Consider the following 108,777-nt stretch of genomic DNA (forward strand, 5'->3'; position numbering starts at 1 on the left):
GTTTTTTTTTTCCACAGACTCTTTGCAACTTGTCATTGACTGAACTCACTTCTACATTAACAGCAACTGAAGTTGCACAAAGAAGTGAGGATCAAATTAGAGCACAAAGCCAGCACTGTGGAGGCCTTCGGAGGATCAATGAACGCTAACACACACGCTCACACTGACAGTATTCTAGTCCTGTGTCAGCTGCAACCACCCATTTACACGGTCTCCACGCACCAAAGCCAAGACCTAGCGTTCAGTTCAATCCACTAAATACACAATCCCCAGATTGTGACAGAATATAAAAGATAACACAATATTCAGAGGAACACAGCTGAGTTCATATGCAAATGTCTTCACTGAGGGCTTTGTGTTCAACTTCAAGACCATGGAACACTTCAAGGGGACAGGAATGAGTATCTGCTGCTGATGAGCTCCTAAAAAACAAGTTTGACTGAGGCCTCAGGGGTCTAGCGGAAGAAACAGCAGAGAGTACCCTCCATGTGTACCCTGGTCCATCCCATCTGGCCAACAGGCTCTAAGTGCCTCAAAGCCCATAAGTCTGCTGGGAGCATTTAAGAAGTGGTGAACATCCATGGCAAAGGCCCCTTGTCCCTCACGGGCATCCTTAGGGTGGAAACCCAGATGGGCAACACTCGGGCTGGGTCTCAGAGTTCCACCACAGGATCAGGGAGGCAACACTGTGGGATTTCTAACCTTCACTTTTAACAGACAGCGCTCAAGACTAAAGGCAGTTTGAAATAGACTGTCAAAAAAGAGGTGAAAGATATTTTGATGTCTCCAAACATCAGAGTCTATCTGTTTCCATGAAAGGTTCATGATCCTGCATGAACAGCGGAATGCAAATGTCTTTGAATAATTAAGTGTTTTAAATAAGGACATCCAAGTGAGAGAGAGAAAGAGAGATTGGTCTGAAGTGGGACAAATGCATTTGTTCAGAGTCTTAAAACAAAGAGGCAAGATGTATCGACCTGAAATAGCACAGACGAGGTAACTTTGTTTGACACAAAAGCGCACAAACAAAATAAATGGAAGAATGATTATACACAAGTCTACAAACGGACGCCGCAGCCGTGAACAAACCAACAGTACTGGCGTCTGACAGTAGGCAAATCCCTTTAGACTTAGACAACGCGATTAGAGCTAAGTTACTTGTAATGCCGACTTGAAGCAAAACCAGGTCAGATAAAAATAAACTTTGTACAAGAGTTGTACACAGTTTAAAATGTGTTAGCGTATAACTGTCAATCTTGTCAATATTTACTGACAAGCTACTACAGCAACTCTCCGACGAAAAGCACTAGCCTACCTGATAGTGAAACAAATTCGAACAGGAGTTCGGAAAAGTATTATTCCCAGCGACACTTACCCATTGTCCTCTCCAGAACTTCCCGAGGTTGGAGAATGTGTACAAGTTGGGCTGATGGGGAGGTTGTGTCCAGGGATGCACTGCGAACGCTAAACTAGACCACTGAGTTGCTGCGCCTTGTCCCGTTTGGAGATGGGGTGGATGACGTCACCATCAGTGATCACTGCTGGTAGGATGGGGCGCTTTGGCCCCACGCTCCGTTTTGATGCAGAGGAAAGGACAATTTTGGTGGGTATTATAACACTTGTAAGAAAACAAACCTTCCGGTGGAGGTAACGGAATACGGAATACTGTTCTTGAATGACAAAAGTAGGAGGGGAAAAGTTTTCTTGTTTTGTTTATAGCCTACTTTTATACTGCATTTCTTCCTAAATGAGTTAATTACTTCTTATCTACCAAGGTTGCAAGTGTTCTTTCTTGTGTTTCATGTTTGACATTGGTCTCTTTTTCTAAAATGCTCATTTCTATTTCTTGCTATTTAGACTTTTAAATCAGGTGTAAGCTATCACTTCAAACCCACATGCATCACATATCAGACAACTGCAATAAATTACCCTTCCAGAATCCATTCCCACTGTAGTGCAGTGGTATTTATTATCATGGTATGGTAGAGGTTTTGTTTTGCAAATGTCCTGTCCTACACATGCCATTTTAGATCCTGTCAGCAATGTTTGTGTCACACTGAGGGTCTGTGCAGCCTCAAAACCAAAGGTGAATTCCCAGCACATCTGAATTCCACCCCCATAGGGCTGTATGGCTGGGGATCAGGGGCCAAAACAACCCTGCTCCAGACTCTCAACAGCCAGTCACCAGGGACGCTCAAGCACCCTCCGACACAAGTCCATTTCAGGAACAAGCCATGATGGATTGTTTCACACTTTTAGTTGTGCTAAGCAAAGTGTTATGCATATGTTTAAATGGATGTATCTGCCTTTATGATTGAACGAATTTATCTGCATATATGACGTAATGTTATGTTTCTGAATCATATTCAGAAACAGAAACTGGAGCAGAAACTGCTGTCATGCTTTCATAATCTCACCATTCATAATTGTTTAATTGGGCAATAGAACAAAAAAATGATACCACATCTGGTTTACAGACTTAGATTGACTTTTGTCACTCGGGCAGTGAAATTTAACAGCTGCTTCTATGGAACAACTTTCACTTCCTCCAGAAGTGTGTAAGAAATGCACTGTAGGCTGTGGTCTTTCTCAGGGAATCCCAGAGAAGAGTGGAGAGGCTATAACCAGAGAGGCTGTTTGGAGTGAGGTGCTGAGAAGCCTGCTTTATGTGAGGGGAATGCTCGAGCAGGTCCAAGGCGTATCCATGGAGATGTGGACAGCTCCTTTTAATTAGAGCCACTCAGAGACTTGAACAAGTTGCCAATTCCTAAAGTCCTAGAAAAAAATCAAACATATGTTACTTTTATGGACTTCTGAATGAATAATACTACTGGAATCTATATTGAAGACATTTTGAGTCACATTAAGTAAAAAGACATTTAACGTAACAAATACGAATTTGTATTAACACACAAAGTAGGATGTGTCAACAATTAACCGTGTTGTAAGATCAATCTTACTGCTAAATACATTTGTCCTGTTGTTGTTGTTGTTGTTGTTAGTCAGGGCCACATAACCATGAGTAGTAATGACTGCAACAAACAGATTACTGAACACTTTTTAAAAGTAATCTCGTGAACATCACATGTTTAAAAAAAATTAAGAAAACTGTTAACAAAGGGGACAAATGCATGAATTAGAATGACACTCAGCACATGCTTGGTTTAACCTAAATGAAGGCCAGTTTAATTGGCATGCTGATCACTACCCCAACTGAAAGAAGCCAGTTAAGACCAACTTTCCATTGTGGCAAGAGTTTCTCCCCCCAAGTAGGTGGTCTTTGGAGCGGCCGCCTGCAAGCAGTGGCTGGAGTAGAGTGTAATGGGGCTAAACATTGTTGTCCACATAGATTTCATAGATTTAGAAAGGACTGATATCTTGGTTGTGCATTTGGTAACATGTGGTGTGCTGAATGACAGCTGTGCTGTTGTTTACACATTGACCTCTGACATTCTTCTCTGCTTTTGGCTCTATATTGACGGATGTTGACAAGGGTGAGGTCATACATCGATTTTCTGTTTTTAATAAAATATGCAGATGCTCAGCATACTATGCCTATGGTTACAGGCCTACCAGAAAAATACCATACTATTATGCCTATGGTTACAGGCCTACCAGAAGAATACCATACTATTATGCCTATACTTACAGGCCTACCTGAAGAACACCATACTATTATGCTTATAGTTACAGGTATACCAGAAGAATACCATACTATTATGCCTAAAGTTACAGGCCTACCAGAAGAATACCATACTATTATGCCTATACTTACAGGCCTACCAGAAGAATACCATGGAATGGGGACACTGGTACAGACTTGGCATCACCATGTTTGACAGATTCTAATTCTAATTGGCATCAACATGTTTGACAGATGCTAATTTCTATGTTATACGTTACTACATAGTAACAATAGTTGCTATTCAAACTTTTGAAAAAGTTGAAAGCTATCACTTCAAACCTACATGCATCGACATATCAGACAACTGAAATGAACTAGCCTACCAGAATCCTTTCCCACTAAAGTGCAGTGTGATTTACTGTCATGACATGGCAGAGGTTTTGTTTGGCAACAGACTTGGCATTACCAGCTCCTGCCGGTCCAGTTGTGTTCTATGTGTCTGCACAGAAACCTGGCCTGTTAAAGTAATGAGAAAAGTGAAATAAAGCTGGTAAGTTTTATGCTTCAAAACAAGCATGTGCTGAGGCTGAGCTAAAGCCTTTCCAAAGGTATTGGACTGCTGCGTCTGCTCTACATGGACACACTGCTGAGAAGGCACATTAAGACATACCTAACTGTCCCTCATTAAGACATACCTAACTGTTCCGCACTAAGACATACGTAACTGTCCCACATTAAGACATACGTAACTGTCCCACATTAAGACATACCTAACTGCCCCTCATTAAGATATACCTAACTGTCCCACATTAAGATATACCTAACTGTCCCACATTAAGACATACCTAACTGTCCCACACTAAGACATACCTTACTGTCCCACACTAAGACATACCTAACTGAAGGCACATAAGACATACCTAACTGTCACACATAAAGCGGTGTATCTGTGGACCTTGGTTACATACCACCCTTTAATGCTTCTGCTGGCAGTGTGACCTTAGTACTGCTGATTTACCTCAGTGTGACCTTTATATTGATTTGGCTTTCCATTATCACGCCAACCTTTTCATCACCTACACCAGTCATGCATTCAACTGATGACCCATTTGTGTTACTGTGGAGGGAACACACCTTAGCTCCTAGTTAAACATCAGTTCAACTGACCTTATAGACAGGAGACTTTCAGAGACTTTCCCCTTTTTTATGAAAATCGCCTATTTTTATGGCAGACTGTAATGAATAGAGGTACCAGAGGGTTGTATTTGCCCAGGGCTTGGATTAATGATTTCCACAGTTAGAGTGTGTAGTGTCGTCCGTGCAGCAGGAAGGGACCTCCACCATGAAACAGTGAAAAGACGTTGACCTAGTTTTGAAGTCAAACATTATACTGTTTGAGGGTGAGTCTCAGGCATAAACATCTGTTATATCATTTTGGATCCTATGGAAAAAGAGGCTGGGTTTCCATCATTTCTACCACTTAGAGTTTGAAGCATAACTAGAGAATGTGTGCTCCATCCACCCATCTATAAAATGGATTGCAAAGTAACGTGCATCCAAAGATGAAAGGCTACGGGAAGAAATGTTTTGGTTGATGCAACATCTGGAGCAGTATAAAACGCCCCTGGTTCAAAATACCACATGTGGTCAGCTATGCAGAACTGTTTACATTGTTTACAAATACATTTTGAACAATGACAGATGTGTTGTGGTACATGACAAGACCTGTACACACTGAAGATCCAGCTTCTTCTCTGAGACACCGGTCCTTTTGTTCCCATACATCTGTGGAGAAGTGTCTGCTGTGACACACCGCTGCCTCTGTCTGCCTCTGGTCCTCTGGTGTAAAGTGAAGAATATGTGAAGCTGCATGTTTAATGGCTACAGTGTGACAGAAATGTGTGGTTGAACCTGTCCTGTGAGCAGCATTGGAAGAGCAAAATAGGCATTGATATATTTACTGATGCAATATCCAGACAAACGTCTGATATTAATCTCGGTGCAGACTTAAAGTGTGTCTTATAGCCATGAATTGATTTAATAGCATTCGACATATGTATTACATGCTGTGTAGCAGTGCATGGGGATAGGTACAGAAAAAATGAAAAGTAAAAGCTGTCTCCTGGGAGAAAATCAGGGGGAAAACGAAGTTCCTCCCATTTTTTGGACATGAATTCCAATGGATTCACCAGAGCAAAAAGACAGGAGAATTTCCAGTTTTCATGGGCAACAACTTCTCCAGTATGAATGTCAGCCCAGACGGTTTAGAAGAGGCGGTATCCTACGCAGGGGGGAGGTCAGGGGAAGTGCCATGAGTGTGTGGAGCAGAGTGGAGTAGGCTAGAGGAGAGGAGAGTAGAGCACGGCTCATGTCATTTATCACAGCAACGCCCCCAGGGACAGGGCACACACAAAATGGCCTCATGGAAAGAGGGGGTAAGAGGTGGGGGTGAAGGCACAAGAGAGGAAACCAAATCTGCATTTATCTCTGCAAAGCCCCGAGTTCCAGAGGAGAATATTAAAACAGGATTTTAATAAACTCGGAGGATGAGCATGGATTGTTCTAGAGTTTATGAAATGGTTATTCTGCTGGTCATCAAAGGAGGACAATACAAACATGGACTGTGAGAAATTGTAACAACTACCGCTACCACAACAAAATCAACAGTTGCTAAGCTAACAACAACAACTGCAGCAATGCTTGGTGAGCCATCTGAAAGAGTTGCATTAAACATCTCGCTTCTGCAGGTCGCTGCCCTGCTGAACAGGCTGTTTCAGAAGGTCCTCACACACACAGTCAGGCCAGACCACGTGGGGGGTATACCAAGTATGTGGTTTATTGACAAACCTGGGTACGTTAACTCAGTTAGTTAACCAAGTTATCTTTGGTAAGTGGTACACCTCCTAGAGCTTTGGCTTTGTTTTGCTGGGGGAATGAAGCCATATGGCTCTTCTATTAGGAGGGTTACCACTTACTCTGAGTTAATTTAGCCAGGTTTATCACTAAACCATGTACTTAAAAACAACCCTGGGCTGCTGCACACTGTCCAAACTCTCTGAGGGAGAACTGTGACCAATGGAAGTGGAGTGCATGAGATCCAGTAAGGGGACTAGGGTGAGAACACAGCCAAGCAGTAAGCGATGTGACAGCAGAACACATCCTGTCACATCTCATGCCACCTCATTTCTTTGTTGTACTAGTTTCTGGAATATGGAAGACGTGTCAAGTGGTTTCATTCACAAAGTATCTGACAGCCTTGTTTTTAAGCGCAAAGAATGGAAACCCAAAAAGACAGAGGCGTGTGACTGTGACAGAGCTCCAGTAATTGGGTCACGGTACCTCCACCAAGCCCTGGAGGAGATGGGGCAGAATGGACAGCACAGGGGATTGGATTCACTTGTGGTAAATGCATATTGGGAGGGCCTGCCACTTATCCATGGTTGGAGAGGGAAAAACAAACGAAACATCCATAAAGTTATAAAGTTAATTGTCTGTGGTGAGAAAAAAATGGAATATTGCCATTTCTACATTACTTTTCAGAATGACTAATAGATTGGGATTCTGTATGTGGTTTTATATGACTTAAAATGCCCCAGAGAGACAATTACGGACAGCTGGAATCATCAGAGTAATGTTGCCAGTATTCCAGTATTCATGTGAAAACATTTGGAATGTTAACTGAGATGTTTCCATTAGTCTGTAGGAATGACAAATTCATGCAGAGTGAGAGTGTTAGCTCACATGACAACATGAATCTCACCTGCCATTTTGACTCAGTCACCAATTTCAGTTTAAAATTTCTGATGTGAATGTTTATTCTCATATGAAGTCATAACGGTTGCCATTCCGTATAATTTATAATCCAGAGGAATTGGGTTGAGATTTATGTACGGCATTCAATTCGTTTCATAATCCACGCACATAAAACCACACGATCACGGGCGATGTAGCAGGGGGGAAAGTGAGACTTACTACCCAGGGCCCCAATGGACACAGGGCTCTTGAAAAGCAAGGAATTAAAAGTGTGTTTTTGTTTTATTTCTAGTTAAATGTCGTAACTAAATTTAACTTCAGTTTGAGTGACTGAACATTGTATCTAAAAAAAGGTGTGAAGGTTCTCTGAGGCCACTCTCACCCTTGACAAAAGGCACCAAGAGGTTTAGTCACCCCTGCATTAGGGTTCGTCTCTAAACGCAGCCAATCGAGTGCATTTCCTGAAAGTCTCATTGAACAACTACAATAGTTAAGAAAGCTTCCGTTGCAAGGATGGTTTTACACTCTCAAATACTGTTCTGTGCATTCATATTTCATGGATTTTATGATTATGTTTATGCTTTATGCTTATAAATGTAGTTTGAAGTCTGATAATAATAAAGTATTTAACTGGTAGCAGAAGTGAGGGAATAAGGTTGGCAAACACACACAAGACCAGTAGAGATAGCTGTTAGAGACTTTGTAGCTGAATCAACCACAACACTTTGAATTTGGTTTTCGTGGACAGTCACTGAAAGAAGCTTTAAAGGAGTTACTGTATCTGAGGATGCTGAAAAAGCGAGCCAGTGTTTGTGGCTGAGGCGCTTGCAGACCTCTTGGTGTCGTGACCTAGATATGAAGCATATATATATTGGTCCACCGGTGGGTTTTGGTCGGCACCCCCACTGGTGATGTGGATCTCTGTTGTTGTTGTAGCTTGCTGCTCAGCTTCCGTGGTTGGGCAGTAGCAGCTGTGGTCTACAGACAGCGCATGTTGAATTGTGAAGGAGGGCCTTTACAGATCATGGGTACAACATGCGACGCGTGTTGCGGCTGTCACCAACCAGTTGTGTGTTGTTGTATCCTGCTGCTCAGGATCTATGGTTGGGCAGTTGTTAAATTGGTTAGGTCAGGTTGTTGGGTATGTGTACTTGCATGTGACAGTGGGAGGATTGGCCGCTGTCAGAAGAACCCAGTCAACAGCACAAGGAATTTATATTTTAATATTATGAAGTCTATGTTGATGCAAATGAGTATGATTGTCAAAGTGTTTTTTTTACAGATAGGCAAATAAAATCGAAGCAATAAAATAAACGAAGTCAGTCATGCATCAGTCATGCAATTGAAAGAGGGAAAATAAAAGATAAACTTATTAGCATCATAGTTATTTAAATGTAATGCACACGTATAACCTAAGACCTAACCTGCTGTCCAGTGGTTTGCAAGTCTGAAAATAGCCTGAAGGTTTGAAAGGTTAAAAGAGAAGGCATTCTGTAACAAAGCCAAGATAATTGCTTCTTAATTACCTTAATCAATTCAATATTAATAACTCTTGAAGATTATAATCTGAATCATTCTTCCATGTTTCTATCAAATTCCTTAATACAAGAAAGTTGAGAGTGGTTGTTTCCTACATGTTTTGTAAGATTTTACTGCCATCTAGTGTTTGTAAATATAGCCGAATTATAAACTCTATACAGACCTCTTTTGTCTGTGTTCTGCAAGACTTTTTATATAGACTGTATTGTCATTTAGTATGAACGATCTTTGTTGTGGCTTTTGTTTTGAGAATGTGGAGATTGTACCTGGATAATTTAGCATAATCACAGAAAGTGCTTCTGTCCAATGAAGCTGACAAGATCGTCCGTCATGCTTTGACAGGACTGAGATTTCCCATAAAACCTTTACTTCATCCCACACACATCCTGCATTTCATGTGACCCGAAGGAAATGTGAAGGGCTTGCACTTACTGCCAACAAGTGAGAGTGAATCTTTTTTTCTACTTGAAATGTTGCAATTCAGGACTGGCATTTATCTTGAGCTTGGCTGCCATCGCTGGAGCCAGATTAATAAACATGCACTTTCACCAGACCTCAGGGAAATCAGGAGCATATTGGCTCGTGGAGGACTTTAGCTATGTGAATGGTATCACCTCCGTGCAGCTGCTCTCCTTGCGTGTCAATCCCTACTCTCCCAGGTCCTCTGGTGTGTGAGCGTGGAAGATGGGGCCGGCCACAAGTGAGTTTGTGAGCGTGAAGATGGGGCCGACCACAAGTGAGTTTGAGGTCAGCGCTGCACCGTGGGAGCGGCAGAGTTTTGACACAGTGACTCAGTTCCCCCTGTGAGTGAATGCACAGTGATTGAGTTCGGTATTAGAATAGGATGTGAGTCAATCCTTACCAGGAAGGCAGTGCATATGATTGGCATTTTACAACATCTGTTTGATTCAGCTTTCTTTTTTTCTAATTCAACAGGCCTTTTTGTGTATTGTGAAGATGTTAAAAAAGCTGATGAGTGGTGTGATTCATTTAATGATTGTTTAACTGATTGATGGATTGATTGATTTATGTAATGATTGTTAGGTGGGTGGGTTGGTTGGTTCATTCATTCACGCTGTTTATTATCCTCAATCAGCATTAACACTCATTATAGTCATGGAGACTCCTTCGCTTGGGTAACATGTTCAGGCCAGACTGTCTCCGACAGATATGTGTCTGGCACACCTCCTCCTCCTCCTCCTCCTCCACCTCCACCTCCTCCTCCTCCTCCTCCTCCTCCTCCTCCTCCTCCACCTCCTCCTCCACCTCCTCCTCCTCCTCCTCCACCTCCTCCTCCTCCTCCTCCTCCTTCACCTCCTCCTCCTCCTCCTCCACCTCCTCCTCCTCCACCTCCTCCTCCACCTCCACCTCCTCCTCCTCCTCCTCCTCCTTCACCTCCTCCTCCTCCTCCTCCACCTCCTCCTCCTCCACCTCCTCCTCCACCTTCACCTCCTCCTCCTCCACCTCCTCCTCCACCTCCTCCTCCTCCACCTCCTCCTCCTCCTCCTCCTCCTTCACCTCCTCCTCCTCCTCCTCCACCTCCTCCTCCTCCACCTCCTCCTCCTCCTTCACCTCCTCCTCCTCCTCCTCCTCCACCTCCTCCTCCTCCTTCACCTCCTCCTCCTCCTCCTCCTCCTCCTCCTCCACCTCCTCCTCCTCCTTCACCTCCTCCTCCTCCTCCTCCACCTCCTCCTCCTCCTTCACCTCCTCCTCCTCCTCCACCTCCTCCTTCACCTCCTCCTCCTCCTCCTCCTCCTCCTTCACCTGGCCACTGAATGGTCCTACTGTCCTCCTCCCGCTCTGGCTCTGCACCAGTGACTGCCACAGCGCGAGCTGATCCTTCCACCCACACAGCTTATCTGGGAGATGAATTTGAGTCTACAGCAGATGTCACCATGGCTCTGAGTTCTTGCCATAAAGCAGGAAGAGTACTGCAACCATTCACTTAATACAGTACAGCTGGCTCAATACTATACAAGGCCAGGCTCATATAGGTTTAGATTCACTTAATACAGTACAGCTCACTCAATACTATACAAGGCCAGGCTCATATAGGCTCAGATTATTTTCTGAAATACATAGATAAAATGAATTAGCCATTTACTGGACATTTGTTTTTAGGTTAGCCTCTTATCCTACCAGAAATCATAATTTAGCAGATTGGCCAAAACATACCTTGAATACTTTTTTCTGTCAAATGTGTGATCCCACGCTCAGCATGCCTTAATGAAGTTGTACTGTATAATCGCAAGCATTTCATTACTCAACTACTTAATTTCAGAATGCTTGTGTTTTCTTTGAGATTACGCTTAATCACGGCATATTAGCTAAGCAGGTCCATTCAGTCTTTCAATGAATTTAAACTGAAACGTCCTTTGTCATAGCCAGAACATTGTTGTCAGGGGATTAGTACCTCCTGGCAAAAATATGATTAAAACAATTATTTATTTCCCTTCGTTCTGTTGTTATCTTTCATTATCAGTTCTTTGAAAAAAAGCATTTGATGCAAACTCCTGGTGGCGTCTGTTTTGAATCATAATTATGATGATGTATGCTGTTATTTAAGTTGTATTTACTGTTATTATTTACATATTGTTTACATTGCAATGAAGAAATGTACCTTATTGGTTTTTTTTTTTCTTATATTAATATTGTTTTTGTCAAATTGTCTATTAACAACACCTTGCCCATCGTGCTCAATGATGCCAATAAGAGAAATGTTCCCATTAGGTTCTGTTTTTAGCTCTGCAAAATGCTTCAGAGTCTGTCATTGTCAAATTCAATTATGGCATTCTCACAAATAGCCGAAAGAGGCATTCTTATTTAGCTGAGTATTGAACCATTGGCACAGGTTAACTGAAATGGCCTAGATCTCACTGCAGTCAAAATAGAAGAGACCAAAAATCTCCATGTATCCTGATTCTTTTCAAGCTTTATGAAAGATTCATCAGCATGTCTCATTTGAAAGTAGCACACACTTTTGACTCCTTTGCAAACACTCCCACTGAAAATGAGACTGTTATCTAGTGCAAGGGGGTGTGCGGTGTAGCCCAAATGAATCCTCTCGTGTTGCATTGTGCTCCGGGCTGACGGTGACACTGACTCCATCTGTCTGAGAACACTCTGCTTCATGAGCAGCTCGGCAGATCCATTCCTGGATCTATACACCTGTCCTATTTCTCATGCCTGCCTCAGTAGATGAGTAATCTCACACCTGAATCAAACACCATAGACGTGATGGTTAAGAGCCACACCAGACATGAAACCACACCACTTGGTGTGCTGTCAGGAGACGGGAAAAGACTCCACAGTGAATGAATGTATGTGCTTATTGTTGCAGAGACAACACTGTTTAGGGGGATATTATTGTTTTGGGCCACCATCATTCTTCTTAAGATTAAGTCTGTGCTTTTAGTAGTAGTAGTATTTATTGTTACGCTAGGTCTCTATTGCTCGTAGCTTGATTGTTCTCTCCCCTGTACGTCGCTTTGGATAAAAGCGTCTGCTAAATGACTAAATGACTAAATGTAAATGTAAAAAGTTCAGCTGGCACTGAAAGAGTGCTGAAGAGCAATGGGTTGGAGTGAACGTGCTCCACGCTGTCTTGGCGTTGTGCACCCCATGGCAGCCCTTTGTTCCCTCATTGTCAGGTGCCAGTATGTCATCGTTTCCTCTCCGGGCTTAGTTTAATTAGAAAACAGAAACACATCAGGCTGCCAACTGGGAATGATGAATGTGTTCATCACAAAGACTGGGTAACATTGCTCACACTCTCCAGAGCAAAGGGCCAGGAAGCATGCCCCCCAGAGGAGTATGTGTGTGTGTGTGTGTGTGTGTGTGTTTGCGTGCGTGCGTGCGTGCGTGCGTGCGTGCGTGCGTGCGTGTGTTGTGTGTGTGTGTGTGTGTGTGTGTGTGTGTGTGTGTGTGTGTAATAACAAACACATTATATGTTGAATAAATACAGGTTGTTGATCAGTATGGGTACATTCCCAATATGGCTTTTTCATTCAGAGTTATATATATACTGTAATACTGTATATACTATCAATTATAAATGACAACAACATGTAAAAAACAAAAAAAGCTTTGCTGAGGGGAAAAAAGGATGATTTGAAGTGCATTTGAAGTGATTTGGAGTTCCATACACAGTTCCTGTACCTTTTCCTGCTACCTTGAAGTGGATAAAACACGGGAGTTTTTTTTAGGTCACTGCTCTTTACTTCCTGTGCATCTCCCTGGGGAGACTCCAAAATCACTGAGGTAGCGATGCTTCTGTCCAGAACAGCCTCTTTCAACCTAATAGAGCTGCAGAGAGGAGAACACACTTTATCCCTCAAAGTCCTGCCTAAGACCTGTATGCGTGAGGACATGATGTATAAAACAAGCGCCATATTGATTTGTCCTCTACTATAATATTAGTGCATGCATTATTGATAACCCCTGAGAAGTTGCCACTTTCTTGTAGCACTGTAGCTCTCTTAGTGAACAGATGTTCTTCAGATGACTCCGGACGCTCAGGGAACGTGTCCAGGTCCTATTACTTGTTATCCTTAAAATAGGAGAGCTAAATATTTCCCAAACCAAAACAATATGGTTTGGAGGATATTCCGCAGATATGGTTGCATGGCAACCACCAAATGTCAAGCTGCATAGTGATGAGGGGGGGTCTGGTTTCCAAAAGAACTCCTTTTCTGAGAGTTGGCTCTCTCTGCCACTTCTCACTGATCACAATACTACAAAGCCTTTGGGAGATTGGCCCACATCCAATGTCAGTTGCCAATGACTCTCACTCCCTTTGCAATAGGATCCCTGCACATTAAACTTCGGTGATGATGTGTAATAAGCACATCTTATAGCAAGACCACTCAAAAGTGCTGATTGGGACCACGGATGTTACTGAACATTTGTGTCTGTCTGGATCCATCAGATTAACTGTTTTCTTAGATGTTGTGAATCTACTGGACAATCTTACCATCATCCTTTTAAATAATCAGCTAAAAGTGAACAATAACTAGACAAGTACTGTATAAAATAGCCCTCTTTCTAAATAGGCATTTTTTCCGATTAACAGTTTATTTTCTTGTCTTTTTCACCGAGGAGTGTTTTTTAATAGCAGTCTGACAGCATGTTGAAGACAATCCAATTCCTCTGACAAAGTCATGAGATATTTGTTAGTCGTGCCTGACATACAAGAAAGACATTCCTCTACTTTTGTAGATCTAGCTTGCTGCATTCATTGGCTACAGATAATTGTGTTCACCAGCTGGAGCACACTCAGCTCCGTGGATCCATTTGTCATCAGAGGAGCACAGAGCACCAATCCGCTTATCAATGTGTGTCTTGGTGATGTTGCCATGGAAACCCTGTTTACAGCCAGGCAGTGTTCTATAAACGGTAGTGAAATGATATTGGTGCCAGGGTGTGTGGTAAAGAAGGAGGGAATTCATAGCTAGCAAATACAACCGTAACATGTGTGTGATGTCGTCTGCTGTAACCTACACACGGGATATGTGTCGTGTTATTTAACAAAGGACATGCCAAAAATATCATATGCCATTGTCCCAGGGCAAATAATCAACACTGTCATATTTTGATGTCTTCTTCATATGGGTTAGGGTTGTGTGGGCAATGAGAGAATATGAAAGGCATCGGGAGTGGGAAAGCCTGAGGAGTGTCTGGGAGACAGCCAATTTAGATAGAGGCAAATGAGAAATTAAAGTTGACCTTGTGGTAGAGGACTATTAGCGTGGAGCACCAATTGTCAAAATAGAAGAGCTTCAAATGCCATTATTTCCCCCTTCTTTCCTGACAATGTGGATTTCACTGGTCCATTATTCAAATCACAGCGCTCTCTCTCTCTTTCTCTTTCTCTCTCTCTCTCTCTCTCTCTCTCTCTCTCTCTCTCTCTCTCTCTCTCTCTGCAGCAGCGCTCACAGCTCTGTACATTACCTGCACTAGGGGGAAAAACAGATAGACATTATAATTGCTAGATTTTCCAGAAGGTTCCTGACCTTTCCAACAGCTGGATTTTTAGAATAGTTGTTTCAGGTAACACTTCACAAGTGGAGGAACTAATATTTTATAAAGGTGCTTTAGAGGCTGTGTCAGGAGGGACAACAAACTGTTAGTCAAAGACAGTTATATTTGAGAGCCAAACCAAACCCAAATACATCACACAGATGACCACAACACAGCATCTCATGTTGTTTTCTGTATGTAAAGCTATGCAAAAGGACTCATTGTCATCCCAAAGTATTACTCCAACCCAGAATGGCAGTGACCAGTGAAGGAATACAACCCCAATCCTACTCCTGACCTGCTTAGTAAATTGACCTAAATTTCATCTGCTCTGTAGCACAGAACAACTCAGAGCAAACTGATAAGAATAATAAAGATAACATTTATTAAAAATTAGAAATATACCCTCAAAATAGTCCTTTTTAAACCATGTACTGCAGGCTATTCTTAGCTGTAAGATAATGTTATACAATTGCGCAAAATTTTCAGGGGGATATTGCCATAGAAAAAAGGAAATTAAACAAATATTGGTGGGATCCTGCCCCCTCACTCCCTTGCCTCTCTCTCTTTCTCCTCCCTCCCTCCCTCTCTCCCTATCTCTCCTCTCTCAGCCTCTCCTCCCTCTCTCCCACACACCCTTTCCAACCGGCTCTCTTCAGTCACAGGACTGAAATGCGTTTGATGGGCTCGGAAATGTACAGCCTTTTTCCCTGAATGTGCAATGAACAAAATATATGCTTAGGTCTTTTAGGAAACACAGTAATAATTTATAACAGCCACAAATAAAAAACATACCAAAATGCCCTCAGCTTTTTCTAAGAAATCTGCAGAGTGTTCACATAATACAGTAGCCAAATGCTCCTTTCAATTTCTTCAAAGGGTTATTTTAAGTTCAGTCTTTCAGCACAGGGTGAACCATCCTGCCATTTCAAATAATGAACAACATTTTGTTATCAATTTCGAATTTGGTGAAGCACAGCAATATATTCTCGGTCCTATTTTCACCTTTAAGGTCAGTCCTGCTATGGTAGGTTCATTTATCAATAAAGGAATTCATTTACAGTATATACATGTGTGTAGATTGATAGGGAGGGCAAGTAAATAATCGGAGATTACTGACTTCCAGTCCCATGAGCTGAAGGATGATCCAAATGCTCTCTTGGAAGCCTGACTGTGTGTGTGGTGCCCCGCAGGTTCAGATGGACCACTGGGGCAGCAGGAGACGAATCCTGGAGGAATCTGTGGTGGAAAGCTCAATAAACATTTCAGTCCAACACATTTGTAATAACATATGAAATGTTTTGATGGATCTTTGATGGCTCAGGAGATCAAGATGTGATTTCAATATTGTTTCATTTATGTATCAATTTAATCACAGATATGTGTCCTAAAATTCCTGAGGAGAAACAGTTTGAGACAGAAATTTGATACCGGCCCTTTATTCTACCATAATTGACAAAAAAGACCCCTCTCCACAACAGCTTTGTATTGTAACAACCATAACTAACTCCAGCTACCTCTCTCCACAGCTTTGAACAGTCTTCTAGTCATAGGCTAGTGAAAGTCACTTTATTGTGAACTATTGTGTCCCCAGACACAACTAGTGAAAGTCACTTTATTGTGAACTATTGTGTGCCTCATCCCCAAACACCCAAGTTGTGTAGAGAGAGAAACAGAGAAGTAATTTTGAGATGTTTAACATTTAAAAATTGATCATGAATTGTGACCTTGTTGAGATCTCTCCCTCAAACACCACAGGCCATACAGACATCTGAGAAGCAGGAGATGTATGCCTAATGCATTCATCTTACTATTGTCTGAGAGAAACTAAGGATATATTAAGGAGATATATTTTTAGATGTTTTTTTCTTATCGGCTGTCATGTCATATTACTGGGTTTGGGGGCACAAATTACTGCTGTTCATTTCCAAATCTATTACAGAACAACATGGCCGTCTTCCTTCTGAGGGGGTGAAGAGAACAACATGGTGAGGGTGAAGAGACCAACATGGTCTTCTTCCTTCTGAGGGGGTGAAGAGACCAACATTGTCTTCTTCCTTCTGAGGGGGTGAAGAGAACAACATGGTGAGGGTGAAGAGACCAACATGGTCTTCTTCCTTCTGAGGGGGTGAAGAGACCAACATTGTCTTCTTCCTTCTGAGGGGGTGAAGAGAACAACATGGTGAGGGTGAAGAGACCAACATGGTCTTCTTCCTTCTGAGGGGGTGAAGAAAACAACATGGTCTTCTTCCTTCTGAGGGGGTGAAGAGACCAACATTGTCTTCTTCCTTCTGAGGGGGTGAAGAGAACAACATGGTGAGGGTGAAGAGACCAACATGGTCTTCTTCCTTCTGAGGGGGTGAAGAAAACAACATGGTCTTCTTCCTTCTGAGAGGGTGAAGAGAACACTATGAATGGAGCAGCAAATCACAATCAGCTCAGCAAAGTTTTGGGGTGTGTTTCCATGGCAACCCTTATCTATCCTTTTTTTTGCCGTTAAATTTGTTCCATTCTTGCACTGCTGTGATAATTCAGTCAATTACGTCTGCGACAGTTCAAGCTCACAACTATAATGACGGGAGGAAATTAACAAAGCTTGCTGTGACTTTTTGGTTTTGTTATGGGAGCAGTAATCATCTTAATTTCTGTATAGGAGCTGCAGTTGTGTGAATGCTGCCCTCTTTGCCTCTTATCCTCTGAAGTAATCTATAATCTTCCATTCTAGTGAAAGACTGTGAGCTCCTGCAGCACACATAATGAGGAGGGGACAATGATAGAAATAATGTACATGTTTTAGTGGAGTGTTGTAGAACATGAGATATGCAGTGGTATGGAAATGCTCTCAATACTCCAATACTTTATAACAGCTACAGTGTCTGCCTGTAGATCTGCTGACTTGCTGATGATATTTTTAGAGAACCCGATAGTCTTCTGTGGTCACACAGTTAACACAATGTTTTTTATATATATATATATATTATAGATAGCTGAAATATATAAACCCTGCTGTATCATTTGTTTGAGAGTTCCCCTCTCTTCCTTGAAATAGCCTGACAGCAACTATCAAGGGAGGAGATTCCCAGCTTCCTCTGACAGACCGAGGCAGATGTAACAATCAGTTGCATCAGCCAACACGGCGCACCGCTAGGAATCACTTTCTGAAATCACACTAAATGAGACAGGCAGGTTTGGAGTTTCCACTGCAAACTGCTTATTGTTGAATCACGGCGTCAACCAGATGTTGCGTTCACCAGAGTGGCCTCTTAGAAGGAATTTCAATAATTGATTTCTTATGCCCACCACTGTTATTAATCATGACATGCTTTCAGGGTTGTCTAGATGGAGACAAAGTATACAGGGGGGCTAAGTGATCAGAATTATGTTCCATCTAAGATCTCCTCTTTCATTATGTTGACAGCTGCTTTAGTTTGGCGACATTTGTTACCGAGCCCATCCTGTCAGCCTGCCTGCGGTGAGCAGACACTGACCCGAGTAGTCTTTAATCTCATTCTGAATTACTGACCAGATGCCCTGACTCGGGACACAAACAGCAACGAGACAGCTAGGTGGAAGGAGCCGGCATGATGTGTAGGTCCACTGAGTCAGGTAGTGGAGACACTGTAAAGCACAGATATCCTCAGGTAAACTCCTCAAGGTGCAAAGGTTACTTACCAGGAATCAATAGGTGTTATGGGGGGGGTCTCTATGGTCCCTTGGCCGTCCCATGGGATCTGTGTCCGCAGTGGCCACTCTGACAAGGCCAGGTCAAGCTCCTTTCTCTCCATATCGTGTATCTCATGAATGCTAAGCGCGTCTGTCTAGACTGGGGGCCGCTGAGCAGCCATGGAGAAAGTGTCAGGGCCTGATGGGACCTGGGTGAGGGGGGCGGGGAGGGGAGCCTTTGATTGACAAGTGAGTTCCACAGGAGAGCCACATCTTTCTCTAGCAGCCCTCCCTCAGGCTCTCTGCGGGGTTACGCACCCAGAGTGCACTGCTGGCACACGCGCTTCTAGCACTGTCAGCCCACACGGGGAAACACAATGTGAGACAAATCTCTAATCGAATCCTGGAGGGGGAGAACTTTTGATATAGGTATGGGGGGGGGCGGGGGGGCTACTTTACTTTACTCCATGCTAGTATACAGTCACCAGAGCGTTAACATGGCCATGGATATGCAATTCAAATTCTGAATACACAAGACAACAGCAAGACATTTGTTGGCTTGTTCAAAAGTTCAAATGGCATCTTCAAGTCTCAATAGCAATTCTGGCATTCTGTCATGGTCTCTGGAGCGGGGTGTGAGGGGGGAGAGGAAGGGGAGGGAGGAGAATCATTAAGCGGGATGAAAATACAGGCGGTCGATGGTGCAATAGATACTCCCCAACATTTGATTTGGCGCGCTCCACTGCACATGAGCATCAGTGGAGCTTAGTGTTCCAGAGCCCGACATGTTTCCAGGTGAGCTCATCCGGTCTGGGTTTATCTGGCCTCTGCTCCCTCCCGGGGTCCAGGGGGGGGGGGGGGGGGGGGGGGATCAATAAAACTGAGGCTTCCTCTGACTGGGGAATGAATTAAGGCTTTCAGCAGGCGACTGCCTCAAGTATGTTTTACTCCAAGATAATGTCTTGTTGGTTTAAAGCCACACCAATCAAGTGTCTATTTCCACTGTGACAGACTGTTCCCCCATGACCACCCACCTGCTTCAACAGCACAGAGCAGATCCTTTTATTAACCAGGCAGACACCTTGAAGGCTTCCTCTGACAGTAATTACTTCACTGAGGAGATTCATGGGAGAGAGAGCTGGGTTCCTTTGCAGGCTACAGATCAGTCATTTTGAAGATAGCTGTCACAGATGTAGATACTGAAAGGCATCATTTCAAGTGCCTGTTGACTATGAAATACAGTCAGAGTCGTGATTAACATAATATTTTTCAAAGCAGCTTCACCTTCAGTGAGAGTCCTTCACATTCTCTTCGTTAACCCCCCCCCGCCAAACTAGACACCAGCTGGAATACAGACATGCATTATGCTTCACACTTTAATTATCCATAGTCTGGACTTCTTGGGGTTTTGTTCTCCATACCTGCATTATCACAATGCATTGCAACAATGCGACATCTTTCTGTTGAAAGGAGATTCTGACCCTTTTGAGCATCTGTTCTGATCTGCTTTATAAAAGGCATTAGAGAATGAATGGAAAGGGGAGATTTGAGAGCAATTACTAAAGAGAGGTCTATTTTCATGACAGAGAATAATAAGGACACATCACACCCAGTATGACATAGAGCGCCAGCTTTCAGCTTTAATTACCTTAGCCCCTGGTTCAAATGTCATTACTTATGCGATTTAATGACCACCTAGGCCAGGTCTTGTGGATGTTAAGGTGTTCGGGTCAATTCCAGCTGTCTGCCAGGAAACAGAGGATCCAAAGACTCCTTACCCTTTCCCTCATCCCAAGACAGCCTCATCCCACAGTTTTACCAGAAGGTGGTTATGTGTTTAATGAGAAGGGAGATTTCTTTGTGTCTGACTTGAGAGAACGGTTCACACACTCTGCAGGTGACTTTATGAAGGTGTGAAAAATGATTTCCAACACACAGTGACACCTGTCAACTTAAGAGGAGGGAGGTAATTAAGATTTTAAATTGTCTTTTAACTTAAACCCTTTTAACAGAAACACTAGGCTACCCTTTAAACATTAACACAATCCCACAATAAATTCAGTCCAAACTTCATGTGGTTAAGGTATGTTTATATAATATCAAACATGGAATGAGGAAGATGAATAGATGTGGATTATTGGTTTCTGCCAAACTGTTGGCGCAAGTGTGGGTGTGAGTGTTTCCACATAAGATGAAGTTGACGAAATCGCGTACGTTCACAGAGATGTCAGACTGGGGGTATAAACGATGGACGAACTCTTCTGCCAGTCGCGGAGAGCCACGCGCAGAGCTCTTTGCCAAAGGTGATATAAATTGAGACGTCTTAACGCCTATTGCGGTTTTTTGCAAGCTCAAATTTGTTTCTAATCACAAAACCTTTTACGATCGAAATCCTACCTCTCACAAGAGAGGTTCATATCAGTATCATATCAATTATATGGGAATTATCAGTCGATGGCAGTTGGGTTGAGCCGCTTGGGCTGTTCGGGTTTGGGATGAATTTTATGGTGATGGACTGGTAACAACATCCATGGCTGTCAGCATCCCCCCTGATCTTGCATCAGCACTGCAACCTTTCAGTATTTCCAATCATGTGCTCAGGAAGACCGTTTCCAGGGCAACTGGGGTGCCAAATACATTCCCAAAGCCATGCCGGTGTGCCTTCGTTTGCACTAGTCATATCCAGTAGACACATTTTGTCATTTTTATGTTTATATTATATATGGTTGGACTGCAGGTCATGGATGTTTTGGGGAAGTCTCTCGGTAATGCTCGAGGTGAATCTGTTGTTGTCTCTGGTATTGTCATGAGTCCAAACACAGTGTGAGTATGGACTGGGTGAGTGTGGGACGCCAGACACCACCATAGAGCCTTCTGAAAGTGTCGTGGTGCCTAATTAGACGAAACGCTGAAGGTGTCCATCCCGTGAAATGTTCATGAAGGCAGCTTTGTCGTCGTCGTTGTAGTTGTAAGTTATTATTGTTGTGGCTAATTACTCTGTTTCTTTTCTATCAGAAGACTGGAGACTGGGTGTAGAAATCTGGAGTTTTATTGTAATCAATAAACTACAATAAGGAGATGGTCCATGGATTAGCCAATCAGACTCATCTATTCCCTTTTCCTTAACTCCCCTAATTACCCCTATATGTGCGTATATGCTCGTGTTTCCTGAGACTATTTTCTGAGGCCACCTATGACCTCTAGTGTGTATATGTGGGAGCCCTAAGAACCTCTGACCCCTTCTCAACCTGGTGTGGATATTTTGGGGCTCCTTGAGACCCTCTGAACATTTCCTTATCTGGTTATTTGGTGCCGGTGTCGTGGTCTATTTCTGCGTCTTGTCTGCTTTTCCTAAAGTGAGACTTTTGTATAGGCTAATCCATGTTCATCCTAACATAAAAATATCCCACATTATTAAGTATCGATATGACAGCTGTAGTGCACCCTGTTGTGTTGTAATATTTAGGCTAGGTTGTTGGGTATGAGTACTTGCGTGTGATAGCGAGAGGTTTGGCAGCTGCGGGAAGTTCCCAACCACTAGCACAAGGAATTTAACATCTTTCCCTATAGAGCAGACTTAAAACCAGACATGAATAACATGAAATTAAATAGCATGCCGAAACGGCCAATTGTCCTTTTTTAAATCATAGCTATTTCTCAACATATCGGATCCATCGATATTGGAGCCGTGTTTTGTTTTCAAATCAACCAAATATGTCGTTACTGTGATTTATTTCATAGTTGCACACGAATGAGGCTATGTAACAGTGCATTACATATCTTCACAACGTTTATTTTGCGTTTTTTTTAAGAATAAATGCTTTCTGAGACTGGCCATTCTAACTATTTACGCATCCACAACTACACTCTAACAGTTGCATCGACCACAACTGGTGGGTTAATGTAGACTGGTTAGTCAGCAGTGATGTATAGAGGTATACATACTAAGCTTGAAATGATAATACCATGTTCTCTAAAGTATTTTCGCCTTTTTGCTGGTGCGTAAAGAGTGACCACAGGCCTATTCAAGGGCTTTGCAGAACTGGGGCTTAGCCTACTTATGCGTCAGACAATGCAACACTACAAAAAGACAAACAAAAAGTATAACAAAAAAATGTTTGGGTGTGTTGTGGACATAGATAATTGCAAGACTTACTAAAACTTATTTCGAATTTCAGATGTTCGTCGTTCATTTTTCATATTGAGAATCTACTCACGTCCTCCACTTTGGGACGGTTGCGCTTGCGCGCATGGGAACCTGGAGCTCTCCAAAGGACGGTATTAGAAAGATTCGACTTGCCTGTGCCAGCGTAAGATTTGACACCAATGGTTAGCTTTACGTCCCGCCTACATCGTGCATGACGTTTCCTACGCCTTTGGGCAAGTCGAACCATTCTATTGCCCACCGCTCCCCGAGTGCTGAATCCGAGTCGAGCGCGTCTTATGCTCCAACGAGAGCCCAGTTCACGGAAAGAATTTCTTTTATTGGAAGTCTTTTGTACACTGGCGTCACGAATATGCATTCCCAGTCGGCGAAAAACACTGATGAACGATTTTACGCCTGCTAGAATATTACAGGTTACTTTGTCACATTGCAACTACGCGTTCTGGACAGAATTCATATTTGGTAGCACCAGAAGTCACCAGATGTTTTTGCATACATCGCCCACAGTTCAACTGTGTCGGGGAATCTGTGTTCCACCTAATTAAACCATGTTTCCACGGATTGGAATACCTCTCATCTATTTTCTCTTCTCCACAAAAACATCTTGCGCTTTGGTGAGAAAAAAAGCTATCGTAGGTTTTGCCATCCTTTCCACATGGAAGAAATAAAGAAGTGATTAAACACCTACATCAAGAGGAATGAGTCGCCTTTTTACAAATATCTTTACGGTCTTAATCGCATCTTTAATTGGGATGGTCAACTACAGGTACGTATGGTTAAACACCACAAAGGGACATGATGTTTACTACTAAAATTGTTTTCCGAAAAGTTATCAGAGGTGTTCGTTGTATTGTTGCATGGACAGATCATCGGTGGGTTTTCTTTCAGTTTCGTGTGTCATATTAAAGTCTATACGTTTCTGAACACATATTTTAAGAACACCAAAGGACATGACAACCTATTACGCGCATGGCTATGAAAACATCACATGGCACTTGAGACAACCCTGTCCAGTCATTCCAAAACTAAACTTCTTTGCCTTTTGTGAAAATACGTTGCTGGTTTTCTGTCACATGCATTTTCTGCTTAGTTTTACACCCAGTGTCACTAATGTGGCGAGGTTGGGTCTCGCTGAAATGACATTGGAGTCACGCATTCTTCAAAAGGCAGTGAAGAATATTTTTCATTCGTGTCGCCACCACCAACTTACCTCAATTATAAACTGTGCTGTTGATGAGAAATGACATCTGCTGAACCACTACACATTTCAAGTGAAAAAGTAGAGGTACATTTCAGGCTAAAGAGTGTCAATTCTTTGCTGTATAAGTTAATAAAGGCAAAGTGTAGCCTAAGATAAAGACGTCAGCTTATGCTTTTAAGCTTGTCGCGGGTATGGCCCGAGTAATCGCGACACAGTGAACATCAATGTGGGCGTTGTCAAGGCAATAACATGCAATATATTGTGAGTGAGAGGGAGGGGGAAAGAGCATGAGAGCAAGTGCAGAGTATTTATTAGCCACAGTCAAACTTCTGGCTGTTACACTGCACTGTACTAATTTGAATGTCTGATATTAAAGGCAAATTATCTTATGTTAACACATCGTGGTAACCTGGGCACGTCCCATCTTCTCTGCTTCCTTTCTCAGGATGACAGATGCAAAGGAGTATGACTCCAGAACACCAGGAAGAAGCTCAACTAAGCTGATGTCTCCATCTGACTTCCTGGACAAACTGATGGGTAGAACCTCAGGGTACGATGCTAGGATCAGACCCAATTTTAAAGGTATGCTGAATTGTCACAGCCTTAGGATAATTACACTGGCGGACCACCTGGAAAAAAAGACACCTTGGAGGATCTATCAGATCAATTTCACCTCTCTTTCTTTCATAATATGGGGACTTGGCATGCCTTGTAAATGTGTGTGTGAATGTGTCATTGAGCGGCAAAAAGATTAATTGTCCACTTATTGCCATCAGCCACTCATTGATTAATCCTAACATTACCAACATCTTAATCGTGCCCCGACCTATCTGCTCTTCTCTACATTCTATCTGCACAACATAGGCTGACTGCACATCAACACTGACATTGAATAATTCACTAGAAAATATGCCATGCATTACACTCCTGTCAAGGCACAGGAACACTGAAGGCACAAAGAATGTTCCGTGCACAGACTGCAGGCTGTGAGGCTTCAGACCTCTGCGGTTTAAGGCTTCTGGTCTGTTTCAATTCAGGGATATGAAAGAGAGAGAGAGAGAGAGAGAGAGAGAGAGAAAGAAAGAGAGAAAGAGAGAAAAAGAGAGAATCAGCATGACAAAGTTGAGAGCTGACTGTGAAGCAGAAACGGGAACTTGACCTCTGTGATATCGCCGGGAGACTAAGGGTCAAATGAGCACTGAGATAGTGAACTCCAGCAGAGCAAGGCCCACAAATAGAGCACAGTAAACACACTGACAGACTGGTCAACAACTGTGCCCAGCACAGTAAACACACTGTCAGACTGGTCAACAACTGTGTCCAGTACTGTGCCCAGTACTGTGCCTGGCTCTGCTAGACCACAGCTCCCTTTACTCATGCTGGAGAGGGGGAAACACATGCAGACAGAGTCTCTGAAAGAAACCCTAGTTGAAAGGACCTAAGTCTCTTTTTTCATGCTGGCTGGCATTCTGAAAAAGTGAGAGATGAAAACGCATATGCTATTTTTATCAGCAGAAGAGGCATGGTAGAGTTGGGTGTGACACTGTTAAGTGATAAGAACTAATGGATTATATTAACTGCTTGAGTGTAGGTTTCTGTCAGATAGGTGGTTGCCTACGTTGTCCCTGGTGCAGGGCCGCTGTGTGTGTTGCCCGGGCATCTGGGACAAGATGATCTCCAAAGACCCCATCCACCCCCTACCCTTGCCCACAGATTGCTGACTGGACATAACGCACACACAACACATGTTCTATTTGCGCACGGCAAAACAGCTCCCTCTCCCACATCCTATTTCATCATAGCCCTTCCAATGGGCTGGGTCTTGGGCTGTACCATCTGTACCCTTTGACCCCCCACCCCCCCGACGACAGACCTGCCCTGCTGGGGATATACACCAGCATCCAAATACTGAGCTGCCAATTTAATGGCACATATGGCTTGTCAGTGTAGTAACATCATGCACACACTCTTACAAATATCATAGGCACTGCCAAGGGGAATGGATCACACATTCAAGGACAGAGAGAGAGAGAAAGAGAGAGAGGGAGAGAGAGAGAGAGAGAGAGAGAGAGAGAGAGAGAGAGAGACTGAACATTGGCATGAAGAATAGTTTTTTTTGCTCCTTGAGTTTCTTGAGTTACCTTTCTCTTTTTTCCTCCTAACATGGCGCTCATTCAACCACCCCACCATCCCCATACAACACTACAGTTCTGACCTACATTGATCCCTTTAGTTTCTCATATGGACAAACATTTCACTGCCACTGCTGTTGAGTGGCCTTTCTTCCCAACTACGGTGAATATTAATACCAAGTCCCATTCAATATTGATGGAGTGAGTAGAGAGGCAGTGAACTCACAAGTAGACATCACACACTGCCAGGATTGCGGCTACTTTAATCGCTGAAAATGGTCTCTGCAGACTTGAACATCACACTTCACAGGAAACTGATTAGACCAAGTAAGAAAGGATTTAGCACTGCTTACAAGAAGCATATCCAGCTTTAAGGCCTTGTCTTTCCTCCGCCGGCTCCATTATGCCCCCCCCCCCCCACTGAGAACAGAGCAGAGTGACATTCAAAAGACTGTCCTGTACAGTACTTAGGAGCTTTGCAGTGGGGCTGGGAGAACTGTGTCATTTGCTCAGCCTTGAGTCCATATAAGTCTTGTCTGATTGAACATTCAGATTTAAATTATTCTTCTATATGTTCCAGGGATGAAGATATTTTGTTTACTTTAAGAGTAAGCCGAGATGTTCCTGTGAACAACATTGACTGAGATATAGGAGTCCCAAATATAGGCGATGGTAAAAAGAGTATATTCATATAAAATACCAGGTTTGGGTAACAATCTGCATCTGCACGTGTGTACTAATTTGTAGGATTTCACCATATTATTTAGGTGATAATTGTCTTTAAAGCTCTATTGAAAGGATCAACGTTCAGGATTGAATGGAAATAATTTATTAAAACTAAATAAATGTGATTTACTCAGTATGAATTCAAAATCAACCCTAGAACAACTTGAAGGTGAATGAAATTAGAAGATATCTTTTCACTTCTCTTCCCATGTCACTGTTGAAGGCTCTTGGCTGTTGATGAACCTTTGGTGGAAGGTGTATCCTATGTAAAGCATATTGTGGTGATGTGATGGCTGACTATTACACTTCGATCACTAAACAAACTACGATGATCAACCAAGTGGAGGTTCATGTGTGAAGTCTTCAGCTTGCCTGTGTCGGTCCAGTCCTCCATTCGCCTCTGACTGAACTAATTACCCCAACCTGTGATGGATTGTTTGCCTCAAGCCATGCCTATGCAAATGAAAGGAAATGTATCACTGTGCTAGTGGTGTGGAACACGTATTGCATGATTATGTTATTGATTTATCTTTGTGGAAAGACATCACAACAGGAAGGTATTGTTTGCTCTCAAATATCTAATTTATCCAAGCAATAGAGTTTCATGATACTGTTTAGCTTGTACTTTTGTTACCCAATTTTTTCACAAAATGTACCATTATTCAATTGTGAAACTATTTGACTTTATATTGTCATCTCATTCTCATTCCATTTCACAGGTCCTCCTGTAAATGTTACATGCAATATTTATATCAACAGTTTCGGCTCCGTCACGGAGACAACTATGGTAAGTCCACAGACGTCTTGACTTATCTGCCTCACTGAAAGAGATCCCAATGTGTGATTTATCGTCCAACCTGCAGGTCCCCCAGTAAATGTTACCTGCAACATATTTATCAACAGCTTTGGGTCAATAGCTGAAACCACGATGGTGAGTTGGGTAATTGGGAGAGGCTTCGGCTGCTCCTCCATCAGCCACCAGACAGCATTTTTTTTTCGGTGTACTAAAAGATGCTGTTTTAAGCTATTTGTTTAAGAAAATATATTTTGAATGTTTAATTTTCCATTCCCCTCCATACAAGTGAGTGCAAGCCTGAAAGTCTATTGGCAGGACCAGGACTCATTAAGAGACCATTTGAAAGCATAACTTTTCCGACAGTACTTAAGGCAAAATCAAATTGTAATTCCCTGTTCGCTGTTGGAGCATGTGTTGAATTGGTTTTGTTTTAATAATTCAAACCGAACGCCACTGAATGATTCGCTTTAATTGCATCCAGTGCCAGAGGGCATGATGGCTGTAGGCTTGTGATTCAAACAGATTGATTGGGGCCGTATCAGGATGTAGCCAACAGCTGAAGGGGTAAACAAATGTAAATGTTATATTCAGCTTGGCTGTTTTATTTGAGATATAACTGAATGTGTGTGATCAACTAGACTTCAACAAATACAAATTAAGCTGAAGAGATTCATAGGTGACTAGGTGAGATTTTTCATTAGCTTTGAACTCAAGTATAAGCTTTAAACTCAACTTTTAACTCAAGCTTTAAACTCTGCCCATAGCTGTTAGGTGCTAGCTCAGCACAATGTGGAACTGCCAATAAACGTATCTATATCTAAAAGAACGGAAAAATAATGTTTACTCTAAAGGTTTTCTCTGTAAAATATCATGATCCTATAACACACTAATTGTCATGCACCATCAATTTCAAACTGTGTTTGGCATATTTTGGTTATTTAATTGACATATTGGTGTTATGAAAACAAACAAACAAACAAAAAATGTGATGATATATATATATCTCAACTTTTTTAATCAGCCTGATTATCTTTAATGTACTGGCGTCAAGGCATTGCACAGAGTTCACCTTTAAGCTGAAGAACATATCTGGTATTGCTTTGATCTAACATGCACGATTCAGTACTAACTGCATCTCAAACTGTAAACCATACCTGGTGGTGTGCATCTGCCATTCACCAACATTGTCTAGAGAAAAGTACAGAACTTCAACAGTGGAGATAGCAACAGGAATGTTCCCATAGATCTACTCCATCATCCTGTATTTTCCACCAAATCAAAGACCGCATCCATGTATAGGATTGTAGGTCAAACAAATGGAAAAAATATTTTCCTCACACATCCATTGGTTATGAATGAAATGTTGACATTCTTTGAAAATATTTTGCTCTGCATGTTTTTCAGTGATATCCTTAAACTGTAACTGTTATTATGTCATTTAGAGAAGGATATAATACATTTTCTCAGATGATTTACTTCATCAACAGCTGTCGAGCTGGAGAGTGTTTTTGTTTTTCTTCAAATTTGATCCTTGACTTTAACTGCTTCACCTGTCCCTTCCATAAATTACAGACAAAATGAAGCAGCTCATTTTGATCTTATATTACTCATTGGTGATATATCTGTATATAATTGAATGATCATCAAAATCTTCATAATAAACAAAACATGGTCAGTAAACCTATAGATCACATTAAAGGTCATGGAAGAAATGATTCTCATTGGCACTTCATCTGCAGGACTACAGACTTAACATCTTCTTGCGTCAGAACTGGAATGACCCACGGCTCTCCTACAGCGAGTATCCTGACTCTTCCCTGGATCTAGACCCTTCCATGCTGGACTCCATTTGGAAACCTGACCTCTTCTTTGCTAATGAGAAGGGCGCGAATTTCCATGATGTTACCACTGACAACAAACTTCTGAGGATCTTCAAAGATGGAACTGTCCTCTATAGTATCAGGTTCGTATAGGGTTGATTTCTCTTAAGGGTAAGCTAAAACGAAGGGGTTGTTAAAAAACAAAGTGACCCTTGACATATATTTTGATATTCTCCCTTAACGCTGAAGATGAAGTTACATGCAGTGTATTGTGAACAGGAAAATTATTCCCAATTAGTACAAATTATTTCATCCGTCTTCTAATGATGATAGGGACATCAAATAAAGCCCATCTTTCCACTGACATGGAATGGATTCTGTGAGAATTTTCAAGGTAATTATTTCAGACAGAGAATGAGCCTCCTAATGGATGTCTGTCTGGAGTGTGCGGTTGTGTATCGCTGAGTCATACCAATTTATCACTTTGAAAAGTTAAAAACACTTAAAAATCACTCAAAATAAAGAACCCTTAGAAGAACCCAGTAATTATTCAAATCCAGTAATGTGCCACACTCAGTGAGACTGATTTCTATAATATTGGTGTGGTAACATTCTTGACACAGGACCCGATCTATCATCCTCCATGATTTGGGTCTGTTCTGCATTACCTCCCTTCACAGCACTTCTGTTCCCCCCTATAGAGCCTCAAGCTCTGCCAAGCTATACTGACACTGTATGTTTAAATACATTTCATTCCCAACCTATTGTGCTTATAATGTTGAAATGGTGAAATTGGAATTGGCCTAGTTTTTATAAATACTCCATACCATTTTCAATAAGTCACCAGAATGCCACAGCCTAAATCCATCAAATGCATTTCCACCATCTCTCCCTTTCCATTCCCACCCCCGCACATTCATTTCTATACTGTAGTCTCTCTGGGACACGAATGAATGAAGGCGGCTCAGACATAGCGTAGCACTTTTATCTCTGGTGTATCTGCAGGGGTGGTGTAAAGACATCGCTGTGTACCCAGGTGCGCTCTGTCAAATGGCGGGTAAAAAAAAAGGTGATGAGACGCGGTTAGATGCACTCTCAGTTCATCAAAGAGCTGCGAGTGAGCGGCCGGACCTCAGAGTCCAACATCTCGCAGACAATAACTGGCGCTAATGAAAGTGTGATAAAAAGTGGGAGCCCTGCGCGCTGTGTGGGAGGACCCCTCGGAGACAGAGTGGAAATATGACGGCAATAACGGGCTTGTGCTCACCATGGCACTATAGATCTCTCTCCACAGGAGGGAAGAGCAGTCCTCTCTACCAGGTTGCATTTGAATGCAACTGAAAACGATTAGCAACCACTCTTAGTTTACACGAGGAACGCTAGTCAGATTAGCATTACAATCGTGTCCCTGTAAATGAGGTATTTAGTCGGATCTATCTGCAGTTTCTTTCCACAGTCAACCATATAGCTCATTCTCGTTGTTTCTATTCATTGCTGCATTGTTCACTTGTAAGTTAATGAATTCTTAACTTCAATTTTTTTTTTGCAGACTGACTTTAATTCTGTCCTGTCCGATGGATCTGAAAAACTTCCCTATGGATTCGCAGACGTGTACAATGCAGCTGGAAAGCTGTAAGTGCCATCTCCTTGACACCTGTCATTTTTTCATTCGAGAAAACTCCCATGTAATGCATGTCCTCACTGTTCTATACCATGGGTTCCAGTTGGCTACACCATGAACGACTTGATATTTGAATGGATGGATAAAAATCCAGTGCAGGTTGCAGAAGGTCTTACCCTACCACAGTTCCTGTTGAGAGATGAAAAAGAATTGGGATACTGCACCAAGCATTATAACACAGGTGAGTGCTGGAAGGAATACTTCACAGTAGGGCACTTCAGCCAAAAAGGCACGCGAAGAAATGGCGATAAAATCTTCATGAGGTCTCAGTATTCATTCATGATTACAGATCGTCTTTATCAATAAAAAAATCTGTTGTGTTCTCAATAGTCCAACTCATTCATTCATTATCCACGAACACATGTAACTGTAGGAAAAGTACATCATACATATATGGATTCAACTAAAATAGCTGGCCATGGATCGTTCTGTATTATCATAACATTGTCAGAGTTTATATCCACCTCAAGCAGTTCGTACATAGCCTAATTTTTGTCTGTTCCCCCCCCCCCCCCAGGAAAATTCACCTGCATTGAGGTGAATTTCCATCTGGAGAGACAGATGGGTTACTACCTGATCCAGATGTACATTCCCAGTCTGCTCATAGTCATCCTGTCCTGGGTGTCCTTCTGGATCAACATGGACGCCGCACCTGCCAGAGTTGCACTGGGCATCACCACAGTGCTCACCATGACAACACAGAGTTCAGGCTCACGTGCTTCTCTGCCAAAAGTAAGATGACTACTCCCGACACATTCTCTCTCTCTCTCTGTCTCTCTCTCCCTCTATAAATAAATGTACTGTGAATTAATCTGCAGCTCCTTATTTTGTCCTATGTACTGCGCTCTATGCTGTTCATGTCATGTGTGCCGCTACCCAATTCATATGCAATTTGTTTTCGCAAAGATAATTTCCAGAGCTTCTCTAATTCAGACATGCTCTGCATAATATTACCAGGGGACACCAAAGCATCTGGACCAGCACCTAATTCCTCTATAATGAAACAGGCTGTCCCATGCGGTACACCCAGATAAACATTCCCCAAACATGTACATGTTTTGTTACAAATCAGTCACATTCAATAGCAATTTATATTCTATCATATGGACCATGTTTGTGAAGCCTGGTGTAGCTCATGTTTATCGAGTGTTGATGAATGCAGTACCATATTGTAGCTCATTATTTTGTGCCACAAGCACCTATTCTGACACATAGCCGGCTCATATTCATGGAGATAGTAAATTGTTACGCACGTCTTTGAGACTTCAGGAGCACATGCAGAGTGAGTCATCCGGCGGCGCTCAATCAAGCCTCCCCCTCTTTGGACGGCGTATGACCCACGAGCACCGTGCCGAGCCGGCATGAAAGTGAGGCACACTGTTAAATATTTAGAGAGAGGCCTCTCACAGCGCAAGTTCCCAAACAACAAAAGCTCAATATGCAGGAAGTATACTTAACAGTCTCGGCTGTTTCCCCCCCCCTCTCTCCTCACAATGCAAATGATCTGTCGCCTAGCGAGACACCGGAGCTGTCTTTGTGCGATGAAATGATGGGAGCTCTTAGCTAGAGGCTTTGTCTCCCCTTTATCAGAAAGTGTGTTAGATAAAGGCCCACAACACCAGCGCTACCTACGGCTTTGAATCATGTGCAAAGGCTAGCTAATTAGTTTACCCTTGAACTCATAATGTGCTAATATTTTATACCCCTGTAATCATTTCATCTGATACGAACATTATCATCTTGAACTGGAGGCAGTCATTATCCCTAGAATTCCTAATTGTGATTATTCATTTGTAATATGCCAGAATCAGAGAAAGGAATTAATGACAGAGAATGTTTTTCTGTGGGGGAGATGCTGGTTGTTGATGTTCAGAAATAACATTATTGTTCCATGACCTAAAGTGATCACTGTTGTTCAAGCAAAACATGTTGTTCAAGTGATTCGATGTACATTTAGATTGACATAATTTAATTTAATTGTGACATAATTAGCATTTTAATTGACTACTTGGTAATTTTAATTGTCTACCTGGATAGCTAGGAGCTACAGATTAAAATGTAAACGTCTTACCTGCTTATATCAGGTACTGTAATGAAATGCATGATTTTGTAACTATGAATTATACAATAATTACACCTTATACAAGACACATGCTCAAAATGACTGATGTGTCTATTAAAAAAAAAGAGAGATGGATTCAAGACACAGGGCTCTAATTTAATTCACGTACGCAAGAAAAGCAGCAAGCAAAGTCTGCCTCGCATGAACTAAAGCTAATTTAATAGCTCGGTAAAATCATTTTGCTACTTTAATACCATGAGCAAGATCTTAAGCGCAAACATGGATGTTTCAGCGCAATGCTGCAACACTACAGCTTTATTTCATGTGCAGCAGACTTTGCTCATTGCGTGTTGCTTTGCTCGCTGCCTGTCAATGAAATTAGGGCCAATGGAGGTCATTTAAAATACTAGCTGATACAAAACTGACGTGATGTCCTGAAGCGATGGACAAAAAAATACACAGCATGTTTCTGAACAGATGTACAATGACAACTAAAGCTGTATTCTTTTGATTGACAGGTTTCCTATGTGAAGGCCATAGATATCTGGATGGCTGTGTGCCTGTTGTTCGTGTTTGCAGCCCTGCTGGAGTACGCTGGAGTAAACTTTGTCTCCCGGCAGCAGAAGGAGTTCCTGCGCTTGAAGCGAAGACAGAGAAGAAACAAGGTAGCGCCAGTCTCTTTCTAAATTTAAGACTCAAAAGTAGAAATGCATGAAAGTTACTTGAGAGAAGAGCTGTCTCGACTTGTCACTCAGACCAAAATATGTGTGAGAACAGCTTCCTGTCAGGGAAATGTGGATTTGGCAGGTGCTCAATTGGTTGTTGTTCAAGAAGGAACTCAACCGTAGCAGGCTAAAAGGATTAGCATTATTGCTACAGAGAGGCATTAGCTTCACCATCACACACGATTTATGCGACAACAAGTCTGTGACTTAATGATTATGTATTTTTCTGAAGTCATGCAAATGTGCACATTGTGAGGATTTCTGACACATCTATTCTCCCTTGATGCACTGTGACATCATTGCGTTTACAGGCACCTCTAGCTACATGCTGTGATGTACACAATAGAGAACCAGAACAAGCACAGCCGTACACTACTCCTAGTGGGCATGGAGGCTAGCCACAGCTGCCTACATGCATGCTGTTTTCTCAGGGCACCCTGCTAGTTACCTCAGTAAATGAGGACCATTCAGCTGTGTGCCCAAAGCTAATTCTCATCAAGCAACTTGAATATGCAGCCTCTGCGTGAGGGCCACAACACCTGAGACACAGACCAGTTCATTGAAAATAAAAGACTTGGCTGCTGGCAACTCATTATGGGGAAGTATGGGTACCGCGTGACTTCGTGTTCCAAGTGTGCTGTTGTTCATGAATTAAAATCGTTCTGCTCTCAGTGATTGCTGTTTGGCTGAGATGTGAAATGGGAAACTGCAGTTTGTTTCATGTTATGGAACTCTAATGCTCTCTTCAATTCGCTCTCAGTCTTCCATTGCCCTGCATGGGATCAGTAATGTTTATCTTATCTTGACTTTCCAGGATGAGGACATGAAAGAGGGGCGTTTTAACTTTTCGGGGTACACCATGGGTCCATGCCTGCCGATGAAAGATGGCAACGCAATGAAAAGTGCAACGCCTAACGCAGCGCCGGTGGCACCCACACAGCGGGATATCGACATCATTAAGAAGAAGTTTGTGGACAGGGCCAAGAGGATCGACACAGTGTCTCGAGCTGCCTTTCCCCTCGCCTTCCTCATTTTTAACATCTTTTACTGGATTACATACAAAATCATCAGACATGAGGCCTAAAAAAAAAAAAAAAAGTAGCTCTGCCAACCAGCGGGATCTGCCCAGAGAGATGGCAGCTATTGGTTGTCAGTTTCTCTAGAGGGAGAATTGTGTCTGGGACAGCAGGTCAATGATGCTCCGCATAGAGGAGAGTAGTGATGTGAAATGTGTTTTCTCATTGGGATAACAAATATGGGTTTAGCATTGGGAGGAGATGGACACATTCACACGCAGGGCATCTGAGGAGCTTTCAGGAGCCCTGGTCTGCAGGCTGTTTTAGCTCCGGATGGGCCACATGCCGGGTCAGAACACGCCATTGTATTATATTGCATTGAAATGACCAACATTCCAGGAGTTTGTATGATCGTAAACCTGAGGTCAGGAAAAGTTGCTTTTTAACGAGAGCTTTCCTACAGTGGATGATTACACCGTTTTCTACAGCTGCACAAAAACTGTTTCTACAGACTTATCAGTTGGGCCTAATTTCTCCATTCACAATGCAAGTGAGATACTGCTGTCATTTCTATTAGAAACCTAAGGCCTTAGATATTATGCGTGAGATGGAATTGTATGCTTCTCTCCTGTCTTTGTCTAATAGAAATTATTTATTTATTTAAAAATGCGCACACTTTCTTTGTGTTCTGCTGTTTTTCCCCCCTCCTTATAAGCACAATTAAAATAATTGTATGTACTAGTAACTAAAGCTTCCGATATCTCTGGGTGGTATGATTGTTGAGGTTCATCAGAGTATGTTGTGTGAATCTATGAGCAAATGACACAAAAGACCCGTTGATCCACTGATTATTTTTCGATCCGCAAAGCCTGTTGTTTTTGTCTGCTATTTAGCATGTGCTGAAATGCTACCATATGTAAACACCAAGTCAATCAGACTATTCACAAACCGGTCAGTCACACTGGATGGTTGTACACCACAGAACAATTGTATAAGAGGGGTCTGAAATAAATGTTGTCAGAATAACATTAGGCTGCATTGTAATAGCATTGTGACCTCCTTCAAGACACACAACGAAAGAACCTTGATCAGGAGATTGTATTGTTACAGGGGTCTTCACAGCATGTGTGGCTCACAGAGGGTACCTACCATTTCAAAGTTGTACATTATTTTAATTTCAAATGATATTACCAGTAATGTGCATATCAACTATTTGAGTATCTCAAAGAAGGCAATCTGCAGGGGATGTTTTAAGGAAAACCTGAGCTATGAGTTACTAAATAATAAAGGAGCGTGCTTATTAATAAACTCTCTTTCTCGCAAAAAAAAAAGACCAATAATATAACTGCTGAATTTTGCTGCAGATATTCAATAATAATTGGCAAAGAATCCTTATGCCCAAACTCAACCATCATCAACACCACAATCATCCTGGCTGTGGAGAAAGTGAGATTGTGAAACAGCCTGCTGTCTGCTCCTCTTACCAGACCAATGAATCACTCGGCTGGCGGGTGCATGGATCGGCTGGGGGTCAGTGCAAGTGACATGAACGTGAGGTGACATGGAGCGCTGGCTAATATTGGATAATGGGCTTCACAGCTGGCCACCGTGATCCAGCAGCGGGGGAGCATTTACCTGCACGGACACCACCTGAATGGAAAATGCCAGAATGGCTTCAGTGAGACGAGACAACGATTCTGTCCGACACACACACATAATACTCACACAGATAACTGGTAACGCCTCCAAAGTGGACCCCTGCAGTAATTACACATCAGTGTTTTCTTTTTCTTTTCTTGTAGGCTACCGTTTTTTTTCTGTTTTAAAGTTTTATTCCAGATACCTCATACTACGTGTTTAAGGCCACACCAAGTAAACAATACTGAAATTATGTTTACTCACTCTATAATGCAGGCCAAGATGTGTTGTTTTCCCCCTAATGCCATATAGTTCCTCAATAAAAAATATTGCAATTAATCAGAGGCATATTTCTTTACCCGTGTTTTGTCTTCATTCTGCAATTCTGAAGGACATAGTGGTTGTTTATCACACGCATCATGTCAACGTAAAGACAATGTCTCCAAAACGAGGTTTTCAATCAGTGAGTGTGAACTGAGTGATTAAACCGTTTTGTTACAAGAAAAAGAGCTGCAATATTTCACCTATGTATGGCTAAAAGGCTGCTACATGCTTAAAATGCTATTAAAATGATTAAACCTCACAAGAGGTCATTAAGATGTATTTCTCAATGACATTACATGACAAAGAATCATTTTAACAAGGTCGAGTTCATCCTCATATCTGCAGACGTGCTACTACAGAGGTAAATGCATTATAATAAAACATATATTTGCCATGTTTGACCTTTACAAAGGTCTCTTCTATTTTTTTGTTATTTGGTCAATATCTTAAAAACATATCTTAAATATAAGCACAATTTAAGGGAGTTTTGTAGGATGTTACACAGGTGTGGGTAATATCATAATCTTATTTTAAAATGAATGTTATATACAAATTGAGAATGAAGTATCTTTCACATTTAAGATACGAAGCTTCAGCATACTAAGCTGCTTCTTGCTTATTTGGAAAGCACACTTCAAGCATTTGAAATGAGTTTGACCTAGACTACCATCAAGAGAGACCTTTGCCTAAGCTTAATGACTCTGGCCCAGTGTCTCTGAGGGTACCCATAGAGGCTACTAGACATCCGCTTATGTCACTCAGCATCTGAGTTACTCACAAACTGCCGGATGACATACTGTTTATTCATGTCATCCTTCAAGGATACAACTTTCTCTGGCAAATGAGATAGAGCTATGATGGTTTGGGTCCGTTTAGTTCCTAACACAAGGAGGATAGCAGAGAGCCTGTTTTCACTTCCCATCCCTCCAAAAGATCTCTTAAAAGGTCTAAGTAAGCAGATGCAAGCTGTGGAAAATGTGAGGGAAGATGGCACTTGTTAATGCAAAGAGAAAGGCAGAAGCAGTTGTGGCTCAAACCGCTGAGTCTTCAGACCAGAGAACGTGCACTAACCACTAGTTAGTGCCACCAGGGGGAGCTCCAGGGAATGGTTACTTACGGTCAGTGCCTCTAAACACCTTGCGCTAAGCCCTGGTTAGTCAGTGGTCACTAAATTGGTCTGTTGAAACATTTTCAGAACACTGAATGCGGTGACAAGACTTTAGAAAGGCAATGTGATGTTAATCCAACACGAAGTACGAAGTATATAGTATATGTGCTTTTAATTCGGTTTCAAAGGGGGAAAAAAAAGATTGTGGAAATTAAATATTTACCCAACTTCATTTCATAAAGTGAACCAGACTTTTTTGTTAGTCGCGCCCCTCTAGAGAATATCATTCTTCATTAACGTAAGACTCTAAATGTATTTGTTTTCACACAGATAGCAGATTAGCATTAAGTATTTGCAAATTCCCGTCTGTTGTAAGACTGTAATGTGAAGAAACTATGCTCAGACATGAAGACAGATTTCACAGTAGCATATAAAGTAGTAGACTATAACCAAAGACTACAAAAGTTTAAATTATACCCTGATAATGCTTGCCTGTACAACAGGGTAAGAGCTACTCTGTTTATCTATGCCAAGTACCAATGCCCCCTGTACGGTCACTGACCAGTTTCAAGAGGTTTTCCCGCTGAAATGATAGTCACTTATTGGCTGATGACGGCACTGACGGTTAGTGACCACTGAACAGTCTCTGGAGCTCCCCCTAGTGTTACTAACCAGTGGCAAGTATAATATACCAGTGCTCACAAGAATGACCAGTGAGGGCTACAACCCCATCTTGAAAAAGGGGTGGCACAAGTGGTAAGAGTCTCAGTCAAAAACATTGCTGAAGAGGTATAATAGTGTAACAGCAATAATACTGTAATGCTGTAACCACTGTGGGCAATGGTGACACAAGATCAGTCCATGTAAATATAAAAGACAGACGAGGTAGAAATGATATCTTTATAATAAAAATGAACAAGTTAAAATGAGTTAAGTTCAATGCAAAGTGTGGGAAAAAGGAGAATATAAATTTTTCACAACTGGATTTGGTTATTGGCAATTGAATATATTTGTATAACGGTGTCTTTAGAGAACATGCACAGTATTATTCAAGATCTCAGCAACACACTGTGTTTCCAGTGGAACCCATTAACCCAACTGAGGCATTGTGGTAGCATAGAGTGGTAGCATTGAAGGAAGGAGTTTATCTCTAATAGGACCAACGGCCACGAACAGATGGAGACACAGCAGCTCCTGGCTCAGTAACAACATAGCTTCACACACCAAAGTCCCCCTGGGCTAACTTCTCAAAGCAGGGACCAAAAACACATATGAACACCCACCCACACCACATATACACACACACACACACACACACACACACACACACACACACACACACACACACACACACACACACACACACACACACACACACACACACACACACACACACACACACACCTCTCCTACATTCTCCTTGCACTCCTCTCCCCATCACATAGCAACTGTAAGACCTCCCATCAAAGGCTGATTGCCTTTTCTACTGCAGGTGTCGAGCCGGAAGCACAATGCTGACAAAAATCAATGAAATGGTGGCTCAGGAATGTCTTCCAGAGAGAGAAGGGCCAGATACAAAGCACATACCCGCCAGAGCTTTATTCTAAAACATAGACAGAGACAAAAGAGCAAGCTCTCGTTATGAAAGGAACACTGGCATTCCCGGGGGTCTTCACACCAACAGACACAAGCCATCTCCAGATGCCTGGGGGCAGGCAGGGGCGAAGAGAGTGTCTCTGACGAATGTCACCAAAATGTTCGAGGTGTGAACCCCTTGAGAAGTTCATCAGGGGGGTCGGCGGCGACGGCAGCGGTGCATTAGTCTGGCTCCCCACGCAGGTCCCGGTGGGGCCGCCTGTCTGTCTGTCTGCAGAGAGCTCTTCCAGGTGAATGTCACCGCACACGCCGCTTTAAACATCTCCCCACCAGTTTGGGTACCAGGTGAATTCCCAGCATTCAGACGAGATCACGTTACACGGGAGCAAATAGACTTTTCTCAAATGATTTTGACAAACAGCACTGCAGCGACTGAGGTCCCTCTTCTATTGACTCCTGGTAAAAACCCAGTAATAGGTGAAGCTGTGTACAACATAGGACAGTTCATGCACCGTTTGTGTAAGAAACCTCAAACTCATCAGTAACAGGGTGACACTAATGAATTAATACAGGGTGACACTAATGAGTAAATACCGATCTACTCTCCTGTCCCAGGAGAACGTCTACATCCACCTGCAACTGGACCTGGAGTACTCTCTGAACCAATGATTGATAGCGGTCCACTACCACCAGGGGCCCCACCCCCCTCCTCCTCCCCTCTACGACCCTCTTCCACTCCTCCCGACGTCTCTGGAGCTCATCACCAGCTGCCAGACCGGGGGCTCCTCCTCCTCCTGCCTCCTCACTGCTCCTCCTCCTCCTCCAGTCCTCCTGCCCGTCTGCAGCATCACTGAGGAGGGAAGACAGGCCCTCCCTCAGGGCCAGCAACTCCCCCTCCAGGGAGCGGGCCACATCCTGAGCCTGATGCTCTGATCCTCCCTTCCTGAGGGGCTGGATGTGGTAGGATGCCGGGAGGAAACCACACAGAGAGTGAAGGAATTTGAGCAAAGCGAGTCGGCCCCTGGGGAGAGAAAAAGAAGGAAGAAGACAGGCGTAGCACACCCCGAGGTGAGATACGCAATCTAGAGATTGCCTCAGATTGCCTCAGTTCATGTGCGCTTGCAAGGTAAGCCCCTGCAGTCAACGTTGTTGCGCTGGTTTCTTGGGATTCATTACCAGAACCAGACATTCAAATATGTGCTTCTATGAAATATCATAACGATCACATTTCTCCCAATAGAAAGCTGTACCTGCAGTACACGACCAATTCTCCCAAGAAGGGGCTCTTCTGTTGCCAGTGAAAGACCAGAGCAGCAGATGCTCCTGCTGGGTTGAGCAGCAGGTACTGGGGACTTCTCTCGACTGTCTCACAGCCCAATGCTTCCTGCAACCACTGGCCCACATCATACACCGTGTGGTCCGGGGAGTAGATTTGGAAGGACCATGTGTCCAAGAACGCCAAGAGGCAGAGGAGGTCCTCTCTCGAGTCATCTGAAAATAGAAAATGGGGCACATTATTATTATTATTATTATCATTAGTAGTAGTAGTATTTTTTGTTTTCCCCCCCCCCAATTTGCACAGAACATAACAGCATCGAAAGCTCATACAACTGGAGTCAGGCGCTTCCATATTTCATAATGAGGGTGCCAGCTCCATGGTCACAGTAAAGTGCTCTATCCTAAGCGCATGGTGCTTTCTCAATGGCCATACATACAGACGTGGACAAAATTGTTGGTACCCTTCCGTTAAAGAAAGAAAAACCCACAATGGTCACTGAAATAACTTGAAACTGACTAAATTAATAATAATAAAAAAATGTACTGAAAATTAACTTTGAATTGTGGTTAAAAAGAATAATAATAATAATAATTAAAAAAAAAAAACGAATGAAACTGGCCTGGACAAAAATGATGGTAGCCTTATAACTTAATATTTTGTTGCACAAACTTTTGAGGCAATCATTGCAATCAATCGATTACTGTACCTCTCAATGAGACTTCTGCACCTGTCAACGGGTATTTTGGCCCACTCCTTGTGAGCAAACTGCTCTAGCTGTCTCAGGTTTGAAGGGTGCCTTCTCCAGACTGCATTTTTCAGCTCCTTCCACAGATGTTCAATAGGATTTAGATCAGGGCTCATAGAAGGCCACTTCAGAATAGTCCAATGTTTTGCTCTTAGCCATTCTTGGGGGTTTTAGCTGTGTGTTTTGGGTCATTATCCTGTTAGAGGACCCATGACCTGCGACTGAGACCAAGCTTTCTGACACTGGGCAACACATTTCGCTCCAGAATGCCTTAATAGTCTTAAGATTTCATTGTACCCTGCACAGATTCAAAACACCCTGTGCCAGATGCAGCAAAGCAGCCCCAGAACATAACCGAGCCTCTTCCATGTTTCACAGTAGGTACAGTGTTCTTTTCTTTGTATGCTTTACCATCATTCACCATCATTTTTGTCCAGGCCAATTTCATTCGTTTTTTTCTTTTAAATGATTCTGTTGAACCACAATTCAAAAGCAATGTCTGATTTTGATTAGTTAATTTTCAGTACATTTTAATTTATTATTACTTTGGTCAGTTTCAAGTTATTTCATTGACCATTGTGGGTTTTTCTTTCTTTAACGGAAGGGTACCAACAATTTTGTCCACGTCTGTACATGTAGATGTACACAGTGCTGTTACCTCTGGAGTCCCTTGTTGATCCTCTCAGTAGGCGGGGATGGTCCACCCCCTGAGCCACATCTGGGAGGCTGAGGGTCACCCATCCACACTGCAGGGCCTTGGGACCTGGGGGCCTGCCAGGAGCTGGTGACACCTCTTTGAGGACGTAATGGAGCATGACGGGGCATTTGACATGGCCACAGGTCAGAAGAGGGGTCAGCTCACAGACGGCGGTCAGTGCCAGTCTCTGCATGCCTCCGCCACCCTTACAGCTGCTGCCTCCAGCCTGGATCGGCCTCTTCCTCTTGGCCAAGGGCTCTGGGGGAGATGGGGGGTGAGTGGTGGGGAGCCAGTGTGCTCTACTCTGGGTCTGGATGACGGTGGGGACTAGGCCATGAGCAGTGTCCATCTCAATGGATATGGTTGCACTCTCAAGCAATCTGGAAAATAAAATACACAACAGTCTTCAGTCACAGGGGGGGTAGTGTTGAAGCTTCCCTGCAGGCTGCCTGATGCTGGAGAGCTCCTCTATAACCAGACGAGGGTGAAAGGTGAAACTGACAGTCTCTTGAGTTAGTGGAGTGTCAGGTGCACTATGAGCCCTGCTGGTCCTCATCACCTCACGAGCCCTCACCTGACAGCTTATGGCAACTCTTGATGAGATTGCAGAGGCAGACCAAGGCAAGGCTGTGATTGAAACACAGCCGAAGCCTCAAAAGAATACATAAATAAAGAAATAAATACAAGAGCTCAGAAGGGTATTGGAGATACTGTTGCCATGGTAACGAGGTGGGCATGCTGCTGTAAAGTGATTTCAGGGCCTTTTTTGGGGGATGTTTTTCGCCTTGAAGAGAGGCTTCGCTCGCATGTTCACATCCCTGATGAAGTGCCCATCAACTCGCCGTGGGAGGTCTTTGTGAACCTATAAATACTGTTTTCCGACTGAGAGCAAAAACATGAAATTAATCATGACTGATCTTGAAATCAGCAGCCTTCAAATGATATTCTCTTGCATAGCCTGTTCACACAGTCTTCCCAGGTGATTTCTGATTAAGCAGAGCCCATTACCCATTATGTTTAGTTATCTATGTTTAGTTTACAATATCTGTAACTGATTAAATATAAAGTCAATTAAACTGTAAACATTCTGTGTAATTTATTAGCGAGTGAATACATACTAGGGAAGTATGCTCAGTAAGATTTTCAAATGGATACAATTAGAGTGTAATATAGAACAAATAAAATAATTTTGTGAAAAACAACAAAAAAAAACTAAATAGAGTCAGTGAAGTCTGCTGCTGAAGTTACAGTCTGCAGCCAGAAGTAGAAGTATTTCTTTCTTTTTTAACGATTTATTTATGGGCTTTTGGACAGGAAGTGAGGAGGAGTGAAGAGGTGGGGAGAGGATCGGGAAACGACAGCAGGCCGGAATCGAACCTGTGACCCCGCGGGCATTGTAGCCCGTAAATGGGGGGCTTATTGGCTCCCCCCAGTAGAAGTATTTCTAACAATAACAAAACAGGAAAAGATTAAGGAATCGTATGTCAAAGAGGCAGTCGGAAGTCAACAGACACTTCTAAAATGTGAATGCTTTCTGACCTCGTGCAGCAGGCGACAGCAGACCTGAAAACTGACAGCTGGCTGATGACATTCACAGGAGCCATGCATGATTGGACCCAATTAACAGAGCCTGTATCATTATCACAGAGTCAAGGCCAGTGTTCTGGTACAGATCAGGCTAATGATTCACACTGTTTGCTAAATGGAAAGAAAATGAAGAGTCAAGTTAATTACTACCAAGTGATTTGTAATGAGACGTTGCACAAGGCTTCCAGCGCAGGCTTAATTTGATATTTGGCCCGCAATGCTTATAAAGGAAGGAAAACAGTCTGCTAAGATCTGAGCTTAGCCTGATTGGGGCGAGAGACAAACAGAGTGTGTATGATGTCTGTGACTGTCTGTGAGGGAGTGAGTGGGAGAGAGAGAAAGATCATTAGAGGACAAAAAAAAAAAAAACCTACATGGCTGCCTCTTTTGTTAGTAACACTCCTACAACCAGGCGGTCTTCAATGACTCGTTGCCAAAGTTTCTCCACCAGAAGGGGCTCCTGCTCAGTCTGCAACTTTTCCTCCTGCACCCCCTCCTCTCCCTCATCAGCATCTTCCCACAGGGACACCAAGCCTTCCTATATGACACACGCCGCCAAGAAAGAAGCATGCTATGAGCTATATACAGTATATGAGCATGCTATATACACAACATACACCATGCCCAGTAAATCACAGCACATCCATCAGGAAGCTAGGTGTTTCAAGGGAACAAGGAACTGACATTTTGTATGGCTCAGGCAGAATAGTGCTGTGCTGCACAGAATGGTCATGTTGCCCAGGGATGCACAAAGAATAAGGAGGAAAAAAAGGCTGTGAAACATATTGGAACACGAGACATGAAAGCGTTCCTTGAATAGAAACATAACCTCTTCTGTCTTTGATACGATGTGCTCTCGTCCAGCCATCATATCTGCCAGAGCATCAGTGGACTGCAGAAGTACCCGGTCTTTGACATCCCCATCCCTCTGAAGGTCTTGGAGCAAGGTCAGGCCACTCTGAGGATCAAAGGAAGACAGAGGGCATGTGTGTGGCATGCAGTGGGTCCAGATTTCAGCAGTGTTCAGCAGAAGACTTTGAAACAAGCTTAAGAAGAGTGTCGAGCTTACACTGCTAATTATGAAGATCAAAATGCATCATGTTTGGTTTATATCATTTTGTTGTTTTATGTGCCATCATGAGTTGTGATCATTTACATATACATGGCTTTGGATCATTGACAAATTATTGTGAATTATACACTATTCACACAAAATACACAGTATACTATACACAAACTATACACTAATGTTCACTTTCAAAATATTTTAGAAATGAACTGACAAGAGCTTGAGCACCTGTAGTCTGGATTCTAATGCTTGTATGGTGCAGAGATAATTTCCTTGCGCAGCCTCTGAAGTTTCAGATTTCTCAATGATTTCACCATGGCCATGCTAAACACAAAATTCACTCACTTTAACATTCAGAAGCAAAACAACACAATTATATCCATACAGTATATAGTACACAGAAATCTTGAGAGACAGCTTAAAGAAATAAAAATGGCTTTGGCTCACAGAATACATTATGCCACAGAGGTCGGTCATAATGAAGTTTGTTATAGATTCAGAAGGATTCTGGTCATGAAGCACCAGCAGGATTTGGTCGGTCCCACAGCCAACAAAATCATCGACGAGTACAGAACTCACGCCAGACCAGCAGGCTGCAACCTGAGGGACACAACCCACAAAAAAACACATTCATTATCTTGACCTCATAGAACATAAACTTCCAGAACAATTCCAGAGCCATTTCTCCCCCCATTGCTGGCTCTTTGAGAGAGTGAACTGCCATTTTATCTTAGGTACATTTTCCATTCGACTGCAAGGTTTTAAAAAATTCAGAAAAAGGCACATTGACACACAGTGTTATCTAAAATAAACACACAAAAAAAACCCTATTCCAAGAATCTGTTGACCCTTCAAACCTGACTAATGGCTTGACAATCCCATATGAAATAAAACAATGCACATTCATAAGCCTAGAAATACTGCCACACTACCTGAAATGTGTCTCTCCAAACAGCACACACATTTCCATGGTTGAAAGAGACGGCAAATATTAGCCCACTGTTCCCAATGTTGGCCATCTTGATGCATTCAGGTTCTTCAAAGGGCAGTTGGCAGACCTCAGTTAGAAATCCATCCTCAAAACAGACCAACTGTTGTTTACTTGTGGCTGCCACCATGGTCACTTTCATGTTCCCTTTGACCTCTTCAGCAGAAATGACACAAGCGCACTGCACAACAGAACTGTACGCATTGGGAATAATGCAAGTTCCATTGAACACCTTTCCATCCTCAACTGAGTAGCCAACCATTTTGTTACCTTCGTTGACACGGATTTGATGGTTCACTTCTTCCTTCGAATGTATTTGTGAGCCTAACACAATCACTTTACTGCATAACTCTCCCAAAAAAACAACGGACATCTGAAGAGGAATGCTTCTGACTTCACTGGTGTGTGCAGATGCATAGTGTACCGTGTTCTCATGTCTCCACACGACAGTGGGGCCCTGGAATATTGTGACTCCATCTCGCAGTTCGTACAGGGAGTCAAATTTCACATGGAGTTCTGCTTTGGTAGGGCTTGTCAATGTGATAAGTTTGTACTTGTAACAAGAGGTTTTCCGCTTCCATTGTTTTAGCAAAATGCAAGGCACCACGATTTTCTTTCTCACATCTAATGCTGTGGAGCAACACACAACATCAACATCTGCAGAGATGTCCTCGTATATGGGTAGCATATCACCATTTTGTGATGAAAAACTGTTGGTTTCCTTTGTGAATGCCAACCGCCGACATCTGAGGTCTGATTTCTTCCGACTGTCCCCATCCTGATGGGAGTATCTGCACTGAAATGAAAGGATGTCACCATTTAAGGTGATAAGCTTTGTGCATTGCTTTTCTTGAGTCATCACAAGGCTTAAAATAGCAAACAGCAATTCCATTGATTGGTCATCTTTATGCGATCCATCATCTGAAAGACAGAAGACTCATGTTCATAAAAGAATTGATGGCATCAAAGTGTGGATGTGATTGCTGGGAAATCTCATCAGATGCTGTGTCCTTGTTTTGTTTTGTTTCCTAAGATCAGACAGCTCCTGATAAATAAGTACTTTGAGGTAAACCTTTCTAGGGTTAGGAAAACATTTCTAACAGACCTTTCAAGTTTTGTCAGGCTAATGTAGTTATCTAACTTCGGCTAAATTCAATATGCTTTACATAAATAAATAAAAGCAGATATATATAAGAAAAAGTACACAGTACAAGTAGTAGTTAAAAGAACAGTATCAGTATTCAGCCGTATATCATGTAACACTTTAATAAGAGCCATTTCAGTACTGAGGTTGGACTAAAAATATGTCAAAATGACCACTTGAGTTAAAAAAAATTGTTGAATTTGGTTGAGAAGATTTGAGACTCTAGAGGTCTATAGTTGTTTAACACAGAGGCATCAAGAGTTCTCTTTTTTAAGAGTGGCAGCTGTTTTTAGTGACTTTGGGAAAGTTCCTGATAGCAGTGAGTCATTTAACACATTGATGATTTAAGATGCGGAACTGTTGCCTCCAGCGTTTTTTGGTCACTTCTATTAAATTGTGACATACTGCAGTCATCAAATTATTTCTAGGTGGTCGTAGAGATGGCATAGTTTCATTGATTGACTATGTGGTGTTGATGATCCGTCTGATAGTTTTCACTAAAAACACAAGCAAATTCATTACATTTCTCTGTGGAAAGGAGATCTTGGGCTTTGTGTTTTGGGGTGTCTGTAAGCGTGTCAATCATGACAAAAAGAGTGCAGGTAATAGAGGATTTTAAGTTCTCTATTTGTATTCAGTTTTCATACATTCTCTTTTCAGGGCTTTTACCGTCATGGTGTTTTCAGTTTGCTCAAGATTTCTTTAATTTTACTGGTGCTACAACATCCATGACACTCAAAGTGTTCAAGTTTCAGTTATCCAGGAGTACATTTACCGTCTCTGCACTCATAGTTGGTGACATAGCTATGGCCTCTATAAACTGAGCACTAGTACGCTTGTTTATGTTTCTTCTCTTATTTGAACTTCTGGGGTGATCGGTAAGTCAAAAAAGAAAGAAATTATTAGAAAGAACCAATTCCTTATGAATAACAGATATCTTGAGACATTTAGTAATAACCAGATCCTTAGTGTGCCTTCGAGTGTGCGTAGGCTGAGTGACCAAGTAGTTCTTTGTCATTATTGTCTATTTTATTATCTATGTGGGTGTTAAAATCCCCTGTTATGATTGAAAAAAAAACGTTGGAATGAATGGAGATAACTGATAATAAATCAATGTCAATCAAATCAATAAACATCAATGCAATTTGCAGAGTAGGCCTTGTCCTAGGCCTATCTTGGAGGTCTGTAAATGGTTACAAATAAAATAATCGGCAGCGCCCTTCAGTATTCAAAAGTGTAATCTCTTCACACTGGAATGCATATAAAGCAGCTACCTCCTTTCTTGTAGGTTCCGCAGGTATTCATAAAACTTAAATGTACTAGTGCTGTCTCGTTGAGAACAGTAGCACTGCTGCTTTCTGTTAATCAGGTCAAAGTAACAGAACATCTAAATTGTGAGATATGAGTGAGTGAATGAGTTTTTTTCTCACTTTGACGATAGTAAATGAGATATGGACCCATAACGTTAGATGTTTAGTGTTGTTTCTGGTCATTAGTATGACATTATTAGCTAACTTGTGGCTCACTGGCAAAGGATGGAGACTAGTAATCGTTAAGATGTCAGGCTAAAATAAATGGTAGACGAGGTAACGAAAACAGACGAGGTAACGAAAGAAACATTTATGTAACGTTAAGATAGCAATCATGATAGATGAACAGTGATTTAAGTAGCTGGTGAGCTAGTTAGCTATGTGGTGTAACGATAACATTAGCAAATGCACCATGCCACAACTGAGGGATATGATTACATGGATATAAATGGTATAGTCGTCTGAAAAACAAAAACTCACCATAAACAAGGTATTATGTATACAGTCATTGAAAGACAGAAGCTGCTAAGTGATCATAACGCGCTCTAGAAAACTCTAACTTTTAAGCTGCTTAAACAAACCTGTTCACTACTCAAAGCAGCGCGCCACAATCGGTTTGTCTGTCTCAGTCAGTGGGCTGAACTTTTTCGATGTGGGCTGAGCCAAAAGTGCTTTGTGGGTGAAAATCCCATTTCTCCAACATAAATAAGAACGCGAAGTTTTCTTTAGCAGTAGTTGTATCTATGAGGTGTTAACAGTACATCTGTATACACTTCCTATACGTTTTTTTTTATATAGTTGTACAAAACCAGGTTTTCGCTGAGTGTTGTTCGCGTATTTTACTTTCCTACATTTCGAGACCAACGTCATTACGTTAAGTTTACTTACGTGGAACTCCATTCAAGAATGATGCGCAAAGGGGAGAAATGACAAAGAACTTGCGCTAGTTTCAAATAGACCGCAGCTTTTAACTAAATTCAAGCAAACATTACTTGTGACAGCCAGTCCGAACAACAAACATGGCGGAAGTGGGTCAGCCTGAATCAGAGCAGGTAGCTAACGTTAGCCTGTCAGTGTCAACTCAAACTCATTCAAATATTTTGTCAGTAATGGTGTGATAAATCTCCTCCCTTTTAACAGAATACTGAAACCAAGATCGAAGAAACGAGACAAAGATTCAAGAATGAATATGTTCAAGGTAAGAATGTTTGCTCGCTGAACTTGGTTGCTAGCTGTGAAGCTAGCTAGCTAGCACCTTGCCTGTCATTGATGTCTTGACAAGTGTGTAACACTAATTTTACAAGCTTAGCACTGCAAGTAGCCTAAAGTAAAATACATAACACAAACTTCTATGGTGTCCCTCGTGTGACTAAATCGTAATGTACACCTGAGGATGTGTTCACACTTGTGGACTTTGGTACATTAAGTTTGTCTGAATGTATCGGTAGAAATATCGGCTTAAGTTAACGTTATTTAGAAGGGTTATATGATACCATAACTAAATAGATCTTGTCAGGCACCGCAAGAAAGCGTCTTAGTTACAGGTAAGTTACCATTACTTGATCAGAATGACATCCACCACTTCCACTCTGAGTGTCAAAGACCAGATGATTCTCTAAAATAACATGTATCCTGCTTAGAATAGTTTTATATATGGATCGTTTTTCCTACGTTTCTCCAGATTCATCGGACAAATATGATTCCAGAGATGTGGACCGGCTCATGAAAGATGATAATATGGCTGAAGGATATTTGTCATGGCGACAAAATGTTGTAGAAGACGCACTGAAAATGATCGATGAAAGTTTTCAGTGGCGAAAAGAGCTCAGCCTTAATGGTAGGTTATGTGGGCCACTCTATATTTAACCTAAGAAGGGCATATTGGTATGAAAATGTCTCAATCAACATGTGTTTGTTAGAATTGTGGCTCTTTTGTGGCTATTCTATTTGTAAAATGGTAACTTGAGCTGTTGTGGGTCTAGTGTCTTGTTTGTTTTGAAAACACACGTCATGACTTCACATCATGTTCTGTCTGAAAACAGCAATACAAGCAATGTAGTGAAATACACAGTCAGACGCTCCTGTGCCTATATTAGCCGCTGCAGTACCAGTGTTTTTTGTTTTCCATTTGGATGAATACTTGTTTTCTCACAGAGAACCTCATTGTGCTCAGTTCCTGAATTTCCCCTGTTACCGTCCTTTCAAAGTGGTAGTGTTTTATGCTAAGCCACAGAATGTACCATGCATAATGTTGTAAAAGGCTTTTTCTCTCCTTATAGACCTCACGGAAAGCTGTATTCCTAAGTGGATGTTTGAGACTGGGGCTGTCTTCCTCCATGGCTATGACAAAGAGGGCAACAAACTGTGTAGGTGTCTCATTGCCATTTTGTAGGTATTTGACTGTCCTATTGATGTAACATATTGAGACATAAATGACAGCTTCTAATTCAATGGGACAAACTTGACTGTTAGGAGCATCCGCACCAGCCTGGGTATCAGTCATTTTGGCATCCTCCCATTGAAATGTATATCATGGACCATGCTTTCATCTTTCCTGACAGTGAGAAAACCAGTAATTTATCAGGGAAATCCATTCTTCTTCTTCTCAATTGTTGCCCCATCAGGTCTGAAATGAAATGTCTAACCTGCTGCTTTCATTAATTGCCTCTAAGATTGAATTATGGTCTTATTGACTGATATCCCTTTGAACAAGCATAGCCTCTTGAGTGAGATTCCTGGATTCTCTGAACAGATATGCAAACTTTGTTTCATACACTACAGAATTGTTTAGTTTTCTCAGGCACTGTTATGAAAAACATGTTTCTCAGGGGTATTGCTCTTTCTGTATTATGTGGAACGCCACCTCGCTGAGTAGAGTGCTAAAAAGTAATCTTTTAAAAACTTTCCTTGCCACTGTGACCACACACTTTCCCCTGAGACTTGGTTTGCAGTTTCTGTAAACAGCCACTAAAGCACTACTCACTGTTCAAATATCTAGGGTGATTTTAAATATTATTATGTGTGTGTTGTATGTTTTCCAGTCTGGTTCAAGGTCAAGCTTCATACTAAAGATGCAAAGACGGTCCAGGACAAGAAGAAGTACGTGGCCTTCTGGCTGGAGCGCTACGCTAAGCGTGAGCCGGGGATGCCTCTTACTGTGCTGTTCGACATGACGGAGTCAGGCATCAGCAACATTGTAAGCCAACTTTTCCTTAATGACTTCCATGCTTTGTGTATACTTGGGTGTATATACTTTACTGGTGGACACACCATATGAATGTAACTATTAAGGTGTTGTTTCAAAGGAGCTACACACACCATGTGAAATAACTGGCAATCATATATGTCATTAATGGTCTTGCTAAATGTTTGATATATGGCAAAATGGAATGTTTGGACAAAGTTTTGATTCACATAATGTTTGCTTGAGACAGTAATAAGGTTCTCCAGTGCCTAAATGGTTGTACACACATGGTTAATGTGTTGCCGAGAAGAACAGAAATCTGATATTTCTGGTCTCAACTTATATCTGCCAGTCACCATCTCTATCTCTGTCTTTATCTTTTATCTTTCTTTCTCTTTCTCTTTCTCACTCTCGCTCACACACATACACATGTATAATATTCTCCAAACCCTAAACCAAAATTAAAGCTAAACCTAAAATGATTCTCCAATTGCAAACAAGAACATTATCACCACTTACCATTAAAAAAATCTGGCTATTTAGTCATGTTGTGCCCTTATAGGCTGGGGTGTGCATTCTAATATCACTAGCTGTTTTGAATGTGGGCTTAAAAGGATTGATGTTGTTCAATGGTTTAACACGTTGGAGATTAAAGTGACCTTTAAATCCGTTTGGCCTAATCCACAAACTGACTTTGTTTCAGTCACTGCCTTCTCCCTGCAGGACCTACCCTCCTGTCCTGCTCATTTGTCAGGACTTAGTCGCTCTCCTTTCTTTTCTTTTCTTTTCTCTTTCTCCCCATCTCTTTCCTTTTCTCTTTCTCCCCATCTCTTTCATTCTCTTCTATCTTTTTTCTCTCTGTCAGTCTCTGTCCATGTTTCAACTGTCTCTTCTACTCTGAAATGGCCTACTTAAAAGAAGTCGGCACAGTTGGGAGGAAAGCACAATTCTAATCATATACACAGTATAGGGACTATGGAATGAACGGATTAGTAGACATCAGTATGGAAATCTTGCATAATGCGCATGAATCCTTCTTTTTTTGTGAAAAACTACTATGAATGTAGTCTGAGTAAAGGTTTTCTTAAATGAGCCTTGCATGCTGTCTCAAGGTGATTAATGTACAGTAGTTGCTTTTTTGATAACATATGTTGAAATATGTGTTTTATCCTTCACTGAAAACATGTAAAGGAGGATTTGTGCAGGTAACTCCCAGGTTTAAATGCATCGTTTTACTGTGATGAATTTGGACTCTGGTCCTACCTCTGATTCTCTGTGCTTTTGTTTACAAAACAAATGTCTTTCTGTGACAGCATGATCACATTCTTCTCTGGTTGGGGTGTCTACCATACCGTGTGTGTTTTCGGAGACTTAGATAATGTGTGTTCTCCACAAGTTACCAGAGAAAAAAAGTCTAATAATTAGATGACCATGAAAAATACAGGATATGCAGTTAGTAATTTCTCATTGTTGAATTTGGTTATGTATATTTGTACAAGAAAATGTAGTTGTTTTTAAGCATCGATTACATTTCTGTGGTTCATGGTGAGATGGAGAACACATTTGTGACAACAACCAACAGAGATTATGGGTGCTCAGGCTCTGGAGTAAACCTTGAGATTGTGCAACACGTTTGGTAAATGAGTGACTCCGCTCCGCAACATGTATCTCTTGCTTGGATCTTGCATGGAGTGCTTAGTTGACAGTTGAGACATTTTTATTTTACTGACAACTGGTTTTCCTGGAACTAAGGGGAAGAGCGAGTGGCCGGAAGTAAGATATGGATTAACGGCAATGCACCACAGAACTTGTGACAAAGTTTCAGTCTTTATGAATTGGGTCATTTCCCAGCTTGAGGCAGTAAATATCTCCGCCGCCTGTGCAAACAGTCTCTTCATAGAGAGCTTCTGAAGGTTCTGAACCCTGCTTTGAGCCTGTGTATGTGATTCATGCCCATATCTCCTCTCTCTCCTTTTAGGATATGGAGTTTGTCAAATATATCATCTGTTGTTTCAAAGTATACTACCCAAAATTCCTCTGTAAGTACATTCTGAATAATAAGTCTATAAATAAATGTGTATTTTTCTTGAATTCACAAAAGTATATAATATCATGTAAAAAAAAAAAAAGCAAGAATGCAACTTTTTCAGTTCTGTTCAGTGTCTCCCTGTAAATGCTGAATAGTTCAGCACAGAACATTGCTGTTGAAAAAGATCCAACTAGACACACAGAGACACTCATCTAAGAGATATACGATAGATGATGATGAAATTAAGTAGATAGCAACTTTAAGGAGAGGGTTCTTTTCAAACAGCTGGTTTTTGAAATGAGGAGCTGTGATCTTTAATATATTTTTTCTGATTTTAGCCAAAATGATCATGTATGAGATGCCTTGGATCATGAATGGTGAGTGTGTCTTTTTGTTCTCAAGCAGCGTGTATTTTTGTCATTAGTGTAATATGCAGACGCCATCAGTCAAATCAGCCGTCTCCATCAGCCACTTGTCTGTTGTCTTTATACCAGCTGCCTGGAAGATTGTGAAGACATGGCTTGGACCTGAAGCCATCAGCAAACTGAAGTTTGTTTCCAAAAGTGAAATCCAGACCTACATTGACCCAGAACACCTTCCACTACACATGGGAGGAACAGTACGTGCTAACATTTTCATTTGAGCAAACCTGATTTAGCCATTCTGAGACCTGTTCTGGTATACCGTAAATCCTCAAATAAAGACCGGGATTCAATTAGACGCCGGGCTTCAGATAGTAGCCGGGGGCGTGGTCGATACGGACAAATAACGGCCGGGCCCTGAATACAGGCCGGGGGTAAAATGAAGTGGCCTATTTTACTGTAGCCTACCAGCATCAGTCCATCAGCACAAAGTAGACATCACGATTTAATTGAATGCATTTCATAAATGCATGTTCTCCTCATGTTTAATGTTGTTGGCTAATTTCATGGGCTGTTTGCAATAACAAAAATACATTTTCCCACGTAGGCCTACTAGGCAAATTTGTTATTGTTCATGAAGGCGCGTCTGGCAATTTGTTATTGTTTAGCCTAAATGCACATATCGTAGCCTACTGTTGTTTATCTGTAACGTTTTAGTTGGCTAGGTTACTTTTTCCAGAAGGGATCAAAAAGCAGTAGACTACGGCACTAAGGCGAAACTTTGATATTCAATTCAAAGAGAAGGTGTATGCTGACGAACATTCGGGAGAAAAAGCAGCAAAGCAGTTTGACATTGACGAGACGAATTCGATACTGGAAGAAGCAAAATAATGAACTGAATGCAGCCAAAAAGACCAGAGCCCGACTAGCAGGTGGAGGTAGACATAAAGTTAGCCTGGATATGGAAACCAGCCTCGTCAAATGGATTTTTTCAGTCCGCGATAAGCATAATAGAGCAATAGATTAAAAACAAAGCTTTGGAAATCTTTTCCTCCGTGACTGACAGTGGAAACCATAACTTTGATGTTTATTGTTACGTTGACACTGCACATAAAGCGCTACGCGATAAACTTTTTATTTGGCCGAGTGATATTTTAGACTTGCTTGATTGTAGCCTATAATTGAGAACATTGGAAAATGTCTGCAATAAACGATGTCTCTTAAGACTCACTATGGTTTATTACTGATTCATTTCTAAATGGTTAGCCTACAGAAAGTTGATTAGCCTATAGGCCTACTGGTTTCATTCTACCGGTAGCTTACCGGTAAATGGTTGCAGGAAGTGTTGAGCGCATATGCAATTAATGATATTAGCCTACTGTAATTATGCCCATTATTTGATTTAAATAATAAAATTCTGTAACAGAAGATAAGTAAGAAATAAAGGCCTGCCCCTAATACAAGCCTGCCCCAAATAAAGGCCTGTGCGCTGTGCAGCCTAAGTAAATAAAAGCCCCGGCCACAATTTGAGGATTTACGGGTAAGCATGTTTGCCAAAAAGAACTGACCTGTATGTTTTATGATTGTCCACATGCAGGGATGTGGGTGTACTAAGTATGTCACATTTTTAGCAAGGGTTCATTAGCCCAGGTATACATGGGTATAGCAAGGGTTCATTAGCTCAGGTATACATGGATATAGCTATTGCTTGACGAGTGAAGTAGTATGGTGTTGTTCTTTCAGGATACCTTCAAGTACACCTATCCACCCCTGCCTGACGATGACTTCCAGTCTCCTGTCTCTGAGAACGGACCAATCGTCAGCGAGGATGAGAGCGAGGGGAAGGACCCCGAGGTGGACTGCAGGGAAAGCTTGGAGTCCAGCTACACCTCAGAGGTGGTCGCCAAGCCCAAAAAGGTATGATATTCCTGGAGCAAACACACATATAAAAGCCCAAAAAGGTATGATATTCCTGGAGCAAACACACATATAAAAGCCCAAAAAGGTATGATATTCCTGGAGCAAACACACATATACAAGCCCAAAAAGGTATGATATTCCTGGAGCAAGCACACATATAAAAGCCCAAAAAGGTATGATATTACTGGAACAAACACACATATACAAGCACAAATATAGTCAGTATTGTTGAATTGTAACCAAAAAAAAACGTCGACACCTCCCTTGCAAAACGCCTCTGAAATCTGCTGCCAGTCTGATATAACAGTCCTTGTTTCTCTGATTGCACACCTTTTAAGAACCATTTGTCAGATTCTTGTCCTGAGCCACAAAGTACCTTCATTAGTCATTAGTTCGTTAGTCATTAGTGTATGGTAAAACGCCCACAGTGTACTGAATAATGTATTAATAACCAGCACTAGCCTGACTGACCCACTGTAAGTACAATCAAAGGATTCATTCTAGCCCAACAATGAACCACTTTTCCTGATTAAATGAAATCACAGTATACAGGGTTTTGTGACCTTGTTTCTTCTGCTTTGAGGTTTTTTTGGTCCATATTTTGTGTTTGTAAGAGATTACACCAGTTTAGTTCCTCCTGAAGAAGGACTGAATTAGCAGGCAGTAATGTTCTGATTTGGCAGCAGGAAAGCTCTGGTTTATTGTCTGCTCCGTCTGGCTTAATCCATCCTGCTGTACCCGCTTATCCCAGCCATATCCCTCCAAGTCAAACATGTTCTCATGACTCTCAGCCCTTGGAGGATAGTGAAAGCGCCTTGAAGACCAGAGCCGAGGGTTGTCCCTTGCTTCAGAGGAAGTCATTTTCTCAAGGGTGATCCAGCATCATTTAAAACAGTGTGTGGCCTCAGCCCCCAAGCTTCCCTTTTCTGTCCATTTAGAAGCTTGCCTTTGACCTTGTTTGAAGCTGGGGTCCAATGCTTTGTCAGAGGTTCTCTGGGGTGGTCTCATCGGGTTGGCCCCCCTGTCCCTGAGGAGGGGATGGTGTAATGCCAGCCAGCAGCTCCTGGCTCCCACATATCTAGATCACACTGCACACAGTCCTGCTATCATTAGCCTGGGCCCTAATCAATCAGCACTCAAAGCACCAGCACACAGTGCTCATTCATCCACTCTGCGTTGTGATTCAGCCTGGCTGCTTGGACTCCTGGCACTGCTGTCTGAGAACAAACAGAGGTGGGTCTCAGATGATGCAAGTAGCTGCAGTAACAGTGCGTTCACACTGCGGGCAGCAAGAGCGTCAAACAGGCCAGAAGTCATTCTTTCTTATGTGAGCCAGCTTCTCTCGTCGGCGATGACGACGACGACGACTGTTGGCTGCACGTCTTAGCCGTTGTGGGCATCAGGATAGTGTTGAAGTCCAGGCAACTTTAGATGTGCATCAGTTCTTAGAACAAAGTATGTGAACTTTCCAGTCACTTTATATAAGAATTGTCATTCTGTTAAAGTAAGCACAGGATTTAATGACTGACGTACCAGGAACAACAACAACCCCTTACAAAGCCCTCCAAGCTTTTCTATTTAGCAAATTAAACGACAGAATGACGCTATAGTCCTTTTCAAACGGTCAGAGACAACACCAAACAATCTTGATTAGCCGCTGCTAGCGAGATTTGCTCATCATTTGCATAGGATTCAACTTTTTTCGCTCGCTTTCGCCCAATTCGCTCGCTGGAATACAGAACTTGGCTTCGCTCTCTTCGCTGGAATGTATCAGTATTGGTGGAGTGTTTTGAATTGTTTAGGACTTGTTCCCTATGTGTGTATGTGTAATATAGAAAATAAATAAAACAATCAAGGTGTTGTGGTGACTGGTGAATGCATTGCATGATTAAGTTCGCTGTCGATAAGTACAAAGGCTACTTTTTGGGAGGTATAGATTTAAGCAAGTGTGTTTGTGTCTTGACACAAAACATTTCAGGCCATCCTTAAAATGATCTTGATTTGCCATAACCGACTCAATCAAATTACGTTGTTTGATCTGCTGACATTAACTTTCAAATATTAGAGTTTGCAGTCACTGGTGACGCTAACTGATTAACAATAAGCAAGTAAACAAACAACTATTTTTAAAACCAGCAGACTTAACGTAACATGTGGAGATCTCTGTCACTGAATGAACACTCTATAGGCTTTAATTAATCAACAGTGGTACTGGTATCTTTTATCAAGTAATTCTGCCATGAAGCCATTTAACAGTGTTACCAACTTTATAGCAAAATTCAACTGTTGATTCGACCTTGGGGTAATCCTAGAAAATCTGTGGTTTAACGGTCTAATGTTGATGCTGACGCTGGAGAAAAATATTCATATTTTGTCGTGCTCAGAATTGACGTTGCAATCAAAGAGCATTATTGATTTGTAAAAAATGTTACCCCCAGGATGCTGCGCTCGTCTAATGAGCGTCGTTTAGCACTGACTGCCGTCTGTGCAAGTATGGCAATCTAGACTATTCTCATTCGTAGTTCCACGTTGGTGGAACGAGCTGCCTAGCACTACCAGAGCAGGGGCGTCCCACCCTACCTTTAAGAAGCTCTTGAAGACCCAACTCTTCCGAGAGCCCCTCCCTTCCTAACTTGCACTTCTACTAGTACTTATCTTGTACTTACAGCAGTTACATTCCTGCACTTTTTTTCTTCTATTTCTTATGTAAAATAGTATCTATTAGTACTATTTTTACACTAGGTCTCTATTGCTCGTAGCTTGACTGTTCTCTCCCTTGTACATCGCTTTGGACAAAAGCGTCTGCTAAATGACTAAATGTAAATCAATTGTATTATTTTATATTTATTATTAATACATTTTATAACATTGTTGTCAATGTGTCAAATAATACTTTTCTTTGGTGAAAAAAAAATGACCTACCTATCCTACCCCAATTTGTTTAGATTTGGATGTTACAGCAAACTAACATGTTTTTAAGTTAATTTCTGTTTGTGTGATACCAACATTTTTCACGGCTCCCTTAAAAATGTGACATGTATGACGGAACATTCCAACAGGTGTCTGGAACGCTCACTAGTTTCAGGTGCTGGCAGCAGGGCAGCCTCGGTGAATTTTGATCGTCTTGCCGCCCGTGGTGTGAACGTTCGGTTAGACATCACAGATGTGAGCAATTTGGCACAGACGTCGAAGAGGATAAAGTTGCGGTGCTCTGATTGTCTGACCAACCAGAATGGACTAACTTGACTGGCTGAGTTGTCAGAGGGCCATTTGAGTCATTCGATGGAAGTTCAGTGTTCACTTAATTGTCTAACTGAAAGGAGTCATGAATCAATTATCAGTAATGTGACTCCCACTGGCAAGCTAATTTCCTGTCTTTGTTTTTTCTTAAACAAGGGCTGGTGGTAAGGCATTGTACGGGTGTTGAGGTGCTGCACAAGGAGCCATTTGTCCGGATGCTCTGTCTTGTCACTGAGGACGGGTCTAAACTATGTCACACTCTTCCCAGACACTCCACCTCAACTCAGCCTTATAGCCTCCAGTGACTCTCTAATGTGCTTTTAAACCCATTTTGAATTGAATTGAATTGAATTTAACATGCATTTGCTACAAGTGAGTGCAGACCCAAACACAATGCTAATTGGTTTGGGCCCAACATGTCATTCACATGTTCCCTGTCATGAGTGTATTTATAGCCGGCTAGGGAATAACCCTAGTCTTTAGCCAGTGTGGCTAATTGGCCTAACAGCAGATGACGTGATCAACTGTTGTTACATGTCTTTAACCTCTTAGTGTTCCTTTGCATACACTGTGTTTTAACCCGTTTCTGATGATGAAACATTAATGAATGGTTCATTCATTTTTAGCAAAGACATAGGAAGACAAATGCTAAACGCTGTTGAACTGGAAATGTTCAACACATTACAAGATTTTAATACTACCCTGAATATGTAATGCATATTTGAATGCTTAATCTTTCTGAGATATTAATAACAAGCAGTGTTAATGAAATGTAATCTTTCTGATATATTGATAATAAGCAGTGTATATGAAACGCAATCTTTCTGAGATATTGATAATAAGCAGTGTTTATGAAACAAATGGGCATTCTCACATCTTTTTTTAATTGATTATTTTTCTTTATCCATTTATGCGATCATCCTATGCTGCACTTTTCAAATGATTTCACAAGGCATTCAAAATAAACTTTTATAAGCTAATAACTAATATAAAAACTAATTTAAAGTCTAAAGCAGCTGGCCTGCATAATTTTCAGCAAATGACCAGCTACTACTAAAGACACCCTCCTTATCAGAAAGTTTCTCACAGGAAAGATTATGTTTGATTTTAAGATATTGAAACCAAACTGCTGCACTTATTTTGAGATAGAGTTGAAGTATTTGGTTCTTTCATTTCATATAATGGTTACACCGCCAAGTCATTATATATAATCGCTATACTGCCAAGTAATTTTGTGGATAAATCCTCTTTACTGTGTTATACTGTAAGGTGCCATGAGCACAAAACCACAATGTTAAATGTCATTGAGGTTAAGTACCTCAACTAGAGCATGTCATGTCATGTGACCCTGAAAATCAGTCCCTGTGCCTTTCTCCAACCCTGAGCCTTGAACTTGGACGTCAGTCTGAAAACCTCTTATCAGGCTTCAAATGGTCTACATTTCACAAGAGGCAATGCTTTTTTTTTATGGGTTACACTACAATAGGGAGTACCTGTCTATTCATTCATACCAATTCTCCAATCCCATGTATTTCTCAACATTTCTCTCTTGTTATTTTGAAAACCTAATAGCCCAGCTTGAATGAAGGAAGTCTTCTATTTATTGATTATTGTGTTGACACTAACATTGTTACCCAACTGAGCCTAATCAAGTACTGTACCTTGTGACCTTCTACTGATACACTAACACAACTAGATAAACTAGGTATGTTGTTTTTCCAGTGCCAATACATCTGTCTCTACACAGAGGTGAACAGATACACTATCATGTAGCTGCCTCATGTAAACTGTGCCTGTGTTGATCACATGTAGGGACTGTACTGTACTGTGCTTAGGCCTATCCAGGCATTTCACTTGATTTTACTGATCAATAAAAAACGCATTTCAAAAACTATATGGGCTTTGTATTTCTTTATTATTAATATAAAAACCTTTTGACACGTTTCCTGTATACCAACCATCTGACTCTCACCCGACTTTCAACTCAATCATATTGAGTGACCTTTGGCCCTGCTCTCGGTTTCACATCCTCTTTCCTGTTCTCCCCCAGCTGTTGCTAGCAGCGTGTGTCCAAAAGGCCGGTTTCACAGATAAACAAATGAGTGTCTGCATGCCGGGCCCACTGACCGTTGGTTATGCGGTCTCCAGTTTTGCAGACGTTGCACAAAGCATGTGGGATCTCAGCAGTTTTCGGTGTGTCACCTCATATCCCTGTGTACGTGGGTGATGTGGATATGAGGCGGAAGGTTCTGGGAGGGTTTCTGGAACGGTCAGCATTCACATGCTGTGAAGTGAAACTATAGTACGCTGAGGGGAGAATGGTGCTAACTGTCATGAGACTCTTGAGCTAGCGTATTTCAGCTCCTTCAATAGGTGCTAGTGGGCTAGCTTAAGAGCAACATGTCATTGAAAGCTGGCTTTAGAGACAGACAGATTGGAAACTTCACCTTATGTTAGACTTTTTAAAAACTAGACAGATCCTAATAAGAGAAAGCGCATGATCGATGAGTGGCTGGAAATGAAGATAACTGATTTCTAGAAGTTCCCAAATCATTCTGTCTGTTTCCTGACGCCTCCAGTCAGATGATCTAACTTCAGCTCCAGTCAAATAAAGGAAGTGAACCTGCTGAAATTAGCTCCTTTTGGTTTTATAAATAATTTCACCTTTGACCTTTTGCCACTGATTTCCTATGAACTGAATGGATTTTTTTTTTTTTGTAGATGATCTTTGTCTTACCCTGTCACTCCTTTCTGGGCCATAGGTGAACTTCTCTGAGGACAGCCTGAAGCTTGATGACTTGGACAAGGGTGATGGGTTTGGTAGGGTGAAAGGAGTTCGGAAGCCTCTGACCACCTTTAAAGGCACATTACTACATATCAGGTATGTCTACAGTATGGTGAATATGGAGATATTTCCCCTCTAAGAGCCTCATCCAGTCAGACATCCAAGTTTACTGAATCAAAGAAAAGGGATTCTGAACAATATTAGCTACAAGACAAGAAAATTAGATTGCAGCTGTGTTGTTCGACCTCTTCACAGCTACACTAGATAGAAATTGCCAGACAACATTGACTTCCAGTTTGGATGGAGTCTGAGGCACAGTAATTAATGCCTGGTTTGTTCAAAGGGGCAGGCTCATTTTCCTTGGCCCTATTTGGAAGTCTGCCTCTGGAAGTGTAGGCTTTCATTTTGATGTTTCCTCAGCTGACTTAAGGCCACGATTAAAAGCTTTAAACTGATTTCAGGGCTGTGCCTATCCTTAGTCCATGAGGAAAACGTCTCAGTTAAGGATGCAAGGGAGGAAATTAGTAGGAAGAGTCTTTGATCGTTCATTGTTATTGTCAAGGGTATTCTCCCCTGTGAGGAGGAAAAGAAGAGACAGCAGAACTCCATATTACCGTGGGCTACTGTTTGCTCCCCTTCACTATGCTGCTCTACACTACATAGGAACCTAGAATACAGGAGGGCAGTGGAGAGGAAGAGTGACAGAGCAACACCAGGTCACAGTGAAACCCTGCAGAATTCGGAGCAAGAGAACAACAACTGTAAATGCTGGGCAGGAATGTTAATCCTTTTGGAGGGTTTAGCAGTCACATTATGTGAACCACCAGAACCACCTCTCTCTCTCCCCAAACACACACACACGCACGCCCACTCAATAAACGGGCTTTCTCTGCTAGTTAGCGGTGGGTGGGGGAGTCTTGACATGGGGTGTCAGGTGAGGCCTGCTCTGGATGGAGGTGACGTGTGAAGCAGGAGAGCCTGGGATTTTCTATCCACAACAAATTTAGCAGCTTTGAGGACTTCCCACACTCCACCTCTTTTCCCCAAACATCAGAACTCACCAACGCCAGCCAGCACACACACTCACACTCACACTCACACTCACACTCACACTCACACTCACACTCACACTCACACTCACACTCACACTCACACTCACACTCACACTCACACTCACACACACATGCATACAGCTGAAAAACTCAATAGGATTCAGTGGGATAATAGACTACATTAACTGTCATTCTAAAAAAAGAAAAAGAAAACCTGCCACAATCGTAAAATAATTATTTTCTATTACTATTATTTACTGCTGTGCTTCTGTATGGAATAAACTACACTGTGGGAGTTTGTAGCATACGATTCTATTGTGTGTCATGTAAAACAAAATATATACTCCCATCAAAGCCAACTGGCATTGATCTCTTGAAGAAGCCAGAGCGAGCGTGATCTGCCTACCAAAAAGGCAACATACTGTTCTGATCATATGGAAGTGCACAGTGTCCTGGCTGTTTGTGCAGAGAAAACATCCTGACTCCTGGCTGATCATTTCATGTTATTTGGTGTAAACATCAGATATGCATCCATTATTGAACCAGTTTGATTATAACATTTTTTTTTTTTTGTTCTTAGTCCAGCGGAAGAACTGAGCTTCGGCTCCAAAGAATCAGAGAAGAAATGCCTCATTATCCTCAGCAACGTTACCAAAAACCAGGTGGCCTTCAAGGTGTGTAGCACACAGTCCCTGTATAAGTATCTGTATACGTTCTGGTTGTATTGAGAAGTGTTGATGTCCGTGAATATGGAGATATTGATACTGATATGTTTCTACAGGTTCGAACTACGGCACCAGAGAAGTACAGAGTGAAGCCCAGCAACAGTAGCTGTGAACCTGGGGCCTCCATGGACATCGTGGTGTCCCTGCATGGAGGTACTGCGCAGCGCTGCACTTATCTGTGCTCTCTCATGCGCCTCCCTGATGTTTCCACCACAAAGACTCCTGGGTGATCAGAAAAAAAGTGTTGTCTGTTAACTCAGGAGAAGTGCTGACAAAGTGCAGCTTTCTTTCTGTTTCTCCCTGACATACATATTTTAGCAGTGATAAAATAATCATCCGTTATCTTTCCAAAACTGTGCCTTCAGAACTCTTTGGGAGGAGTAAATAAGGAGTTTCTGGTGAGGTAGTCAGACAGACAGACAGACAGCAGGCTATCGTCCTGTGAGACTGCAGCCCCCAAAGGTTTTTTTTTTTTTTTTTTTTTTTTTCCCTTCAGCCAATTTCCTCCAGGCCAGCGTGGTCGTCAGATGCAAAGACTTTTAGCGATAAGACGTTCAAAGGCCTCCATGCGTTGAACTGTTAGTCAAAGCACAAGATGGGCCAAGGCTAGCTTGTAGAAAAAAAGTTTAAAAAAAAGTCTCTACTATTCAACCTGATTAATTCATTTCTATGCAGAAAGAACCGTCCAATCTGTGGTCTCAATCTTCTGCAGTTATTCTGAGTGGATAAGAAGCAGGCTGTTCTTTTGTAGTCGTGATTGGGCCCGTGATGTGTGGATTCTCCTGGCAGGGTTCCAGGCCTCACCACAGGACCGGTTCCTGGTCATGGCTGCGGAGATGGAGCAGAGTGCCGGGGCTGGTTCCCCAGAGCTCGCCCAGTTCTGGAAGGACGTTCCTAAAGCCAAAATCATGGAGCACAGGTGAGTGATTCCATTGGTGAGATGCACCTGTATTCCCTCCAGTCTCAAAATACAAATGAAATAAGGGATCATGGACAACATGGTGCTCAGGTAGCAGAAAAGAATGCTGACGTGGTAGTGAGGCCATGACCTTGACTTGACCTTGAGTATTGTCCCATTTCCTTCCCCACCAGACTGCGGTGTCATGTTCTGGAGAGTGTTAAACCAATCCTCAGCCTAGGAAGTGAGAGCCCACTGGCGTCAGGCCCCAATGGTCATCAGGACCTCCAAACTACTGTAAGTCTTTGCAAGTCGCGCTCATTAAACAGATTCAAATGTGTAGCCTGACTGGTTCATTCAGGGGTTTGATGTCTTTGTTCACTTAGATGCTATTTAGAATAGACCACTGTTTTCTCTTCATGAGTGAGATGTTTTCGTGTACATGTGTGTGGGGTTGAATCAACCAGTCCTCTCTTCCGCAGCTCGTACGAGTCATGGCAATTAACTCCAGGCTAGAGCAGAAGCTGGACTCGTGTCTCTGGATCCAGAAGCTTCTGATGGTGCTGGTTTCTGTCCTGATGGCATTCAGCGTCTCCACCTTCTACTTAATATGGACCTCCTACTCTTAACCTTTTCAGACCCTACCCATAGACCTACTCATAGAATCTTTTGGCCAGCTCTTTGACCAAAGTAAACTTCTTATGAAACACAATGACCAAAATATGAAAAGGTTTTCCCAGTTTTCTGGAGCCTGTTGCCATGGAGAACATGCAAACTATTGCGAGTGAATCATGTGGTTATCATGTGGTACAGGACCTGGTCTCTCGGAGAACTGTGTTTGAGATGAACATAGGTGAAAGAGTCACAAAGGCTGACCATGTGGTTTAAAGTATAGCTATTTTTATTACTGATCATGATAAAATGAAGATATAATTTATAATAAATAAATAATGATAATGTAGAGATTAACTTTCTGATCATGTGTACAGTATTTCATTTTAATATACAGTGTATATGCAACATCAATAAAATTAAACAGTTTTGGTACATCTGTGTTTTATTTTTGTGATCCATACAATATAACCGTCTACCACATTATTATACACCAAACTGCCATGGCTGTGCTGTTACATCTAATTAGACTCTAATTAGACTTATTTTCAACCATTCAGTTTCACATGCCTGTTTCCCTGAGTAAATGCGATGCTATTTTCCCTTCCCGCCGTTTGGAGCGTCCTCGCGCTCCTGCGGAGTGGCCAGCCTCTCTCCTGAGGCTCCTTGGATGGTGATAAGCAATGGAGCTCCTCATCACAGGCGAGGTCATTAATTAGAAACCAAGTCAAATGCTCCCTGGCCTAGCCTCTCTCTCCACTCACCCACAAGACTGCAGGACACTGGGTGTTTCTGCCGTCATGTCTATTTGTTTTAATTACCCAAAGCATGCAACTATAAATATCAAAGCAATTACTGCTGTGTAAGATATGTGCGCTGAATCCAATCAGAGTGCTCAGCAGGAGGCCAGGGTATCTCTGAACAGATCCAGCTCAGAGCGGTCATGCAGAGGGCCACTGGCGATAGGGGAATCACACCCCGAGTCATGCATTGATAGTGATAAATCATGGAATTCAAATAATGTTTTACAGTATATGCTTAAGAAGATTTTAAAAAATTATTTCAAAGATCTTATGGGCTATGGCGTATCAAACGTCATGCTTTTTGTGTTCTTTGGATCATTGCTTCTCTTCTAGTCCCAAAGGTTTCCTCCGTCTAAAGTTTCTCTTCCTTGTGTTAATGGTTTCAGCTTGGATTTTCTTTTCTTTTAGCGAAAGAGTGCATCCAGGTGAAAAGTGTGCGTTATTTGCTGTTGGCCGTCATTGAAAAGCTGCGCCGCTGCTTGAGTGCTAAGTGCTGCCGTATTTGGCAGTGGACGGGCAGAAGTGAAATGTTAGGCCTCATGGGGGGGATGTAATGTAAAAGCTTTAGAAAGAGGATGTGAGGTTAGCTCTAAAGTGCTACCATGGCTTGGGATGGCATGCTGACTACTGGAGCCCGGCCCAGCGTCAAGCTGATCTGGCTAGGCATGAAACTATGGCCACTGTGAGTGATTCTGCATTGCTTCAAATGCTCAATCACTGTGGGATAATAGAGGAGCTGTGACTTGATTTCCCCTATCGCTAATTACAGCGAGATGGTACGTCCCAGCGCTCACACGTCAGTGGGCTGCAGCGAACTAAATCGACTTAACATTTAACCCAAAGGAAGTGAAGCAGAGATCAGAGCATTTCTGTATGGAGGGGGGGGGGGGGCATGCTTGTTTCAGAGGACAATGATTTACCTACAGGAACAAATTGGGAAAAGGAATCAATGAGGGTTGATGAGTGTTCCAGATAATTCCACAGCTCCTCTAGAATTGCCTTTGCTTTGAGGAGAACAACCGGTTCATTCTCTGAGAAGGTCTGTTGTCTCCTTACCTGATTATGACCAGGTTATAGTCAGGGCAGATTTATATAACCTGTCAGATCCTTTTGCATCAGATTTCACTGCATTCACTCTGTATCTTTAATTAACCTTTTTTAATTTAGAACGGCCCTTAAATGCCACCGCCCAAAGTCTAATACCTCGACAGACAGCTGTCACTGTAGCCATAGCCCTAGTCTTTGTGTAGTGGTACTGAAGTCCCATGGCAATGATAGAACAACTTCAAGTCAGAACCATTTAAACCACTGGACCTGATCCAGACCCTTGGCATGATCTGTCCATACTGATTACCATCACCCTGAGTGGGGCCCGAGCAGACAACTGCTTTCACTCAGTTTCATTGGCATTCTCTGAGGCACCTAGACTATAACTGCCTAGACTATCACTGCCTGACGAGGTGTTGCTTTGGAAAACCTTTTGCATTACAGGTGATATGAAAATGATAATTTTTTACAATACAAGGTAGGATGACTATACAGTGCAGAAAAACATACAGTTTTTCAGCTGTAGGTATGGCAGAAAACAATGTGTAGGAATGGGAAATTAGAGAGGAATATAGCAGGCAGTAGTGGTAACAATCCGACTGATTACATGTCATTTTAACATAATGTTCTACCTGTGTAAGTATACTGGTGTATGGTAACACAGACATATTGATCACAGTGTCAAGTTTGTATGACATGTAGGTATGTAACATAGTACTCAATAGTTTTATTAAGAATGAATTATCTTCCAAAGCATATTTGAAATTAATTGGGGCCATATTTTCTTTTGGTTACTGTTTGTTTGCTTTATTTGGTAACATATCACAAAAGTGCAATATTGCAACAATACAGACTTCTGAGGCTCTAACCATAGCCCTAGTCGTGTTCAACAGTTAGACTAACAGAACACAGAACACAACCAATAAATGCATCATGGCTTCAATGAGTCTGAGAATGAAAGAATGATCAAATTCATGAAGGAACAATTAGACAATGGAAACTCGTGGTCTCTTAGTGTTCAACCATGATCCTGGTATTACCATGCCCCCTAGTGGTAATGTGATGTCATCTTACAACAAAATCACTATGTCTTTCATCTCTTTAAAGTTCTAAATAATGTCTTTAAAATGACTCCCTTTCCGTGTCCTTTCATGTGCTCACAACTGCGTCTTGTGCAAATATTTGTGAAAAGTGAGTGGGCGTGAATGTGGCACATGTAAAAGAGTATGTAGTGTCTGATCATACAGACTCAGAGAAGAAACCTTTAAATGCCATCAGTATGAGTGGTCAGTCTGAGTAGTTTCACCACAGCACTGTTAGGGGGTGCCATGTCCACAGGCTGGCTGCCGGCTTTGTTCTTGGCCCTGTGGTCAGCTCCATGGTCCAGCAGTGTCTTGACAAGCTCAGGATTAGACAGCTGGGCAGCAATGTGCAGTGGAGAGTCTCCGTCCTTACTGTGGTTGACACTGGCGCCTGTCCAGATACAGCTGTTATCAAAACTCATGGGGATGTACATACACATCAAAATGATGATGACAATAATGTTTATCACAACAAAGAGACCATATCATCAATCACTATCAATATCATACAAAGGCTTGGTTGAATGTCCAATTGTGACAGTTTTTTTTACCTTCTTTTTTTTGGAATGACAATTAATGTAGTCTATTATCCAACTGAATCCTATTGAGTTATCTGTGTGTGTGTGTGAGTATAATATTAATAAATTGTCTGTATATTGTAGCTTCTAGGTAGAAGAGAATTCAGAGGAAAGGAATGGAAGAGAAATTGGAATACCTAGTTGCAGCAGTCTCCTCACTGTGCTGAGGTTCTGATTGGCACAGGCCGTGTAGAGGGGAGAACCAGACTGATCTGTGCTCAGGTCAATATCCACTCCATACTGCAGCAAACTCTCAATACACTCTGTGTGACCTAAACATAGAACAACAAGGTCCAACATTTCACTTTAGCAGGAAATTCCAGAAGCACGGCCATTGTTTTCTTTTGTAGTTTTTTTTTTTGGGTGGTTGAGTTTCGTGCCTCAGTGTCCTAACCCAGACAGTTAGTGACTCTAGTCACGGACACGGCTGTAAGATGGGGTCGGAGTAAAAGGTTTTGCCCTTTGACCTTTGGCGGCTGCCTGGTGGATGGGGGAGGCTGAGGCGCTCGCCCCCTGAGCAGGAGCCCCGTGCTGGAGGAGCAGATCCACACAGGCGGTGCTCCCACTGCCACAGGCTGCTGAGAGAGGGGTGTTCCCAGCCACGGATGGAATGCTCACCTGCATGCACAAACAAAGCCTGGTCCGCCCATCTGACAGACACTAAACTGGGTTCTGTGCATTCAATGCAAGAACAGAAATACTGAGTCATTAGAGGGTTACTTTAAAAGTCTAGTATTGTAAGCAAGACTGCGGTTTTAACTTCAGTGAAGTAAGCTGGTTGTCCTGATTTAACATGTGACTTCTTGTCTTGCCTTGTGGTTCTAAAGGGTGGGACTCCAGTGTGAACACAGTGAGAGTATTGTTGCTTGAGGTAAAAAATAATACCAAATATGGGGTCAAAGCACATGACAATGAATTTCATAGCAAAAAGGCAAAGTGTAGACGGCCATGTTTACTCACATTAGCTCCATGCTCTAGTAGTGTCTTAGCGCATGCAGTATGTCCCTGAAGACAGGCTACATGCAGGGGAGAAACCTGCTCAAGAGTCACCAAGTTAACACTGGTTCCCTGAAGACAGATTTAAAACGAATGTAATTATTTTACCTCAAGGATCATTTCTTGAATGCTCCGCTCAGTGCTGCAACACACAATACACAGTTTGCTTGGACCAGAATAACAGGAAAACAGCAACCCCTTGCGAAACAGGAACTGCAGTGCGTGTTAGGTAATGGTTCAAAAGTACATGTAAACACGTATACCTGTTTAATAATACGGCTCAAAGAAAGAAGCCTTCCATTATATGCAGCATCGTGAATAGGAGACCAATCAGACTCTTCATCTAAAGAAACAATAGTAGATGTGAATGGATCAAAACAGGACGAGGTTTAATGCAACACTCTCTCCCACTGTTTTCATTCAGACACTTACCTGCCAGCAGTGAGTTTGAAAAGAACATCATTTGGCCAGCTTGGTGTGCTTGTTCTTTCTGGATGTTCCTATATCCTCCAGACTCAGCCATTGTTCACAGGGCAGTGACAGTATCCTGTAGTGTGGGGAACTTAACTGCGTCCGCCTCCCGCTGTCTAAAAGAGACTCGTGTCACTCCACTCATCCCTGGCTGCTGGAGGGCAGTTCTGCAGGGTTACTATCCCTCGCTGTCTGTCTGCCACTCACAGAGCAGGATTTCAGGGCGGTTTGGTTCCACACACTGAATTCATTAGGGCCAATAGACATGCACTGAACAGGCCCAAAGATGTTGAGGAGGTTTGAAATCTGACACTAGCATTGTCGACACACTCACATCATCTCCTGCTGGAAACCAGTCGAGGAGAAAAGGGGTGGAGAGAAAGGGGAGGAGGGAAAAGTACCATGAAAAGGAGAAAAACAAGTTTGTTTTAGAATGCCAAACATGCTTTTTGTTAAGTTTTTGTTTTGTTTATTTAAGAATGGTACGTAAACTAAAAGCAAAAACATTAAGACCACAGCTTGACAGGAGAGTGTTCCACAATGGAATGGAAAACCAAGACATGAAGTCAATAGACAGGTATGTGCATTGGTGCTGCTAATTATGGCACACATTTTCTTTTCAGTTGCTTCTCTGGGTAACGGTAAAATTGGCATCTATTTCACCAGGCATTTTTGTGGAATTGAGATTACATCGCTTTTCTAAATCAGCTAATGAACAGTAACTACACTGACAAAAGATAAAAAATGACATAGTTTGGTCCAAAGGATTTTTGTAACTCTGGATTTCCTGCAATAATCCCCGATTCCACTCAATTCCACGTGAGGTATCACAGAGGTCATTTGCATGCTCAGACAGCTCAGAGAAACTTGATTAATCCTCCGGCATTGTGGCTCTGAAGTTCATATATGCTTAGTAGAAGTGGTGGTGTGTGATTCTTTCTGCAATGCGTTGAATGAAGTACAGATTTAATCATACATCAAACAACTACCACTGAATTTACCACACTGTGGCCAGATACCTTGTCCCAACCCAAACTCTTGAGTCTGGACCAAGGTATGTTGCCACCTCTCAATCTAGTTCACTAATCTGTCACGTTTCACTGGCTAGCTAGCTCACTCAGCATTTTTTTTCTAGAAACTTAACTAGGGTAAGCCTTCTTGCAGTGCAAGGATTTAGCCTCAAATTCTATGCCATGAATGTAATGCACATTCCATTGTCAGTGCTTTCGGATACACTATAAAATACAGTACAAGCAAATGACATACTTCCAAACAAACTGAAGATAGCAAAAATAAATGCGTCAGAACCCATCCCTTTGGTAAAGGTCGTCCTATCCTTATTCAATAAGAATGAGTTTACAACCACTAGATGGCAGTGAGGGCAAAATAACTAAATTTCTGTTGGCTGTAACATCACATCTTAATCTTAACATCTTAACAGAAGCTTGTGTAACCTTTGGAAAACAGTAGGCCACAGAAACAATAAAGGTGTTCACTAGAAGGTATTTGTTTTCATGAATTACTTTTTTGTCTCTGTAAATGGAAATCTGATAATGTTTCCTCTTAGGCCCTCTTCCTATGCTTTAAAGTTTACAAAACTCCTTATAACCAATTGAGCCGGAAAACATTGTGTCGCTATATGCTCAATATTTTAATTGACAAAAAGACAAATGTATTTTGAAATGTTTATGACGTGCTTGTACAATGCGAACTGGGCTTGGTAGAGCATCATTTTTTAATGCCCAGTAGCCTACAACGTCTAACAATGTGCTATTGGTGACATTATGGTATTGTATTACTGTTATTAATATGTCTATTTTTCTTTTGTCTGTTCAGACTGCTGGTAACTTACCTTAGGCCTATGGCTTGCCAAATATCACAGACTTCTTTTTTTCCCCCTCCGCTACAAATGTGGCTCGGTTGCACCCTGACTGGAGGGATTAAGAGGAGGCACATGATGGCCCAACCCGTGATTTCACTGGGAACTCAAGCCAGTCTTAATGAATGAATTTCCTTTTCTTTTTCTCTTGACACTGTGCTCGGGCACAATCTACACATAATGGCATCTCCCCGACTCGAGACGTTTTGTTGTCCGAATCGAGATGCTGCAACAGAATTTGTTGTAACTTTTCAGCCTCTCTTCTTCGGTGCTATCTGCATAGGTAGTGCAGCTGTCAGCCTCATATTTTCTATCATACAAATTTTACCAAAACGAAGAGGATACAGGCGCCTTGGACAATATCCTCTCCCAAAACCTGCTTCATCGTCTAGGATATTATTCATCATCAGCGTGTGCGACATTTTGGGATGCGTAGGTAAGGCCCTCTTTCCTCCTCATCTAAAGCTCCCTCTGTTTCGAGTAAGAACTCTGTTTCTTTGGTAAGAACACCTACTTGGTTCTGGCACAGTAGTTCTAACGCGGTCTTGCGAACGTAAATCAGATTGACACACCGCGTTGTACGTAGAACGTTTTGCGAACCATCAAAGCAGTCCATTGTTCACACAAAAGTTGCATGGCTTTGATGTAGTCTGCTTATTTGTGAAGTAACCTGTAAACGCATCATTTTCATGACTAGGTAAAGTTATACTTAAAATATTATGACGCACCGCCATAAATTGTTGGTTGATCTGGAAAATTATAAAAATTTATAAAACAATTGGGTTCTATTGAATTATTTAGCTGTTTCTGATTGGACAAGAGACGTTCCATGAGTTGGAATATCCCAGGATATCCCAACTCTGACTTTTCACAGCTAATAATAAATCACTCCGCGATGAAACATTCTATAGCACGTTGATACAATTAAGCGATAACCGTTAATTCAAAGTTCTTATAATTCCAAAAGACGTTGACAATGGAACTATTTTTTGTTGCGGAGAAACAATGGCGAAATAAACATTTTTTAATCAATAACTTCGTGTTTAAATGTTAATTGGTTGACTATAAAATTGTTTTATAAAAGCAATATAGTACTCGTGCGAGTGGGGTAGGTAAGGGATATTCCCACGGGTGTTGTTGCCTGCGCCACTCGGCCTCCGGCCTCGTGGCTACGGCCGAACACCACCCGTGGGAATATCCCTTACCTACCCCACTCGCACTCGTACTATATTGCTTAAGTGACAAGCATCAGTAAACTATAATCTTCGGCTGAGGAGTGGGGCTGACATCGGTGATGATACATTCAAGTTAGTTTCCTGTAGTATGCTACCATGCAGACATTGATGCATTCGGGCCTAATAGAGGCCTACTCATTCAGGCACTCATCAAAACTAGACATGTGCTGTTGATATGCAACTGCTCTCTCCGTTCACGACGTGTGGTTTTCTTTTAAACGCACATGAAAATAAGGAGAGATATGTCTTCCATAATTTTCCTATAATAGGTTCTACCATCATCTCAACTGATCTCCACACTCCACATAAAGGATCTACACCACTGTTATAGCTGTGTACTTGTCTATTTGAAGCCATTCCTAGCTCAGAGACCACTAATCCTACCATTCATCACTGTACCGCGGCCAACGCTATACAAATCCATTCTTTGATTTGATGTATGGCTGGGCAGAGCTCAGAAAGATATTTAGGCAGGAATGGAGGGGAGTCCTGCAATACATCTCCTTTGTGGCTATCAGCAGTAAAGCAAAGGTTTCATTACTAATTCTATTAATGAGTCTCCAGCATGTTTATGTAAGGGACCTTTTCTTTATGCCAAATGGTACAAGCTGATTCTGGTCTGATGTTTGTGATACTTTTATTTCATTTAGCTTATTCTATTTAACTGTGATTTAATTTTGATACTTTCAGACAATATATTTGGACAAGGACAATGCGGTTTAACCGTTTTTGAATCTCCCCAGGTATAATTCTGAGATCAACCATCTGGCTGGGCTTGCCCAACTTCATCAGCCAGATCTCTGTTGCCAATAACAGCAATGTGTGGCCTGAGGTCTTCTGTGTGGGCAGCGCGGTGCGTACTCGAAACAACCCCCTCATTCTCAACTACTGTGTGTATGCAGTGCATGATTCATATTCAATTCCCACTTCACTTTATCATACCAATCTGACACCAGGATAATGAAGGAAAGAGATTTTGTGTGATTATTGTGAGGCTGAGAACAGAATTGAACAGTCCACAAGTATGAGTACCCCCCCCAAATAAGCTCTATTGTTGGGCAAGCTTAGGACTAAACCCTGCCCCCGGTTGGAAAGGAAAAAAGCAACTTTATTTAGAGCAAGACATTCTCTCTATAAGTGAATCACTCTGGTAATTGGTTTCATCTAACGTTTTTGTCACAGTGCTCCTCAGTGTTATTTTGGGAAACAACTGGCGGAAGTTTCAAAGTAGATCTACGCAATTGTAGGACTAGAAATGGATGGATATCTTCAGCCATCACAATTACTCAGTTAAGAGGAATTTGTTTTGAGTGTTTCTATAATGGATCACTTACTGTGGCCCTCTACAGATGTGGATCCAGCTGTTTTTTAGTGCATCATTTTGGTGGACCTTCTGCTACGCAGTGGATGTCTTCCTGGTGGTGAAAAGGTCTGCAGGTATCAGGTATGCTGCTCGTGCCGTGTGATCCTTCCCTCTTTGTGAACTCGGCAGACAGATTGTAAGATATTTATGGATGTTTTCTGGGCTCTGGTGATTATTAACCATTTAACCCCTGGTGTCTTCCTTTCTGTGGCAGCACCATTGTGTTGTATCACATGATCACATGGGGTCTGGCTGTGCTGCTGTGTGTGGAGGGGGCGGCCATGCTCTACTACCCATCGATCTCCAGGTGTGTTACTCAAGGAGCTGGATATGGCCACGTTATATTACTTACTCTTGCTTTTATGTCTATAGATGTAGTGTTTTATTCTAAATGTCTTCCAGCTTAGTAATAATATCTAAAACGTTAAAATGATATTAAAACGAGAGCTAATCATACATTCAAACATTCCAGGAGAGTGAATTCTGTTTGATGTTTAAGTTATTTTGTGCACGGTGACTGATATGTTATAGCACATAGCGATAGCACATTTATAGATATATGAGATATCAAATCTCCTTTAGCTCAGGGTGTCTGTGTTCTTCCTGTCTTTTCCCCAGCTGTGAGGAAGGGCTCCAGCATGCCATACCCCACTACATCACTACTTATGCCCCAATGCTGCTGGTCATCATAGTTAACCCTGTTCTATTTTCCCGGACTGTGGCAGCTGGTAAGTCTTTCATTTATCCCTGTTGAATTAACAATGATTGATTCGATATCAGTATTTTTTATGTATTTCACTTTTTTAAAGTTATAGTTAAGGTCTTTAGCAGACGCTTTTGTCCAAAGTGACCTAAAAAACATTAGATAAAAAAACAATACTGCAATATTAATACAAAACAATATTAACTATCATTTAAAAGTAAAACAATCAATTATTAGTATAATTATAGTACCAAATGATAATACCAAATATCAAAACTGTAATTATATTTATAAAGTGTAAATCAAACAAATGTTGTTTTAAAAGGTCCAAGTTGGGTGTTAATATTTTGTGGACTGGCTGGGCATACTATGAGCAAACTGAAATATCACAAAGGCATGCAGAAATTCTAGCCTAGGAGAAGGACAAGTATAGTTGAGAAAATAGGAGGAAAATAGAAAATAGGAGGGGTCCAAGTACCAATCCCTGAGGTACACCAGTGGAGAGATGGTGAGATTTTGACACAGGAAATCAGAAAACTTGTTTGAAAATAACATTTTCAAGAATCTTCGACAAAAAGGGAAGAAGGTAGACAGGACTATAATTCTTCACATCAGATGGGTTAAGTGAAACTTTTTTAAGCAAAGGAGAACCTGTGGAAAAAATGTGGTGCTTTTGTCCGCCGTGTCCCCATCTTTCTCAAATCTGGTCCTAAGCCGCCTGACTATAAGCCTGTTTGAATGATTTACAAAAGTTCCTGATCTGAATGAAGTATGCGTGATAGTAAGTAAAATGGTAGGCGAGATTGAAGAAGGTTGGTTGGAATGGGGTCCAGATGACATATTGTAGAATGACTACGTTTAAGAAGCATAGAGACTTCTTCCTCATTAAGAATTACCTCAACAATGTCAATACAAGGGTAAACCCGTTCAAGAGGTTCACAGAATTGCACACTAATGGTGGCAACATTTTCCCAATTAACAATTTACAACAATACATCTACTTTATTTCTACAATCATGGTATAGTTGGCATTAATCATCATTAGTGCAGACAATTATAAATAATGTATTATTTTGATTATCTACTCTCCAACCTCAATCAGGACCTCTGGCCTGGAGTTTGATGAAATTCTATGAATTCTATCATGGACAAGAGCTTGAAAATCGGCTATTTTCTAAGCTCAATTAATTCAAATCACCAACTTTTTCCCCACTGAGTTTCTTTTTAATTTCTCAGAGCAAAGTGTAATTATTAAATATCACAGCCAATCTGATGAGAAACTGGACTAAGGCTACTTTGACTGAAACTCTTGTGTGTGGCTATTTAACCAGGGACAGAGTTTGTCCCTGTCCATCCCTTACCATCTCTTAGAGCTTATCATGACTTACTTTCAACCTTTCATTGCAGTTACATCCTTATTGAAGGGCCGGCAAGGAATCTACACAGAAAACGAGAGGCGCCTGGGAACAGAGATTAAAATACGATTTTTCAAAATTATGCTGGTGTTCTTTATTTGGTAAGATATCCTCTGGATTCAAAAAGTCATCTTTTAAATTCAGAACGAATGCCATTTTGTTTGCATGATATTTTATTCTGGGGAAAGAATGCAGGATGAGCCCGTGTATCCTTGGATGTGTTTTTGAGCTCCCTCCAAAAGCATCCGATTTCAAAGCCATGTCTCACAGCACTCTGCATCTTTATGTCTTGCTTTTTGTCAGGTTAAAACACCTGCCCCTTTGTCAAAAGCATCCTGGGAACATTCAGTCCTCACAATGAATAAAAAAAAACGTTGTTGCTTTTTTCATGTACTTCAGACAGGGATGTGATTCTTTACAAAATCATCAAAGGCATTTTTCATTAGAACTACAGAAGTATCTATCAAAAACCTAGTCTTACCTGAGATGAGCCTTTTGTTGTCATTTTGATAAAAGAATTAAAGATTTTTGTTTTGAGTGTAAAAAAAATAAGGAGAACTGTTTGTGTTGTCTGCTGTTTAGCTGGTTGCCCAATCTCGTCAACGAGGGTCTGCTCTTTTATCTGGAGATGCAGGAAGACATCGAAGCCAATAACCTGAAAAACATTCGAAACGCTGTGCTCATCACATGGTTCATTATGGTGAGTGGAAGCATAACATCAAACCTGTGTTATGATGGGGTTCGAAATATATAGACCCTCAAAAATACAAACACCTTTTTTGTCAAACTGAAAGTGTGTTTCCATCTGAATATCTCTTGGCTTCCATTTGTGTTATCCAGGCCATTTTGAACCCCATGCAAGGGTTTCTCAACACGCTGGCCTTCCACGGCTGGACAGGCCTGGATGTGGACCTGAGCCTGCAGCGCCGCAGGGAGCTGGGCTGGGACTCGGCCTCCACGTCTGTGCCCACGGCGGGGGGCTACAACCCGGTGGTGGGCTCCACCCTCTTCTACCAGGGCCACGTGCAGGAGGCCAAGAAGAGCATGGCAGGCAACGGCCAACAGCAACAGCCATCAGATGGCGTCAGCGTCGTCTCAGAAGGTAATTGGATGTGGCAGGGCAGTGAGGGCTCTCCAGTGTATCAAGGCTGGTGACAGATGCACCAGGCCAGATACAGCTGACAAGATCATGATGGCTGCAAAATGTTTTCTTGTTGGACTACCTCACACAAGTGTGCTTTGAACCGTTTGTCATGTCTGCTTGTTCTGTGGTGCTCTATTGTGAGTGTGTGTCTTTAAGGGCCTTCATGGCAGCTCTGACAGCTGGGATGTGTGGGACCCGTGAGGTGAAAAGGTCAAACTTTTACAGTCTTTGCTGTGTCTGTCTTTTACGCATCTCAGGTGGAGTTAAGAGTTCAGGTAGCACTGTAATGTAGCAATTCAAATCTTTAAGATCATTGCAATTTCTCCAAAGATATTTGAATGGTTATTGAAAGATACATTTGTATTTTTGAGGAATTAAATATCTTATATCATTTGTTTGTATGAGTGATTTAAGGTTGTGACCTGCTGCAAGGGTTTTTATGTATAATCCCAACTGAAATTCATCTATGAAACAAGGGCCACTAATACCTCTTTTTTTATTTATAATTTTATTTCATTTTCTCATCATGAGTCCAAAGTGTTTTGAACTAAGGGACATTTGTTGTTTCTGGTGGTAAAGCTGTGTAAAGCCACAAAATCATTGTCTTCCTTCTCTTCCATAAAAATTGGCTAGTAAAACAATTTGTGCCGTCTTGTCCAATAAAAAGATCCACACAATTGAGGTGTTTTCATTTAGTTAATCCATTTAGTTGAACCTTTATGGAGGTTATCATTACTGTTGTAAGTTACATAGATATAAACCACCAACCTTTGATTCTGACATGATATGGTGGTTCATTTCTGTGATCTTTATTAAGCTTGTCAGGGGTCGCTGTTTTCTACTTAGCTACCATCAGTAACTTGCAGTAAATTGCTCTAGTGTGTGACCGCTTTAAAGACACTATGCTTACCAAAGGGAACATACCATAATTAACATGGTCATTTGCCCCATTTTGTCTTGCTAGGTTCAGAGTCTAGTACAATTGAAATCCACATTTCCAGTGAGCTGCGAGACTATGAGGATGTAGACGCGGACGGTGAGTCGCTGGAGAATTCCACAAAACGCTAGATGGGGCTCAGAGCTGAATCACCAACCAGTCTGTACGGTCTTTGAAGTCGACGACCTTCCACACTTCCTTTTAGCAGTTGCTTTTCCATTCCACCCAAATACTCTGGCACTTACACCTCTTTTCAAGTACACATCACTTTATTTTTAGATTTCCTTTCATAGGATTCAATGGAAATATGTTCCCACACAACAGAGATGCAGTGACTGGAATATTACGTCAGTACTTGGACTTAGCCAGAACCTTCACCATCACACACTGGACAGTATACAATGTGTTATAGTACCCGCCTGATTATATACAGAAACAAACCAGAATTGATGTGATACAATGTTTAGTGAGCAAATGTAACTCATATCGATGGCACTACAATATTGGTAAAAGCCCTGTTGCTTGGGGTAGGTGATTTGAAACCATTTTTGAATGTTTATTTCTTTTTGTACTTGTTTTATTAAAGATTAATATAAAGATTCATTCTGGAAAGGAAATTTACTGTCTAAAATATACTGTATTTCACAGGGTCTCTCATAAATTAAAAAGCAGTGAGACCTGTAATAAGAATCCAACTGATAAAGAAAACATGGCCACAGTATATTCTAATATCAAAATAGAGTGATTTATTTCAGACATTGAATGTGACTTCATTTTCATCTTGGAAACAGATGCCCCTCCCCAAGACTGGGGTGAAGTATAGCCCTCACAGCACTTGTGTAGCTCCAGGTCTCTCAGCATGCCCAGTTGGCAACCAACCACAATTCCATTCTCAGTCTGACACAGACAATAACAGCTCTCGGCGAGGAATGAAATCAGAAACAGTGAACCATCAACCAATGTTGGTATGTTGTGAAAAAGAAAATGCCATAAAACAATGGTTTTCCTCTTTTGTTGGAAAAATGAAAACCTGACCCTTCTGTCTGAGAAAGTGCACTTCACATTTCTTCTTAATAAACTGCACTGAACCAAAAAGAGGGACCCAAAAAAAAAAAAAAAGTATGTGAAAAATGTGGCTTCTTAAGTCAAAAGATACAGCATCCTCCGTTGTCCAAAAATCAGAATCAAATACAGACAAACAAAATTAAAGCTAGACTCCTCACTGCATGCATTTAAGCAAGGTCAACTCTGGTCACAGCGGCTGTTCTTTCACCCTCCTTTTCATTTCTGTGTGTTGGGAGAAGGAACCCATCATAGCTCTCAGTGACCGTGGCCAAATGACCAAGACTAACCAATCACAGCTCTCAGTGGCCATGGTCAAATGACCAAGACTAACCAATCACAGCTCTCAGTGACCATGGTCAAATGACCAAGACTAACCAATCACAGCTCTCAGTGACCATGGTCAAATGACCAAGACTAACCAATCACAGCTACAGCAGGACTTTTGCTTGACTGCTCAGAGGCTGTTTATGGGCCAGGCCAGACTGTCCAGTGCGTGTGGCGTGTGGCGTGTGGCGTGTGGCGTGTGGCGTGTGGCAGAGGGACGGGCACAGATGGAGGGGCTCAGAGCGCAGGCCTCAGCAGCGGGGCACGGCTCTCACCAGGCTGTTGCTCTGCACCTCGCTGACGAGGCAGCATCGGGACCATGCCCCCCCCCCCCCCCATTATAAAAAAAAAAAAAAAAAAATCACTTTCCTGGTGCCTTTATCTGATTTAAAGATGCACGAAGCTCCCCAGGGTTACTACCTACCAAACTGTGACATCCTCACCCTCAGCATATGCAAGTACTTTAAGATGCCAAGACCAGAGCCAGCTGTATAGAGCTCAGGAGAGGGGGGGGGGAGAAACCCAAAAAGCGACACCAGAGTGGGGGTGGAGGTCCCTGCAGGCCTTAGTGAGACGGGGGTCCCATATGCAGACACCACATCAGATACCTCAGGTCTGACTGTCTGACTGACTGACTGCTATCCCCCCACACACACACACTCAGGTGATGTGATCATAGGAGAATGTGTCTGGTATGGAACTGAACTGAAAGGAATGGCATGTTAAACATGCTTCAGACGAATGTTAGCAAAGCAAGAACCCAAGAGAGGTAAACAAAGCAATGAGCTTCTGGAGCAGAACATTTGAGTGAACTGTACATAAGCATATATACACAGTATATAAATCTGTGTACTTCTCTATTATACATATGTTAACATTCATTACATTTACATCCAGAGGGGATAATGTACATTTATGAACCCCCCCCTCTCCTGGCTGTCCTCAGATGCCCATGGAGGTCTTATTCAAGGGAGTAAAACATGTTGATAAAAAAAACTTTAGCCTCAGCAGTTTAAACTCTTCAAAGATACTGTCAGAACTGAATACAGCACATTCTTAACATAGAGATTTCTTTTCCCTGACCTCCAAAACACAAATCCTGTAAATTCACAGAGTAGTATTCTGCCAGGCACACCCCACTCCGAGAGGAAGAACGCTTTTCAACAAGAGAAGGAAAACTAGAACATTTGTGTGAGAAGGCCAGTGCTGACGCTACCCCTCCAGCTCTTAAAGACAGTCAGAATAGTGCACACTTAGATGTACTGCCAGAGATATCTCCTTCTCCTTCTCCTCTGCCATCTCTCCAGCCCCAGCACAGTAAAGCACTGGCCAGCGCCGGCTCATCTCATCGCTCTCTTAACTCTAATCCCCTTGATGATCATTCTGACAGCAGTCCCAGTATCCCGGTCCAGAGCTGGATCTTTTCTCTTGAAGCTTTTCCCGCTCTGATTCAGCTAGACAGTGGATTAGATCCAGCCCAGTAGCAAGTGTCCTCTGAGCAGGGCTTCGCCACTCCCTCCCATCGGGGGCAGAAGTGGGTCTTGGCTGACGGTGGAGCGTCTGGTAGAGAGGCTTTGGGGGATGAAACCACTTGCCGTTACATCTTCTGGGGCAGCCACGCCATTTCTTTGTGTTTTTTTGTAGGATACAGGCATTCGTTTCTCTCATATTCTTCAAATGTTCTTTCCTCATCTGCCACTGCCCCTTTAGTCCTACTGGTTCTCCTGCCTCTGCCCAACCAGACCCTCAAGTCAGCCAATCAAATCCTCCGCTCAGAGAGGCGTTGTGCCGCAGATGTTCAGTGTCATCTTGTCCACTCGTGGGTCTACTTTCGAAGATCAAGAACACACACCTGTGTAAAGACAAGACAACCAAGGTCAAGAACACACACCTGTGTAAAGACAAGACAACCAAGACATTTCAGGCCTCACAAAAGGCAAAATACTCAAAACAATGTGAAGCAGTGGAGTTCACAAGAACATACACAAAAGGTATTATTATTATTATTATTAGGATTCCTCCGTCAGGAGGAAACCTATTGTTATTGTAGGTATTATTATTCTTGTACCATGGGAGTCAATGGCAGCCCCTAGAACCGTATGGTAACTTTTTCTGAAATTTGGCACACTCATTAAGGACAGTCCCTTCTTTACTCACACCAAGTTTCATGTCTCCCACTAGACCACACTAGCGCCACCAACGGGTCAAAGTTGGACTTTTGTTAACACACACAACTTTTGAACCGTTTGACCGATTTTCAAAAATGAGGTACCATTGGATTCCTTGGATCAAGACGAATTCGACGTTCAATGGCGCCAATTTTCGGTTGTATAGATTTTCTGTTATTCCCGGTTTTATCAAAAAACCTTTGAAAGCTTACTCCTCCTACAATTTTGGTGAAATCTTCTTCAAAATCACTAGAGAGGATCTTCAGACCAAGCCTCACAAAACTTAATCAACACAATTTTGATCCTCACAACCTTTTGTCCGGTACAGCCACTCAAATTCAAATTCACAGGAAGTAAAGTAATATCTAAGCAAATCTTTGAGATATTAAACTGAGCATCAGTGGTACAGGGGTAGAGAAGTCGTTCAGTATTCAGAAGGTTGTAAGTTCAATTCCCTGTCGAGGTGTCCTTTAGCAAGACACTTCTTTCTTTTCTTCTTTTCCTTCTTTTACTCTTCTTTCCAAATTGTGAAGAATATACATTTTCCCCTGGTTTCGCAATCTTTGGAGGAATCCGCATCGCTACTTGCAGCTATATTTATTATTATTATTATTATTATTATTATTAATAATAAACAACTGAACCGGAGAGACACTTACTGAGCCATCTGAAGCACTTGCTCCAACTTTGTCTCCTGTGCTGTTCCAGCAAACTTCAAAAATGCCTCCTGTCCCCCTGTAGCTGTGCACCAGCGCTCCGCTCTGGAAAGACAAAAGCACTCAGGTCAACGTGACGCAGCTCGCAGTGGGATGCAGTTACTCAGGTTGCCATGGTTTCTCTGAGGACCCGACCACTCACCGTGGTGTTCCAAATATGGACACATTTGTCAAAGGAGCCGCTGGCCAAGTAATTCCCATCTGGGCTGAAGGCCACGCTGTAGACAGGCTCCTGGTGTTTGGTGAGGGTGTGAATGCAGGCCCCCCTCTCTACATCCCACAGACGCACAGTAGAGTCAAACGACGCACTGCAAGGGCACAAAGAACGAGGACGAGTGTTAAAGGTTTGTGGTAAGAAGGGACATTATATATTTCACACAGCACACAACTAACTGAGTTTAGGAGCAGCAGATTTAAAAAAAAAAAAAAAAAAGGGTGTTAGCATATGATAGACTTGTGACTAAATGATAAAGGCATTTTTAGCCCTGGTGTTAATTGGAATATAAGTGTTAATTATGTGAGAATTTAAACAGCTTCTTCCATCAAACCGCCAACATGAGGTGAGCCAAATGTATTCTGGGCTCTTTTCCTCAGAAGGCTGAAATAACTGAAATAATGTTCAAAGGATATTGAATATATGATAACCAGCGAGCTTTCTAAGGGACAGAGAGAAGGAGTAATTATTCTTGAGGTTAGCAGAGTACCCTTGGGAGACCATTGGCTGCAATAACCGTCTCTACAGTGTGAGAATATCAAGTCTTGTCTGGGGCTTTTTTACTTCTCTCAAGTCTTTGACAATTCAGAGTCATGTGGCTATATATATATATATATATATTGAGTGATCACATGCTGAGAAAAGCATGGTGTTCTGTAAACTAGATCAAAGTGAGAGACTACCCTGGAGTGTCATTCTTTTATTTTTCTTCCTAAGCAGAGCTGAGCCTTTTCATGCCCTAACTAACCCCTCTTCTATATGGGATGCATCATATCTCATCTCATCACATCACCTGGCCAACATGATGTTGGAGTTGGGGCTGCCCGTGCCGGGTCCTGTGGGGCTCCATTTGATGGTGTAGATCTCCTTGCTGTGAGCTTGGAGGTCGTGAACACAGGAGTCCTGCTTCATACTCCAGATCTGAGAGATGAAGATAGATATACAGGTCAGAAAGATGATGGGTCAGATTGGGTCTTCCTTTGCAATTTCATATTGTCGTCCATTTTCAGGACCTTCTACATCTGTCTGTCTCACCTTCAAAGTCATGTCATCAGAGCAGGAGGCAAGCAGCATCCCTGATGGGTCCCATTTAATGGCATTCACTTCATTCTGAAACACAGACCAGCAAAGCATATGAAGACAGTATAGTGATGTTTTATCTTTACCCTTCCCTGGACTGCAGCGCAGAGGACGTGATGGAATTAGACTAATTGTACCTCCACATCAGGAAGAACAATGGGGCTCTGCTTACCGTGTGTCCCTGGAAGGTCTTCAGGGGCCGATCACTGCCCAGGCGGCACACATGGATGCACATGTCTGTGCTGCACGATGCAAATGTGGTGTTATTCTGCCAGTCCACATCCAGTGCTGGTGCTAGAGGATGGAAATAGTAAGGTTCATTAAATAAATGCCTTTAAAAAGAAAATGCCATTACTGTTCTAATGGCTGTCTGACACTGAGGGGTTGGAAATGGCTGCCGTGTCTGGTTGGCTGTGGTCCTCACCTGAGTGGAAAGGGAACTGTTGCTTAGCCTCGCCCGTGTGAGCGTCCCAGATGATTGTCGTCTGTAGGGCAATGGACATTTACATTTTGGGGTTTTTCTGCTTGTGGATGCAACTGAGGTACAACAATATGGCACAAAACTGAGGTGCTGCCATTTAGTTGGTGTGAAACAAATCCCTCAGAACATTTTATTTGAATTTGAATACACTTTTTGAGTTTTCTTATAATCCTCCAAAAATAAATGTCTGGAACTCATCCCAGACAAGATGTTGTACCTTATCGACTCCAGCACTGAGGATGCAGTTCCCCTTCTTGTTCCATTTCAGTGCAAAAATGGGCCCTTTGTGCTGCCCCAGGGTGCTGGCCAGGTTTCCTGTGGACAATTTGCATGATCCCTTCAGTGAAACTTCTGGCACTTACATACATTTCCAAGTGTCCTGTGCTTTGTTGTAAACAACTTCTGTTTTAAATAATACTCTGTACTACAATGCAATGCAATTGGCCCATCCAGGTAACTTCTCGAGTAATTTTGGGATGTGGGGTGTGACCTCCCGTATTGCAAAAGTTGGATAACGTTCGGCCTGGTCATGGCATGCAGTCAACTGCGCCAAGCAGGTTATCTTCGTGTTAAACTGGATGTTAACCTACATTAGCGCCACCTCTCCACCCACAATGTTGGACCCAAACGACATCTGCACAGTGTGAAAGGCTCATATTGTCATTCCGCAGAGCAAGGGAGTCAAAATCCTTCATCTCATCCTGATGATGATGATGATCTCTATGAAAGATATTAGTTCTCATCTGGGGGAAGTAAATGTCTTTGGCGGCTACTATGGCCAGATATCTCGAACAGACAAGTGTACCTTGCATTGCTTTCTATTGCCCCATTTCATCTGTGGTGCTGAACATCTGAGCAAGACTACTGTGTGCTGTGCACAGGTGGCAGGCAACTTGTTCTCACTAAACTGCTGGATGCATTTCGTGTGTTCCCACGCCATTTCAGCACTCTACAGATCACATTTGAACAGGTGATTCACGATATAAAAATACTTTTTTAATATGCATAAGCTAGCTACTATTTACAGAACACAGTTTTTTTCCCAGGGTTGCCGAGGGCGCTTGGTACGATCTACTGTACACATATCCCCACTAGAGCACAGCCAGAGGAGGCAAGCGCAAATCAATATTTCCAACAGAAAAAGATGACACGAGTCATCTTATGTATTCATATTTATTCATGAGCGTCCTCCCTTATCTAAAAATGTGAAGAAAAAAGTTATAGATGGTATAAACATATTGATTCAAAGGATAGTCAATGTATAAGCAATACCTTTGTCCTGTTCCAGTGTTTTTATGTCAACTTTGAGTTTTTTGTTTGTAGCATTTTCTTGTAGCAGTCCAGCTCAGCATATGCTAACAGAGGGCATGAGGGGCATATGCTGGTGGATCAGCTCAATAGTGTCCCTAAGACAGGCACGTCAACTTTGGCTTTTTTTTTTTAACTGGGCAGTCAAAAGAATTGGTTCATTATACCCTGTACATAAAGGGTGGACATTGAGCTGCCACCAAGGTCAGAACTGACTGCCCCCTACACCCCTCCATTGTGGGCGTCTGTGTTGTGTGCTCGTGTTCAATGGCAAACACAACTCCTTTGCCTGTGAAAAGTAGCAGGAGGTGGCGGCTCTCCTGCAGTTTTCACAAGCTCAGCCTTTTTGTCTGCTTGCTGTGAACACATGAATAGGCTATTATACATGTGGGCAACACACCTCACACTATTAATGCATAGCCTACCACTTAATATATTCTATTTAATCCTGACTTGTTGGAAGTGCGCTTTCAAGCGGGGTTGCAGCTGAAATGATCATTCGAATGGCGTTATCCTTAACACAATAGCATTCTATTCATGCAGGTAGCCCTCCAGCCTAGGGAGTGGACCAGACTTCATTAACGGGTCCATTTCAGACCTGTAGCCCATGTGTACACTATGACTACATGATCCGTGTTGTTTTCACACATTTAGCTTGACCAGTGCTTCCCTAAGTGTGGAGCGCTGACTTAGAGCAAGGGGCGGCGCGCTGAGGGTTAAAAACGTCACAAGGACCCTAAACGACCAACTACTGTAGCCTGGAACTAACCTATTTGGCGATGAGTTTGTAGTCTACTTTGGACTTCTATAATAATGTAAGCTGTTCAAATGCAAAAACAATGCATCAGAAAACAGTTGAAGGGCAATTGTTTAAAAAAAGGTTTTAAACAGGTAATATGCTATATGAGCCATTGGTCATAAACTTGACCTGCGTTGGCGAATGCGTCCCTTTTTTCCCCCAAACGTGCACAAACTCCAGTTAAGAGACGCAGAGTAAACTATTGTAGTACCGTTTAACACCAATTTAGGCAATCTGGGTTTGTCAACTCTGACTTCCCTTGATAACCCTGAGTTAACTCTGAGGAGGTTAACCGCCCTTCGTAGCACAGCCCTCTGATGTTCAACATACCATCGTTTCTCCAGATTCTTGCAAATCCATCATAGGATCCAGTTGCTAGCAGAGTTCCATCGCTCTAAGTAGAAGACAGAATTTGAAACAATTATATTTCCAGGGAAAGCATTTTGGGTATGAGCTCAATAATGATGTGGTGCAGGCTGTGTCAGATCAATGAGATCCCTCACAGCAGCTCCAGTCCACTCACATTCCAGTCCAGAGAGGTGACGTCCTTATTGCTGGGGACGTCTTGGCCTCCCTCTCGGATGCAGTGCCTGAGCACCAGTTGTGTGGAGCTGCTGTTGTTGTTCTCATTCAGGTTCCATATCCTCGCCGTGGAGTCTCCCGACCTACAGCCACAACAAGCCCAAATCAAGACAGCTCTGGCGAGAGCAAATGTGCTGCACTGTGTGTGTGTCTGTGTGTGTGTGTGTGTGTCTGTGTGTGTGTGTGTGTGTGTGTGTGTGTGTGTGTGTGTGTGTGTGTGTGTGTGTGTGTGTGTGTCAGCTTGTGAGTGGGAGGCCAGGGAGATCAAGAAATGAGCAGTCGCCAGATCAACTCCCAAACCCCCTCATTCATGCCGCTGAGGCAGCGTGACCCGGGCGTGTGACTCACCCAGAGGCTAGCAGGTCGCTAACGGGGTTCCAGGCACAGATGAACACCTCCGACTCGTGGCCCCTCAGCACGGTGGCCTTGTTGGCGGGGATCTCCACTTCCCCGTCGATGTCCATGGGCTCCAAGTGGTTATCTGCCAACAAACAGTCAGGCTTCATTTACCAGGGCTGAAGTGTGCAGTCTCTCTCCCCCCTCCCCACCCCGGCTGCCTGGAGAGCCAGATCAAACTCAACCCCCCCCCAGAAACATGTCATCTGAGATGAACTGCGTAAACACCGCTCTTGAATATTACATCAATCCCAAGGTTTGGAGTGTCCCTAAGCTGGCAACAGCAACTCTGCCCATTCTTTCCAACACCCTCACGTGGTGGGCACACAAGTGATGTGCTGAACTGACACCCGCTCGCCGTCTCACGCTCTGACATTCACACAACATAGCCTAGAATCAGTGCAACCTGAGCAGACTGCCTCCTTACTGCTCGTGGCCAAGGCCATCAAGGTGACCAACAGACATCTCACATTCCCACCACCCTTTTAAAAGGCATTGTGTCTACTGACACTGAAAAGCACACAGCTCCTTCCAGTGGCCCTGCCCAGCAGCACAGAAGCGATAGACATGTTCCTTACTCAAGTTGTGGGTGCCGTTCTCATCACCATTGACAGTCTCTCCGTTTTCTGGCGGTTTCTGCTGGCTGCTGCCGCTGGTCATTGCTACGGGTCCGGCCGCCTGCTGCTGCTGCTGCTGCTGCTGCTGCTGTTGTTGGTGTTGCTGCTGCTGTTGTTGGTGTTGTTGGTGCTGTTGGTGCTGCTGGTGGTGATGCTGCTGGGCCTCCAGCTTCTCCCTGAAGGCCTGCTGCCGTGTCTGCACCGCGTCCGGCATCACCGCGTCAATGAGCGACAGCGACTCAATCGGCCGCCCGTCAAAGACGGTGCCATCCTGCGGAAACAGAATCCAAACGTGTGATCAAAATGACTCAATCAACTACAACATACTATTAACATTAAATACATAACCTCTGACAACATACAATGAAAACTGACTTAACTTCATTTTGTATTAGATCATTTTATTCATTTTTAGTATTCCTGCAAGTCTTTATCTTAAAATGTAAAAATGACTTATTTTTATGATTTCATAATTGTATTTATCATTATTAATCAAGTATAATAATAATAATAATTACATTTTATATAGCGCTTTTCTAGGTACTCAAAGACGCTTTACATAGAGCGAAGACAATTATTATTATTTTTTTTTTAAAGGTATCCACTGCAAGTGTTCATACAAGCAGGCTGAGACCTCTTTTTAACAATCATAACGTAACAAATTGACATCAATTCCTAGAAATCTCATCCCAGAATGGAGAGCATCAGTCGTAGACTTAAAGGGCTGCGTGCGTGCGGTCGGTCCTCACCTCGTTGATGCTGATCTCCGCCTCCACATACTGGAGGCCTTTCTGCAGGATGGAGATGAGGGCAGCAGGAGGCACTAGTGTTCCATTGATGTTGGACTGGCTGATGTGGCTCTCGATGCCAAAGGTGAACGCTGAGTGGGAGAAACCTGTGGCCAACCCACAACAGAACACACACACACACACACACACACACACACACACACACACACACACACACACACACACACACGACGCGTGTTAGCACACATATGCAGGGGAGTCTACTATACTCAGGGACATGAGTAGTGTTCCAAGTCTGTGCTAAATGAGGGACGTGAATACTATGGATCAGGCTGTATGTAGGCTCTATGGTCTGCATCACCCGCTCACAACACAGCAGTCAGATTACAGAGGTCACCCGTGCTATTGTTGTGTTCGCTGTGGTGAGAGTAGTCGAGCTATTAAAGACAAACTCAAAAGCCTATTTCTGCAACCCATAACCAAGGTGGTGGTGGCAGGCTGAAATGCTGAGCAAGCATTTCTCTCTCTCTATTTCTCTCTTTCTCTCTCTCTTTCTCTCTCTCTCTCTTTCTCTCTTTCCCTCCCTCTGGTGACTGATCTCAAAGAGTCATAACAAAGGAGCAATAAAAAGCCAGGCGGCACGGCCTAAATAATGCATGCGCTCATCTCATTGAAAAATGGGTTAACATGGAAGGCAGGTTCACGCCTGTTCATATCAGGAAATGTGATCTGCAGACTGCAGAGACTGATACGTGTACAGAGTTGAGCAAGTGCCCTGCTCAGTGGACCGTTGCCTTGGGTTTCCACTTATCAATGCAATCCAATGCCTAGAAGTGTGTGAACATTAACGAAGCACAGCTATCGATATGCACTACTTTCCTATACGCTTTTTCTGAACAGAGAATATGGTGGATTGGCACATTTGTTAAGTACAAGTTCAATATATACATCATATACCTAGACTGAAACATGTTATTTCTTGCTCCACTGAACATATACACAAATAAGAGTGACTCAACCTGAAAATGGCAGACTGAAGAAATCTTTTACATTTTTTACATGTTTTGTGTAAAGCAGCATTTCAACATAACAGGGTGTGAAGACAATTGTGCAACACTGCCACGAGAACGGCTCCGAACATCAGTAATATGAAATGAAACACAACACATGTTCATGGCTAAGACAGATGTCACCATCATAGGGCTTTACTTTTTGGGGCAACTATGCGCCAGCTTAAGCCGGCATTCTAAAAACAACTCTTATTAGGCCACTCGATGTAATGTCAGACAATTTAGCCATGATTTCCAGTTGGATTACAAATGTATGTTTGAAGTGATCTAGCTTGCAGTAAGATCAGTGGCCATTAGCGAAGGTGCTACAGAGCTACTGAGCTTAGCTAAACATTGCCATTTTCTTAAAAGGAAAATATTACAAATGAAACACTGATATTTCACACACAGCTTACCCGATTCCTGTAAATATCTGTAGACCAAAAAGTTGACTTCATCGCTTGTTATACTCATCTTAAGCAACCTCAAGGACCGGCCCACTCTGAAACAAGATAAAAAAGGGGAAAAACACTCACTCAAACAATATAGCACAATCAAGTCAATCAGCACTACATTATTGACTTTACCTTCACAAACATACTTTGTTTTGGGTAGGGTAATAGCTGGGTAATCATTCCATCACGTCATAAAAGATTTGAAGATGCCCCTTCCACCCCCCCACCCATCAGCAGGACAGCAACAATCCAACAACAGTGTCCACTTGACTTCAAGGCCAGCGCTGTTGTTTCCAATTATGGCAGTAAATTGCCACTTGAAGACACGCTTACCCTCACTGTTTTACAGTGGTCACTCTCACTAGCACAGAAATGACACCAAATACTAAAAGACACCTCTTGAGCTAGTGGTGTATTTATCATTTATGATAAATAATAAATTCAGAAAATTGAGACCTGGTGAATCGAGACTTCTAAACACAGTCCTGCATGCATGATGTGATGATGAGGGTGCAGAAAGCAGAGAAAATGACCAAAAAAAATGGTTAACGGAATAGTCGCGTTTCTACAGCCGATACCACAACATACGTCCAGACCAGAATTATCGCCTCTGTGGGATTTTGGTGATTTCCGGTCTAGTGTTACTTCAACAGCTTTTAGCAAACGTGGGGGAAAATAGACTGTGCCTGATTGTGTAGGACATAGACCATCCTTGTCATTTAATGCCATTATAATGTAGTCTCAAAAAGATTTTTTTAAATTTTTTTTTTACATACTGCTAGTTGAAATTATAAAGACTGTATTTACACTTCACATATAGTGGAGGCAGGGTAGGAAATTTACATATTTTTTGGGGGGCAATTTTTGCCCCCACTTACTGAAATCCAGGGGCATTTTACACAAAATTGGGGGCACTTTTAGAAACTTGTGAAATAACATTTAACCTTTGTTCAAAATTATAAACACACTTATTTAGGCTTACAGTATATGAGCAATTGTCATCAAATGGCAATAATAAGACTTAGGCAGTAGTCTACAAATTCAAAGTGTTTTCTTAGATTTTTTGAACAAAAACCAAACAGAAAACATAAATCAGACAATCATATTCAATTTTATTCTTATTTCTTTGTGGTTATTGATTGTTATTATTACATTTTTTAAACAACTATTAACAATAGTTTTTTCTTATGGATTTTTGTGTTACCTTTAATCATGTTGTACCTACCATAGTAGGCCTACAGGAAATACATATAGGACTGGTTAGCTAGCTTGCTTGCAAGCAAGCCTTTGTAGCTAATGCACTATCAGAGCTAGCTAACGTTAGCTAACTATCATTAAACTAGCTAAACCGAACTAAATAATTTCTAAAATTATTATTACTAGTTATCATTCACCGTAGGCGATGGTGTGTTGCTTGGCGCCTGGTGACGAAAGGCCATGTATTTCTGTATGTGTTCGCTCCCCTTGATTAAGTCAGCAGAATAATTCGCCTGTGCTGGATTTACAACGACTTTGGCCACAAGTCCGACATGCCTTAAAAAAAATGTGGCTCTTTTTTTCGTCGTCGTCATCCTCCACCCCAAGCCAATCTAGCTTCCAATTTTCGACGGTCGCTGGGTGTGTGAATTTTATCTTTTAGAACCTGAGATGGTGACAGAGACTGTGTTTGCTCATCCTCATTTCTCCTCACTCTCGCAGTCACAGGTCTGATTAAGAAGCGCTCCAAATATTTTTAGTTAGAATGTTCGGTTCTTCACGCAACAATCAGTCAAGGCGAAAATCAAAACATTGAATGGCAACTGGACCGGGTCATAGGCTACGATGTTTTTGACAAGTTCATTCAATTATTATTACAGAAAATTATGGGGGCATTTTTCGCCCCTCTCCTAGTCATATCAGGGGCAAAATTATATTTCTTAGGGGCAGTTTTGCCCTTTGCCCTCGTGTATTTCCGACGCTGAGTGGAGGATTGACTGTAGGGGAAGTATGCAGAAAATACATTTTTATTTGGTTGAACTATTCAAGAGTAAGAACATACAAGATAGTATTGTGTAATGAGTTGTCTTTTCAAAACTGTCTTTTGCCATTGACATGAATGGTGCACTGCTGTAGTGAAGAGTCAGGACTAGCCTACTGCACAGCCCTATGCTGCACTAACCTCATTTTCAGAATGATTCATTTCTTTAAACCCTCCAAAAAAAAGCTATTTTAAGACTCAGGCTTTCTGTTCAACTGACATGAAACTTTCAATCCAGGGCACACCAGTGTCATCTCAGCACTTCCTAACCATTCCAGCAGCCAAGGGTCAGGGCGGCAAGCAGCAAGAGGGTACACCTCAGGTTTCACACCACACATACTTTCACAAGGCACACCAGAGTTCCCATGCAGTAGCATAGCAACCAGGAGAGAACCCACAAAACAGACAAGAAGCTATGCTGTCCCAATTACCACTGGGCATCCTGCCAGCAGGCTTCAACATACCCGGCTTCCATATGAATAATTCACCCTTAAACCTTGGGATATTCTTTCAGACGGACTTACACTTTATTGCAGAATACCAGACATTCTCAAGAGCTTAAGAACAGCCCAGCACTGCCATTACATTTCGATTAAGATGGAGGCCAAGGGCAGAAATGCTGATGATCATACGCGTTTCACTTTCAGGTTTTTAGGACAGGAACTGGATCAAGGATTGCTTCACATCCTTCCATCTCAATGTTTAAATATTAGCCCATTTGCATGAATCCCACATCATACTAATAGACACAGATAAACATGCCAAAATAAAACACACACAACTCTACATAATTACAATAACAAGTCTGGAGTACTCATGTGTCCCAGGGGGCCAGGGGGAAACTTGATCCCGTTCATTGTACTCTTCTGGTATGACAAATATCTTGGATGAAATGTCAACACACTTCAATTATCAGTGTTTATAATGCAAGTACAGTGGACACAGGGACAATATCATTTTATCCGATCACTTTGGATCAGTTTTCCTTACCTATTACATATACCTGTTTTCAAACTTTATACAGTTTGACCATGTTTAATTATGAAGAGACCTCCTTACAAACTGGGCTTCCCAGCACACAGCAGTTGTCTTCACATTGCCTGGGTGGTCTGAAGGAGGCCCTCTCTCGTTCTGCTGCTCCCTCTGCTTAATTACCACACAAGACGGGTCTGGGAGGCAGGTTATCTGCACCAACCTGGAGGCTGCAGTCACGATGGCTGCCACCAGTCCAACCCCGACAAAACAACTGCTAACATAATTAGCCAGCCAGCGGCCTGAAGGGAACCGCGTCCCAGCGGAGGTGACTACCCTGCTAATCCATGTATCAGATGGGCTTTTGACTGCAACATCAATTACTCCAATCCCATAGCATTCAGGTTGCCTCCAAGAAAACACTGCCTCTTGTTGGACACACTAAGAGGATTTACCAAAATGATGTGCAAGTAATTAAGATTACAAATCAGGTCTGTTTCATGATTGCATGATGATCCCTTGGGTTAGGATGCATCATATTACATAGACTAGCATTACAATCATTGATCAGCACAAGCTAATACTGAAAGATCTGGCCAATCAGATCTGACACAGTAACGTAACTGCAATTTAAAAACTCAATTGTTTCACACTGACAATGTCTGCTTTACCATCAAACTTCCCTCAATAGGCATAATTAACATGTTTACTACATAATAGCAATTTGCTTGTCCAAATAGGGTTTGCTTGTCCAAACAGGGCACTAATCAAAGCCATTTAGCAGTGCTCCCACCGTTGGGTAACACACGTAATGTCTGCCTTGAGGTTCTGGAGCACTTACTCCAGGTTGTAAATGAATGTTCATTTACCATTGGCCTGAAACACCTGCCCACGTCGTTATCTCCTCAACTGGACAACCACCCCGTCATTAGGAACAATGGGTCCGGCCCTACTGCTTTAAATGACCAAACAAAACAAAGGTAAGCACTGCATAAAAGCAAAATGGCCCCAAAGGCCTCTGGTTACTTCACAACCCCCATCGACAAATGGCTTACAATCACCTTCTAGGTGGCAATGTAGAAAGTTGGATGGTGTTCAAATATTTCAGTTCACACTTTGTAGCCACTACTGAACACTTAACAACTTTCTAAATCTTTTTCGAATCACCAGACTAGCCATTATATGCAGTCGTACAATGAGTCTTCCTTAAAATCAGACATGCAACTAGACTGTTTTCAGAGATGAGTACCTCTTCAATGTTTTCATCAGCTGCAGAGGAGGGCTTCAAGCAGATGGGTCTCCCCTCTGAGCTGGGATCTGCACAAGAGCTGCTCAAGAGGGAGTCTTTCCTTGCCACTGTCGCCTTAAGCTTGCTCTTCTAAGGTTCAAGTCTAGAGCTCTGGAAGGCGTGTTGAGATATAAATTAATACAATTGAAAATGTAATTTAATTTTAAAATAGGACAACATGCACTCCTTCTGAAAACTGAGTAGGTATATTTTAAGGTTGTTGAAAATACTGATGTATTAGTATCAGACTTCACTTGGGCAGAACCATCATGCTCTGAAGAAAGTGTTGAAGAAAGCTCTTCAAACTGAGCCTGCCAAGAATACCACAGGGATTCCTGTTCTGTAACCACTGTGTACTATATGTTTAACATATACAAATGAGAAGCTACATTAGTAGACCTATACAGGTTTAAAAGGCCAATTTCATTCATACGGAAGCAAAAAAGGCCATACAAGTTGTACTGTATGTAGATCACCTCTCTATTCTCTGGTGGTTTCTGCTGATTACTCAGTCAATGACAAACACCGTGACTCCTAGCTTTTGTGAAAGGGTCTGGTTAGCGTGTCCTCATGACATGCACTGCCAATTAAAAAAAAAAGAAAAGAGTCATCAAATGTAACCTACTTCCTGACCTGGACTTGTGTAATGTGCCTTTAGCTGGAACTTGTTCACACGACAAATTGAATGATTTGGATGTTAAAAGGGTCACTGGTTTCCCATACCGTGTGTCTTAATACATTTATATTCAACTATTCTAGTGCCGCATACACTGCCATCACCCACTTTCCAAACCCTGAGGGCAACACAGAGGGAACATATTTCTTCCGAAAGGTAGCAGTCACATGTTTATCTTCATATGTGTCACTTCAAGAGAGCAAACATTAAGACATCATGCTACCCTGAGACTGAACAGAAAGGACAATCCAAAGCCAAACCATAACAAATACAATACCGCAAAATCTATTTCTTAATACCCTCTATTTGTATCTGTTCATCAGCTCTGTATTGTTAAGATCTTGTGCATTTACAAATCATCTTAAGCAGTACCGCAATTCACAACATCAAAAATTGCATTGCTAACTCCCAGTGCAAACAGCCACTTCAAAAGGAGCATTACTAATGCAGTGCTCCGAATCAGATATTAATATCACTGTACACCCTGAGGACAGAGAAGCCTGCATTCAGGAGCAGCTGCACCGATAAGGTCATGGAAGTATGTGAAAAAAAGAGAGGAAATCTCACACTCTAAGGCTCAATTCTGCTGGCTAATCTGCTCTAAAAATAGACCCAGATGGTTCGTAGTGTGCGACTCAAGGACAAGCCAGCATTGCTTTTACCCAAATCTATTTCAACAATAGCATGCTTTAAAACAACAGAGTAGGACGAGCTTAACATAGCTTCCCTATGCAGGCAATCATGATTAACCAGATGCATTTACAATTTGACAAAGAATCTACAGAAATAAATGATCTAAAAATGATGCGTGTTCCTACAGTCATCTCCATACAGGATATCAAAATCACACGGCATAATTATGGTAATTGCAGTGATATGGGGGGATAAAGGGAGAGGAAGCTCAATAAAATGCAAATGATCAAAGGCTGTGTGCACAAATCCGAAGACAGATTCAGAGTAACGGAGCTGACAGAAACTGTAAGGGGTGTGTGGTTTTAACGCGACTGATGTCGGAACGCAGGACACTACAAAAAGACATAAAAATAGAGGCAGGAGGAGAAATCAGTGTGTGCATGTCTGTGTCAGAGCGAGAGAGAGACAGAGAGAGAGAGACAGAGAGAGAAAGAAAGAAAGAAAGAGAGAGGCCCACTCTGCCTTGACATGCTAAAAGCCCCATTTTTGCATGAGCAGTCACCTCCTGACAGATGTGCAAACAGGACCTGGAAACAGCAGCCATTTTCTCTTGAACTGCTCTGCTAACTCAAACCCACCTTTGAAGCCTCTGGATGGAGCGCAGTCTCACGCGCTGGGGGGAGGGGAGAGGAGAGCCAGGATGACTACTGAGCCTACAAAACAGATAGCCACCACGGCCATTTCTTGCCGTCTTCGCCCTGTCACTGGATGGATGGCTGACCTGGCCTCCACAATCCCAGACAGACAGCCACAAGGAACAGTGGGCTGGGGGGGGATGGGCGACTGATGTGGGGGGAGGGGCAGGGGGGAATGGGGGATTCCCAGTCTCTCAAGGAATCACTTCTTTCTCTGCAGATGGGGGACCCACGTCAAAAGAACTGACCTTTACTGCTGCACAGGATTGGATGGCCTTTTTGCCTTCGTCTTAAAAGAACCAATTGGTACAAAGCAGATGAGACAAGCTAACAGTGGAAGACACAAATACAGCACACATTTGGCCATTTAAAAAAAATATTTATGACTACCTTTCTGAATTAAGAAATGAGTTCATTACTACTGAGAAAGGAACAATTTTGCAGTAAGACACTGAATGCTCTGAGCAGACCCAACTCAATGAGAGCCTCCACTGTGAAGTCAAAGAGGCTGTTCCAGAGGTGCGGAGGCACGGAGGAGATTTAGCAGTCTTGGGACGACGCTGCCCTACTCTACTCCAAGTGATTGCTCAACTGACCTTTATAGCTTTGTTCAGCCACTTTTGATTACGTCTCCCTCCCTCAGAAACCCAAACACCTGCCATTGCACTACAGGTGTGAATTGATTCAATGGTGCATTTGTGAAAGGCCTGTTAAGACCGGCTGGTGTCAACCTTTCTCAATTTACCAGGAGTGCATTTCGTAACTCCAGTTATGTCTCACTGCAGATATCTGGACCTACATGGCATACTAAAAAGATGTTTAGAGGGATTCAAATTATACCTTGTCTCCTAACTACACACCGTATTTCAAAAGAAAAACAAAAGGCTTATGTTTTATGTATGCAACCAAGTCAGCGGTGATGTTTTTATCATCTTATGTGATATCCATGCTAAGTCAAACTGACTGTATCGTTACCGGGCTAATTTTACAGATGCACTGTCATAATGAAGATAATGGACATTGCCCAATGACCATATCATGGCAAGTTGCACATTGGTAAAAAGATCACTTCAAATAAGCTTTATTAAAAAAAACGGTCACAAAAGATAATAGAATTATTTTTCGATGACTCGTCGGCACAATAACTCTCAGGCATCCAAAGAAATGCATTATTGCACAACTAAGGCAGGTATGAATTAATATTTTTTTAAGTCTAAATACAAACAGTTATGACCCACTGGTTTAGGCAGCAAAATCTATTGAAAACATTTAATAGATTTATCACTATAACTTGATCATTTAATCAAACCTGATGGCCAATGATATGCTTCAGTCTTTACTATCCTTCAGGTTGTTTGGCAGGAGAAAGGCCACTAAAGGCAACAGTGTATTTTTCAAAGGCTACTGCAACCCGCTATGTAAGGTTCTTGGTTAGCAGCTCTCTAAGAATGATCATTTTCTCTTGTTAACCTACATACTATATTCAAATGATGACCAACATTTGGATTTGTTTTATCAGAACAGTGATTCAAATTGAAACTGAGATTTTTTTTTTCCTCTTCTTTTTAAAGGCCAATAAGTAACTCCTCTGTTGCCATAGTGATGTGAAAGACTGTGCATCTCTTGTCAACAGCTGTGAGTGCCACCCAGAAGCACCTCCCCATCCACTCTATTCAGACACTCCTAGCTCTGCTCTGCCCCCTGCTCCCTCTGACATGAAGGTCAGGCAGGGAGAAATAGGAAGAGGCCAAAGAAATGTTAATCAGCATTTTTAGTCCTTCCAGGCCAGGCAGCCACGCACCACGTGTTCAAAAGACACAGTTTCACAACACTATCACAGGTACATGTCAGTGTCAGTTTTATCATATATGACCACATCCGCATTTTAGGATGCAACTAGCTACAGCGGCTTCACTCGAAACAATGCACAGTAGTAGTACAGACTTCACCCCAGGCCAGGGTCCAAGAGGCCGGGTATGCCAGAGGCTACTGTAAAATACATTTCATCATCATATTTAAATGTCCATCTCAAATTAAAGATGAGTGTAAATTCTGTCAACATCTACTCTTATCTGCAGTGAACAAAGCCATGGATAAAAAAAAATAAACCAAATGTCTGCACCGTTCATTTGTGTACCTCCACAATCGCCTGTGCAAAACGTATTTGTATAGATTTTCCTGACATTTCAATGAGACTTCTATAATACAATCCAACTACTTACAGACTAGATGCTACAAGGGGGGATTGACAGTATACACAGAGATATAATGAAGCAAATGATATGATCCACTCCTAATTCACTACAACTACACAGATCAGCATGCAACCCGAATGTTGTCATGAAATGGATATGGTGTCTGATTATAAACAAAGAAGCATGCAACCCAACCTCTTCATTGGAAGGGTAGGCGATGTATGGGAAGACGACTTCATAGTAAAGGCGTTTTCCTATATGCAAAAGCCTCCCTGCAGGTTTGAATGCAACCGCTTGACGACTATTATAGCAAAAATATTTGTCATTCTAAACTGTACATCTGAGAAAACAGCTGCAGTGGTCACTGTACCACAATCTGTGCAAGTAGTATCACTTCATGTTAAAACACAACAATGCTGTTTCTCCATAACTTGAAGGGACCCAATATGGATCAGCCACCACCCTAAGATGAGACATCAGAGAGTGGAACGCTAATTAGTAGATCGGCAATGTCTGTGCTTTAGTACGGCTTCTAGATTTGGACAGCTTCAAGTCATTCAGTCCTTTCCTACAACGCCAGACCTCTTTGCTGTAATGTCTAATGGCTTACATCATTCTGATACTACACAATCGGGTTCTTCTCGACTAAGATGATTTAGTTATATAGCGGGATGTCTGGAATAGATAGTTTTACTCATGAGTCTTTTTTATCTATAGATATGCGCTTTCTCAGACCAGTGCTTTTCAGAGAAGGATTGCTTTTTTGCTGGCAGACTGCGATCAGAAAGTAGATTCCTTAACAATATCAGCTGGTTTCTCATTTGCCCATCATTGATGATGTTAAGGCACCGACGAGTTCAAAATACAGTCAGATCAAAATAAGCAGGATCTCTCAGAAAAAACCTTACACATACAAGTATGTGAAACCAAAGAATGTAAATGTGAAAGGCTCATAGTGAAATGTGTGTTATTTCTGAACTGATGGTTTGTCTGCCAGTTGGCTGATGGCCCATGTGAACTGTAAGTTGTTGAGAAAAAGTCATAGACCAGACAAATATTTAAAAAGCAAAACATCGTTTGGTTGCCACCGATTTTGAACGCTGTGAGAACCTGTGAGTGCAGATAATGAAAGAACACAACTCAACCCAACAAAAACAGCCAGACCTGGGAACAAACCCGCTGAGCAAGGGCTTTAGGCTACCAGGGAGAACCAAGAGCAGAGCATTCAAAGATATATGACAAACTTCCCATGTATATTCTCAAGGAAAGTATGAAGATTCAAGTGGAAAATGATGTGTTATAGCAACACAAAATGAAAGGCACAAGCAGAAAACTGTATCAAGAGTTGAATACAGTAACCCTGCATTACATATACTGCTTATGTCCAAGATATGTTCTAGTCACCACAGTTTGGCTTTGGTGAACACACACAAGCTTGCATAAGAGTACTAGCCTACAAACTATGTCCAGCAAAACTGACCTCAGTTGGGCAGTACATTTAAACAATCTCAGGGTCCGAACAGGGAAGGAGCATATTACCTCAACCCGAACCCACAAATGACAGAGACATATACCAGTATGGCCCCATGCAAGATCCGTCAGTTTGGTGAATGGAACAAACATTAAAGGCATAATCTTAACAAAACATGTATTTAAGGGATTCCACCAACACAAGCACTCCTTTTTTTTGGTGCCTTAAACATTTCTAATATGAAGTCAAATAAGTTAGTTGGCACCCATGCAGTTGGTTCAACAGGTGATGAAAATGTGACCATACAGACTTAAGGACCATGTGCTCAGCACTAGCCTGGGCCTCATGAGCCCACTGGAAATGCATGGGTGCACTCTCACAAAACACTAACTCCTACACTTCACTGCTTGGTATCCTCTACATTGCATACCATAGTATGTGTGTGTAAAGCAGTGTAGGATAAAGTAGGCTAACAAAGGAGTTTCCCACACTTTAGCTACACAACACAGGCATTTAAACAGATTACTTGGTAAAACCAACATACAAAACACAATGAATGAAAGCAATAAGAGTGGTCTACTCGGTATGGGTGACTATTGATCCACTACATTTACTCCGTTGTCGGGTAAAAATGTAGGCCATCAATGCAATGTCAAGGAAGCCAGCTACTAGAAGAAGCAGTATCTGCTGTATTTCAATGTTGCTGATCCCTCCCCTCCCCCACTCATGCGCTTCCGAACTATATTCATGGACCTTTTGCTTATAAACTTGCCCTTTTACATCGTTTATATACGGGCAGTTCACTGAAAATCTATCCATACAGATTATTATAAGAATACACCAAGGAACAAAGCACAGACTGCCATAAGTAACATTATTGCAGGGGGAGCACAAGCTTTGTTTCTTCATTATTCGACGTCCGAAAAACAGCCACATACATTCGGGCTACATTCAAAAGTATGGAGAATATTAGAAAATGTGTAGCTCGTATGTCACACCAATAAAGTAACCCAACGTTACTCACTTCAAAGCTCCCTGGAGTGTTCAAGATAATGTATAGACCAAACACTTTGATTACACGTCTATGATTGAAAACTTCTTAAAACACCAAAAAGGGGAGAAAGAGCTTCTTACCTTCCAAAGAGCGAGTGAGCTCGTGGTACTCACGCCACCTCTTTCACTTCCACAGGGAAAGACTAACTTCAGTGCGCAAACGGCGACTTTCCACCCATTTTCGTCTGATTATTCAAACTGTGACAACCGGGTTTCTCCCGTGCTGCTCTCCGTTGCTGGAAGAGTCAAATAATCGGGAATTTAGAAATGCTGGTCAGTTACGATATTGTACCAGCAAAGTGTGGCTGTGTGGGCAAATGAAATGAGTGGAGTTTTCGATGTTTCTGAGAATGGAGCTGTAAGACAGCGGCTACACTCTGAGAGTGAGCGGGAGAGAGGGTGGGTGGGGGGTGGGGGCGTCAGTGACCTACAATGGAAAAATCAGCACCTGACCTTAAACCTGCTTATTTACAATGTCTAGGCCTAAAACTCTTATTACAAATCGACATAAAGATGTGGCATTCTAGTACTTGAGACAACGACACAAATTACGCGAGCTTCCTTTGATCTGTTCACATACTTCTTTGTTCTTCTGAGGCATTGTCTCGGCACTTAATAGATTGTGATGAATCTGATACTGTAACCAGGGACATTAGCCAAAGGCAAACAAAAACATAACATTTACACTTCCACGTTACATTACATAACAGCTATTTGTAAACTAGACTATTGTTCACTGCTGATTTATCTAACCAATTGAAGCCTGTTTAGAAAGAACTGGGATCACATTTTGCAAGGATGCATTAGTGATACATTGGTGTGAAACATGAGCCTATAGCTAGAGACTAGAACACTTTTCATCAGAAATGTAATTGTTAATAGGGTGCCATCACATAGGCCTACCTATAATTAATTAGCCAACAGTAGCATGCGTCTGCATATTAAATAAAGTCAAACTATCTACAAAGCCAATATTCATTCATTAACCAGTGCAGAGAGGAAAATCTACTGTAACATCTATCTAGCCTATGAGTAGATTCCCATCCCCCACGACTGCTTTTTTCCGCCTGCCTGGTCACATACTTGCTGATTAATTCTCCTTTCGCCTTGCTCAGTCATTCAGATTTGGAAAGTAAATAACAAGTTGACATCATTACAGCTCTGCATTAGTGTGACACATTCCTCTGGGTGCCGTAAATAGTGTAATATCTGCGCAAACTTTACCCAATTTCACACATTATGTAATTTCAATGAAGAGCAACAGTAGGCTACCAATATCGTATTTCTGAATTGTTTAGATGCAGTTCATATGACCATGCAAAGAGCCCAACAACTTAAAATGTTAAGATTCATGGTTGAGTTATATAGTCTGACAATCATGTATCTCTTTAATTTTCACTACATATTTAAGATACACGAGAGGGGTTGTAGCTGTATACTTAAAGCTCTCAGGAACTACTACATAATGAATAAAACCCGACGTGATCATTGTTTTGTGTAACTGAATACCACTATTAGCGCCATGTGTGCATTACATTGTGCCGTAAACTGAGCAAAACAAATAAAATCTGCCAGACAAAATGTAGTCATTTAATCACGATAAAGACTATCACTTAAATCTGGTGTCATGTGGTACACTGCAAATACAAACACATGGTCATGATTTTCATAGCAACTTTTGTATGTTCAGCTATTAACATGACTGTGGTAAAACCTCTTCCTGCCATGAAGCTAGTGTTGACCTCCTAACAAAGAACAGGTTCAATCTGCTCCCCCTCCCCCACCCCTGGAGACTGATGAGGGTCACATGACCTTTCTAGACAGCACAGAGCAGGGAGGGAAATATCTGGTGGTGGGGGATGGGATCTGTGTGTCACACAAGTCTTGCCTCCCTCTCTTTCTCTCTCTCTCTCTCTCTCTCTCTCTCTTTCGGTACATGTGCGTGTGTGTCTGTGTATGTGTTGCAACCTTCGTCGACATATTGGACCTCATCCACATAGCCTTGTCCATTCATTTGGACAGTACACACAAAACATGACGGGAGAATGAATCTGGGATCCAAGGCTAAACAATCATCCATTCGAAGATTGTATGTTTGAGGACAGGCTTTGTGTCAACAGTAACACTATACCGCCCATCCCCCCTCGGTCACCCATCCCCCCACAGCAAACCTCATGGGAGCAGACGCATTAAAGGCTTTTATGATGTTGTTATGTCATGCAACCTTGTTTTGCCATACAGGCAACCGTGTACAGAACCAATGTTCATTCACTGACTTATGTGAAAGCATGATAAGGCACAAAGTACATGTCTGATCTTTAAAATACATTGTTTTGAATCCGTTTAGCAGATGCGTCAGCTGTCAAAGCCATTTGTAACAGTGGTATATCGAGACTTAAGTGTTTGGTTGAAGAAAAGCCTTTAACAATCCTACAGCAGGGTAAACAAGCAAACGAATTATCACACAGTTAATGGGATTTCTCTGATGGGGCCATCTTAATCGTAAAGGTAAAGGCGGGAAAGGGGACAGGGGGACAGATGTGAAAGACTGAAATTAGGGGTCAAGAGTTGATGACCTTTATTGGTCATGTCCCTGTGTTTAGCTTATCTACATCAATATTAACATTTGTCTTACCTAGGAGATTTGATGTCTTGGTCACAAAATACTAAATATCTGTGCATATGTGCGTGCATGCCCACGTCTTTGTGTTAATGTAGTGTTAATGAAGATATTTCATACAAGTCAGTATGGTGTTGAGCAGTTGTTGATGTTTTTTGGGGGGAAATTAGAGGGATGACACGGTTATTATTTATATATACTAATGTATTTGAATAATGAAACCTACAGGGTCACACAAAGAATTATCAGTTGATTAGTGAGTATCTTATCTCTTTTTGATTGTGATAGAACTGTTTGTTGAAAAGGGCATTTCTTGCCACCTTATCAGTGTGTGCATGGTTTATGGAAGATTATTTGAATGGTTCCATAAGATATTATCATTTGTAAGGTTTCCATGGTAATTCAGGAATATTTGAAGATGTGAGTGCGTAATGTTCAGAACATGAATGGGGTAGGTTGTTCAATCTGTCCTCTCTTCCTTTACAGTCTTATAAAAAGGAACTGAAAACACAGCTCTTAATTGACAATATCATATGGATATATGAATTTAAACATATAGGCCGCTTTAAAACCCTAAACTAAACTAAAACGAGACAGTAGCAGGAAACATGGTGAGTCCATTTTAGTGTGTACCACACTGATCCATAAATCATCAAATCAAATCAAATCAAATCAAACTTTATTTGTACGGCGCATTTCATACAAGGAGGTAACACAATGCGCCTCACAGTAGGAAAGAAAGGGGGGGGGTTACAAACACTTGTAAAAAAACACACAGATTTTCTAGAGATAAATAAATAAAATAAAATAAACTAATGCCTAAATGCCTAAATCTTGCAGCGTATAATGATTGTTGTTTACTAAATGGTTTTAAGACTGTGTTTTTGTCATGATAAGGAGAAGCCAATCAACCATATTCTCTCATAATAAATTTCACTAATGTCTGACCAATTTCAACAAAAATAGTGATGTGCTTCCACGCAGAAATAAAATGTCAATTAAATAACAGACTGAGTAAATTCCATCAATTTATTCGGAACTGATCTTTATTGAGTTTCCAATGTCAACTCATATTTTCATATATTCTGTAGTGTAAGCTTGTGGGAAGAGAGTGAAGTCCTTTTTAGAAAAATGAGTACAGCTCAGTCAGTCCATGGCCCTGTCTGGCTGTGTTAGTGGTATACAGGTCAGAGTGTTGTCACAAAAATGAATGTGGCAGTAACCTGACACTGCTTGGCCTGCAACAAGACCATATCTCGGAGAAAACCAAACAGTCAGAACTACTGAGACTAAATAGGTCAGGGTAAGAAGCCCTAAAGTGGCAGTTCATAATTTTAGTGCTTTGATTACATATTTGAAGGTGTTGGGACTTATCTGGAATGTTGCAAATGACAACAGTGCCATCTATTGGTTACTTTTTGTACTTCAAGAATTGTTAAACGTGAACTTGCCACAATTTGAAAGTCAGAACTTTTTTTCAGAGCAAGATTATACATCTGACAGCAATTGTCCATTTCTATAATTTGTTATATGTCTCTTTTGTGAATATAATTCAGAGTTCTTAAACAGGTATTATGTGAATCAAGATGTATTATATCATGAGAAGGTGTGGACATTAACTAAGTTAATGAAGAGGATTAATGTGCTTTTTATGATGGATGATATACAGTATCTGAGATGAAAATAAAAGTTACTCAACAACAATGACTGTCCTGCAATTTATGCAAAGATTAATCAACAGGCACTGTCAAGAAACCCTGAGGATGGAAAGCAACACATACATCACAAGACTAACAAGGCCTCTTGAAAAGCGCAGTGGCCATGGGAAGATGGAGCTTTCATGGGCAGAGGTGGACACATATATGCACAATATCACCATGATGCATTGTTAGAACTTTGTTATTTGTTAGGGCTATGATTCTACTCCATAATGAGGAAAATGTCCAGGCCCCCACCCCCTCCCCCACCTCATGAAAATATTGATTAAGAAGTAATGTCTAGAAGTAAAAACATTCATAAACAAGGTGGTACAAGCTGTGCCAAAAAGCCCCAAGCTTGGCATCTGTGTGTGAGGAACATAATTGTTAAACCCAAACACTTCATAGCATGACATGCAGCATTGACATCTGATGTACATTTAGAACAATGCAATTACTGATCTCATTCAGGAGACCTACATCACTTCTGGGACGTCTACAGTGCTTTCCATGGTGGAGGACATCTTGTCCACTTACACAAACCTTGTTATAGTCTTACCAGTTATTGATAACAATCACAGGCAAATTGCTCTAGTTTGTACGTGATCTTACAGTCACTATTATAAAGCCTTATGATGACTCATTCTGTAGGATTACTCTATTATCAGTATGAAGCACAATTTAATGATACAAATAATCTACATTTACCAACTGCAGCTAACACTAAAAAGTTGTTTTCATATTCATATAGTTCCCCCTGGTGGTAAGTGACAAAATTATTTGGGGGTTCCGTGAATGTGATTTTAGACATGTAAACAATATAAATATATTCATAAAAACATCTAAATTCCCTAACTTCGTATATTTTAGGTTTGTCTTCAGAGTGTTCACGAGCCATTACAAGTTCCATTGATGCCCCCCCCTCCCCCTCCCTCCCCCCTCCCCAATGTAAGGAGATACACTAGGGTGGTTCTTTGCTGGTGCTGCTTTGACTAGTTTATTTATTTGTTCTGTCTCTGCCCTTATTCCCCTGAAAAAGAGCAAAGGCTGATGGGTTCAAAGAGTTCTCAGCTCCTATCATTGTCTCCCTCATAAAACCCTCACAGGTGTGCCTGACAATGGCTGCACCTGCAGTTTGGGGGATCAAACATATATGTCACAGGCTTGCTTATCGGAAGGAAAACCTCTCGTCTTCTAGAAGGGGAAAAAAGAGGATGAAAAAAGTCTGACACGTTGCAGAATATTGCTTCATCATTTGAAACCATTCTCTGTGTTTGAGAGAATATTGAAACAAATAACTACTTGTGGAGATTGTATTGATTATACAAAGTGGTGTATTATCCTGGCATCATTTTCGGCAAGTGCAGCTTCTTATACTCCCGTGACATGTAATACTGAGGACACTGAATGCACGCTTGTTAGTTTTATTTTGTGCTGGAACATCCAAGTCTGATCTCAGACCCCGCCCCCCCCCCCCCCCCCCCCCCCCCCCCCCCACACACACACACAATGGCAGACTTTGAAATCTCAACTGATTCCTTGTCTGTGCAAAAACTGACTCTATACTTCCAGAACACATGTAGTAAAAGGTGAGGGAGGTGATGGTCTATATAAAGTGTGGAGAACACCTGATTTACTCCCAATACAGAGCAGGAATGGATCACTTTCTAGTAATACACAACAAGTAATAGGCTGTCTAGATCTATTGTGGGTTTACAGATGTGACTCATGGTCTATCTGACAGATCTGATATTGTGTAAGTGCTTGGTTTGTACACAATGGTTCATCATAGCAATTTTCCGTGGAAAATATCTCTAAAAGCTGCATTCTTTGCAGTAGGCTAGTTTTGCGCATGAAACAAGACGGAAAAATGAAAAGAGCAATGGTATTTTTTCTAGATATGATTTGAAGGTCAGAAATCACAGGTCATAACTGAAAGAATAGATGTTTATTTATGCATATAAACAGCAGTTGCCAATGGAAACCTGAGGTAATTAACATTCTAAATTGACTGTGTGACGTGGATAGTTGAAATGAAGTTCCTCCACTGCCCAGATAAACACCTCTCCTGCGCACAGTTTACAGGCTGAGTTCACTGTTGGCAGAAGCCTTTCCCAGTCAATGAAACCATGCAGTCTAAAAGATGCGTGTCCTTCAGGCTGCAGGAGACATTAGGACCGCACACAGTCTGTGTGTTTCCTTCACCACTCACCATAAAACCCCTGCCACACATGGCTATAATAAGCCAACAAATTAAACCATTACACAATTTTTAAGGTACACAGACATCCGTGCTTAAAATATTTTAAGAGTAGCAGGGGAACTCTCCTTGTCCACAAATTCCATTGTGCTGGAAGACCACCAGGGAATTGACCAGTCAAATGCACTCAATGTACAGACATTGACATTATGAAAACATGGGTAAAGAACTGAAGCATGTTAAACCTTTGAGTGATGCAGAAGCTGATGGAACATGTATGGTGTATACAAGGATGAGAGGATTACACTGGCTTTCAAACCAAAGACTACATGTACTGATCATAGCGGATATCTTCAACAAGTAGAAGTCCTGGCAAAATACAGTCCCCAT

At 42.0% G+C, this 108,777-nt stretch overlaps 7 protein-coding genes across 12 annotated transcripts in view; 3 read left to right on the forward strand and 4 right to left on the reverse strand.

The window, feature by feature from the left end:
- gpm6bb (glycoprotein M6Bb) overlaps positions 1 to 1,533 on the reverse strand; it is a 29,077-nt gene extending 27,544 nt beyond the window's left edge. Inside the window, exon 1 of the mRNA XM_012825111.3 lies at positions 1,376 to 1,533. Within this exon, the coding sequence (XP_012680565.1) occupies positions 1,376 to 1,379 (4 nt within the window). The 5' untranslated portion in view covers positions 1,380 to 1,533. The remainder of the gene's footprint in view (positions 1 to 1,375) is intronic.
- A 21,344-nt stretch (positions 1,534 to 22,877) lies between these two features.
- On the forward strand, positions 22,878 to 36,899 carry glra2 (glycine receptor, alpha 2). 2 transcript variants are annotated; one of them, XM_031560653.2, is made up of 9 exons: positions 22,878 to 23,529; positions 24,410 to 24,546; positions 27,542 to 27,609; positions 29,358 to 29,581; positions 30,988 to 31,070; positions 31,163 to 31,300; positions 31,637 to 31,851; positions 33,700 to 33,846; positions 34,721 to 36,899. In XM_031560653.2, exons 1-9 carry the CDS (start codon positions 23,462 to 23,464, stop codon positions 34,988 to 34,990), a joined length of 1,350 nt encoding a protein of 449 aa, XP_031416513.1. In that variant the 5' UTR covers positions 22,878 to 23,461; the 3' UTR covers positions 34,991 to 36,899. The 2 variants fall into 2 exon arrangements, with proteins under 2 accessions (XP_031416513.1, XP_031416504.1); XM_031560644.2 differs by lacking the exon at positions 27,542 to 27,609 and adding an exon at positions 27,686 to 27,753 and having other exon boundaries at positions 22,880 to 23,529.
- Positions 36,900 to 39,829: 2,930 nt separating this feature from the next.
- fancb (FA complementation group B) lies at positions 39,830 to 49,384 on the reverse strand. 3 transcript variants are annotated; one of them, XM_012825108.3, is made up of 9 exons: positions 49,296 to 49,384; positions 45,898 to 46,874; positions 45,413 to 45,565; positions 45,194 to 45,289; positions 44,726 to 44,854; positions 44,271 to 44,434; positions 42,271 to 42,689; positions 40,839 to 41,079; positions 39,830 to 40,609 (listed from the first exon to the last, which is right to left on the reverse strand). In XM_012825108.3, exons 2-9 carry the CDS (start codon positions 46,843 to 46,845, stop codon positions 40,168 to 40,170), a joined length of 2,592 nt encoding a protein of 863 aa, XP_012680562.2. In that variant the 5' UTR covers positions 46,846 to 46,874; positions 49,296 to 49,384; the 3' UTR covers positions 39,830 to 40,167. The 3 variants fall into 3 exon arrangements, with proteins under 3 accessions (XP_012680562.2, XP_031416534.1, XP_031416522.1); XM_031560674.2 differs by lacking the exon at positions 49,296 to 49,384 and adding an exon at positions 48,989 to 49,069; XM_031560662.2 differs by lacking the exon at positions 49,296 to 49,384 and adding an exon at positions 48,888 to 49,019.
- mospd2 (motile sperm domain containing 2) lies at positions 49,084 to 65,649 on the forward strand. The gene is made up of 15 exons (XM_031560680.1): positions 49,084 to 49,459; positions 49,548 to 49,605; positions 50,089 to 50,244; positions 50,687 to 50,773; positions 51,449 to 51,603; positions 53,570 to 53,630; positions 53,959 to 53,997; positions 54,115 to 54,239; positions 55,726 to 55,899; positions 61,905 to 62,023; positions 63,560 to 63,653; positions 63,761 to 63,857; positions 64,494 to 64,623; positions 64,797 to 64,899; positions 65,085 to 65,649. The coding sequence occupies exons 1-15, from the start codon at positions 49,427 to 49,429 to the stop codon at positions 65,229 to 65,231; spliced, it is 1,578 nt and encodes a 525-aa protein (XP_031416540.1). The 5' UTR covers positions 49,084 to 49,426; the 3' UTR covers positions 65,232 to 65,649.
- A 2,200-nt stretch (positions 65,650 to 67,849) lies between these two features.
- On the reverse strand, positions 67,850 to 70,536 carry LOC105898094 (ankyrin repeat and SOCS box protein 9). The gene is made up of 6 exons (XM_012825097.3): positions 70,153 to 70,536; positions 69,984 to 70,063; positions 69,685 to 69,792; positions 69,192 to 69,342; positions 68,862 to 68,996; positions 67,850 to 68,537 (listed from the first exon to the last, which is right to left on the reverse strand). Exons 1-6 carry the CDS (start codon positions 70,241 to 70,243, stop codon positions 68,329 to 68,331), a joined length of 774 nt encoding a protein of 257 aa, XP_012680551.2. The 5' UTR covers positions 70,244 to 70,536; the 3' UTR covers positions 67,850 to 68,328.
- A 67-nt stretch (positions 70,537 to 70,603) lies between these two features.
- On the forward strand, positions 70,604 to 79,356 carry gpr143 (G protein-coupled receptor 143). Its single transcript, XM_012825072.3, has 10 exons — positions 70,604 to 70,768; positions 72,028 to 72,506; positions 74,049 to 74,158; positions 74,655 to 74,749; positions 74,883 to 74,975; positions 75,287 to 75,396; positions 76,779 to 76,887; positions 77,369 to 77,486; positions 77,627 to 77,888; positions 78,895 to 79,356. Exons 2-10 carry the CDS (start codon positions 72,251 to 72,253, stop codon positions 78,996 to 78,998), a joined length of 1,257 nt encoding a protein of 418 aa, XP_012680526.2. The 5' UTR covers positions 70,604 to 70,768; positions 72,028 to 72,250; the 3' UTR covers positions 78,999 to 79,356.
- A 234-nt stretch (positions 79,357 to 79,590) lies between these two features.
- On the reverse strand, positions 79,591 to 103,053 carry tbl1x (transducin beta like 1 X-linked). 3 transcript variants are annotated; one of them, XM_031560686.2, is made up of 17 exons: positions 102,954 to 103,053; positions 101,952 to 102,106; positions 95,109 to 95,258; positions 90,832 to 90,917; positions 89,367 to 89,512; positions 88,579 to 88,888; positions 87,953 to 88,085; positions 87,546 to 87,687; positions 87,353 to 87,416; positions 85,133 to 85,230; positions 84,859 to 84,919; positions 84,607 to 84,728; positions 84,390 to 84,464; positions 84,148 to 84,275; positions 83,283 to 83,448; positions 83,084 to 83,185; positions 79,591 to 82,108 (listed from the first exon to the last, which is right to left on the reverse strand). In XM_031560686.2, the coding sequence occupies exons 3-17, from the start codon at positions 95,123 to 95,125 to the stop codon at positions 82,082 to 82,084; spliced, it is 1,677 nt and encodes a 558-aa protein (XP_031416546.1). In that variant the 5' UTR covers positions 95,126 to 95,258; positions 101,952 to 102,106; positions 102,954 to 103,053; the 3' UTR covers positions 79,591 to 82,081. The 3 variants fall into 3 exon arrangements, with proteins under 3 accessions (XP_031416546.1, XP_042558815.1, XP_012680538.2); XM_042702881.1 differs by lacking the exon at positions 102,954 to 103,053 and having other exon boundaries at positions 101,952 to 102,276; XM_012825084.3 differs by lacking the exons at positions 95,109 to 95,258; positions 102,954 to 103,053 and having other exon boundaries at positions 101,952 to 102,275.
- Between the last annotated feature and the right edge of the window lie 5,724 nt (positions 103,054 to 108,777).

Source organism: Clupea harengus, chromosome 2, assembly GCF_900700415.2.
Source record: "Clupea harengus chromosome 2, Ch_v2.0.2, whole genome shotgun sequence".
Lineage (NCBI taxonomy): Eukaryota > Metazoa > Chordata > Actinopteri > Clupeiformes > Clupeidae > Clupea > Clupea harengus.

Bases quoted from the DNA above. Each gene is read 5' to 3' on its own strand.
- glra2 (XM_031560653.2), top strand. From the start codon at position 23,462: ATGAGTCGCCTTTTTACAAATATCTTTACGGTCTTAATCGCATCTTTA. The intron at 31,071-31,162 runs GTAAGTGCCATC...CATGGGTTCCAG, and splicing joins TACAATGCAGCTGGAAAGCT to TTGGCTACACCATGAACGAC. The intron at 33,847-34,720 runs GTAGCGCCAGTC...TTGACTTTCCAG, and splicing joins GAAGACAGAGAAGAAACAAG to GATGAGGACATGAAAGAGGG.
- fancb (XM_012825108.3), bottom strand. From the start codon at position 46,845: ATGGAATTGCTGTTTGCTATTTTAAGCCTTGTGATGACTCAAGAAAAG. The intron at 45,566-45,897 runs GTAGTGTGGCAG...TGTGTCCCTCAG, and splicing joins TTTGGAGAGACACATTTCAG to GTTGCAGCCTGCTGGTCTGG. The intron at 40,610-40,838 runs GTACAGCTTTCT...TTCTCTCCCCAG, and splicing joins GAATTGGTCGTGTACTGCAG to GGGCCGACTCGCTTTGCTCA.
- mospd2 (XM_031560680.1), top strand. From the start codon at position 49,427: ATGGCGGAAGTGGGTCAGCCTGAATCAGAGCAG. The intron at 54,240-55,725 runs GTACGTGCTAAC...TTGTTCTTTCAG, and splicing joins CACTACACATGGGAGGAACA to GATACCTTCAAGTACACCTA. The intron at 64,900-65,084 runs GTAAGTCTTTGC...TCTCTTCCGCAG, and splicing joins ATCAGGACCTCCAAACTACT to CTCGTACGAGTCATGGCAAT.
- LOC105898094 (XM_012825097.3), bottom strand. From the start codon at position 70,243: ATGGCTGAGTCTGGAGGATATAGGAACATCCAGAAAGAACAAGCACAC. The intron at 69,793-69,983 runs GTATACGTGTTT...ATCTGTCTTCAG, and splicing joins TGAGCCGTATTATTAAACAG to GGAACCAGTGTTAACTTGGT. The intron at 69,343-69,684 runs GTGAGTAAACAT...TTGTGCATGCAG, and splicing joins TACTAGAGCATGGAGCTAAT to GTGAGCATTCCATCCGTGGC.
- gpr143 (XM_012825072.3), top strand. From the start codon at position 72,251: ATGGCATCTCCCCGACTCGAGACGTTTTGTTGTCCGAATCGAGATGCT. The intron at 74,159-74,654 runs GTGCGTACTCGA...GGCCCTCTACAG, and splicing joins TCTTCTGTGTGGGCAGCGCG to ATGTGGATCCAGCTGTTTTT. The intron at 77,487-77,626 runs GTGAGTGGAAGC...TGTGTTATCCAG, and splicing joins TCATCACATGGTTCATTATG to GCCATTTTGAACCCCATGCA.
- tbl1x (XM_031560686.2), bottom strand. The intron at 88,086-88,578 runs GTAAGGAACATG...GTTTGTTGGCAG, and splicing joins GAACGGCACCCACAACTTGA to ATAACCACTTGGAGCCCATG. The intron at 84,465-84,606 runs GTAAGCAGAGCC...TCTGTGTTTCAG, and splicing joins AGACCTTCCAGGGACACACG to AATGAAGTGAATGCCATTAA.